The sequence below is a fragment of the Pithys albifrons genome, chromosome 5, assembly GCF_047495875.1.
Source record: "Pithys albifrons albifrons isolate INPA30051 chromosome 5, PitAlb_v1, whole genome shotgun sequence".
Lineage (NCBI taxonomy): Eukaryota > Metazoa > Chordata > Aves > Passeriformes > Thamnophilidae > Pithys > Pithys albifrons.
The window spans coordinates 9,198,829-9,343,007 of record NC_092462.1 but is presented as its reverse complement, the minus strand read 5'-3'; the positions used below and the strand labels follow the sequence as shown (position 1 = coordinate 9,343,007).

The 144,179-nt window shown below is 38.3% G+C and overlaps 2 protein-coding genes across 8 annotated transcripts in view; one reads left to right on the top strand and one right to left on the bottom strand.

Moving 5' to 3' along the window:
- LRBA (LPS responsive beige-like anchor protein) overlaps nt 1-47,941 on the top strand; it is a 396,467-nt gene extending 348,526 nt beyond the window's left edge. For all 4 annotated transcript variants that reach the window (XM_071555647.1, XM_071555648.1, XM_071555646.1 and 1 more), the window contains 9 exons: nt 6,571-6,660; nt 9,913-10,090; nt 12,771-12,833; nt 16,202-16,357; nt 20,780-20,947; nt 36,743-36,844; nt 38,010-38,224; nt 44,121-44,272; nt 46,494-47,941. In XM_071555647.1, the coding sequence (XP_071411748.1) occupies nt 6,571-6,660; nt 9,913-10,090; nt 12,771-12,833; nt 16,202-16,357; nt 20,780-20,947; nt 36,743-36,844; nt 38,010-38,224; nt 44,121-44,272; nt 46,494-46,584 (1,215 nt within the window). In that variant the 3' untranslated portion in view covers nt 46,585-47,941. The remainder of the gene's footprint in view (nt 1-6,570; nt 6,661-9,912; nt 10,091-12,770; nt 12,834-16,201; nt 16,358-20,779; nt 20,948-36,742; nt 36,845-38,009; nt 38,225-44,120; nt 44,273-46,493) is intronic.
- Nucleotides 47,942-53,711: 5,770 nt separating this feature from the next.
- On the bottom strand, nt 53,712-133,185 carry DCLK2 (doublecortin like kinase 2). 4 transcript variants are annotated; one of them, XR_011697858.1, is made up of 18 exons: nt 132,225-133,185; nt 121,251-121,585; nt 90,955-91,057; nt 88,533-88,634; nt 87,222-87,269; nt 84,751-84,845; nt 78,523-78,595; nt 77,451-77,559; nt 72,632-72,689; nt 68,480-68,599; nt 66,613-66,759; nt 64,171-64,304; nt 62,834-62,911; nt 61,374-61,470; nt 59,983-60,063; nt 58,960-59,076; nt 57,840-57,922; nt 55,006-55,091 (listed from the first exon to the last, which is right to left on the bottom strand). XR_011697858.1 is itself a non-coding variant. In XM_071555644.1 (17 exons), exons 1-17 carry the CDS (start codon nt 132,637-132,639, stop codon nt 54,870-54,872), a joined length of 2,334 nt encoding a protein of 777 aa, XP_071411745.1. In that variant the 5' UTR covers nt 132,640-133,185; the 3' UTR covers nt 53,712-54,869. The 4 variants fall into 4 exon arrangements, 2 of the variants coding, with proteins under 2 accessions (XP_071411745.1, XP_071411746.1); XM_071555644.1 differs by lacking the exon at nt 57,840-57,922 and having other exon boundaries at nt 53,712-55,091; XR_011697859.1 differs by lacking the exon at nt 87,222-87,269.
- Nucleotides 133,186-144,179: the final 10,994 nt, after the last annotated feature.

Below are 144,179 nucleotides of genomic sequence, written 5' to 3'. Positions count from 1 at the left end.
CTTCCTCTTTTACTTTGATTGCCATGTAATTGTCATACTGATTTGTCTGGACAAAAAAGACTTCATTTTTCTTTATTCTCAAAGAAAATTTCTTAAGGTAGTTTAAGAGCTGGGTTAGGGTTTTGGCTTTTAAAGTGAGAGGCATCCAGTGCTGTGCTCCTTTCTACACTTTTCTGATGTGAATAGAATAATGTATTATTCATATATTGAATCTTAAGTAGCTTTGAGAAAAAAGTAATCCTGCATAGGGTAACCTCTCCCCCTCCAGGTATCTTGGATAGTAGTTTAGATTTTATAAATAACAACTGGTTAGACTTAGTAACCAATCTCCAGACACCTCTGGTATTTTGAGCAGGCAGAAGGAAGTGAAATTACAGAGTAGGGAGAAGAAAAGAAAAATACTATCCAGGGGGTGTGTTTCTTACAAGGAAGATAAAAAGAAGGAAGAAAAAACCTCTGTGCCTAATTTACATTTGAGGTCTGTAATGTCTGCATGTGTCTGTTGTCTTCCTGTGCAGTGAGGCAGTCTCAGTTTTGTTCCATACATCCTCATACACTGCAGCAGGCAAAGCTTGTGCACTTTCTGCTCTGTACCAGCTCTCTCAGTACTCCAGCAAGGCCCCCCTCTGCAGGCTCTTGGCAGTGTTTCTGCCCATGCTTGGGCTCTGAAACCATAACCCTGTGGTGCTTGGGTTGAAGGAGTACCTGCATTAGTGGCAGCAACAGGCATCTCCTACACCCTGCTTGGTTAACAGAGGGTATATCACAAACCTTTCACAGTCAGATTTAATGATAGCCAGAGAAAAGTATGTGGCTCTTGATCTTGTAGTATCTTTTCTTTAGCCTTTCTTGTGTCCTTGCTCCATTCCCTTCTCTGCTATTTGTTAGATGGCAAAGCCAGTCTAGACAATCTTCTTAAATCAGTATGTTAAGTGAATAGTGCAATGATAAAAGAAAAATTTGAAGTGCTTCAGTTTAAAAGGTTTGATTTGTGAAGTCAAAACAAGAGAAATGATTTTCTGGTTTGACCTGAAGAAAGTAGACTGCTGGTTTTATTTTTAAAACAGCAAATGGGAGTGTTTGAATTTATGATACTAACATTTGAGCACTGTATTTTTTCCTTGGGTCAAGTGTAGTGCAGCGTCCCCAGGGCAGGTGTACAGTCAGCCAGCATATGCACTGCCTGTGTCAGAAAAGCATTTTGCCCATTTTTCACAATCTTGATCTAATGGGGGTTGTTGGGAAACGAGGGAGATGGTACTACAAAGGGCTTCTCTTCATAATCTTTTGCGTCTTTTCAGCAATTTTCTCTAATTGTTATGAATCGTGCTTGTTCCCTGGCTAGTGTTATCCATGTTTCCATAGTCCTTGAGGGATTCAATGCAGAATCTCCCCATGAGTGGCTCTCTGGTCAGAGGAGGGTTGCTGCTCACTTGTTACCAGAGCTTGATTTTAATCACCATCCCGTGGGGAAATGTTGGGCCGCTAAGCCATTCAGCTTCGCTGTCTGAGGGGAAACCTGTCAAACAGTCTGTGTCTGTAAAGCAACATCTGGGTGGAAGGAAAGGGAAAGCAAGGAATCATAATTGCATATCGCTCAAGCCAATAGAAATCACTAAGGAACATGTGTGTAAACCTTTTTTGAATATTGAAAAGTGAGGTAGGAGTGGCAAAGAGCCAAAGTAATTATTTTTGCAAGGGCTGTTATTTTCTGGACATAAATACTGGGTAGAAAGATGGAGGATGAACCCCAATTGTTTTCTGTCCCTGCCACGTGTGCTGAAATAATGTGTATTACAATGCATGATGTTATTTCACCTGGGTTTTCAAATGTTTGGCAATTAAATCCTGGAGATTTGAGCAGTGATCCTTTGGCACAGATCTGTAAGAGCATTGAGAGCAGCCTCTCTGTAGCAATGGAAGGTGGTGGCTTGTTGTGCCCTCGGCCCCAGGCATGCATTTAACATGGTGTGCTCCACCTCACCTTGGACTCTTCAGACAGTTTGGTGGTTTGTGTCTGAGGAGGCACGATGAAAGCAACTCCGAGCTAGTCCCTTTAAAGGTCTTTAAATCTGGAGTTAAATGGTGTATGTCTTGCCTTTTAACTATTATGGGCCCTCATTTCAGGATTTGAGTTCAGAACTGGAGACCGTTTCATTCTTTCTCTGTGACACTCAACTGCAGTTCCCCCTCCACCCGCCCTTCCTCATATTTAATTTTATAGTTCTTTCAGACATAAACATGAAAAAAAAAGCAATTTTGACTTAGTTTCTGAGTGTTGCTGCAAAGAAAAGTAACAAACATCTGTTTTTACCTTAACTGCATCCATATGTTCAACCTCCCCATCACCCTCCTTCCCAAAAAATTTACAGCCGTGTTTGGTGGGTACTGCATACTGTTGAATTAACTTTCTTCACAGTTGGATTAGAGGGTGAGTTCAGAGATTGAAAATATCTGTACTAAACAGTGGCCAGGAGCTACATTATAGCTCAGCCAAGTTTTCAAGTTTTTTACTCTTCTAATTTATTTCCCTGTTCCCCTTCTTCCCTTCCCACCCCCCAAGAAAAGAGGAGATGATCTAGGAGACTTTTTTTAAGGAACAGATTATTGTGGTGATCAGATAAATGTTAACTTGTGTAATTTGCTTATGGTCTTCATGCTTCTAAATTAATTAACATTCAAAATATCGTGTTATACAGGTATGTGGTTTGAGATGCAGACTGTGTGGATTATTGTAAAGAGTTGCCTACCTTGTTTCATTTTATTACTTCTTGTTGTAGCATCTGGAACAATTCTGGCCTTACCAGAGTTTTGTTTTTGTAGAGGATTAACAGGAAGAAGGCAGTTTTACTGAGATATTTGAGAAGCAGTGAAACAAAATGTTGAATGATACTCTCTTTTACTTCGTGGTGTGCAGCATGCTTTCAGCAATAAGAGTTTGTGGGGCTAAAGATACTTTTCAAACAAAGGTTATTTCCTTCCAGTTATATAGTGCCTTTAATAGATGTGAAACTGGTTGTGCACATTTCCCAAATCCTTCTACCTACAGTCATCTAAATGGCTGTGGGCTCCAGGGGGATTCAGCAGTGTGAGAACACATGTCCTTCCTGCTAGAAGGAGCTGTCTGTCTCTCAGTGATACTGACTAAAGAAAACTCAGTTAGAAGCTGGGCTATAAAATTCATTAGAAGGCAAGTGAATGGCTTTTTGACTGATGGTCATTTTACTGTATATTCTCAGGTAAGTGGTAGGTTGTTTTCTTCAAAGGAGATATTAATTACATCTCTGAGGAAAAGATTCCCTGCCCCTACCTGACTTTCTCTGACAGGTTGAACAAAAATCTGAGTGAGGTGTGGTGGCTTTTTTATGTTACGTAAATTGAGAGAATGGGGATTGATTCTTGCTCCACCATCACATTTCTGCTGACAGAGGGAGGTTGTGCTTCTGTATATGATCCTTCTGACTGAGACATCAGAACCTGGAGTTGACATCTGGGTTGACTTTGAATACAATTTGTGAAAGTGAAGGAATCATTTGGGGTTGCTGGTACACTCTCCTGGCCATTATTATGAAATGTGGAAATAAAATAAAGAAACCTTTACTTTTTTTCTTGGTAATTAGAAGGAATGCAGAAGATTTTTTTTTTGAAGTCTAGCCACTATGTCTAGACATATTAGTCGAAGTGGTGTTGCCTTTAGTCAACAGCTTTTCAAATTTCTTTTGGCTCTCTGAAGACACCAGTAAGGATGACATACAGATATCTGTGCTTTTATACTCTGTGTGCAGTTTTTATGGTTTATGAAACCTTTTTACCTGTGGTACAATGTGATCTGAATGTGGATTTTCCCCAGTTCTGGTGGCTAAAAGGGAAAGATAGTGTCAGGGAGCTATTGCACTCCTGGAAATGTAGGCTCTCAGATTTTTTTTGGAAGGACCAGATGGAACCTAACTAGTCTAAAAGAGATATTTGTGATGGAACTGTAAGTCACAAGCTTAAGCTGGATCATGAACAGGGATGTAGCAACTGTCTGTTAAGCCTGAAAACAGAGAATTTGTGATGGCAAAACCATTGCTCCATTGGCCAGAAGTTTCACCAGGTCTGACAGAACACTGTGTGAAAACAGGCAGTGACTATGGACTGGTGGGTTGAGTAGAATATTTTATACTTGTTTATAATCTCCTAGGGAGATTCTCTTCTGCACTGAGTGTGGGTGGAGCCAAATAGCTGCTCTTGTGCTGCTATTACGTGGTCCAGGAGTGTGATTGTGATGAGCATCGTGTATGTGACTGAGGAGTGGAATCAGAACCGTATCTCTTCCAGTTTTTATGTTGCTGGAAGGTAGTGAGTTCCTCTGAGGTTTGGACTGAGGAAAACAGCATTCTGACTGTTGATCTTCATTGATTAAAGCAATTATAACATCTGATTTTTCGTTCTACATCAATTTGGCCACTTGTTATGATGAATGTATGGGAAGTGTTTGAAATACTCTGCATCAATACATGATACTTTGTGTTTCATTTTATCTTACTTAGTACTGACACTGTGTAAGAGTGAATAGTTCAAGTGGTGGCATTGGGAATTAAAGTACATACCAGATTTCATGATTAAGAAAAAAATCTGCTTCCATTCAAATGCTGACCATGGGCATTTGGAAATGAAAATTTCTGTATTGATCATATGTCAGTATATAATGAAGGTAGCAAATCTGAAGCTTATTATTTCCTCACTTTATTCTGGTTTTGACTCTACAAGAAATACATGGTTGTTGTGTTTCAAAAGTGTTTTATTAATTTTTAAAACTTGTTAGACACATATTTAATAGGAAATAAATAGTAGATTCTATAGACTGTAGATTTGTCCTAAGTATTTTAACAAGCATAGAATAACTGACATCCAGGACTGACTGCCTTCTGCTCCTCCTGTGTTCTGGTTCTGCCCTCAATACAATGCAGAATTCCCATTTGCTAGTGAAAATATACCACTTAACCTGGAAGTAAATGTAGGGAAATCTTTTTAAAATGTGGATTTTTTTATGGAGGGGGTAGGGCTGCTGAGCAGTATGCTGTTGCTTTGTTAATGCCTCATGTCTTAAGAGACCTCAAAGCCTTTGTGATTCCCTTGATATCTTGAGTCACAAACCCCCAGATCTGAATTTTAATGTACCATGTCTCCATGTCTCAGCAGCAGGAAGGAGACTCGTATGGTCTTACTGAGCTCCAGTGTCTCATGAACTGATGTTGCTATTCCTCAGAAAGTTCTCACTGAATCACAGTGTGTGTAGATCAGATTTCAGCCAACATTGTGATAAAACTTATTCATCAGTTCTTTGAAGATTATGGTGCTTCCCAGAGTGGGCAAGAGTGTTAGAATCTGTTCAGAGAGTTATTTCAACTCCTGCTCTGCTGAGTTCAAATGATTCAAAAGCCCTGCCAAATGTATTAAGGTCAAGTGTTTTGGATGGCAGGTTTCCTATCAGAGAATGATTATTTTAAGGCCTCAGGTGCATTCGGCTTTTGGCTTTGTTATTTCTATTACAGGAGAACATTGTGTGACCTAGTAATGGTCTTTATTGTGATCTAAAAATAGTTGTTTGTAAGAATAAAATCAGCTTTAGTGTTACACCATTGTCTTAAAAATTTAATGAGTGGCTAAAATAGAACAGGAAATACAAGTGTAAGGAGCCTCCAGGAAGGCCGAGAAACTGAAGTACCAGCTCATGTGCAGTCTGTTATCCCCCAGAAAATGCAAGGTAGTCAGTTCAGCTCACCATGAAAGAGATGTAAATTAAGCTGATGATTTAAGATTGAATTTTGGCTACTTGATGTTGTCTTTAAGCCAGTGGGCCAAGAGGTGGCAACATGGAAAACTAGTTGGACATTCCTAAGCAGGAGATACAAGTTCACACGTTTCAGAATAATTATTTTTAAGAAATCACTAAGTATGAGATGATATTTTCATGTATTCCCTGTGAAGAAGATACTCAAGTATGTTATTGAAGATACAAACTTTAAAAAACACCCTCCTATTATACCTCCATGTTCTCCTTTAGCTGCATTTCATATTTGTCTTGCTTTCATTAGTTTAATGCATCCTAACATTATTACTCTTTTTGAATAAACATGAAAGCAAGAAGAAAAGCTCAGTGTTGCTGTGAAACTAGCAATGAAGTTTAAATAGAAAGAAAGTAGAACACTCTTAATACTCACAGAAACTTTTTAAAATTTGGCTTTTGCTTTTGAGTTACAATGCAAACAGGATAAGCCAGTGTTAGAAAGGAAAAATGGAGCCAATAAAGAGGGTTTCTGATTATAATAGCTTGTTTCTGTTTAATATCATTGAGCAGGATGAGGTTTTGCAGAGTTTCTCATGGAAATAGCATCCACAGCACTAAAGTGATTACCTCATTCTTAGTACCAGTGCCAAGCACTTAGCCCCACAGTGAACACACGGGCTTGATTTTCAACATGAAACAAGCCAGAAGTGTGGAATGACATTTTCAGGTGACAGTTATGGTTCTATTGCCTGTAATTAGCACCTCTTAACATGCAAACTTGCCTGTGCCTTTTGCAGGCTGTTGAAGCTCAAATACGAAGCTTTGGACAGACCCCTTCCCAACTGCTCATCGAGCCACATCCTCCAAGAAGCTCTGCCATGCAGGTGGTAAGTACCAGGGTAACTCTTCCTGACCTGCCACTGTGCTCTGTTTCTTTGCTGTCTTGAAGTTGCAGAACCAGCCACTTGGCTTTGCTTTTATGTGGTTGTAGAATTATGTTATTAAAACAGCAGATGAGTTATGATTTGGTAGGAGTTGTATGCAGTGCTTAACTATTCTTTTATTTAATGCTGAAAGGATTGCATTGATTCCTAGTACAGACTTTTTTTTTGTCAGTGTAATCTAAGAACACTTCATCAGTTGATTTTGTTAATACCATACCTGTATAGGTGAGAGCCAGTCATCATGGAGACAATTTAGTTAATCTTTGGCAGATTCCCCAAGAAGCATGGATTTAGGAGGTGGAACTTCCTTGTGTTTTCCCCCAGGCATAGGTTTTCCCCTAAAACCAGGATTACTGGGAATTCATGAGCTGAAACTTACATAGCAAAGAATGTGACTAAATGTGTTTTGCAGTAAAGCTGGGGTGATAAAATCCAGGCAGTGAGCATTAACATCCTTTCCCTTTTACCTCTACTTGTGTCTAATATAATTTTATTATACAAACTATTATTTTATTACTGATTACTTTTCATATCATGTTGTGTGCAGTCCTTGGGTTTAAAACATCATTTGTGTTGTCGTAGGTCCAGAACTAAGTATGTTAAGTGATATTATGACAAGTGAAGCAAATGGTCTGCTAATTCACAAAGTTTTCAAAAGGTTATGCTTTCTTATTGTTAAGATGGACATTTTACACTGCTATATAAAAAAAGAGACATTTTCTTCTTTAATGTCCTTTAAGACATATGTCTTGGTCAAGCAGACTAAGGTTAACAGTTTAAAAACATATCTGAAGTGGAGAAGGTTTTAAAAAATTACACAAAAATCTGAAATGTTTCCAAAGCAGCTTACAAACCTTGTGATGTAGGAGTCTGAGAAAGGTAAACTTTGTTGTCAAATTGATCTACTAGCCTTCCTCAGACACGTTGTGTGTTGTACATGAGACCTGCTGAGCTCCATGTGTCCCCTCCCCACCGCCCTTCCTGCAGCCTGGGCCAGCTGTGCTGTGGCCATACCCCTGCCCTGGAACCCCTGGGTGGGGTGCACAGAGGTGGTTGTGCTGGTCTGTGCTCTGCTGGCCCCTTGAGCTCCCATGCAGTGTCCCAGCCTGCAGAGCCCTGCAGTGCCCACAGGGCTCTCTCCTTCAGCAAAACAGGGATGTTGGGGAGCCCAAACACTCCCATCCTGCAGCCACGTGCCCAGTGCTTGTCCATCTGTCATGGTGCCTTGCACTGGGCACTTGTTCTGATTTGAAGGGATTTGTTTCAGGAAGACAAGGAACTTGAGAAGTCGATTGTTGACGTGTTTGTCAGAGCCATTGTTAGATAAATAAATTTGATACCAGGAAGCAGTTTGTGTGGTTTTATCGTAATATTTTTCATGATGCTGAATTATAAAAGATTTAGTATGTCATAGAAGAAGTTCAATTCGATGAAGTTTACTGTTTCTAACCCCTGTGGTTTTTTGGGCTGGAGTGCACACAGGGAAAAGCCCTTAGTTCTCCACTGGCTTTGACCAGTTTTGTGGGTATTAATACTTGATTTTATAATAACACTGCATTAGATGGCTTTAAAAGTAGTATTCCTGGAGCTGAAATACAGTAAGGATGCTTTTCCTGTCACAATTCTGAATTATTTCTGGTTCTATTATTCCCTGAGTTTTGTCTCTGTGTGTGTACGCACGAGCAGAGCTGGATTGGAAGGCACCACGTGCTGTGTTAAGTGCACAAGCCATAATATACACCAGGTGTAGTAATTAGCAGTCACACGAAGGCTGCCTATTTGTCTGCTGCTGCTGCTGCTGTTGCTGTATCCCCTTGTGTTTTCAACCATCAGATAGCTGGATTTAATTGAGGCCACATCAGATGAGGCATTACTGACACCTTTAATTGAATGAGCATCCAGGGAGGATTAACTCATAATATTGATTGGCTTTTAGCCACTTGCTCAGAAGGGTGTCTGGGTAGCTTATTAGTTGCTTTTATTTACACCTTTATGCAAAGACTGTAAATAGGAATTCATAGAGCAATATGTTTTTCTAAGTACTCTTAATAACTTTTTAAAAAGGAGTGATAATAAAAATGCAAATGTATTTAATTTTTTTATTAGTTCTGTATAAATATACATTTAATGTATGCACTCACATACACATATATGTAATAAAATATTGCAGGTGGAAAAGAGCCAAGGACACTTCATTAGTGTTTTAATTTGGTTATTAGAAAATTACAAATACTTGAGCAATATGGCTGCTGGTGACCAGGGTGATTGCACCTCTACATTTCAGTGGGTTCTCTTTTTCAGATGCACCACGCAGTCATAAACCCATTAGGTTTTGCTTTTTCTCCTCATGTTTGATGTCTAGATCTAATGTCCTCAATATTTTGCTTTGACATTGGCAGTATTCTTAGAGAACTTAGTTTAAAAGTTATTAAACTTTTCAACTTACTAAACTAAAAAAACTAAAACTTAAACAAATTGCATTGAATGTGCGAGTCTGGATTCATTCCCTCCCTTTAGTATTTCTGGAAACAGCACAGGATAGTGTTTGTAATCACGTCCACTTTATATTCTTTGCAACTGCATTTAATTATGTTTGTCCTTTGAAACACATTTGCAGTGAAGTCTTCTACTTTGCATTCATAAATCTTGTTTTTGTACACCAGAAATATATATAGAACATACATCTCGTGTATGTGTGTATCTGTTTATTTTAATGTGCTTTCATGTTCTCATCTGGCTTGTAAAGAATTACAGTCTGTCAATTTAATGCAACTTGAGACAATCTCTGGGAGCAGGAATTTCTTTTGCTCACGTTTTTTTTTGTTTCCCTCCTAGTTAGGCATTTCTTTCCTTGCCATACTCTTCAGATATGAAGGAGAATTCTTTTAGCAGAGATAGGTGTTTGGAAATTTTTACTTTAATCAGCTGTGATGTGTAGAAAAGTCAGTATGTGGACACCCTGGGTTCAACAAGGCCCTCACGTTAATAGTGTTTGTAAAGGTTTTTCTATCTCAAATAGTTATTTCCACAAGCCTGTCCACTATTACTGCATTTGCTTTTCTCTGCAGCTGCTGTTGGATCTTGTGTTTTAATCCACTCTTCCTTCTCTTGTCCTGTCTTTTCTCCTCCCCATGTTTTCTTCTCCCGTGTATTTGGGTTCTTGTTGTGTGCACTCAACAGTATCTCCTCCTGCAGAGCCCGTTGATGTTCACAGAACAAGCTCAGCAGGACGTTATCATGGTGCTCAAGTTCCCGTCCAACTCCCCTGTCACACACGTGGCCGCCAACACGCAGCCCGGGCTGGCCACTCCTGCCGTGATCACCGTCACCGCCAACAGGCTCTTTGCTGTGAACAAGTGGCATAATCTCCCTGGTAAGTAAACTGCAGCAAGGAGCCTCAGAAACCCCTGCCATAAAGCACTGCTTCTGGTTGGCTTATCAACATTTGCTGCAGAGCTGTTACAAGTGTGAAGTGGAAAGAGCAAGTCCAGTTCACTGACACAGCACGTTCTTCACATGTGGGTTTAGTTTCTCCTTGAGAAGGTAATCTGAGCTATTGTGTACTAAGATGTGTAGCACACAAAAGGTTTGTAACAACAGTATATTGCTTTCCAGGCCATCAGCCACTGTGCAAGGAGACAAAAACAGTGTCTCCACTATTTGGTCATGATAAAGGCACACTCTTCCTCTTAAATTTGTTTTTCAGTCACTCGGAAGCCTGAACCGTATCATGTCAAAGACAGTTTTCAAACCTGTAGAACTTGCCTGAAATCTTCTCTGCTGTATTTTTCTTGTTCATTATAAGCACCAATAGTCCGATGTTAAAGCCACTCGATGAGAATTAGTAAATAAAACAAATGTGAAATCTGTATCTTAAACATCTCAGTTATTTAGTGCTTAGGTATTTGTCAGTATGAAAGGAAAACAGCATAACCATTTGAATAGCACTAATCAAATTAATTTTCCTTTAAAAATGTGTTGGTCTGGCGAATACAGCCATTCTGCTTTTAACTCTAAGATTCTCTAACCTTAAAGACATTCATCCTCCTTGCCCTGACTATGACAGTCTTAGGCCCAAACTACTAAAGGTAGTTTATTTCAGTGCTGTGCAGTAAATTTGGTAAAAGGCCTTTCAAGAAAGGGAATAAAGAGGTTCTACTCAAATAACTTAAATAGAAGATATTTGCACCAAAGAGATACTTACATCACTGAAATTCCTACTAAGAAATCTTGACCCATGGTCCTTGATTACTGTTTGAAAAAAGCCAGATGACACTTTTTTCATAATTCTTACAAATTACCTCTCAACATTGTCCAAATAGAAACATGTATGTATTATTTCACTCACCCAAGAAATGCTTAAAAAGTGGGAAAGAAGGGGGAAGGGAGACTTGTCTAGATAACAAGTAGTGAGCAAGAACTAATTACAGGGCTCCTGAGATTTCTTTCAAAGGAGGATGACAGCATCCTCCCATACCTTAGATGTGTGACCTTGGGCATGTAATATTCAAGGCTTTTTAAAAAGGGTCTTTCTGGACATACAACAGTCATGGGGGAAAAAAAGCGGTTCAGAAGTGGTAGGTGCTGATTCCAATGCTGGTTGATGACCTCTGAGCAAGCAACCAATTTGCCACGTGTAGTAATCAGCTGGTTTGAGTTTAACAAAACTCCCAGATTTTTGTTTTTCTCTCACATCTGAAAGGGAGAACAATAGGCTGTGCTTTTGAGTCACTGGTTTTTTATTTAGAGTCATTTTACACTTGTTTTGCCTTTACAAGGAATTTAAGAAAACCTACAGATCAAGCCAAACAAAAGCCAACCAACCCAAACCCAAGAAAAACTCACCCCACCCCACTTCTCTGAGAACACACTCATGAGCTGCAGGCTACTGATGCTTAACATATCTGGGTGTGGACTCCAGAGACAAGCCTTCACTATTGTTGACTTCCAAATTTATACCAAAATGGGATCTGCTGGGATTAGAGGGAAAGTATCATTACTACTCCATATCTCCTGCTGTGGGCTAAGCATTGTCTTTACTAATGAGGCATCATGATAAAAAAGTTGCCAAGTGGCCAGTTGTCACTAATGTGTAATTAACAATCCCAATCCTGCCTTTGTATATGACTTTGGTGGCTTTGCTGACATCTAATGGCACTGGTACCCAGCAGGATGCTGTTTTGTCATGTAGGTTTCATGTTTTGTTCTGTGTTAGTGTTTCATTGCAGCAGAACTTTGAACTGACTTATGAATCAATTATTTAAGAAGCCCTTCTATTGATACTCATTTTTATATTAAGCTATGAATAGTAGATAGAAAAATCCTATGTGTAAATATTCACCCATTATTTCCCGTTTCTCTTCCAAGAATGTATTGTGGGCTGGTTTGGGGGTTGGGAAGGGGGAGGTTTGCTTGTTTGTTTTTGGTGAAGCTGTGGAAAAAAAAGGCTTTCTTTCTCGCACTGAAGGAGAATTCAGTACGTAAACACTTCACTGTATGGCAGGTGCCCAGATGAAATGTAGGTTGGCAGAATGAATGTATTAACTTCTATGCAAACTCGCAAATAAAATGGGTTTTGGTGATGGATGAATCCTGAAATATGACTATGAGATTTTGCTGTCTGCATCATAAACAGACTTTTTTTAAGAAAATGGCCTTTTGCTTCATTTGTTCAAAGCAGTGTTTTAAAAAGTAAAGAGGAAAACAGTATTTGCTACAGTCAGCAGATGGTTGTCACATTTTGTTTTCAGTCCTCTTTACCACTTAATTTTGTTTTGTTGCGACAGGAGAGGTTGCCAGTAAAGCATCTGCTGGAGCTTATGGCTCAGGACCAGAGCTGCTGCTGATGGCATACATTCAGAATAGCACTAATCTAAAATAAATGTTTAATAAGCAGCCCGCAAAAGCACCTGGATTTTTTTTTTTAAATTCAATTGATGCAGAAGAATCTTGAGTAGTTAAAAAAAAAGGCTGTAGCTTTGATTTATGAAATGTATGTGGCTTCATGTGTTAAAATACTGCAAAGTTTTAAAATCTTCTTTCCTGAATTCCAGCTCATCAAGGTGCTGTACAAGACCAGGCTTACCAGCTGCCAGTGGAAATCGATCCTCTCATAGGTCTGTCACTTCCTTCTCTCTTTGCGATTCATTAAGCTCTGTATGGTGGCCCTGAAGTGTAGATTACGGTTGTTTTTCACTTGCTGGTTGCTGGGAATGGAATTTTCCTGATAAACCATTTGCATGCAAATTGGAATGCAATGAGCTGTGGCTATGCTGGTATTTCATCAACTCCCCCTCGTTGGTTTGCCTAATTTGAACAGGCCTAGGACGCGTGTCAGTGAAAATTAATATGGATGCTGTAATAATGTGTGATTGAGAATGTGCATGAAGTACTGTCAGGATAATATTGGATCTTTTCATCACTCAGACTTGTTGATGAGCAGGAGCGAGGCACGTTATGATGAATTGGTGCACTGGTAATGTGATGGAGCTCCTTTGCTGAGGAAATTTTCATAATAACAGTGGGGTTCTTAACTGCACCGTGTTGTGAAAAATAAAACCATGGTGCCAGGGTTTCATCATTAAAGGAGATCAATCCTTTCTTCACAGACCTGCTGTTCAGGCTGAGGGGATTAATGTGTAATTGCAAAGCGGTTTCAAAGTTGAAATATATTGCCTGCTCCATTTTAGTGTTGAGATATTGGTATTCATTTTTCAAGAGTATTGCATCTTTTGATCGGCTTCACTAGTTAAATTTGTATATGTTTTTCTTTTATTAAAAAGGGGTGGAGGAATGTCTCTCTTTTATTTAATGACTCAGTGTAATAGATTCAATTCCTGACTTTTTATTATAGAGGTTTATTAGTTCATATAGAGCTGATTTTTCTATTAGCATGGTTAGAGTTTGGTCAGTTCTTTCATTACAGCCCCAACTTTGGGGAGTGCATACTTGGATTATGACTCAGGAGTCTGCAGCGTGGCAAATGGAACCTTAAACATCATCAGAAAAGGAAAGCTCAAACAACCCCAAAACACAAACTAGTAGTAGAACAGCAGCAAAGACAGGATTCTGTGATACTATTAGACTTCAAACAGTTTAAAAACCAGCTGTTTCAGGGTTGCAGTTTAAGTGAAAAAGAAGTGAAGAATTGTAGAAGCATGGAAAAATCAGAGCAAAAATGAACTTGCCTGGATAGGTCCTTCCAGCCAGTGAGAATTAATTTCAAAACTAATATGCATATCCCAGTAGGAACTGTATTGTATCAGTCTGTAGGTACAGAATGTGCCTTTGTAGCCATTTTGGTGGATAAACTCTATGATAATTAAATCAGGAACAGTGTGGGCATATGAAACCATTTTATAGAGCCAATAAAATCAAAATGTTTTTCCAAAGTTTCTAAAATCAATTATCCCCTGAATAATACAGTAATTATAATGAGGAGGACACATGCTGTAACTCTCCTTTCCTGCCTGAAATAGATTTTATCCAAAAAATGTTTGGAGCAGGAAATACATATTCTGCTTTAAAACCTGCTATCAAGTAGATTTTAAAAGTACAAATAAGTATTACAGGAAAAACCCCAAAATCACATTGAACCTCTCTGATAATTTTTTACACCTTGTAAAAAACATGTGTAAGGAAATAAAATTTTTATTATCTTTTTTATTTTTTTCATAATTTTAAAATTAAAATTTCCTTTTTGTCCTGCCTTTAATTTACAAAATGCTTTAGCTTTTGGTTGGTATACACACCTTTAAAATTAATGTTCACATTCTGAAAAATGGTTTAATATTCTTTTCACATGATATATCTCAAATCAGCCTTGTGATTACACTGGATATAGTTTAAAGGGTTTAAGGCTTGCTTTGTTAAGTAGCATCACTGGGTGCAAGCAAGTAATTATGTAGGTAATATTAAAGGGTTTTAATTGTGGCTAGACACATTCACCTAGAAATGGCACCTAAGAGGACCACAAAATTACACTTTTATGGTTATAGCAGGAATCTTGTTGCTGTCTTAGTCGTAGGGAGGGATTCCTGCCCTCCTCATTTTCCATTTGCCCAGGAAGACATAAACCATAACAATGTTTGCTATGACAGAGATCCCAGACCTCTTTCTGAGGTGAAGTGTTCTGAAGGTGTGGATCTGCATGATTTTTGAGGGTTGCTCTGCTGTGGCTTTGTCACACAGAATGTTTCACTGTGCATTTAAAATGCATTGTTGTCACTCTTGAGGTGGCCCCAGCAGAAGTCAAGGCCACGTTATGTGTTACCTGCAGAGCAAGTGCCAACACCTTGTAAATTATTTGCTGTCCATATGGACAAGACAGTATCAACATTTTAAACATAGCAAAGGCATAAATAAATGAAGGATGTGATACACAGTAAATGGAATAAGCCCAAGGCTTAGAATCATAGAATTGATTGGGTTGGAAAAGACCTCCGAGATCATCAAGTCCAACCCTTGGTCCAACTCCAGTCCCTTTACCAGATCATGGCACTCAGTGCCACATCCAATCTCAGATTAGAAACCTCCAGGGATGGTGAATCCACCCCCTCTCTGGGCAGCCCATTCCAATGCTTGATTACTCTCTCTGGAAAGAAATTTTTTCTGCTCTCCAACTGAAATTTCTCCTGGCTTAGGGGACAATAGCTAGCCTGTGAGAATAGAAAGAGATTAAAGAACAAAGGGCAAAGAAGAGGGCAAGACCAGTACAAGGCGGTCTGAGAAAAATGATGATGATCCCAAGGAGATGGTAGAGTCACTGTCCCTGAAGGTGTTTAAGGAACGTCTGGACAGGCCATGGTCTGGTTGACATGGTGGTGTTGGGTCAAAGGATGAACTCAATGGTCTCAGAGGTCTTTTCCAACCTAATTCATTCTGTGAAATAAAACATCAAGTGATCAAAGTAGGGCAAATATTTTCTCTCAGCCCTAAAGGTGATTGTGGAGATAAGCAGGTTACTTTTTGTGCAGTGCTCAAAAAAGTATGAAATGGTAGTGTGGTTTACTGAAGTTATTCTTTGTTTAAGTTGCAGTGAAATACAACTAGTGTGAAATTTTGAAATAATGATTATATTATCTGCTGGATTTGAGCCATTATATAGTTTAAGTACTGTCTTATCATTGCATATCCTTGCTTTGTTTCTAATTTTTAATTTCTTATACTAGAAGAAGGGGGAAAGGAAGCTTATTATGTTTTTATGTATCATGCCTTTGTGAAATACTTCATTTATATTTCTCAGCTGCATTTGAGTTAGAAAAGGGATTTCCTCTATTTAGGAATGTATACTACACTGAATTAGCATTATTCCCAAAAACATAATGAGTATTTCATAGTAGACGTAGAAGGATAATGCCCCTGGCAAAAAAACAAGTAATGGCCAGGAATATATTTGGTCTGAACATAAGTTTCTAAAATATGCTTTTGTTCTGTGAATGTGAATGCCAAATAAATGCCTTGGTGTGTATTTCTTTCTGTCCAGCCAGCAATACAGGTATGCACAGAAGGCAAATCACTGACCTTTTAGACCAAAGCATTCAGGTGCATTCCCAGTGTTTTGTCATCACTTCTGATAATCGTTACATCTTGGTCTGTGGCTTCTGGGACAAGAGTTTCCGAGTTTATTCTACTGACTCAGGTAATGTATTTTTAAAATATGGGAATAGCCTAAAAGATCTTTTCTGCTCATCATCAGCCAACTGTTTCAAATAAAGAAAGACTGAGGAGTGAAGTATGTATTTATTTCCCTACCAATAATATTTGGCAATTATTTTCTTCCCTCCTGCTGCTGTGTATTGCATGCTCTCATTTTTGTGCAATGATGGCAAACCCTTAGGTTTGTTTAGACAGAGCATCACACTTGAAAGCTGTAGGACAGTGATGCCTGTTCTTACACTGCAGTTTCCACAGGTAAATGAGTCTGGGTGAAGCCTTGCATACCAGCAGAATTAAGAATTCTTAGAGTGCTTACCTGAATTTAATATTGGTTGGTTTACAGCACCAGAGAATTTTTTTTTTTTTTAGGAAATACAGACAAATACCATAGAATAAGAACAGAAGCAAAGTCGTGAAATCTGGTGAAGGAATACTTATGAAAGCCTTTCAAAGCTATGCTATAATAGAAAAATTTCTTTGGAGCCACTGAATTCTTTTTTATAACATAAACTGATCTATATAATGGGCAGCAGTTAAATTAGTCTGTCAGCTGGAGTGTATCCAAACCATTGAAATCATGCATGTGTCATGCTAAATAGAAAAGAATCTTTCAAAGTAAGAGCTACAGGAATTTAAAAGCCATGGAACCCCAGAAAAAAATAGGTATGATTTTTTCCCTTTCATTATCTTATAATGGGAACAGCGACCTCACTGCAAAGGTACTTCTTTGGGATTAATGACCCAGTGTGCTTAATGTGTGTGTGCCATCAAGCCTTCCAGTAGGTTATTAATCCCTAGGGAATATCCTACATGTTTGTCATCATTTCTTAAATATATTAGTTAACAGTGTTTTTCACACTTGGTAAGCCAAAATGTTTAACAAAACAGGATAATCTTTAATGAAAATCTGTTAAAAATGGATCTCATGGCATATTTTAGCATAGCTGTCATTTTTGCAATTTGAAAGCCTTAAGTATAAAGGAGAAGTTCCATTTACTTTATATTGACTGCCTGTGATTCATTATACAGACATCTTGTTAGACCTGTCTTAGTTTAATTTTCTCATTGATGAAAATAAATTTACATAAAACTGTGAATTTAAAATAGATCTTCAGAAAGGATAGGTAGCAGTAATAAATATTCAGTGTATATTCTTGATGTAAATGAAGAGAGAACTAATTTTTTGATGTCAAAGAATGTGTTTTACCTTACACCTATGGAAGAAACTTGTATTATTTTGGTAGCTTTGTCCTGTATCAATCTGAATACAAATATCTCTCTGTTTGCTCTGTGTGTATGTCAGATTTACCAGGCATGTTGTTCCTACTGTAGCTAATGAGGGTATAAACTGAAATGCTGTTGTCAGAAAAGTTTCAGAAGATTTGTGCCTTCTGTGTGTCTCCTGTCTGTCAATACAGCACCTCTGGCTCTCACTTAAATGAGTGAATCCAGATGTAGTTTATTTTGCTTTGAATTAAAATGGGAATATAGAAACCAAATATTTTGAAATTGGCAGAACAGTGAGGGGAAAAGATGATGTGATCAGTAATTCGTAATGGCAAGTGATCACAAGTGTTGAATTCAAATAAATTTTATCACTTGCACAAGAAAGGAACCATTTTCCCTTTAGATTTTGGGTTTGTTTGTTTGTTTTTCAAAGGAAATTCTTCTAACATAAATCATGGGTTCTCAGCACAGCTAGGATAGCAGAAGCACAATAAAACCTTCCTCCAGCAGTGGGAATGATTTCTAGAGAGCATTTTAGCTTCAGTGGTGCTGACTTCAGTCTTATTTTTCTTTTAATTATTTGTAGCACAGCTGTAAAATAAAACATAAACTAGAAAATTTGTTCTGTCAGAAAGAGACATCTGAGTGCATACAGTAAAGTTTGATATTATTGTACAGACAGGACAACTCATTGGAAACAAAAAAATTGAACTCTTATTAAATTAATAATTATTTTTTTTACCAATATAAAAGGTCTTCTTTCTTGTTTTGATGAAATTGATTGGAATTGAAGCTGCACAATAGCAAAGTAAAACTAACAAGGTGGTGCAACTACAGAAACAAGTGTGAAGCAAATAGCCTTGCAAAGTGTTTGTTTTCTAGAATGGAACCTGTAAACATAGAAATAACTGGAAGGGAGATCTCTGTAACTCAGTGATGTTTGTAGCTTGAACTTCTATTCTAAAAGTATAAATCACCTGACGTAGTTGAATACCTATGGCAAGACAACAGAAAAATACACCACACAATTTTTCTCAAATCTCAACCATGGAATTGTAATTGGCAACTTGAATTTTCAGGGGAAAACATACACCTGGTAAGATGCTTTTGTATGTTGCTAAAATGTGGTCTGTGAGTGTTTCACTGCTTGTAGCTGTAAAGTTCAGCAACTTTTCCTGACTCAGTCTGTTGCCTGATCAACATCTGAGGAATTCAAGCCTTGCTGAGCAGAGGTGGCCACTGTAGGATGTGATTTCAGGCTTCCAGAGATGAGTGAAAGACTTCACCCCTGAGTTAGTCAGCCTTCCACTACAAGGTAGATAAGCACAGTAGTTGTGAAGCCAGAGGTTTGACTCATCCAGTCAGGAGAGGCTCATGTGATGGTACTTCATCTCAAAGTTTCTCCTGGAGGTTTATAGTAGCAGCCTAATAACTTCTGCCAGTGTTTTATTTTGAATCTGATGTACAGGCTTACTTTAAATTGCATCTCTTTATTTTTTTTCATGTACTAAAGTAGTTTCCCTTTTTGTAGATATTCATATGTATCTCTTGGGTTAGTTTTTTCCTGGTTTTCTCCATGTTAATGTAATTACATTTTTGATATTCTGTTATGAATCAGACTGTTAACATTATTTTTGCTCTTTTCTCAGAACCACTCCCTTAAGTCTTCTGTTCCCATTAACTTTTATTTAGTGGCTGGATATGAATACAGTGCTTTGTACTGCATAAGAAGAGGGCTATGAAATGTTTCCTACTAGCCATCTTAAATGATTGAATAATCATTTTTATTTCATGAACCAAAATATTTTATTAAGATATGCTTGAGTCCCAATACTGATTTGTGTTGCTTGTTATTTTTAAACACTCTTCAGAACAATTATTTATTTATTTATTTATTATCAGAAATGCAGTAGTCTGCATTTCCTGTTTCTTTTTTGGCCTGAGTTGTTATTCCTTCCAAAGCCATCACCTCTTTTGCCTTCTGTTGTTCCCCATTCTTTACTCAGCCCAAAGCACAAATGGATGCGTGGGCTTGAGAAACCCCAGGTCACACATTAGAGGCATCACACATCACACTTCTTTGTGTTGTTGGGTGCAGAATTTGGCCTGGCCCTTGGTACCTGAATGGCCCAAGTATGCCAAGTATCCTTTGTCCTGTCTCTTCCAGTTCTGCACTTTCTGGGCTTCAGCAAATCCAGTGAGGTGGATTTTAGTGCTTCAGTTCTCATTTCATAGGATCATGTTATGCTGCTGGCAGGTCTAGAAACCTCTGGCTGGGTGGAGTGACAGAGGTCTGTTGTGGGGGACCATACATGTGTTTCCTCTCCCACATGCAAATCCACTATGCATGAGCAACCAAAATTACAATTTTCTAAAAATACTGTCCTGTTTGGGTGGGGTTAAAAGGTAATAATTGTATTCATGTTCATACAGACTCTTGAGTGGCACATTTTTAGCTGCCTGGGCTTTACTTTCTTGTCAGCCTTGACAACTCTTACCAGTGCTACAAGTGTTTGTTCTAAATGCAGTTGGTAAGAGAGTTTTTTCCAAGTCTGTCTTCTGAGAACTTCTGAGCATTACAGAAATTCTTAAAAGGGAAGAATGCTGATTGAAATAATTAGCAAGTGTTTAAAGATTGATGGAAAAACCTGGTGCAGGAGTAATTTTTCATCAAAATCTCCTTTTCTCTGTTTAAGGAGATGCTGAAATGCTGCAGGTGCTGTGTTTTCTACACAGCTCCCACACTACCAGTTTCTTCTGGGTCCTGAGTGTTCTGTAAATTCTGATTCCATTTCCCACATCACCATCAGATTTGCATCTTACTGTTACTTTCATCAGTAAACTTACCTTAAACTTGACTTAAAAGAGAATCCCATCATATTTCCTGTCTGTAAAATGCATGTGAACATACAGATTTAAAAAAAGCATCTGGCATGTTTGGCTTTTGAATAAAGCATAATATTTATGGACTGAAAGTATTTTTTGTATGCAACGTGGATTACTGCACCTTTCAGTAAGTTTCCACCAAATAAATAAATAAATATACTAGTGCCAACTATAATTATTTTTTAACCCTTTTTGATAAAGAAAATTTTTCTAAAATACTTCATAATGTATTTAATTTGCTTTAGAAAGCAGAAAAATATAGTTTTAAAAGAATCAATTGTATGTGTTATAGGTAAACTGATGCAAGTAGTATTCGGACACTGGGATGTTGTGACCTGTCTCGCTCGTTCTGAGTCCTATATTGGAGGAAATTGTTACATCCTCTCAGGATCACGTGATGCAACATTGCTGCTCTGGTACTGGAATGGCAAAACCAACATCATTGGGGACAACCCAAGAGGTAAGCAAACCCAGGAAAACCTGATTTATAAGGATGTTGTCTCAAAACAGCTCGAGCGAACGCTTTGCAGGGTAAAATTTTGGGTAACAACAGTGTCAGAGAATCATAGAATCGATTGGGTTGGAAAAGACCTCCGAGATCATCAAGTCCAACCCTTGGTCCACCTCCAGTCCCTTTACCAGATCATGGCACTCAGTGCCATGTCCAATCTCAGATTAAAAACCTCCAGGGATGGGGAATCCACCCCCTCTCTGGGCAGCCCATTCCAATGCCTGATTACTCTCTCTGGAAAGAATTTTTTTCTGCTCTCCAACTTCAATTTCCCCTGGCAGAGCTTGAGCCCGTGCCCCCTTGTCCTATTGCTGAGTGCCTGGGAGAAGAGACCAACCCCCACTTGGCCAGAACTTCCCTTCAGGTAGTTCTAGAAAGTGCTGAGGTCACCTCTGAGCCTCCTCTTCTCCAGGCTAAACAACCCCAGCTCCCTCAGCCTCTCCCCACAGGATTTGTGCTCCAGTCCCTTCACCAGCCTTGTTGCTCTTCTCTGGACTCGCTCCAGCCCCTCAGTATCTTTCCTGAACTGAGGGGCCCAGAAGTACAGTGCCTCTTTTTTTGTAATTGTGATCAGTTCTAGTTACAAGAATTGACGGTAGAACTATTTTTTGAAGTTACAGGATACTACACAGTACAAATATGTTTCTTCTTGTCACCCATTGAATTGGGAAGGAGTGGCTCCAGGAATGAGAGAAGGGAACTCATATTTATATATCTTGTTCAATCTAAGGAAATATATTTCTCTCAACAAGACAATTTCATTAAATAACTGCATTTGAGTTGTTTAGAACAAAAAAGGCTGTACATCAGTCCAGTGCATGCAACTGTAATCTTAAGCATGTAGATTGTGACAGTAATATCTTGGCTATCAATAGAGCTACACAGTGAATTTCACCTTGGACTAATGTCATTCTTATGGGATGTGCAGTGGCCTGAGCAGGACACTTAGGTGTAAGAAGGGGGACACATGGGAGACATTAAAGAAGGAAGCTGAAAAGTTTTTTAGTTTTAACTCTTTGGTGTAGTGCTACATGCTTAATCCTGGCTCCCACACACCAGGCACTTTAATTGGTTCCAGTGCAAGCGCCAGGGCTCACACCAGGGCTCAGACTGAGTAACCAGCCTAATAAGGCAGAGTAACCCTCCTGCAGCCTAACTCAGCTTTAACCCCTCCCCACCCAAACTCACCTCCTGCTTGCCTAAGAATTGAATCTCTCACAGGGGTGAGAGGCTCTCAAGACAGCTTGTGAGAACTTACACGTGTAAATATAGGGGTACATCATAGACAAACAAAGGTTGTGTTCAGCCAAAAATAAAATGCCCTGAATAGAAGAGATAAAAAGCAGTATATTCTGTCTTCAAAAAAATATTTTGTGCCATTCACTTAAAGTTTTCTCTGACCCTGTTTAAATACCAGTGAGAACATACCTGCCCTATGCCAAGGACAAAATGGACATCTGGAAAGCAAGACGTGGTCTTAGATCTGTCAAAAATTGCAATTACAGCTGTCATGGAATTTCATATAATTTAAACAATATCTGACACCTTCCAAAGTAATTGATTTGGTAAAGTTGTGTATTCCATACTCAATCTGTTACTCAGCTGGAGTTATTTGAGTTTGAAACACAGAGGTGGTTGGACTGAAATTGCATCCTGTGAACTACTTTGAAGAAGCACAACTAATTAATATCAGAATGAATATCTGAATTTAACTTGCAAATTATTTCATGTTGACTGTGAAAACTATTCAAAAATTGAACAGAATACAGCTCAGTTCACACAATTGCAGAATCTTAAGGCAGAGGATGTAAGCAAACTATCCCTGTTATCCTTTCAAGCATCCCTGTCCAGGAGATGGGAGTTTTTCTGGAAAGTGACTAGTAGAATTTTGTGGGCATCTTTACATAAATGTGGCTTTAGTTGCAGGACAAAATCTCTGTGAATTCTTCATACAAATTTTGCAATCTATCAATTTAAAGAAAACTCAAACTCTGCACTATTTTTGCAGTGCTTATAAACTTAGAAACTCCAACCAAAGAGTTGGTGCAAGGAACTTCAGAGCTTGACAGTCAAGTGACCCTGTAAATCTTGAAGAACAGAACTGCCCCTCTGGGGGGGAAATCCTGAATGCTCACTGGTGTGAGCAATGAACAGTTGTCTCCTTCCTACGTTTCAAGGCCTGGGAGTGCCGCCCATCTTTGCAGATTCCTGGGCCTGTCCTGAGAATTAGTACCTGTTGCACATTTCCCAGGCTTGCCTGCTGTGTGAACAAGACCTTCAGGCTTAGGGCTCCTTTATGACCTTACCAGATCACATGCTGGGATTTTGTACCTGGTATCTGACTCAGATAGGTAGGTTTTGTTATAACCTGTTGACTGTCTTCTCTAATGCAGATTTCTGACATATTAAAATATTGCAGTTCTCAAAGTTCATACTAGCCTGTTTTAACTGCTGTTTAAAACTGAGCAATGGCTACCTGGTAAGTCTCTTTGTTTGCCATTCTATTAAAGTGGCACTTTTAGGGACTTGCAGTGGCTCCTGTGTTTACTAGTGCCATTATGTTGGGGTTTTTTTGTGGTACACCATACCTGGAAGCCTTTGTTATGAATTGGAATCTCATGGCACTGTACATAGGCCTAGACATGGGTGTAGCAAAAGACAGTTTCTACTTCAAAGAGGTGGTAATTGGGGTGTTTAATTTTTCCCAGAAATAGCTGTCTGTAGGCTTCTCTGTTCAGTCAAAAATATTTTGAACAGACAAAGAAAAAGAACTGTTTCTGCTTAGATCTAATTTCGTTAGAAACGGAAAGCACCAGCAGACTTGTTGGGTTTTGAACCCTGTTACTGCAGCTGTAACTTCCATTCATTTGTGGAATGTTAGATATCTAACTGGACTGTCTGTATTTGGAGCTTATGATTTTTTACCTCTAAATATATTGTTTCTTCGTGCTTTCAATGAGAACTATTCCTTGGAATTTCAGATGCAGTTGATACCTCCTTTTTTGTCTCTTTTCAATGATCTCTAATTTCCATCTTAAACTGTCTTCACAGCAACATGCATCCAATGGCACTTGGCCAAATCATGATGCCAGAGTCATTTCAACAAAATAATTGAAAACAGGAGTGTGCATTTCCTTCCTGCATAGTACCTGTTGCCTCTGATACACATCAGTCAGCAGGCTAATGTGATCCACCTTCCCTAAATACTATCCCATTAGGCACCTATTACTCCCTCCACCAGTTATATTTTATTTGGATTCATTTACCTGGTTTCCTTTAGAAAGCTCTGAGTTCTGGATTTCTGGCTGTGTATATTCATATTTGAGAATGATACTTAACTCAAGCTGCCAAGCCAGATGGGCTATGGGCACACATGATAAATAAGTGTTTGCTTTGATATTCTTTATCAAGGACAATTTTCTGGCTAAGTGGGCTGTGTGGAAAAATTCCTTACTTTTTTGTATAACAGAAGAAATATGTTATTTAAATATTAATTATTTACATTCTTTAATTTTTAACCTTGAGGCTGACTTCTTAAAGAAATTACACGTATGCAGTCTCTCTGTCCATTTAGTTTCTCCCTAGTGACTCTAGAATGCATTGATCAACGTAAAACAAATCTGACAAATTTAAATCTCAAAGATACAAAATGTCTACATGGGACACATCTGCTGGAAACTATTTTTATTCTTCACAAAACAGCTTGATTACATTTAGCTTAAGTCATTTTTTCTTTCTTAAATTAAAACCTGAAATTCAAAAAATACTTCATCATGCTCTTTGATCAAATGTATAGAGTTTTTTTCTTTCTAAATTAATTGGTTTTGAAACCGTAAAAGCATGGCAGTGCTTCACTTTGGAGCACAGGCCTTTTCTGGTGCAGAAATGTTTCTGTGGACAATTTCTGACCCAGTAATTCAGAACAGAGCAGAGGATCTGAAATAGTTCTTTCCTTTCGAATAGCCCTGAGCCGGTTTGCATTCCCATTAATTAGCATCATTTACTGTGGAGATGTAAAGTCACTTTGCATGGTGTGAGGGGCTTTTCTTTTTCTCTCCTTGGCTTTGGGAAGGTGGCAGAGGAAGGAGGGAGAGGATGTCACTCCCCTTGGTGCTCCTTGAAGCCCATGTGCCATCTGTGTCACCAAGTTTGACTTCTGCATATTTAGAGGCTCCCAGTCCCACTGGAGGATGTGACATTTGCATCAGGACTGGGGTGGTGGAATGTGGAGAGGACCAGGTTTTGTGGTGGAGATGGAGGGGAGGCGAGAAGTGGATAGCAGGAGGAGGAACTGTGTGATGGCTGGAGCAAAGATGAGAGAATTCATTTGCATACAAATGGCGAGCATCACTTTCAGATCTCACTTTCGCTTTGAAGATCAAGTGGCAGCTCGTGGTGTTTGGACATTTCCGAGGTGGTGGGATTGCATTTTCCTTTGTAATCACAGAACCATAGGAAAAAGGGCGGGCAGGAGCTTCGGTCACCTGATCTATTCTCTTTTCTCAAAGAAGGTTTAACTACACCAAACCTATTCTCCACTGCTGTTTGTCCAATCTTCACTTAAAAACTTTGACAAACACATTTTGGGGCCTCAGCAGGCCTGTCCTTAGCAGTCTTTTCCCAGCCTAGCATCTAGTTCCCTTTCTGCAGCAGTTGCATTCTGTCATCTTTTATCTGCCTTTTCTTTGTGTAGAGAACAGATTATTTTCTTCTTGAAACAACTCCCAGTAATTTGGATTGCTGTGACCTGCAATTCTTTGTCTCCAACTTTAATAACTCAATTCTTTGTCTTTTGCCATGAGCCATGATTGTCCAGACCTCTGGATTTTTTTGTGTTCTTCTCTTCAGTTGACTGTCTTCCTCAAAGTACTCAGGAATACAGTTGAAGCCTTTCCAGACATAAGTAGAAAACAACCTGTTTTACAGACCATGGGGATATCTGTTTGTTTCAAAGCAGTGTGACAGTGTCAATTCTTCAAAGTGTATCAGCCAATACGAATTTGAGTGTTTTCTAAAGAACTACCATCTACTCACTTGTTTCTCCTCCTTGTAGTTAAGCTGTGGAATCTTGTCTTTAAACTTTCTGAACTGTATTCTTTTTAGGCTGTTTCTCCAATTTTTCAAACTTATTTTGAATTCTCATCCAGTCCTCTGTCAGACTTGCAGCAACTCGTGTCTGCAAATATAATTTGCAGTCTTATTCCATCAAATTGGTCATTAAAGAAAATGTAGCTAGTATAGAGTTCAGGAGTGCCCATCAATACATTTACCATTCTGACAATGAATAGCTTTCTGAATATGGCTTTCCAATGTATAGTAGCATCTTCTGGACATGTGCTTCCCTATTTTCTGTAAGAAATTGCTCATGTGGAACAGTGCTAGAGTTCTTACTAAAGTAAAAATAGATGATGTCTCCCTGAACACGCCTTGTTATTTTGCCTTTGCAAGAAGAAAGTCACTTTAACGTGATTTGTTCAGAAGAAATCCAAATCAGCTGTTACTCATCTCCTCATTTTCTTCGAGGAACTTGAGTGTGTGTATATATAAAAATGTGAGTATTCTGCCAGTATTTTTTCTCTTTGTTGGGATTAGTCAAACTACTCTCTAATTTTTCCTTTTCCTGTTTCTCAAGCAACACAAGATTTTTTTTTTAGTCTTACAGAACCTCATCCAATATCCAAAACCCAATAGTTTCAACTCTGGAATTCCATAGCTTTGTTTTCCCAGTATTTCAGAGCACTGGTATCAGGCCAGTTGAATTCCAAACATTTACCTCATTTGGGTATTCTTTGACTGAAACAGTTTTAATTGTGGTTTTACATGGGTTTGCTGTCGGACTGCAGGTCACCTTTATACTGAAAACTTCTATTGAAGTACTTTTAAATGTGTGGCATCATTGCTTGCCCTTAGTAGCAGACCAGCTTCTCATGAAAACTTGGTGTATTTTTCTTTATGAAATGACTGTTATTCCTGGTGTCCCTGTAAGTTACATCTCAACTATGAGTGGCTCCCCTCGCTTTGTCTCTGCTTGCTCATACCTTGTTGCTTACACAGTTTCAGAAAAATCTCATTTCTTTTGATCTCTCTGCCTGACTTTGCTGTGTTACAGTCAGTGGAGAGCTCCGAGTTAGGCCAGCTGGTACCTTCTGGTCTGCCTTATCCCTGTGCTGCTCTGAAGCAGTTTTCCCTGGTGTCCTTAATTACCTTTTCATTTGTTTTTCTGTAGACTTAACCTCCCATGAAACCTTGCAGAACTGTGTTCTGTATCTGTTGAAACCTGACTTCCCAAAGCACTTCAAAAAATTATCTCATTGTCCTGCATCTCTCCCTTATAAAGCATATTGGGCATTCTCATATCTTCACATTCATGGAAACTCCTTTCACCACCATTTTTTATTTGTTTTTCTGTATTGGTTATAATCATATCTAGGAGATCATCTCTAGCTGTTGCTTAGATATTAAAAATTATCACCAAGTTTCTTGGTATAAACATACTTGTTGGATTCCTTTACCAACAAATGTCTTTCTAGTTGGAATATCCCATTTTCTCCAGTTGTCCTTAATGGTCCCTCACCTGCACAGACCAATCATATTGGCAAATGTGAATCTGTGTCTTCAAGGGTTTCGGTGTTTCCCTGAAGGTACTTTCTTGGAGTGGTTTACAGTGGTGAATATAATTGCCTTAATGTTGTTTATGCTTATAAAATGGTTTGTGCTTAAAAAATTGTAGGCATTTCCATAGTCCAGTGGAAGATAAAGTGCTTTTCTTCTGTTCTTGCTCTTTATACATAGGAAATGAAGAGGCAGTTCTTTTGCTTCCAAAATACCTACAGATATGTTCACATAATCATTTTTCAGTTTTCATGTTTTGAAAAGCAAAAATATTTTTAATTTAGAAATTTGATTTGCTAAAGGAAATTAAGGCTTGACTGATAAAAGTATTCAATGCTGGTGAAATGTGGAGCCTGTATAAGTGTATCACTATTGCTAATACTAATGGGATCTCTTCTGAGTTATTGCATTGATCTTCCACACATATGTGAATAAAACAAATTATATTACCTCTTTTATGTTAGCCCATAAAACAAGAAAATGTTACTCTCTGTATGTATCACATTTGCATCACGAGGATTAAGGGGGTGCTTTCATTGCATAGCTTTATATTTTTTAGAGGGTACTATATTCAGGTATTGTGAAGTGTGTGAGATGAATGGCTTTAGTAGTGGGGCTGCGTGGCAGGACACGTGGGAATGTGAGCACGTGTTTTCATGCTTAAAAAAAACTATTACTGCATTTAACTGAGATTTAATTGAGAGGATTCATTGAACACTTCTGCAGTTGGTAACATGCAGGGTATCTTCTTGATGTAAATTTGAGAAATGCATAATCTTCTCAGTTTATAAAATATGAAATCTCCCAAAAGATTCAAAATTTACATACCAGTTTCCTATCTTGCTGAAGAACAGTCCTGCTGCTACCCACACTGTTTTTAAAAGAAACTGTATTTTGTTGGATTTTTTTACAGCTAGAATTTCTAAATAAATGTTTGAATACCTGCAAGGCTTTTTGTTAATTGACATTAGCAGTGAAACTGTGGTCTTTAGACTAGAGAAATCATTAGTTTTAATTGTATTAGTAACATAGAAAAAGATAAAACATCTGTATTTCATCAACTGCTACACACATTTTCCAGTTTGAAAATTCAGACTTTTTGTGAGTGAGTGCTTCATAATCAATTATTAGAGTGGCTAATGCAAGTGATTTAAGCTTTCATGTTAGTTGGTAATGGAAATTCTGCTCTTACTGTTGTTTCTTATCAAATGGTGGTCTACCAGAATAGCTGAAGATTTGCAGAGCCTCAAAATACTGAAATATATTTGGAATCCCTGCAGCTCTGAGGGAGACAGTGGCTGTTCACAGGAGTCATCCTGCTAAGGAAAGAGTGTTGCTTTATGAAGTGCAGCACCAAGAGTTTAACAACTGTCTGCACATGCTCCTTTTGATGCTCAACAGCACTTTCATGTTCTACCCCTAAATGCCTTATATTATTGTGTGAGTCCTTCTTCAAAAAAACTAGTAAATAATTCAATATTATTTTAACATTGTTTAACTGCAGACATACCAAATATTCTTTGTTTCTCAAAAATGGCTGGACAGAAGCAAAATGTGGTATCTGAAGCCAGAGTCCTTCAGCACCATCTGCTGGCATCCAGTTGAAGATGATGGTTTCTGACTCTTAAGCATTGTCTAGTAATATATTAAATATCTATCCATATATTTGGAAATATCCATCCCACAATATTTAGTGCAAAAATTATTTAATTTTTAGTATAATTTTTATCTTTTAAATTAAAATTATAATGGAAAATACGATGTGAATTTAAGTTCTGCATGTGAAGTGGAACAGGAACAGGTCAGGAGTGTTTTGTTAAAGAGGGACCATAAAAAGAAGTGGAGTATTTTTTTCTTTTTACTAGAGCTTTAGCAAGCTCATTATTAAATTTTTCTGTTTGTGCTCTAAGTTAAATTCAGTAAAAAGCATATCAGAGAGAAGGTCCACAAGGCTTAGAAAATATCTGTAATGTGTTTCTGAAGAGGGTAGCAACCACTAAATATTCTTTTATCTAACATTTATTGCATTATTTGATATTAGTCATGAAAGTTTAGTGGGCAGAGACCCTGATGCCGTAATTGGTCCTGCAGTTCCCTATGTCTTCTCCCAAGTGCTGAGTGAGTCTAGAACAGAGCCTCAAATTCTGCAGCTACAAAAGGTCACTGCCACTGCTTTTTTAAGCTGTAACACATCGATACCTCAAAGAGCTTGAGGCCTCATCCTCCAAGTACTCTATAAATTACATGTAAGTGGTGCTTCCAGCCTCCACATATTCAGACTGAAAAAAGATGAGGTGTAACAGGTGGATGAATTTGGGTATATCTGCAGTGATGCTGCACAGCAATGTACTAACTTTGTATTTATATAATGCCAAGAAAGTCAAGTCGTAGATATCCATGAGGGCAAGGCCTTCACTGAAAAGAGCTTGCAATAGCATTTAGTGATGGTTTGGAAAGCAGCTAAATAGTCACAGGGACTTGGTACCGATGAGCCTGTAAGTTTGTGTGCCATAAATACTTGTTTTGTTGTTAAGTGTAGCATCTATATGGTCCTTGTTTTCAGTTTGCTGAGAGAGATGGTGCTGCAGGATTTGTCAATCAGAGTAAGTGATTGCAAGTAGCATTTGTAGAGCAGGTTTTGAGGCACCATCCAGATGCAGGTGGAGGCAGTGTGTACTTTGAGCCTGGAGACAGAGTTTGGAGGCTGCTGTGTTGGCAGCATGGAGCTTCTGGTGTGGCTAAAGCTACATGCATGAAATTCTCCAGAAGCATAAGGGCTTTTAGTGCTTTGTGATGTAATGCAGACCTTTGAGTTCCAGGAAAAAACAATGCTGTATTTACAACTTGTAGCTGATAGTTGATGTGGTAAAAGGAATTATATTCGTTTGGTGAACGAATACAACATTAATGTGCACAGAACACAGAGTTGTGGCATGATTTACTAATACATCACTTTTATTTAGCTTGTTTGGTTGCTGAGAAAAATAACCATTCAGTTCAAAGTCTATACCATGTAAGACAGAAGAGAGTAATGCAGAATATATAGTAATTTAAAGTCGAGAATAAAATTACCAACAAAAATGTTGTAAAAATTATTGCCTCAATAAAATACTCCTGACTTGAGTAAGAAATTATTTTGTAAGTGTTACTGGTGCATTGGTTTGAAATTAACTCTGCAAAAGCAATCAAATAGCTAAAGCACAGACTCTGAAGTAGTTTTTTTTTTAATGTAAGTTTATTTTTTTAATATAGTATCTTTAATAGGGGAAAACCCAATCAAAACCTGCCAAATTGAGTGGAATTCTCATACAAACCCCCTCATCTCAGAATACTTTCTGTCCAGGCTAAGAAATAGTATGTGTTTCAATTAGATGTAAGATGACTTTTATCTTAAAACAATTTCTCAGTAGCTGCTATTTCTGACTGAAATAATTGCTTGATGAGTTTTTTCCCTTTTTTTTGTCTTCATTTACTGAACTCACCAGGTAATGGTAACTGTAAACCACAAAAGAGAAATATGAAGAAAATAGATTTTTTAGCGTAAACAAAAAAAGCCCTTTCATAACCTGTTTTAGAACATTATCAGACAAAAATGACAGTGTTCTAAAACTTCAAAGCTGACATTGAAGTAACAGTTTATGAAGTCAGGATGGTGCAAATATGAAATTATTAATGTCCCCTGACCCTGAATATTCACGTGCAGATACTTTCTGGGGGCTTCAAAAAGTCAGTGCCGTGTTCAGTGGGAGGAGTCCTGTGGAATGACTTCCAGCACTGGCAGCAGCTGAATCCCCACCAAGAGTGAACTCATTCCAGAGAGCTTTGCATTGCACATGGTGTGGGAATTAACAGACTGGGGATCATGGACTTTGGAAATCTGAATTGTAATATCCAGTTCATGAAGGCTGATAAATCTTTTTCTTCAGTGTGTTTATTTTGGGAATGTAGCAAACGTGGTTTTGTGACACAAAATGTATAAAAAGTCTCTTATTAATACTGCTGAATGTCAGTCACTTGTTGCACAGAAGCACAGTGGGCCTTTCTGTGTTACATTTGATGAAATGAATCCTACAAGATAAATCTAACATATATTTTTCCTTGCTGAGCAAACAGAACAGCACTGTAGCATCTCCCATGTTTTATGTGTTTTGGTTTTGCTTCAGGATAGAATGGTACATTTTTCAAAAATAGCCCTTTTTCAGAAAATATACACTTGAAGTGTTTTCTGCAAAACCAAAACTCCCATCTAGGCATAAGGTTGTACTTTTTGTGGTAAAATAAGTCTGAACAGATGGGGAGTAGTTTGGAGGAATTAAGAGGAAGGGCTGATGGAGTGTCATGTGAAGAACCAGACAACAAAAAAGTTCCTGTATAATATGAAAATGTTGCATTGTTACATAAAAATGCATATTTACAAAGGGAAGATTATTCAAACTGAAGTTTTAGGAATACTTTACTAATATTATATGGTATCATTTGAGTATTATACCACATCCATGAGATACTCTCTGTGCCAAGTGAAGTGGTTTGCTGGTATTTAAATGTTCAGTTTGTGATCTATAAATAATATTAATACACAGACTTTATCACTTTGTTGTAAATAAACTCTAAAATTGCTATATAATCAGTATAGAAGCCTAGTAGCAAATTAGTTTTCTTGATTTACTTAGGTTTTGCTGAGAACACTTTTTTCTAAATGTCCTGTATTTGGTATTTCTCAGGTTTATTTCAAACTTTTTATTGTTTTCCTCAATTTTTATCATGGGAAGCAACTTCAAAATCGGGGAAATTAAAAACTTAATTTTAGATTTTTCTTACATGTATAATTTGGTTTAGTTGATGCATCATTCTGAGAAAATAATTAATCACTTTTGCAAGAAGTAGGTAAAAAGATAGATTAACTGATGCTTCATTTAATTTGGATTTTATATTGACATAAAATCACCTAATTAATTTGCCATTTAAAATGTCCCTCATCCTCTGCAGTCATAGAATAATAATTTAGAAATGACTGTTTGGCTCTCTGTGACTTACAATTAACCATGTTCTCAGCATAAAACATAGAAAGGAGCTCAGTCAAATATTTTATATTTTAATGTGTTGCATAATATTATCTCCTCAATAAATAGTAGGAAGAGTATCTTGTATTTAATTGTGAGCCAAGTTTTTCAGTCAATCTCTAGTTTGATTTCTTTCTAGGGAAATATTTTTCTTCCAGTGAGTTCTTGTGTTTGACTCAGCTCTTACAGCTTAGTGCTGAAAATAAAGCAAGTGAGCATTTGAGGAATTAACCAATGGATTTCAAATGTCCTGATCCTGCTTTGTGTTGTAGCATCACTCAAGCTGAAAAAAAATAGCAGAGAGAGACCCAGCAATAGAAACCAATTCCTTGTTCTCCAGTGAGAACATATCTTCTTCTGGATGTCATTAAAGCAGAAGAAAGTTTTCCCTTTGCTGTAATCTCACTGTTCCTTTTTAAGTGTAGTTTCCAAACACCTAACATATTTTCACTGATATATCACCATAGGCTGACATGATATCATGTGCTCTTCTTTTATCTTCTGTAACTTGAATTTCATGATTTAAAATGTACTTCAGTCCCTTAAGTAAGAGTGATATTTTATGTTATTTTCTGTGGGAAAACAGCTTTGCAGAAATTATTTATTGGCATGTAGGAGGGTTCTTTTGAAATAATTTGAGTGGTTGCTGCAAAGGTAAATAAAGTATTCTGCCCATTACTGGAAAATAACTTTTGTATAACTCCTGTGACTTAAATCATTAATGATGTTTGTTGCTATGTGAATGTTGCATTAAGAATTACAGAATTCAGTGTAGCAATCCAGTGATGATGTAGACTAAGGATACTATTATATTCTATGATGAGAAAAACACATCTGTAAAACTTTGTCTCGGTTGTTAGTGGTAAGATTTGAACTATCTTTAATTTCATTTGACTTGTTCATCTTCCTTAAGGATCTCCACAAAGATTCCCTGACTATTCTTTTCAGTCCTTACTTAGGGTTTGCATCAGTGGTCGTAAACCTGCTTAGCAGACAAAGACTCTCTTCCCTTTGAAGTCACTTCCCCAGCTTTTCAAAAGGTCTGCAAGTCGGTTCCCCTAAAACAATTCAGAAAAGTTTGAAGTGGTGCCCCTTAAACCAGCAACAAAATAAAATTTTCTCTTTGCATTATTGAAAACCATGACAATCTTCTGAAGCAATAACAGTTTAAAAAGCGTTTAAAGAAATCTGTTCTGCTCTATGACCAGCTTTTAAGTCGACCCCATTATTTGCAAAATCAGAGCCTTGGAAACCCCTAAATACTTGACATTCTTATCAAAAGAGTCAGCCTGACTTTTCACAAGACTCCTCTTTTACAGTATCTATTCAAGTCCTAAGTTCTCCAAAGTTACTATTCTGATTTCTTCTTTCTTTTTTAATTGAAGTGTTTCTTCAGTACAACTATAATTTACTCAACAATTGATACAATTTAAGAAACACTCATCCTGCCACCTGTAGATTTATACTCTGTTACATTGGAAGTGAAGTCCAAATTAGGAAAAGACCGTGAGCGTTACTTAGGTAATTTTATTTTCTGTGAACTGTGATAAATATATACACACTCAGGTTCTACTTTAGTTTTAAGAATCTTCTAAGCTTTAAGTATGTAGTTACTGGCAGCTTCACTCAGGCAAAGCTTATAGTAATGTAGTTTCTGCAAGCAACAAGTTTAAGGATTTTGTTTATTTGCATCTCCTAATAATTCATTCAGACATTGCTTCTCGTAAGTCCTTCTAACTCCAACATTTTACATTCATTACCTCCACTGCAACCTTGTATATTTAAAACTTCTCTGACTTCAAAAGTTTCATTAATATGTAGTGCATAATTAGATTAATTCCTTGCTGGTCTAAGTGAGTATGTGTTAATGCAATTTCTGAAAGCAAAATAAAGCTATAAAACCAGAATTCTAAAATGTTGCTATCATAGGCAGGCCATTTAAAAGAAAGCAAAGTGACAAGACCCTTAACTGCACAAAGCTGCCTCCTTTTATGACTTGGGGACAACAGGGAGAAAGAAGTGGATCAGCAACATTAAATTGTCACTGGATAGTAAGGCTGTTGTGGTTGCTGTGCCATTTCCCCCCAGAACTGCAAAGGTGTGGCTTGGCTATTTATGCTCCTTCAGGAATTTCTGAGGTACCTGCCCTGTGTTGAGGGGAGGAAAGTTCAGCAGAACAAGTTTGCTCCAAAGGCTTGTGGTGCTTCACAGGATCAGCCACCTGAGAAGTTCTAGAGGTCATTAAGTCTACCCTTATGCTTCTCATTTGTTGGGAGTTTCCCCTTGGTTTGGGAACTGTCTGCCATCCTTCCTGGGTTTGAGTGTGTGTTTGCCAACATTATACCAAACAAAAGCAGTAGCTTTTAATGATTATTTGTTAAGAGATTGGGGGCAGTTCAGCAAGTGGCTCCAAAGCCTTTTCATGTTTAAAATGCTAATAACTTACATGCCTGTGTGTATATCTATGCACACAGACACATTTAGTTGTCTATGTCTATATCTAAGAAGAAATAGATTTATTTACTTTTCAAGATATTGTACTGGGGATATAAATTATACATTATAATAGTAATTACAGGACAAATTAAACTTTACAAGGTCAAAATTCTTGGTTTGAGGTTTTGTTGTAGATTATGACCTTCATGAAAAAAACCCACTTCAATGTGGCAGCTGCACAGGACATTTTGGGAGGTGATGTAGATGGTTTGAGTAAAAATGTAAAATATGGAGGGTAAACAAAGCTTTTATTTATGCAAGCCCAGACACTTCCTTCCAGAGAAGTCTCTCACTGTACATAGGCAGGGGCTGAGTGTCTGCCAGTTCAAATACAGCTCCCTAATTTCTAAGGACACCCAGTATCAGTATTGTTAGCACTGAAGACATCATGATGGGTTTATCTTTTGAAAAGTTTCAGCCCCCAATGCAATGTGAGTGATGCTGCCTTTGTAACCAGTGGAATCACTTTGTCCTGTTACTGCTCTGTCTCTTTGCAAAACCATCTTCTGTTTTCCAAGTAAAAAAAGTTTTACTTTATCACTGAGTTACTGCCTTGTTGGTCTCTCATACATCATCATTTATCATGAAGTGAAATTATTCCCTGCTGCTTAAAAACTCATCTAAGCCTTTTTGAAGCTACATGATAACATTGCCAAAGATACAGTTAGTAGAGTTTAAATGCTTTGTAGAAAGCTGTGAATGAGGTCATTATATGATAACACAAAAATAACATTTTTATTTTCATAAAATGGTAGCAGTCTTGAAGAGGGCAGTGAATAACCTGTGAGCAAAGTCATAAAATCATTTAAAGAGCTTCATGGCATTTGTTTACCCTTTCTGTGTCCCTTGACTTGGAGAACAATTTTTTTTTCCTTTAAATGTGCCAGTTGTACAATTTAATTTTTCTTACTGTATTTGTGTATGTTTGATCACAAAGAGAATGTTCTAAAAAAATACAGTTTTATTTGGTTTTGTTGCAGAGAAATGCCTAATAGGAGCAATGGTAATTTAGCATTGTCTTTGGGTGCTTTGTTCATGCAAACTCAGAAATTCACACTGACTGTGATCCAAGCTCCATATCTTGTGAAGAACTAGACATCAGGCTGAGGTTTCAGCACTGTTACTATTTTAAAATAAAATCAGTCAGTGGATGTTTTACTTCATCTTTTGGCACTGTAGGTGTCTTCTCTCAGTACCTGTTAGAGTGATACTTCTGTCCATCTTATAGGGAAAGGTAGTAATTGTCTTAGATCTCTTCCTCTACAAAATATAAATAGAGGGGGAAATGGAGGGAGGGGAGAACACCAATCTGTGTGCTCCAGCTTTGGCTGGGTTTACTACACACCTGACTTTTCTTTTCTATTAATGTGTTAATAAAAGTGCAGACTGAACTCCTGGAGTGCTGCTGTTTTATACAGTTTCTGCAGATGTGCCATATGCAAACAGGAGCATTGAAGTGATTTGTAAGGAACATGAACTCCAAGAGCAAGGAAACAAAGATGCTTCAGTGATTGAAAGCAGTGATTTTGGAAGCACATTGTAAGCAAGGATTGCTTTTATTGTTTTTTCATTGCAGGTGATTTTGCAACTCCCCGAGCTGTTCTGACAGGACATGACTATGAGATCACCTGTGCTGCCATTTGTGCTGAGCTTGGCCTGGTAATAAGTGGTTCAAAAGGTAAAGTAGCTGTTGGCATTTCTTTCTCTTCATGGAGCTGTAATGCTAATGCAAAAAAGAATACAGCCTCAGGTGGCAGAATTTATGAACTTTAGAGTGGTTTTATTTCTAACCTTTTAGTTGCAGTGGAATTTGAAACCTCTTTTTAAACATGCTAAAACTGAGGATTATTCAGACACTTATAAGAAGAGGCAACCACATCAGCAGTTTCCATCCTGATTGCTGTTCCTGTTTGTTTATCCAGTGTGTAATTGCATAAAGCATGCAGTTGGATACTGCTCTTCGTGGCCAGGCTGGTGAGGAGGGTTTGTTATGGATAACTTCCCAAAAAGGGAAGCAAAAATTAGTTTCAGGAGAAAGAGAACGTGCTGGATTATTTGTTTGCTGAAGGGTGTATATAAACTACCAGTGATTCTGTTCAGGCTTTTTGTGCTTGGCTGCAAAGCCTGGAATATGCCCCATTTGTGTTCTCAAAGACCTGCTTTTGGCAGGCAAATTATAAAGAATGGTGTTGATTCCATGGATGTTGTTCGTAATTTTCTTATTATTTTAAACTGTAAATTTCTTGGAATTAGGATTTTTCTGCTTTAGTGTTTCCAAAGTAGCTACTTTGAGACACTTCTTCAAAGCTGGGTATAATCACCATCTGCACCTGTCTGCATGTCTGTTGTGTGCATGTGAACTCGTGTGGCTTATGTACAAAGCAGGTGTTTGCCCAAGGATATTAAAAACCAAATATTTAATGGATCATGTGTGGACTCAAGTCTTAATCTGAGAATATACATGTTTAGAACACCTCCATGTGTAAATTCATTACACTTCGCTCTGCATCTTTGTGTTTTTAAAAATCTGATTTTAAGATTCAATTTTTTGTGCTTTCAAAATTAATTGCTACTACTTTTGAAAGAAAATCCACAAAAGAAAATCTGGTAGGTCTCTAACTGGTTTTGATATACCTCAGTACAAGGCCTTCAAGGGATAAGCTGTTCATCTTAATCTCTGGCACCCTTGAAGTCAGAGGCAATCCACTCAAACATGGTAAAACCCATCATAATGTATTACAATAGTGATTCTTTAAGTAGAAGTCATTACTTATTATGTGATATGTGATGTCTTTAAATGAGCATGTAAATCAATAACTAGAGATTTTCTTCTGTCTCATTAGAAGGACCATGTCTCATACATTCTATGAATGGAGATCTGCTGAGGACATTAGAAGGTCCTGAAAGATTAGAAGGTCCTGAAAACTGCCTGAGACCAAAACTTATTCAAGCTTCAAGAGAAGGCCACTGTGTCATATATTATGAAAACGGGCTCTTCTGTGTGTTCAGTGTGAATGGCAGACTGCAAGCCACCATGGAGACAGATGACAAGATAAGGGTGAGTGTCCCCACGTGTGTGCTAAGGCCTGGCAGTACCAGTGTCAGGAAAATCTGTCCTTGTTGGGGCCGTATGGAGGCTCTTTCTATAGCCACATCATAAATACATGGTACTAGATGATAATAGCAGCATTCTGAAAAAAAATTTAGGGGACCATGTACTCCTAATAGTGTTAGGGAGTTTCATGCAATTTTAATTGTAAAATAACTCTGTTCATAAAGTAGAGAATACCATGTAAGCATTTCCTTGAACTGAGGAATACAAACATTCCTAATTGCTGACCAGGAGACGCTGGGCTGTGTCTTTACCTTTGAGCCTGAAGGCAGGAGGTCACTGCACATGCAGTTTGGAATGTTGGCTTTCCCTTTTTTTGCCACCTCTAGCTACATTCCCTACTCTTAGTTCAGATAGCATGTGTTGTGCTGAGCTTCAGGAAGTTTCTAGACGTATGTGTGTATTTCAGCTCTTTAGCCCTTTGGCATTTGCTGGGCAGGCAGCTGAGTTCCACATCTTCAGCTGCAAGAATTATAGAGTCATAGAATCGATTGGATTGGAAAAGACCTCTGAGATCAAGTCCAACCCTTGGTCCAACTCCAGTCCATTTACCAGATCATGGCACTCAGTGCCACGGCCAATCTCAGTTTAAAAACCTCCAGGGATGGTGAATCCACCACCTCTCTGGGCAGCCCATTCCAATGCCTGATTACTCTCTCTGGAAAGAATTGAAGGAGACATGGAGCAAGTCCAAAACTGTGCAGCAGGCATTTTAGGCTTATAGTTTTATGAAAATAATTTTATACTCCAAAATGCAGTTCTCTTGACAGTTCCTGTGAAATAGTACCTATGAAGCAGAGCAGAAGCTGCCAGCTATACTGCAGTGAAGCAGAAATGTCAAAAGAATACTTTCCTTGAATTAAAAATATTTCCACTTTTTTCTTGAATGAGTCCAAAAAGGAAAGGGAAAAAAAAAAAGAATGAACAAACAAGCATTGCCAAATATGCTATAAAGTGATGGAATGCAGCAGAGACATGAAGCAAGATCACATTTCTGAGTTAGTGTTCAGGCTACCTGAGTCAAAATTGTGGTCTCTATGCCAGTGAACTTGGTCTGAGAGGCACAGGATCACAGAATGGTTGAGGTTGGAAGGGACCTCTAAAGATTCTATCATCCATCTCTCCTTCTCAAGCATGGCCATCCAGGGCCAGTTGCCCAGGACCATGTTGAGATGGCTTTTGAGTATCTCCAAGGACAGAGATTTACAGCCTCTGTGGGCAACTGAGCCAGTGCTCAGTGATCCCTACAGTGAAGAAGTGTTTCCTGTATAAAAACTGTTTAAATATTTAACATTAGCAGGAGGAGGCTTCTGTTGCTCTAAGCATATAGCAGTACTGCACCTCCAAGCTGACTTTCATGGATCTGATGGAAGATCCCAGGAACTCAGCTGCTGGGATTCCAGTTGAAAACTCTCAGATGGTTTCCCTTTATTTGGATTGCACGTTTCAGGAAGAAAATACCTCTTTGCCCTTGTGTTTGCAGAGTTACTGTCATTCTTTCAGCTGTTGTGCAAAATTGAGCATTTCTAAATTCGCACCAGTTCTATTCCTGACTTTATCCCTACTAATTCTTAAGATGAAAGAATTGTGTCAATGCATTTGAAAGAATTTTGATCTTCATTATCTCCATTTTATAATTTACGTGGAACAGTGAATGCTTCTTCAGCACTGAAGTTTCCAGTGTAGCTCAGTATATTCCAGTTAAAACCTTGTAAAACTGTATCATGTTTTGTTAATTCAGTATCCTTAGGTTTTCAAATGTTGGTGGTGGAATATGCAGAAATAACTCTGTGCTAGGTCTCTTTTCCTCAGTGAGAGGGGTGAGAGGGCATTCTGCCTTTGCATGCTGTGGCAGCCTCAAGTGTGGATTTGAGGCCGGGGAAATGAAGTGGGAATGTGTGTATTTCTGTCCCAAGATATTTTTCCAAATTAATGTAGATTTTTGCATCAGTTCTCTGAAATTGTACCTTCAGCTGTCCCTGTACAAACACTTCTGAGATTTTCAGCCTACCCTTCCTCCCAGTTCTTTCTGTAAAGCAAGAACACATCACAGTGTTTTCTCTTTTTACATTAATAATGTTGATAATCTGTCACTTTCAGTTGTGATTATGTTGTCAGCCAGGCCAGCAAATCTGTAAAATATCCAGAAATCCCTTGCCGGCTAAAACAATTTCTGTAGTGTTTCAGTCAGTACCCACAGCTTTAGGAATGTAGCTGGAGGCAATGGAAGTTCTGCTCTCTGTGGGCCAGAATTATGTTTGTGCAGGGCTTTGGGTTTTATTTTGTTTTGTTTTGTTTTCTTTCTCTCCCAGTGGTCCCAGCTGAGCTTTACGCTTAAACAAGCCACAGCCTCTGCACTATATCATCGTAGAGGGCGAATGGCAACTGCATGATTAAAGTGGGGCATTTAAAATGAATAGCACCTACCCATGGGCTGTGCTGACAAACACTTCTCCTTGCCTTTTGCTTGAGGAGGGTGGAAAAAGGAAGGAAAAGGTCATAAGTGTTGAATCTAACATTCATAGTTTCTGCTTCCCTGTGTCATTATGGAGCAGGATTTCAGAACGTTGTTGGCAAAAGGGGCAGTTTTCAATAGTGATGTTGGGATCAACATTCTGATTTTCTTTCTTGTGCTCTTGGGCTAGAAAGCTGCTAGAAACATTTCAGACGCTCTGGGGAAATTCAGGGTCTAATCAATGCCTTCCACCTGTTTTTGTTTTAAATACTGTATTGCTCAGTGGAGCTTGGGCATATCGCAGTCCATCTACCGTGTAGTGTTTAGATATCTTAATGAATAACTTAACTCTAAATAGTCTGCTTGTTCTCAGAAGCAAAGTTATTTTACCCTAAGCAAAGACTGTATGCTGTTTCACCCAGAGGAACCAATTTATTTTCCTTTCCTGAGTCTGTTTTGAAATGTGGAAGTGCCCACCAGACTCCTGCTGCTGTAAGCCAGGGCTGTCACAGTGTCAGCTCTGCCTTGTTACAAAGCACTGCCTTTCAAAACCCTCAAACGTTAAAAGGGATTTGTGCAAAGTTTTGAGACTTTTCAAGGAAGTACAAGGCAGAAATGCAGCTTTTAGAACATGGCTGAAATTGTGCACTTTGGGGATTCTTTGAGAGGCTGAGCTTGTGCTGTGAGAAAGATTAGTTGCAGAGTTATTCCAGTTTCATACCTAACAAAACTGGAGATAAACTATGCTGGGGAAAAGCAGAACAGGAAAATTGATTCATGTCATCTATACCAGTTGGAGTACTTGGGAGTAAAAGCATCCTTTCGTTTGTTAAAACTTGGAGGAAGATGATGAAACTGAAATGTTGACAGGGTGACCTTTTTCTGCCATTCATTCAGTCAGTCGGTCCTTCATTCATATATATATATATATATATGATTGTGTGTATAGGCAAGTGGCTGAGAAATTTATTAACAGACAATAAAAATAAATAAATCAACATCTTGTCTTCCTGACAAGCAAGGCCGTAGTAAAATTGCATAGGTATTAGTAAGGGATCAAAGCCTGTACTGTATGTAAGCAAAAGATCACAAACCCCATTGCATTTTGCAGGTAGTGGAAGAGTTAAAAGATTAATGGCTTTAATTTGCCTTTTAATATAGCATTGCTTCAGTAAAGGCCTCAAGTATAAAATTCAAGTGAACCATGACCATAAGGTTAATGGATTTTCATCAGCTGAATTTTGTAAGTGTAGCAAATAATTATTTGTCACGGTCTTCGCTGCAATTTGAAAATACCCTTAGGAGGCTGCCATTGCTATAGAGAAGGAAACCACCTCCTATTGATTTTTGCTTCTAATGAATAATCTCTTTAATAATTACGTGTGCTGTGTTAGATCTCGTGATCATCTACTCAGTGCATGCACGTTCTAGATAATTTTCAGGGTCATATCAGTTTGTTTTCTGCACCTTTCTTACTGAGTTGCTCTGCTCTTCTAAGATGGCCTCTAAATTAGTTTTCAAGCTCCTTTCCAGCACAAGTCTGCTCTGGGTGGTGCTTAGCATGGTTTTGTAGGCTGATAAAAACAATCACAGAAGCAATTTATGGTTGGAAATTTCTTTTTCTGGAGGGAGAAGCTTCAGCTCAGAATACTCAACTCTAACCTTGGTTAGTTTTCAGTTTTTCATACTTAAATACGGTTGAAAAAACCCTCCAAATATTCTGCTTTATTGTGTCTAAATTTACATGTGTGTCTTGTCATCTTAATTCAAAACACAGCCAGAATAGTTTTATCCTCTTTGGTATTTTGTTCAGTGTTATATTTTGTTTATAGTGTATGTTTGTATTTCAATTACATTCCTTTTAAGGTTATTGTGTGAAATAAAATTCTAGCAATGTGCTCCATTCTGATTACTTGGGAGTTGCTGCAGTAAAACGCTCAAAATTTATAACATAATATAGAAACTCTATCTTAATCTAAGTGTCACACATCGTATAATTCTTGAAGAATGTATTTGGCATCACAGTAACAGAGTACAGCAATACAAAAATACAGATGTGCAATATGCCTGACTTCAGTTCTTGCTGTTCCTGGAGCAGTATCTTACACTCTGTATATTTTGGTTTCCAGGCTTGTCAGCAGTCTGTATAAACACTTCAGTGTTGCATGAATGTAATGTCTCTGTGTTTTAGTCTCTCCTTTTTTTTGTGGTGCATGCACTATAAATTCTGTGTGCTAAAAACCCCCAAAACTTCCTTTTCCTGAGGAATTTTAAATCATGGTGTGTAGCAAGTTTTGCATATTGCAAAATTGTAGAAGCAGAGACTGCAAGTGCCAAAATACTTGCAGACTTCAGCAGAGAGAGAGATGTTTGCAAGATCCTGTCTTGAGTTCTTTCTACTGTTTCCTAAATTTAAATTTTTGAGCTGGAATTTTGCTTGTACATTATCATCCTGAGGTAATTTCCTTGCCTTCCAGTGACAGTGTTTTAGTCAAAGTGGATCAGTCTGTGCGTTTGGAATTTAAAAGTTATTGCTCTGAATATCATCTATTCTTACATCATTCTATTGAAAAGTTGGGTCAAGGAGCTTAAATTCACCATGAATAAATCATGGTGTGAAGGGTCTGTATTTTGTTGAAAGGTACCCAAATTTATTTTCATATCTAGTGATTTTTCCAACAAGAAATATCAAAATAGATTAAGGACTCCTGTTTCAAGAAATCTTCACTCTGAAATCCAGTGCTAGCCCATTTTTCTCCATGATCTGGATCCCAAATAAAGATTTCAGGTGTAGATTTGCCATCAGTCCCCACAATGCATACAAAATCAGGGCATGAGCCATTGAATTTGTCACAGGCAGTTTCAAGATGGATGATGAAAGGAAACACCATCTCTGTTAAGAGAGTGGATCATTATTTTATTAATCCAGAGCAGGAATCTAAACATGCTGGTCTAAATTAACTCTAGTGATTTGTGTAACATTTCAGTTCCCTTCAGCAGTCAGCTGCTGCCAGGATAGTATTAAAGACCCTTGGGGGAATGTCAGGTACTATATTTTAATGCCAGTGCTGCTTGATCTTGAAAATCTAGCTAATTAGAAGAGTAAATTTCTTTAGCTGACCTGGTATTAGATCTTTGGAATATGGAATAAATCACAGGTCAGGTAAAACCTAACTAGTGACATCTAATGTATTAAAGAGATTTGTGCATAACATTAATTCTGTTGCTGGGGAAAATAACAATAGTGTTGCTTCCCAAAAGCTTGTATTGATATCAAGTCTCCCTGGACATTCAGCTGTCAATATGAAACCTTTTATTGAAAGTAAAAGTGTGGGAATAAGAGCAACACATCCTTCTCTGACAAATATCCATGTGATTTCCCCGTAGGCAATTCAGCTGAGCCGAGATGGACAGTACCTGCTCACAGGTGGGGACAATGGAGTTGTCATGGTGTGGCAGATGTGGGACCTCAAGCAGCTCTTTGCTTACCCAGGCTGTGATGCTGGAATCAGATCCATGGCCCTGTCATATGACCAAAGGTAAGAGCAAAGGCTGCTCTGGACAAGAGTACCAGAGAATATATACTTAGAATTAAATTGCATTTTTGTTTTTCTTCCGATTTTGATTTTCTTTTGATCACAGATCCTGGTGATTATCTGTGCTTGCAGAAGTTTTTTTCCTAACATGTCATATTTAGGGCAGATAAAAATTTTCAGGACTTCAGCTCTTGAGGGAATGGAGAGAGAGATCCAAGAAATCTTCCTTTGGCAGACTTTCAAGATAGGCTGAGTTATTGGCCTGGGCCAATGCACAGTGTGGGTCACAGGGAGGTGGAAGGTTACATGTGTGCTTTCATCTCTCTTCTTTCACTTAGCATACAAATCACATTCCTGATTCCAGACCCTTATGTTAAATACAGAACAGTTGGAGTAGCTACACAACAAAATTCCCTCCACACATCCATTTATTTGCCCAAAGTGATTCTCCTTTCTAGAAAAGTTATTTTACCCACGGACAGCATGACCCTTTTTGAAGCCTCTTCCCAGTGCAGGTACCAGTGACTGTTCTCATTGCAGTTTGACATCACACTTTCCAGTGCAGCTGTACTTAAAACTGCTACCGTGTTTTTATCACGAAAATATGATTTGTTTATAAGATGGATGTTTACCATCTTACTTTGTACACTTGTAGCTTTCAGACTAGAACTTAATTTGCTTTGGTGTATTTACTTAGTGGTGCTCCTGTGTACTTTTCAAGCCAATTTGGCAACTAAATCCCTTAGGACTGTCTGCGCTGAGAAGTAAAGCACATTGCTGAGGCTCCTAACCTTCCTCTTACTGAAGTCCATGCTAAATGTTTTAAAATTTTTGTCTACATTCCTAAAACTTAGATAAAATGAACTTTAAAAAAATCCAAGCCAGCAAAACCTGTGGACTTCAATGACACATTGAACAGCTTCTTGTTAACCATAATTAGAGATTATGGTCATTTTGGAAGAAATGTTTTTCTGTTAAAAAAGCCCCTGCTGTCTAAAGCCCTTCAAAAACTGGAGTTACAGCTGTTGAATTTTAGACTTCTGAAATGTCTAAAATTTGCACTAAACTGTAATTAATGAAATTTAAGATGGACATCTATAAATCTACCCATGTGCTCAAGTTAAGAAGCTGTTCACTTTGGGTTTGAAGAAAAGGAAACTCAAGAGATTTACTCAGAGTATTTCACTGAGTAATTACAGGTAAATAACTCAGAGTTATTTATTTGGTGTTCATGAATGTATGTATTTGAGAGTAGGTAAAAAGAGATTTTAACCTAATGGAGAAACAATCAAAATGGTGCTCTTGACATGAAATAGTGTGATACCTATGAAAATACAATGTTTTGATGATCTCATATTTAGTCTCTGTTTCAAAGGAAAAATTGCAGCTTTTTACTCTGAATTTTTTAACACTGAGGCTTTTAATCTAAAGTGCCAGAATTCTGTACACCCTTATGCTTCTGATTTTTGTAATGCTTTAATGAGACAGTAGAGAAGATGGTATAGAAACTCTTGCAATTGTGTGCTATGTCAATGTCACAGCTTTTCAAACATGTCTAAATGATCTCTAGTAACAGGCCAAGGGTAAGGGATTCAGGAAGAAGGACTGCCTCAGTGGGAAAGCACAGCAATTGCTTTCAGGAGCTTCCAAAACAGATAATTTTCAAATGCCAGTATTTCCAACTCAAGGGCTGTGCCCACATCCAGTTCCTTCACGTGGATGTGCCTGACTAGGGAGGTAAAACTGAAGTGAACACTTGTAGCCTTCCTTCCCTCTGGTGTTTCACGAGGGCTTCACCCCACTCCAGTACCCCCAAAAACCAACCAGACCAGCCAAGGAATAATCCTGGGAAATCTGAAGTGGCCCTGGAGGACAGTGGTGCTGGTGAACAGTCCTGTTGTCCAACTCTCAGCTGTAGCCTCAGGCTGACCATAAAAACTGTTGCACATTGTTTGGTATGTGTTGTGGTCCATAAATCTGCCAGAGGTGCTGCAGATGGCAGTTTTATTCAAATCCAGCTTTCTGGAGTTCTTGGAAGCTCAAGATGGGAGCCCCTAAAGCCTGACCTTTTTGGTGTGTGGAGCACTTCCAACTCCAGCTGTTCCAAGTGGAAGCTGGTCGTGTCCTCGGGGTTCTTGTGCCTCTATTGATGTAAATCCTCGATGCGTCGATCATATGTTGAACATGAGGTGGTTCACTAACCAGTGTCCTCTGCTTTCCTCAGGTGCATAATGACTGGCATGGCCTCTGGGAGCATCGTGGTCTTCTACAATGACTTCAATCGCTGGCACCACGAGTATCAGACCAGATACTGATGGGCACTGACACGGGCACTGCGCTCGGGAGGGCACTGAGCTCAGCACGCCCCTCCTGGCGTCTTATAAATAGTTATATTACATCTGAATGTAACTTAAATTTGCTGCAAGAAGCAACCTATTTTTTAAAGTTAATTGCTATTTTTGTAGACCTTGCTTGACTTTTTTGGGGGAAGGGCAAAGAAGCAGAAAAACAACTGCTGGGTTCTGTAGTTAAAAATCTATATTTTTAGTCACAATCAGAAGTCTATTTTGATCCCTGTATGTAAACTGAACCTAAAGTAAAGATGGTTAAAACTCACATTCTAGTTATAATACAAAGAAACCGATTTTCCATCTGAAGCTTTATCTATAACCTTGAGGAATATATGATTTTAACATAATGGAAGTGAATTATGATATTTGGGCAATTTTAATCTGTGCTATCTGTACCACACTTTGTCTCGTACTTTTCCAAATGATTGTACTACATCAGCACTGAAGTTTCTGGGAATTAAGGGGTAATATTTAAATTATGGTTAATGTAATTTTAAACTTTGCAAATCATTTTCATCCATGTTACTATTCAAGCATGTTTCTAGGCCTAGACAATTAGTTCTCTTTTAGTTGTCTGTTTTGTGCAGTTCAGAGAGAGAAATCGGGAGTGGAGTTTGTGTGTGAATCCTTTTAGTTGCTCTCTGGCATCTCCTTCAAAGCACACCAAAATGTGGATTGTTCCTCGAAATCAGAAAGGCTGTTTTGAAGACTTTAAGGCAGAACCTGACAGAGGCAGGTATTTTTTAGCAGGTGCAGGTTCCCAGGCACTCTTCTGCTGGGGGATGTTGCACAGCCCCAAACAGCAGCAGCAATAGAATTCCAGGTGACTTGCTTTTTTTGCTTTTCTTTCCTCAGAATTTGCCCCTGTAATACTGTAGCACTTGCCATGTTCCTTTTAGCAACAGTGTCTTTCATGTTTTGCTATCACCAAATCCAGCCAGAACCTGCCCAGTCATATTAAATTACCTCTTTCTTTTAGGAAACGGAAAATAATTTATACTAAGGAACAATAAGTTATTTTGGTGTTGCACAAATCTACTTTTTCTACAAGATTGCTGTGCAGAACTCTGTGAAAATATTTGTGAAAAGAACTGTTACTGTTTTGTAAGTCTGTATTGCATAAAAATCTTCTTTGTATGTTGTGATCTATGAGTTGAAATTTACATTCCATATCTGTATTGATACCTACATTTCTCTAGCTGCCTACTAGAGCAGTTCCTGTTTTTTCTAAGCATTTAATTACTATTTCTTTCAGTAAAGATTTGGAATGAGAAAATTCAGTTTGAGTGAAGAAATTAAATAAAATTCCGTTTGTAATTGAGAGCTTCAGTGGAGTACTGAGTTCTTGTGATTCAGGGTGTATTCCCAGCAGAGGAGAGTGGTGCATTTAAATGTTAATGCATTTATTTCATGTACTCTTGGTGCTTAGGAAATGCTGACCAAGCTTTCTGTGCTTGTTACCTTTTCAGACCAGGTGGTTATGGTGGTATCTATGAAGTTACCTTTTTATGTTTTCTGTAGCAGAATCATGATATGATTAAGCAAAGGCTGTAACAATTGCTACACAAAACTGGTACTTCAAAGTAAATTCAACAACATTTGTAGCCTCATGTCAGATGAGTTTGAGGGGTAAGTGGCTCTTGTAATGCAACCTGTATTTGTCTCAAGCTGGGGTGGGATTTCCTAGGCTGGGTGGAGGGCAAAAAGCAAACAAAAGGTGTATTTTAGCAGATGGAAATCCTGGAAGTCTTCTCTTCATAACCTCCTGCTAGCTTAGGAAAACACTTTATTATTGATAGAAATAATAGTTTCTGATCTTAAAGCAAAAATATTTCATGGAGAGCTGATTTGGTGGATTTCTTGTTTTAGAAAGGGCCCTATTTGATCATGATGATGCCTAAAAATTCCTGCAAAAGACTTTCAAAACATTAGTGGAGATAGATAGATAGATAGATAGATAGATAGATAGATAGATAGATAGATAGATAGATAGATAGATAGATAGAGCACCCCCTTTATTGAAAGCTTACAAGGTGCACACACATCAGCCAGATGGTTACAGCTTTTGTAATGTTCAGTAATTAATATACATGGTATCTATAGCCCACCTGTGGTACCATTTGCCACCTGGTGCCCACTCTCAGAACTCCTCAGAGCTGCCCCTTGGAGCCCCTCCAAGGGCTCTCAGCCCACTCTCCTGTTTTGACTACAAGCAATCTTAATTGTCTCAGTTGGAGTTCTTGCAGGTGTTCTTCAAAACAGCATGTCCTTGTCCAGACACTTGGGGACTCAGCTTTGGCTGAACTAGACCATGTCATGCTGTTTGTGGGAAAATGGTAAAACAGGGTTATGTTTCCAGCTGTTCAGGTATTTGTTAGTCTGTTCAGGGCAGCACCTGTGTCACATGGATGGCCTGAAACCTGTTACATCAGCAGGTGCCAGGCATTAACCTGCAGCTGGGCCTCATTTGATTGTCATATTCCAGAAGAGAAGGGACCACTCTTCAAATGCAGAGGGAGCATTTATGGAAAGCATTTCTTCAGTGGCAGCCTGGGATTTCTTCTGTTTGGTAAGTTCAGAGGGACCTGCTGGCAGCTGTGTTTTATTGGAGGTGCTCTGGGAAGCAGCATTTGCTGCTGCTGAGAGGGAGAGTGGTCAGCAGCAGTGCTGCACCTTTGGTTTGTGGAGAAGCACTTGGCAGAAGTAGCTTGAAACCCCTTCTGTTTTGTGAAAATTGCTGATGGAAATGCTGTAGGATCTGGGAAAAGGCCATGGGGGGGGGGGGGGGGGTCAGGGAGGGGATTTCCTCTGTTGGAAGTTTGTGTTGGGGTGTTACTACCAGCAGAGGTAAATGAATGCTGTGACACTTTTGAGAATAGTTCTGCAGTTCTTGGTTATGTGTTACCAAAAAGGCTCCACACCTGACAGTGAGCTGCTTGAAGGTGTATGTGTTACTGTTTCTGCTCTGGTATCTCTTGGTAGTCCTTCCACCTTCTGCAGCACTTATTTGTGATAAAAGATTCCTGCCCTGATGGTTTAGCACATTCCATGTCCGGAGAAGCTAATCTGACACCAAGGTAACAAGAAATCAATTAATTAATTAATTTTATTGTAGCTTTAGTCATGACTTCATTGCTGTTAGATATGTAAAGTAAGAATGGCCTGGATATGGTGACTGTTTGGGTTGTAGCTTTTCCATTTTCTGTCCTAACTTTCATGTTCACAGAGATACAAGTGTGTTTGTGGTATAGTGTCTGTCTTTTGCTTTCCCCTTCTCCCAGAAGTAATTCAAAGGGAGTAAAGATGACTACGTTGTTCTTGAGAAACTGGTGTTATCTTTGTTAAATAAAGCCAGGGATGGGCTGTTCTGAGGGTGCTGCTCTAAACCAGTGAGACCTTTCCCAAACAGGATTAGGATGTTTGTGTAACACTTGGGAGGAGTCAATTGAATTTGCCACGTGATACAGCATTACATGAAATCCAAAATAGTTTACTTTTATACAGAACCAATTTAAGACCTTCCATAAACTATCACAGTTAATGATGCACCTCCTGTGCTTATGCATCATTATTGAAAGCTGCTTTTTAAAAGCTCCAGTTCAAAAAAGGTAGGAAATGTTTTCAGATTTTGTTCAGATGTATTAAAAGTCAACTAAGTTTGACTAAAGCTTTGAAATCCAACTACAGCCAGTCTTGTGAGGAAAAATAAAACATCCAAAGCAAAGTTTGAAGGACTAAGTTCTAACTTGTACCTCTAGTTTATTTTTGAGACATATTAGAAAGAAGCACAGTGTTTTAAAAGGATATAAAATATTTCACAACTTTTTATGAACTATAGAAAATACAACTACTTTTTTGTAAATTAATTAATACTGGAAAGTACAGTCTTGAAACCAAAGTGATTTGAATATGTAGTAAAACCTGAAATTGCACACAACTTTGTCTGTGGGGCTGCATCTTACAGTCAACTGAAGGTACTGCAATGTGTGCTTTAGAAATTAGGCTGCATTGCATGGAAATAGACAAGAAAAGGTTTTCAAGATGTGATATTTGCTGTTTGCTAAATGGACAAAGCTTGAAACATGAGAATTACTATTTTCTTCAAATTACTCTAGTATTTTTCTTCCTGCTTCTGTTTTGTTCACTGGTCATTGTGAGCTGCAAAATGCTGTAGGCACAGCTGAGAGTGGTTGTGTGGTGAGACTTTGGTGCACTCAGAGGTGCAATATCCAACAGCAGAGCTGACTTTGTACATTGCTCTTGCACTTTGCTTTTTCTCTTGCTATTCCTGTGTCTCAGGGACCCTTGGTAGCTGCAAACACAAACTCTGACCATTCTAAACACCACAAGCAAAGTGTTTAAACTTTCAGCATCCAGTATTTAAACACTCCAGAGTTAAGTATTTCCTGCTATTGGCAAATATCTCCCCTGTTATTTTAGGGAGAATGGACAGTTGCTGTAATTCCTTGGTGAAGCTGTTCTTCTGCCAGTCCTTGCCCTGGTATTTTGTTTTACAATGCTAAATTAGTTAAAAAAGAAAACAAAAATCTTGCTGGAAAGGATTCTCTTACAGAAAAGCTCAGCTAGATACCTATTTGTGTGCATTACACATTGGAGCTGATTGAAGTAGGAGTGTCTGATTTACTTGCCCTTTTTATTAATCCTAAAGACACCAGTTTTACTTAATGAGCATTTTGAATATGTTTCTAGTTTTGTGCATTTCTGCTGCTTTCCAGTTGCTTCTTGGATGTGGCTTGAAATGAATAGAGTAAATGCACAGTACAATTTCACATTTAAAGACTGTTAAAACCAAAGGTGATTGATAAATATGTATATTATAGGAAAATGAAGAAATCAGTAAATTTATGCTATCAAGCTATAATAATTAGACCAGTGACTACTGGGAAGAAGAAAGATATGAAAACCAGGATTAAATGAGACTTTTAAAATAAAAATTTCCTGCTTCCTGCATTGGCTTGGCCTGAGATGACCAAAATAGTTTCTGTGAATAGGAATTTGAAGGCCTTTTGGTGAGCACAGAGGCAGTGGTGTAACACATCACTGCTTCCTAACTAGCAGGGTTTTATTTCAAGTAGATTAGGAGAGTCTTCTCATAAAGGTCAAAGGTGTGATCCTTGTTGGAAATCAGATGCTGGATCTTGCTGGAGTGTCTTCTGGATCAGTAGGGCACTTCCAAGAACCCCTTGAAGGATTCCTTGTTGCTTTTATCATAAATTTGGGCAACCTCTTTCATACACACTTGTGATTTTGAAGGACTGGGAAGAAAAACTGTTGGATGTTGCAGAAGTCACCACTGGTGCTTCTTCCCACCACACACTTGAACTGTATAACCTGTTTCTGAGGGAGGTCAATGCAGATCCACTTCCACCAGTTACAAGACGGAATTTCCCCAGCTCAAACAATGAGCTTCACTCTACCAGAGTAGAAAAGCTTGGTTTGGTTTGGTTTATTTAAAAAAACAGAAGGCTGGAGGAAAGAAAAGGAAAATTCAGACTAGACAAGTGGGTTATAATACATCCTGGTATCTTACATAGATAATTTATGTGCTTTTAAAATATAATTATTTAATTTGGGGAAAATTGCCCTGCAATCTGTTAGTTTTAGTCTTTACTCCTTCTACCTTCTTTCCCTCAGTTTAGATGAGGGAACTATGTCTGTATGTAAAACAGACCTTTGCTTACTGAAGTAGTCCAAGGTAAGATTTACCAACCTGTGTAAATATTCTTAACAATCAGCTGGTAAGCATAAGCCAATGCTTAAAGAAAGTAATATCATTGTAAAGCATCACCTATGTTAAGGTATTTTATTAATTATTGTAATTAATTTTTGAAGCTCCAGAATGGGGGTGATTGTCTGTGAGGGTAAATATTGATGGAATATCAGTGAACCTACTGTTGTGCTGATTCAGTTTGGGGATTTGAAATGCAGGAATAGCTCCACTGGGCTACTATGAACAACCACCTATGTTCAAGGGACCTAAAAAGACTGGGGTATTTTAAAAGACTTTTTTTTAATAATTCATTTTTTTAGAATGTAGAAATGGTAGCAGTTGCTCTGTTGCTGAGGGGTGTTTGTAAAAGCTGATACTTAATCAGTCTCAAAATGGTACATGAATTTCAGCCACTTTTATGAAACAAAAATGGTGACTGTCCTCTTTGACAAGTGTATCACTTGTTAAGTTGCTACAGTTATTTCCTTTTATAAACTGCTAGAAAAGAAACAGTAAGCCAGAAATATGCTATTTTTGACTCCTTACAGAAAGTGGTGATTCTACAATGACAAGCATTAAATGAAAGTGCAGTAGGTAACAAACCCTACAAGCCTTCATTAAGTTTTTTGGTGTTAACCAGTAGATTTTATGTTAAACTGTGATGCCCTGAGCCCTGCACCTGTGCATAGACTGAACATAACTAAGTGGAAGTATTTAAGGCATAGAGTAGTGATACAACTTTCCTAAGGTCATACATGGAGTTAAGAACTTTCCCAGCTATCTGGTGTTTTTATCCAGTTATGTTGGCCATATGATCATCTTTTCAAGCTGTCCTCACTATTTTTAATGGGCATTTTGGCAGTTTCACACCTGCCTCTGCTCTGGGAATCAAAATACTTGTCTAAGAATGTTTAGATGTTGATCAGTCATGAACTCAGGGACATGATTTTAGGATATTTATGTCTTTACTCTCTTCTTCCACTAGACAAAGGAATAGTTTAGAACTGGCAGTTGTTGACCAGGCAAATTATTATCCTTTCTTTTATATGTGCATGAAGGTTTATGTAACACTTGCTGGATATCTCTGCTATTCCATGAGAGTTTTTCTTCACAAAATATCAGTTGGCTCTTTCTGATCTTTCTAATACCTTTTGAAGAGGTGTTTAATCATGTGTTCCCAGGAAATCCATGAGAGTCAATGAACTTCCCATAACTGAGGTTATGGGAATCCCTCAGATGAATTCTATGAAATGTTTTTGGTAGGTATCTAATAGTTCAATCTGCCCCGAGGGAGTAAGACAACAGTTTCACTGACAAAGTAACTGAGTTCTCAAAGAAATGAGACTTTTTGTGGTTTGTTTTTTTAATGAAGAAAGTTTATTGCAGGTCTTTCTTTTACAATTCTAGTAGAAAGTATAGCTAAGAGAAAAAATGAACTATGACCAATTCTTAAGAACGAGCAAAGGAAAAGAATTAAGCTGAATACATACTATATTGAACTAAGCATTATGGGCAAGATAAAACCTCATCTATTTTGTGACTGCAGATTAAGGATAGCTGCTCCCCAATCCTTGTTTCCAGTGCCTGCACCAGGTGAACAGGGGGATAGCACTGACCTTGGATGGCTGTTGATGGCAGCTTTTCTATCAGCTCACCCTACAACTGGGAGCTGCTCCCTTCATTGTAGCTTAGATCACATGCAGCAGGCTTTCCATTCACAGCTCCAAAGTAATTTTATTTTATCTAATAGGTAGTCTGACCCTGGAGAAAGGGGTGGATGGGACACTTGTGGTTAAGAGAGAAAATGGCTAAAACAAAAAGGCTTCCTTCACTTCAGTCTTCATTACAAATAAATGTCCAGTGCTCATGTTTACATCCCAAGTCACTTTATTTAAATTCATATTATCTAAACACTACCCTGCCTGCAAGTTAGATAACAAACTTGATGGAAAACAACCATCCTTCCTTCTCTGTCTCCAGTGTTTGTCTCATGATATTTTACAGTTAGTCCACTAAAAAATTTTTCATGAAAATTTGCCTCTTCAAGTTTAGTAGAAACTTGGCTAAAAATAGAGGCATTGGAATAGAAGGCAAATAGAAGTTTTCATCCCTTGTCTTCCTCTCCCACTTTTCTGAGAATTCTCATCAGAAGAACAGAACAGGGCCTGCTCGTAGAGGGGAGGTCACCGTTCATTGTCTCACTGCTCATATAAAAATATGGTTAGCTGAACCATAAGTTAGTCTATTTAGAGCCCAAGGCTGTGTGAAATGGAGTTAATTACTAACACAGATAACTTAAAAACCATCTAACATTGCCAGAGTCTTTCCCTACTGCTGTTCTGAAGCCAAGGGCAAAGAGCACTCCAAGCACACATTCACTCACCCACTATGAGAAAGAGGATCCGAGCCTGGCTGGGGCTGGCCAGGAGGTGCACACAAACCAAAACCAGTCATGGGAAATGCAGAGGAACCGAGGCCAGAGTGTGGGGAGCTTCAGGTGGGTTTGTTTGCATCAGTCCTACGCCCCAGGCTGGTCCCCAGCAGGCTCAGGAGACACCGAGGCAGGCAGAGTGGGGGATTGGAGTGGCTCAGAGGCAGCAGGGACGAGGCTCTCGGGCTCAGCCACACGAGGAGCAGCAGCTGCAGCAGCAATTGCAGATGTTCTCTCCATTCCAGCTCCACCAGAGTCCTGACAGCGCTTGCTGCAGAAAATCTGACTCTCTTTATCTAGAGCTGTGTTCTACAAACAAACAAAAAAACCACGAGGCAAATCATGAAAACAGCAGTTAAATAAAGCCCTGTCTTAACTTAAGGGTTAAACAATCTACAAGACATTAACTGCATGCATCACAGCCAGGAAAAAAAGGAGAAAGAACATTAGAATTCTTATATGTAATTAATGGTGGCATTTTGGATTGCTGACTTTGGAAAATGTAAGGAAAACTTATCTTCCAGACAGATGTTTGCCATGATGTTGCAAGCTTAAAATTTTGTCTTGCAAGTCTGATGTGGAAAAAAGATGGTGTGAGTGCTGTGATACAGCAGGAATACATCATAGCACCTATTAGCAAAATTTATGTACCTGTGTTTTTGCAGACACAAGGAATCACAGGATGCTTAGTGAGAATTCAGTAATACATTTTCAGTAACAAACTACACAGTACCGAAGAGGAGCCCTTGGTGAAGGTGACAGATGGAAACCTCATGCTTCTTTCTGTCTTAAAGAAAAAGGTCTGCTTCTCTGCTCATTGTTGAGAGTAGGCAAATGACCTCTCATGAAACTGCCATGCTGATAAAAATGTGTAATTTCTGAAATTCTATACTTAAAAATATGTTTACTGGAAAAGAAAGTAGCAGGTTAGAACGAAAATTGACACCTCCATAGTGCAGTAGTTGGGTTTTCTGGAGTATGTGGTACTGAAGCACTGCTGAAGCCAAAAATTTCCATACCCTCTGAAGGATACTGCAAGTTACACTAAACCACAGTGTAATGTTTAATTGCTAGTACATTGTCTCACATGACCTAAAGGGAAATCTGGTAGTTCCTGTGTCAAAAACATATCAAAATGGCTTTTTAAGACTTGAAGGAGCAATGTAATTGGTCTTGGTTCCCAGCTTGAAGGCTGATACTGATCATTATGAATCCATATACTCCTTGGCTTAGGTATTTACTTTGTGGAAGAGCTTTAAGTGGCAGTGGTAATACAGATTTAAGATAAACTGGTTTGTAGTTTATTCAGTTGTGTACACTGTGCAAGGTAATCTTACTCTGGTCATGTACAGCTGGGGCTTTCTAAATCCACAAATGTGGGACACCTGAACCGAGGAACAGAGCACAAATATATGTTTCACCTCTGTGACACCTCCTGCATATTGTAAGTAAGGTTGGATGCTCTGCCTTTTCCATAGGAATTTCTTTGATTGATTTACTAATATGATAGTTTCTCTGTGTCTCTAGTGGAGTTTGACTAATACACTATTCACTAAAATATTTAATAATGAAATAGTTTTCTGATACAAGTTAGATTTAGCATGGTTCATTTCTTTTTCCAGATGTGGTCTATTGCATCTAAGTCATCAAGGACAGCAGAAATAAGGTCCTTACCACTCTCTTCTATCCAAACTGATCATGGAGCTTGGTAGTGAAAACTAAACTTTATTTTGGAGTGTGTGAATTCACATTTCTCATTTACCTGACTTAGCACAGAGCTGGATTAGTGCCTCTGGTTTCTCAAACAGAGGGCTCCCAGGATTTGGATGTATGTGGAAAGTGGGTCCTTCTGGAACTGCTTTCACTCAGACTCTTGTGCTCAAACTATTTTATATAATGCTCATATTTATATTATTCTAATCTTTTTCTAATTGCTTTTAGATATGGCAAGATATACATATATACAAAATCAGTGCCAGGAGAGCAGACCAAGATCTGTTTGAGGAAGTAAAAATAGTTAAACTACTGTTTGCTCTGAATATTTCAAATATACGTTGCTGAAGACAGGAACTTTTTTTTTTGAAGTGCTTAAAAGAGATTTCTTTAATGGCTTTGTGTGACTGTATGGCTTTTTCCACTTCAGACTGGCTTAGTTATTTCTCCTTTCTTGTTAAAAATGGAGCACATGTAGTTTTTGTGCAGCAGAACAAAGCATCGCAGTTAGTACGTACCATTGCCTTGGACCTACTCAGAGGAAAGCAATGCAGGCATTGGGAAGGGAGGAGAAAGGAAGGAAGCAAGGGACAGAAACTAGACTTACTTTAAGCGGAACTAACACAATTGCAACAAATTTAGATTTACAGAACATTTTTAAATTGACAAAAAAAATCAGTAATGAATTAACGGCAACATGCTTTTGGGGGCAGCAGGAGCCTCCTGTGCAAGAACACTGAACTGGGATGTGCAGTTTTACTTATCTGCCACAGGATGGTATTATCTGCATTGGCCAGGTGACAGTATTGGAATGAAGTGATGCTAAAGGGGATTCCATTAAATGTGCAGGTGGACTGAGAGAGCAATGCACTGCAATACACGAGAATTACAATGTGTGCTTGTCTGAAGCTGAATGTTTTTAAGCAATGAGTGCTGGTACAAGTGAAGAACTTCTGAACACAAAGGTTAATTAATTTCAAAGTTCACGATAAACTGGGGCAAGAATAACAAACTGGGGGTATAACCCTCATTAGATCACAGTGGTTTTGATCAAGATTTTACTTTTCCTTTCAGCAGTAAGTGGGAGCTGCATTCAGAAATAAGTAATTATGCATTTACGTCCTTCCATACCTGTTAGAAGGAAATAAGGCAGGAAAAGGGGAAATGAGGTGTACTTTCCTGGCTGAAGGGATGTCAGTAGCTAACAGAGAAAACCCACACCAATAAGAAGCCAGAAGCTACGCTGTGTCAGAGGTCTGAGACAGGCTTAAGTGGCATGCAAGTTGTAGAGGGGCTGAGAGTTAGAATTAAAATTGCTCTTATTACATATAGTGCATTTTATACCAGTTTTCAGCTTCAGGCTTATCCATAGTCTCAAGAGTATAAAGAATGAAGCTCTGAAGTCCCTCTCAAACTGTCAAGTCAAACTGTCAAATGAAATGTAGACAACAGAATGAACCTGAAATCCATTTTCTGACTTATCTCATTTTTATGTTATTACGTGTCCTACATTTAAATTGTTGGCCTATTTAATTCACAGAAATGTATTTGAAAGAACATATATGTATGCAGAAACATTATTTAAATGTACTGACTTTCACATGATTTAAACAGTTGTTAACATAAGTGGGCTGGACTTTGAGAGTAATTAATACTAATGGGAAGGGGTGGGGAGGAAATCACTGTTCTGTTACTACTATAGATGATTTTATTTTTCTCGTGGTAACTGAAGATACTCTGTGTGTGCAGTGTCCATCCCTACATTAGACAAGGACAGACCACAGTAAGGACAGAAGGGCAGTTCAATCGCTGTTGCAGTTGAATATTTTCTGCCAAAGTGACTGGGCAATTACAAGTGCAGTTCTGAGTACTGATGGCAGTAAATTCCATTTCTTCTACCATGATTCACACATCTGCCTTCTGGAATTACTGTAAGTCCAGCTGTAGGTCATCAGGGTTTCACTGTATACTTGGAAGAAAGTTCCCCATTAGGGAACAGAAAAACATAGCAGGGGTTGGTTGAGGACAAAATTCATGTGGCAAATGTTCAGTATTACCAAGAAAGTTTCTGAAATGGAGTCCTGGCAAGCACAGTTCTGAACAACAGTATGCTCAAGATAAAGCAATACTTGGTTGGGCAGAGGAGAAGAGCCTACTTAACTAACTAGATGGTCAGTATGATTAAAACCCCCAAAATTCACAGTTTTTGTAATGAAAGATTTCAAATTCAACATACAGCTACTTAAGTGTTTCTTTTTGAAAACTTCTTTTTATAGCTTAGGTGATAGGTTTGGTTGCTCTCAAGCAATGCTGAGACAATCCACGTTATACATAAATAAAGACTAGAATTAGAGACTATTCTAGCTTTGGTTTTGCTATTCTTGCACCACACATGCTCATAGAGCACTGTTAGGAAAATATGCAAAGTAAAATATCAATGTATGAAAATGTTCATTTCTCTTACCATGATGACAGATACCCCAGCAGATGTGTTATTTTGCTTGGGTAGGGTGTTATTAAAGTGCTGCTTCAGTTTACCTGTTACTTCAGCTTGCATATTATTCTCCTGGGAAGCATCATCCTATATAAGAATAAACACAATATTCAAGTTAGGAAAAAGCCCCAAAAATATATTGGAATGAAACTGAGTAAAAGAGAAGCTGGAAGTTTAATTCAAGCATGTTAAAAATAATGTGCTTGAAATAATGTTACAAATAACAAGCATGTTTGTCATTTGGATTTCTTTTATATCAGTATTTTAAATGGCCCATCATGTCCTAAGTGTGGAAACTTTACACAGTAGCATAAACACATTTCAGAGGTGTTATGCACAGACACTCATTACAGTTGTTAAACTCCACAGATCATACTCAGTCCCTCTTTTAAAATATGTGTGGAAATAAACATAGGCTGTGTACATGTGAACCTAGTATTTATTAATAATGAACTGATTTTAAGTTAGTCAATGCACCTTGGTGTTCCCCATTGCTGCTGCTCAAAGCAATGAAGGACCTGGCAGCCATCAGCTCAGTGCCTGTGTGAAATCAGGTATTGTAACTGCTAATTGTATTTCTCTTACAAAGCTTGAAGTGCTTCAAGAAAGAGATTGTACTCCAAGTAGCTTTGCAACAAGTAAGGTGCCAACAACAGGCACAACAGTCCTTCCACCAGACACATTTTTGAGATGAGTGTTCTCAAGGTTAGATGTGCAATAACAGAAAAGGTGCCAAAGTCACACCTCTGCCTGTCATGTTATGTTTAAGGTTTTAGCAACCCCCAGCACCTCCCAATCACAGTCAGCAGGTGACAGTGCTGCTACAGCTGAAGGGAATTCACACTCTGGCTGTGCTCCTTTATGTGGAAATAGGACCAGTGTTTTCATAAACAGAAATGGACTTAGTAGAAATATTTTGCTGCTTCTGAAAATTCGGCTTCAATGCTCAGGTTTAATATCAAATTAGAGACAAGTAAAATGTAATTTACTCACTGACACCCAGGGATGGCTTAGGATCTGTGCTGCTGTGTATCGGGCCTCAGCATTCACATGTAACATCAGGCTAATTAACTCCTTAATAAAGAAGGAAAAAAAGAAGAGTTTGAGACAAGCAGAGAAAGATATTACAGCTGAAAATACTGTGGCACTAAGTCCTTCTCAGTGCAATTTTCTTTATACTTGGGTGCAAAAAGAGCCAGCTGATACCAGAACCAGTGATACCAGTGTGACTGTAGTGGAACAAAAGATTTGCCCTTTAGGATTAAGAGTATACTGGACAGCATATTTCATATCTCCTTCCTCATTGTATTCATGTTTCACCAACTCCTTTGAAACCAAATGAAATGTTAAAGTATCAGCTATAATGTTCCATTTGTTCTCTATACATTCATGCACATGAACAGAATGAAAATAAACCTGGGAGAGAGGAGATCCTCTATGGGCAGTGCACACACATAGTAACAGTACATAAAAAGCACATATCAGAGGCAAGAAACTGTATCTGAAAGTCAAGAAACTGATGGCATTCTTTGAAGACTGTTCATGCTTCAGTTCCGGGAAATGCCTTCTCCAAGCAGATAATAACATACCTAACAGAGAGGTTTCCCAACCAGCCAAATTATCTACTCTGTGTAAGTCTGAAGTGAGAGATCACATTTAGTACCAAGATTGAGGGCCTTGTTTGTTCAGAATGTATGCCTGGAAGTGTGTGAGATGACTGGAGCTTGGGAAATGTTGGTAAATGGCTCAACAGCCATTGGGAAATACAGAAAAAAAGCAACTTCTCATTGGCTGGGTCGAAAATAATCTCCCCTTGCTGATGAGCCTTCAGATATCATGTAAAGCATGTTAGTGAATTAGCTTGAGCAGCAGGGCTTGAAAGTTGGAACCTTTACCCTTCAGACACAATCATTTAAAACAAAATTGCAATGATAACACAAAAACTGTTAGCAATGGCATTTAGCAATAGCTGCACCTCTTGAGAGGTTCTAATAACTGGCTCAAGTAAAATAGGAAGAAACATCAACTGCATTCAGTCCACACAGCAATATTTTTTCTTTTTGAAAGAGCAGTAGGAGGGGACAATTCAGAGACATTTATTTTGCAGCTGAAGCACTGAACCTGCTATAATAGCCCATCATGAAGTAAACTGAGTATCATGTGATGTGCACTGAATGCAGTTGGCATTCTGCTAACTTTATTCACTCAGCAGCAACACCTGAGCTTTCATCAAACACTCTTCTGCTAAACCAACTAAAAAGGCTCAGCAGCTGGAGCAGAGGGTAGAGTCTGTTCTGAATCTTCTAGTCTGCCCTTCCAACAGAGCAACATCTTTTCAGTGAGTTGGCAGAAATGCTATTTCAGGTTGGAAAATGTATCAGTACCTTTGCTGAATCAGTGATGTTATCCCAGTAGGGAGAAGGAAATTCCAGCTTCCCAACAAGTATCTGATCAAAGAGGTCTTCCTGAAGGTTGTTTTCACTGCAGAACAGCAGTAATGAAAGAGATTATGAGAAAGAAGTCAATTTGTCAGGTGAGTTCTTAACTTGATTTGGGGATGAGCAGAAATGATGTTAATAACTACTAGAAATGTGTAATTCTCAAGCTTATATAGAGGCAGCACTTCTGAGCTGTTTGCCATAGATACACTGTCAGAAGTGATGAGAACAGAAAAACTAACATAATTGAGGTGAAAGCTCTTCCACTGGAATAGAGACTGCATAGCTAACACACAGGAACAGGAAAGGGGATTAAAAAATAAGTCACTTGCCGGCCTAGTTCTAAAGAATCTGCTACAGAAAGCATTTGATAGGGTGAAGAAATGTAGTGCAATGAGGCTCATCTGTTAAACTATCAAAACAGGAGGATTTTCAAAATCCAAACAGCAGATATGTAAAACACAGTAAACTAAATGTGTGAGTACTTACAAAGCTATTGATATTAAAAGGGTAAGTACTTTAGTATCAAAAATATAGTATCATGAATATTCAGAGATCAATGGCAGCAGGATTTTGGTTTTTCATCATGTTTGTTGGCTGTAGCCACTGTGAACATTCACCCAGCCTAACTCCCAAATATTATTCAAAGAAATTGCCATTTGTTTGTGTACTGTATCTTTCAGAACAAGTTTTCAGTTTTAAATATGAACTAACCACATAAAAATCCAAATACCTAAACTAAATAATATTTTTCCATTTAAAATAGTATACATTGTGTTCTTTGTAAAATATCCTCAGTCCGGTGGTTTGGTTAAAAATTAGGTATTTTGCTGTAAAAATGAACAAACAAACAGACAATGCATTAACAATTGATATGTTAAGAGGAGAATTCACTATTTTAATATGCCAATTCCTTCTCATTCCCTGGAAAAAAAAATTGCTGACACACAAACCATATCCATTTGATTTTCAGTAGAGCTCCTGCATATTGTGACACTGAGAAGCAGGGCTGATGTTTGCAAACTGCAGCGCTCATACTTATCAGAGACTACCGAGGTTCCCAAGCAGGATGAGCAGGGCACCACCAGAGGGCAGCGCGTGCCTGTGGATCTGGGATGCACCGGGAGACAAAAGCAGAGGTAGCGCTGCCCTCTCACGCCCTCAGCCCTGCACACAGCACTGAGCGCGGGGCTCCCACGTACACATAAATATATTAAATTATCGCAAAACCGAAAAGCAGGGACAAGTAACAACGTAAAGAAAAGCACAAAGACATAAAGAAAATGTAACTGTGTCAGTCTAATCCACCCTTCTCCCCCAGGATGCCTCCTTCCTTCAGGGAGAAGGGTTAAGGCTCGCTCAGAAAGAACTTGATTCTTTATACTGTTTCTCCCGTTGACACTCACCTGCGAAAAGGTGGAAATCCACACAACAGGATGTATGTGATCACACCTGCTGCCCAAATATCCACCTTTAAGCCATATCTGAGAAAAAAAGGGCTGTGTTACTTGTGCTGAATTTAAAAAAAAAAGTCATTCCAATTTAAAAAAAACTGCATTGGCATGAGCACATGATAATCTGTTCTAAGTTACTTGCTGATGATGCAGTAACGTATTTTGTACCTAAGCACCTTTTTCTTCACAACTTTACAGTCCTTAGGAAACTATGATTCTATGTTTTTTCTTTTATTTTTAATACACAATAATCCTCAAGGCTCTCCAGGTTCTTCTGAATATACTCAAATTTCAGTCAGTACCAAGGCTTCCCAATCCAGAATCCCTAATGATAAAAGACAAGGATGTGCCTCCTGAGTCCCTATAGTGAAGTAACTATCTCTAAGGTTATCATGTGTTGCTAAGCAACAAGACACACACCAATCCTCCAGTCTCTTGAGTAACACGGGGAAAAAAGAACTGCACTTGCCTTTCAAAGCACAGAAATTAAAACACTGGAGGTCAGAAAGAGGTCTTTTGCCCTATTCTTTTCCATCCAGTAGATTCAGTTTGTCAAAATCTGAAACATGCAGACGAAGTGCCCCTTGACATTTGAGCTCACTGCAGCTGTGAAGTGTTTCTTTATACGACAAATGCACTGAACAATGACTGAAACAATACAACAAACCTCCCTCCATTAGGAAGACCAAATTCACAGCTATGGCAAGACAGCTATAGCATGGAACGAAGCTCTAATAGGTTTAAAAAGAAGAATGGCTCATGAAATTCTACCATTTAACAAAATTATTTTGTATTTATGCAAAAACCTGTTAAATACAAAAAAATGGGGTTGTTTAATGAAACAGTTACAACACAGCATGTGTTACCCAAAGTCACTTGAATCAAGATGATCTAATTAGAGCTGCCCTGAGAACAGGTTTGGACTAGGTGACCTCTGGATCCTCTACCAATATAAATTATTCCAGTTCTAATGCAAACACTTTTGCTTGTCTGTTTTTCCCCAGGCAGCTGCCATGGCTGGTACAATGGGATGTGAACCCTGAGGTGAGGCAGGGAGCACAAACCAATGAACTCCAGCCCATCCAAGGGAGGTGGCGAAAGAGGCAAAGCTGAATTCTGGGATCAGGGTGAACAAAAAAACTGGCCTCTTCCAGGAACTGTGAATGATGCTCATGGGTGGTTTGGTTACAAGAAGATGGAGGGCCAGTCTATTAAACCATTCTAAAAACAATTAGAAGCTACCTGCCAAAAAGAACTGGTTCCAAGGCCTGTGTCTTAGTCACCCTTACCCAGTCTCTGCAATGATTTCTGGAGCCACATAGGTGGGTGTACCGCAGACAGTGTATAAAGGTCCTTCAACCACAGTCGCCAGGCCAAAGTCTCCAAGCTTCAAAGACTTGGTTCCATCTGAATATTCACACACCTAGAACCAGAAAAATAAAAAAAAAACCACAGTGAGGAGGAGGAACATCTGCGTTTTTTAAATTTGTTTAGAAAATAATCATCATCACACCGAGAAGATGGGAAAAAGAGGCAATTTCCACAGCCCTGTAGGGAGAGAAAAATGCTATTACCATTGATTGCAGCTGGAGCTGGTGTTCAATGGAGCTGTCTGCCAGCTATGTAGGTCACACCATGACATAGCCTCAAGCAACTAGAGGGGGGGAAGGAAATACCCAATCCTAGAATGCTGAGAAGTTTTAAATATATTTAGTAAAATATATTATTGTACTTTCATTTGATTGGGACCTAGCATTTAAAATGGGCCTGGCAGCTACAATCAGATTTGTTTAACATCTTCTTAACTTGGTCTAAATCTAGTCAGTTGTTATGCTGAGTATTTCATCATAAAATGCCTTCCCTATATGCTTAGTCTTGGCAAGTTCAGTACAGGAGTGAGAAAGCTGACTGAGAAGTGTTCAGGTTTCTGTATAGACCCAACTGCATCTTACCAGAAGTCCCATAAATTATCTATCACTGAGTCTCTGTCATTTCATTGATGAAAGAAGCTCAATTTCAATACAAAGAGAAGTGCTATACAGTGATAGCAAGAGTAAATCAAACCAGACCAACACAAAGGAATCATCCCCCAATACATTAATCTCAGTTTAATTCTTAAAGTGAAATGTTTGTATTAGCATAATTTCAAAGGAATCTGGTTTTTAGAAAGTAGGACTCCACGGTCTCCAGAATGGCTGAATGTCTTTGGTTTCCTCAAACAACTGAACACTGCCAAGGCAGCAATACTTTCCTCCATTCCTCTCTGTAAGTCATATCATCAGTTGGACACTCGTGATCTCCTTTATATAACACCTTCATAACTGCTATTACTCTCAGAGTTTGCATTTTTAAATGTATGACTACTAAAGAGAATTCAGACAGCTGGATGACCCTGTGCAAAAAACCTAACTACTTGCAATTCTAGGCAGCAACTGATAGTAATTACTTGCACTTACATTCAATACCAGTATGTTATCTTTACATTCTGCCACTGTCAATCATAGCGAGTAAGATTTGCATCTGTTGAGTAATCTCTTTAGGCTTTCTAGGCAGAAAGGACATTTGTGCCTATGTATAAATGATTCAATCACTAATGACAGCTTAAAATTTCTTTGGTCTGTGTTTGAAGATGCACTGATAATGTGAGAAGTCCACCTTCACTTTCTCACTCTTAAGTGCCATGTTGCTGTGACTGCATTTTCCAGAAGAAGCCTTCCCAACCCTTTCTTTTCCTAAAAAGTCTGATTTATTTGAGGGTTTATTTAACTTTCCAAATACTGTCAGTGGAATTAGATGGGAAAAAATTGACTACTAGTTGGAAAACATTTTCAGCTTGTAGCCCCATCCTTTTAACAGTCCAAAATCTATTCTGGGATAAGCCATGACTCCTACTCTAGATGCAACCTCATTAAACGGGAGGGACAAACACCACAAAAGATTTTAAGAAATGCCTACCAAGTGTTGATGAAAGCCACCAGCATTCATGACAACAGTGGCTCAGGCAGGGGAGATTATGGCTCTGTTTGTTCAGTGTGTGACACTGACTATCTAATACCCAATATGTAATACACAAGTATAATCTCTGAGTATAAGCAAATGGCATATGCTGATCCCATTCTGTTCACAGAATGGGAAAGATGCCCTCTGTGGACTGTGGTATAAGCAGTTCCCAAAGCAGACTTGATGGTAATTCTTGTCAACACACTTGTTTTACGTCTCTGCTGGAAACAGAAGTAGTCAGTACTCCAGGACGACATAAATGTATGTAGAGTTAATTTCCAGCTGGAATACTGGTAAATCACCAGAAAGATGATCCTACTACAACAGTAAGAGGAAAAGAAAAAAAAAGAAAAGGCCTCAGATGGTAACCATATGATCGTTCAAAGAAATGGAAGACATGGCACTCAGCCCACCTTTTCTCCCACTTGCAAACTAATAAATAATTCATTGCCATAGCTTTAAAATTCATTGTTTTGTGAGACAATACTCCTGCTTATCCAAATGGCAGCCAATCAAAATGTAAATAAAGATAAGTCTAAAGACGGGTTTGAGCACAGCTCTCTTGCATTACGGTGATTGTTATCTCATGGCTGAAGATTTATTTCATACATGCTTATTCTAAATTAATATGCCTGCTGTTTTCTGCTCAACTCCTTGGTATTTATACATACAAGCATTTGCATTAATGAGAACTAAGCAAGAGAAAATATTAGATAATAAACAGGACATACCAGAAGATTTTCTGGCTTGATGTCTCTGTGCACAATGTTGAGCCCATGGAGGTATTTGAGAGCACTGGCTAAATTGTAGACCATTGCACTCCCATCTCGCTCTGTGTATTTTGTAGATGAAGTGATAGCATCAAATAGATCTCCTCCCTACATGATAGAAAGGAAAAAGATCACTGTGTGAAAAATAAATTGGTATTTCATAAAATAAAAACCAACTAAAAGAACATAAAATCTTCCATTACAAAAGGCACATTCAAATTCCTGTTAAACAGTAAAAAATCATTTTGCAGAAAGATGATCTTGTCACCAAGATTCCAGACTGGGATTTGAGTCATCTAAATTAAAGTCTCATCCTGGCTTCCTCTGTCTGAGTTTGGACAAATCACAGATCTTTCCTGTGTTGATTTCATTCTGTTCATCTTCCTACCTTTGATCACTCATTTATCAGGCATACAGTTATACAGTATATCAGTATATACCTTTAACTTAGGGGAAAACAGTCCTGACTTTCAGTAAAGCCTAAAGTATATCAGCCCAGTAATAAAAACCCTAACAAATATTCAGCCATTGCGATGAACTGCATATCTGAATTTCTGCAGATACTGCAGAAATATCCAATAAATATAGCTGAAGAGTACAAATAAGACAAGCATGATCTTTCCCAACATAAATGAATCCATTGAGTCCATGGTACACCAAGTGCAGTCCCTACAGGTGATTTCTGAATGTGCCAGCTGGGCAGTCTCTGTTTCATGGATGCCCTTATTCCTCTTGGAATACATAACAACATGTGGGCGAGTTACTGATGCAGCATTTTCAGTCATTGCAACAAATCTGATGTGGGTGTCTCTGTGATGGTTACCCTGGATACATCTGTGGGAGTGATCTCTCTGAGCTGTGGGTGGCATTCCAAGCACTTCAGTACACATGGGTAGAGAAGCAGCTCCAGCACATACAGGCCAAGATGGTGGTGAATTAACACATAAAAAATTACTGTCTTGAAACCCAAAAAAGCCTGTAATATATAAAAATATCTTCAAGAAAGGAAAGGAAATGAGTAGGCTACAGAAATTATAAATTCAACAGCTACACACTTTTCTTAGAGGTTTCCCAGGCTGGCAACTACTCTAGAGGGGAGTCCTGAATCTGACAATGTTTCAGACAGAAGTAAGAAGTGCTGCTGCTATATAGTATTTGTATCTGACATGCCAATCAAGCTGATGTGCAGTGTTGCTGTGTATGTACACAACTCAGACAACAGAATGCATGACTAAAACTTGATGCAACTTGTGTATTTGGCTCACAAGGTGACAGCAAAATGAGTATTTTTGTTTTCTCTGTACATGTATGAAAGTAGCATCTATTCTCTAGTGAACCGGAAATAAGGGGAATGAATGTTTGATATAAGCAAAACAGGTGAGATTTTTTGAGGTAATTTTCTTGGACAATAATCACTTGAGTTTAAATTATTCATCATATCTATTTGTCAATTAAGATAAAATCATCACAGAGATAAATTCATTACTTTCTTTAAAGCAAATTATAAGTGAAATAAATGCAGGTGCTGTTAGTAAATGCATATCGCTATGAGCCCTGCATGTTGTAAGCATGATATAAAACCCACTATCCACTGTCTAGACTGTGCACATTGCAAAAATACCTCAAATCTGTGTTAATAATAACAACTCAAGAAAGAAAAATCCCAAGATAATTACTTGACATGAGTATTTTTATGATTAAAAATGGAGGTTGACACTGAAATCTTATATGATTGCATCTCCCAAGATCTCAGTGTTCCTAGGTACTGCTCAGATTTCACACCAACACAGAGAATTCCAAAAAGATCAATCAGCCTCCCTAGTCTTACCTTGACCAGCTCCATCACCAGATAGAGTTCTGTTGGGGTGTCCATTTCCTCTATGAGCATAATAATATTTGGATGCTTCACTCGACGCAGAATAGACACTTCATTTTCAATCAAATGTTCCTGTTCAGAAGAGGATGGAAGTTTATCTGAATAGACATGAAATTGCCAATGCACTTTTCCTTTGATCAGCTGATAATTTGATCAGTGAACAACTTTTGTGTTGTTTAGTAGAGGGTTATTTTCAGATGCTGGATTTTATGATGAATTTCATCGTGGACCACATTTAATTTAGAATATCATATTTCACACACATAACCAATGGGATATCTCTGAGAAAAGACCCCAGGACAGGACAGCAATTCAGGAAGTGCAGATTATATTCTTATGTGGGTATTATGAGGTGAAATTAAGTTCAGAACCTTTCTGCCCCCAAGCTGGATCATTGTAACCTGTCACCCCTCATCAATAGTTAACATGTTGTTGATCCTCTCCAGCCTTCACCTCTCATTTAGTGTAGGTTACTCAAGGACAGATTACCTAGGATTTATATTCAAGGACTTTAATTTTTTAAAAGAAGTTGTGGAATATATATACAACAAAAATATTATAACTGTCTTGGTTATGGATTTCAGTTCATTTTATATGTATGTGCAGATTTACAATCTGCAAAATGTGGAATAGCTCAGTTAAATTGTTGTGACTCCAACAGCTTAACAGCACACAGACTGAGTTTAATTTCCCCTTTCCTATACTTCTGAGGAAGTAATGGCTTTTAAGAACAAATTAGTTTCAAATGTCTTGTTTTCTGGAACATTTTAGCACATGGTTAACACTGGAGAGCAAAGAAATTTACATGCCCCTTTCATCTGAAAGAAAGATTTTCATTTTCCTTTATAAATATTGGAATACAGATGTATTTAGGTTCACTGCAAGGTAAGTACCAATGCTTGCATAAAACACGAGCACCCTTCCACTTTGGCAAATAACAAATCATGTCCCTGCACTTGGAACTTATTCATGTTTAATGCAGCGATTAGTAGCATGCACTTCATGCATTTGTGAGCAGAGCATTAGGAGATGTGATCCACTGTGCACAGGCAGTGACTGAAGACCTTGTGCTACTTCACCTTCCTCTTCCACGGTTATTTACAGATGCATTTTTGCCAAAGCTTTATGTGGCCACATAACTCAGAAACCACATGCCATGTGTGCATCTCATTTTGTGAGAGTACAGTGTGGCACATACAGGTTAAACAGTCACACCTCTGAAACTCAGTTTGAAAGAGCATCAATTGTCATTCTGAACAAACACATGTCTGCTCCAAGCAAAGTGCTCTGGAGAAAAAAAAAACAACAAAGAAACATGAAGCAATTTGGTTAAACACAATGCTGAATCTCATCACCAGACAGAAGTGAACAGCCACAGCACACTAAGCCTTAGGGATGGAGGCCTGTAAATTCAAAACTAACATTAAGAGTCCAAGAAAAACTAGAATCTTATTATAGCTTCTTCTACCTAAAGAACAGATAATGTATTAAAGTTTATTACATCCATTAATTGCAACTAAGGTGCAATAGCTTCATCTGTGCTTTCTTGTTTCACTTGACTAAATCGTTAATTGTTTTAAATAAAGCTCAACCATAACTAATGTTGATTTAAAATAAACAATAACAATTTCTTAAAAAAAAGTCCCCAAAAGATAGTTGAGCTACTGTTTAAAATTTGTCCTCCAAATGCTGACTAACATGTAGTTCACCATCCCACAGTTTTGCTGCATTTTGCCATATTAAAAAAATAGTAATTTTCAAAGTCATTATGACGTTTTCCTGGATAGGGCAATACATGTTTAAGTATACATTAATACAGTTTATTTACAGAGAAATTATTGTGCAATTAACATTTAAGCCACTTGTGGAAAATACATTAGTCAACTGGATTCAAGTTTTGGAACATCCAAGATCAACTACTAAGGAGGAGTGATCAACATTCAAGTCCCCTGTATTTGGCCTGGACAGGGGTTTTCAAGGCAGGGCTGAAAACTGAATGAGGAAGGAATAAGCTGTAACAAAATTTAATTATTTTCTTTGTTAGAATTCTTCCTGGATAGTTCTGCTACTGCTCTAAAAGGCACAAACATCTTCCTAACAGCAGTCTGTAGCTATACAGATCCAGGTCCTTTCAAAACAATCCATGGGGTCGATTTTTTGATTTGTTTGAAAGCAGGGAAAAAGACACAAGGAAAATATATATAAAGTCTACTGTATAAAATAGATTGCCTATCTCTAGACCATTCTAATTTGTGACACCTAAGCAGCTGACTCAGATAAATAATAAACACCATCTAAGGTTGCAAGTTGTACACATCATCCAAAAATTTTGTTTGCAGTGGAATGTGCTGGCTCACCCTTCCCACAGCTGAAGAAATTGCAACATTTCAATCTCAGAAAGGCAATTTTAGCACTTTTTCTCGTAGCTATGCATTTTTAAGATTCCTTTCAAAATTTTCTAAGTAAACCTGGGGAATATGAGATAAAACAATAGGGAGGCTGGAACACTTATCTCCTAGCACCTAACACATGATTTAAAATCTGCATACATAAAGCACAGGGTTAGGGTTACTTGAAGTCACCACAGCATCATACAGCTCCTGACCACACAAAGAATGTCACACAGCCTTGCTACATCCTCCTACAAGGACACATTCAGCATTTGGAGCACTGAATGACACTTCAGAGCAGGTACACCATGCAAGTGACAAAAAGGGGACCTTTGATTTAAACCTCCAACTCGGTTACAAAGTTACCTCCAGAATCATTTTAGGCAATCATTTACATAAAAAAATAAGGTGTCTGCATAAAAAAGTCCACCTTTTCAGTTATTCTTAAAAGAATGGTGTATTTGCTACTGTGAAAGAGACTTCAATGAAGAATTTGCTTGGTAATAAATACTGTGCCTGAGTGATCTTTTAGCTAACACTAAACTATCATCCACTGGATTCAAAAGTGCCTTAAGAGCATTTTGGTTTTATGTTATATCAAGTGAAAATCAAAGTATTTTATTCATTGTAATCTATTTCAACACTTAGTCTACATTCTTGGCTGTCAGTTAGTGTTTTTTCTTCCTTTTTTCCAAATGTCTATAATCATAAGGAAAGAAGGGGTCTGACACTGTCAGGTGCCTGTTTCACTGAATCTCAGAATTGAGTTGGGTCACCTACAGCAGGTTACACAAGAATGCTGTTCAGGTGGGTTTGGAATGTCTCCAGAGGCAGAGACTTCCATGATCTCCCTGGGCAGCCTGTTCCAGAGCTCTGTCACTCTCCAATAAGTTCTTTCTCATGTTGAGGTTAAACTTATTGAGCTTTAGTGTATGGCCATTGCTCCCCATCCTGTCACTGGGCACCACCCTCTTGGCACCCATCTTTGAGATATTTATATGCATTAATGAGATCCCCTCAGTCTTCTCTTCTCCAGACTAAACAGACCCAGCTCCCTCAGTCTCTCCCCATAAGAGATGCTCCAGACCCTAAATCATCTTTGTGGCCTCCACTGGACTGTCTCCAGCTGCTCCTCATCTTTCTTGTACTGGGGAGCCCAGAACTGGACTCATTATATGAGATGCTGTTGTGCTGAAGAGACAATTTTGGAATTATTTTCTTTGAAGAATTAAAAAAACCATCTTTAGGAACTCAAGAAATCCTTGTTAATACAGGATGGTGAAAGGATGTAAAGAGAAAGAAATGATTGCAACAGTTTCTTTCCAAATCCATGTTCTGCTTATAAAAGGAGCATTTAGAGCCACCAAATGAGGAAAGTAAGAAGCAGAGCTGGATGGGAATTACATAAATAGAAATATAGCAGCAAATTTCCTTTCTCATATTTTACACATCAAAATAATTCCAATATATTTTGGATGCATATTAGCAATTTTTTTTGTCAGTCCAATAAAATAGACAACAATTAGTTTGCTTTTCACTCTGTTATTTAACAGACTAACACTCACTGCTTTTATTATTTGCTTCTTGGATACGTTATCATCTTGTTAAACAGATATTCTGAAAATAGTCAGAAAACCCAAATACACCCACCATTCATGACTAATGAGCAGCTGCTAGTGCTGCTTCTGTATACATGCAAATTGTTGTACACTACCTTCCCACAGCATTTAGCCTTGTCTATGATCTTCAGTGCAAACTCCTTTCCTGTGGCTCTGGCAAGAAAAACATGAGAGCCATTAATCAGAAACCGATCAACAAATTGTGGCATTATCTATAAATAAATCATCATAACAGAATATTGTGACCCACAGAGGTTGCTGACAGAAAATTCACAGAATGGGCTTGATTTTAGGTTTTGTTTTCTCAGCAGCACTTTGCCTGCTGTTTCCCTGACTACCACAACCTGGCTCACTTAGTGTATTAATCCCAGAATCCAGCTGGGATTTATTCTTTGTGACCTGGCACAACTCTGTTACTTCCTTCATGCAATATGCAAAATTGGTCCTCAGCCTTCCAAGTAGCTTTGTTCTACTGGTGGGCTTTAAAGTTGAAGTCATACACATGTACGTGTTCAAGTGAGCAGAAGAAAGACTGACACCTCTGTAAAAAAATTCAGCAGAGCTAAAACCCCATAGTTCATTACAGAGGAATCTAAAAATCCTGTGGAATTTATTAGGCACTGATTTTGAGCTTTTGTATCTCATTCTTCCTTTTTTTTTTTTAAACATGTTTTTGAATTCTACAGCAGTCATCTGAAGTCCCATGACATATAAGAGGGTGGTTATATACCAAGTAAAAAGGATTACTGTTTTGGTAAATACTCTCACAGAAAGGAGTTCTTGTTCGTCTTTCATCCCTTTAAGCAATATAAAACTTAATTTCTGCAGAAGGGGAGAAAATGAGAGAAAAAAGAAACACTTTAAAAAAAAAACCAACAAAAAATTGCTATTTATATTAATGATGAATTAAACATCAGAAGAAAATGCCATAAGACCCTGCTGCTACTTTGTATTGTGCCAGTGCCTGCAGACTCCAGTGTGCATCAGAACACAATTAGCATGTACAGCAAAAACAAGGGGTAGTTTAAAAAGCAAAAGTCAGGCATGTTTTTACACTTCCATGGTAATTTTCAATATGTTTTTGGCATTAGATAAAACTAGTCAAAATCAAAATCAGTACCGTACAGAAAAGGAACTGAATTAACATCTAACATTTGATATATGCATTATTGAAAGAATGCAGTAGAGAATCTCTGCCCTGGAAGTGCAGCTGTAGCTGCAAGGTTGTCATAGTTACCACCTGATGTGGTCTTTAGATAGAAGCCTTATCTAAACGGTATCTGTGAAATGCCATCCTCTCCTATTACAGGCCCGATGTAACATTGACTATGAAAACAGCGTGTAATCCACAATCACAATTTGTGCATAATTCTAGAAATTATATCTGAAAGCCTGCAAACAACTGATCACCAAAGCCCACTTAGCAAACCTTTGGCACTTATACTGGGAGAAAAGAGGATCATTCACGTTCACAAAGCCAATTCATCAACCAACTTCAAATCCCTCTTGCAAATGTCCTCTACTACAGGACTTAAGAAAAAACCCTGGATATAATCCACAGAATTTCTGTGGTAATACCACAGCACATCATATACCAGCACTGTCTGACAGGTTTCTCTCAAGCTGTCAGTGCCCATCTGTTGACTCATGTCTTTATATACAGACATATAGGCACCCTTTACAAAAGAGACCACCTTATTCTTTTTGTAGAACAGTTGGTGTAATAGTTGGCTCCACAACTAAGGCTTCTTAGCACAACATTATTAGAAACTAAGCATAATTAACAGGAATTAAAAGAGAAGCATTTATGGTTGGCATTTCCTCTTTCATTGTTATTACTGGCAACTAATGCTGTGTATTTATTTAAAATTCACTTAATAATATCACAGTAAAGATTTGATCACTTACAAAATTAGATGTTTAATTTTGCCTTTTTTAAATTTTATTTTTATAATTAGAAGGCTGTTTTTCTAGTCCAGGTTCCTCATTTCAAAAAGCACAAAAGACATTTTGAAATCCCAGTGACCTGGCAGCCCTTGTCCCATTTCCAGCGGCACTTCAGCAATTTCCAAAACACACAGCTGATATTTCTGAAAATAATGTATTATGTAATCTTATGCTTTTAATCTGCTATCTTTCATGAAGTTGTTCACTCTATAAATAACAAAGGATGTGTGGCCAGTTTCAGGGTGCATGAGAAAACACTGTGAAGCATCATTCCTTTTGTGCTTGAGCCAAAACTTTGGGATTTTAAACCATGAAGAGCCTTTGAGACACAAGGTATCCTGGGGCCTGAGGGGATCCACTGGTCCCAGTGGGAAAACTGCATCTTTGGGCATTTCTCGTGGGACTGACTGAGAGAGCTTTGACCCAGAATTGATGGGGGAAGGGGATACCAACAGGACTGTAGTAGGTAAACCAAGGTTGGAAAGGCATCACCGAAGGGTGGGAATGCTACTGGGAACATCTGCACTGCTCCCAGGAGCATGAAAGGCTCAGGAGTGTCCCTGAAACTCTTGTACACCAACGTACAGGATGAACTGGAAGAACTGGTTGGCTCTCAGAGCTATGGTATCACTGGTAGTAGTGCGATCTGGTGGAATGAGTCCCAAAACTGGAGTGCTGGGATGGGAAGCAGAAGCCTGTTCAGGGGGGAAAGACAGGGCAGGAAAGGCAGAGGTGTTGCACTGTAAACAAGGGAGAGGCTTCATGTACAGCCTTTCCAGGCAGTGATGATGTGGTTGAGAGCCTCTGGGTGCAGATAAAGGCAATGGAAAACATAGGAGATGGTGCAGTAGCTGTCTATTACAGGATCACCCAGTTAGGATGTAAGAACTGATGAGTTATTCTGTAAGCAAAGATGAGAAATTACTGTGTCAGCAGCCTTGTCCTTAACGGAGATTCCAACTTTCTAAATGTTCAGTGGGAACATCACACTGCTGTGACAAAAGGTCTTGGAAATTCCTGAGGTTCCTAGGAGATAATTTCTTGTCACAGGTACTCAGTGAGCCAAGTAGGCACAGTGTCCTCCTAGACTTGCTATTTGTGAGCAGAGTAGGACTCAGGGGGATGTAATGGCAGGTGACTGTCTGGACCAGAGTGATCATGAAATGTTTGAGTTTAAAACATCTGGTGTAATGAGACAAAAATGACAGCAGAGCTGCTATGCTGCATTTCAAGAAAGCAAACTTTCAGCTATTCTACTTTAGCAGAGTACCCTGGGTATCTTCTTTTGAGGATCAGTTGCTGGTCAGTTTTTAAAACCACCTTTTAAAGCACAGGAGTAGGCAATCCCATTGTGTTCTAAGTCAGGCAAGCAGGACAGAAGACCAGCTTGGCTAAACAAGGAACTGCTGGTGGTGCTCAAAAGGAAAAAGCAGTTGTATAATCTTTGCAAGTAAGGTCAGGCTTTGCAGCAGGCTTACAGAGCTGTGGTTTTACACATGCAGGGAGAAAACAGGACAGGCCAAAGCACAATCAGAGCTTAAACTGGCCAGTGTTGTGTCAGACAAAGAGGCTTTTTAAAGTATGTCAATAGCAAAGGAAGGTCTAAAGAAACACACCTGTTGAAGACTGTCACCTGACTCATGGAGCTTAAGATAAAGCAAAGGCATGCAATGCTTTTTTTGTTTGCCTCAGTCTTTAGTAGTACTGATAGACACTGGGCTGCCCAGTCTCCTGAGTCAGGGGACCACAAGAGTGGAAGCAGTGACTTTCCAGTTGCTGACACTGAAATTGTCAGGTACTGGCTGAATCAGCTGAACACTCACACGTCCCTGGGGCCTGATGGGATTCATCCCAGAGAACTGAAGGACCCAGCAAATGCTATGGCAGGACCCCAGTCAAAGGTCTACCAAAGGCCTTGAGAGCCTGGAGAGGTCCTGCTGACTGGAAGCTCAACAGTGTTATTCCAATTTAACAAACAGGGAGTGAGGGAAGACCTAGGAGCTACAGACCTGTTAGTCAACCTCAGTTCTGGAACAAGTAATTTCCATTCATAAGTATCTTTCTTTTCATTTAAATAAAACCAGTAGATGAGGATCAAACAGTAGAAACTGGTTTTGTAACTTTTGTGGTTTTTACAGTGATTTGCTCAATTTTCTCAGTATTTGCATACAAGTTGGGGATTCCTCATAATATTTAAGAAACTGCCATAGTTCTCAGATTGATGAAGACAGCAGAAGGTGGTTCTAAAAAAATATTCTGAGAAAGTGACAGTCAAGTCATCTGTTATGTTTGCACTAGCAGCAAAGTGTGACACAAAGTTTTCAGAGAAGGGCAGCAACACAGCAAAGGTCTGTAAAGGTACACTGTCTATCCCATGGAAAAGCAGGCTGAAGAATATTTCAGGGTCTGATATAGTGAAGGGTTGATTTGCAAAGGCTCTGGCTCCTCACCCCAGTAGCTCACAGAAGCAGCCAGCCCAAGGGAGCCAGCAGCACAGGCTAATAGCCAACAACTGCATGCCTTTAAGAAAGCTTTACCCACAGTATACTGAAAGCTGTGAAAAATCATGTAAGCAGCAGGCAGGAGGGACACAAGAGCAGCAGAAGTGCTGAGGCAGAGGGGGGGGGCTCTCAAAAACTGTTTAGATGCCACATACAGTTTCCTGTCACCCACAGCCATCTGTAGTGTGAGGGATTTCTTGAAAATCTGTGGGGTTTCCTTAGAAGTCAGCATTAGAAGGTGATACTTCCTTTAGTTTTTGGGATATAACATGTTTCTCTGCTGTTCTCATATCCCTTTGCTAGAAGAATACATGGGAAGCTCTTCATGTTTTGCTATGCCTATTTTTCCTGAAGTGTATGCATATCTTTGCAACTGCTCTTTGCTTTATCTCCTTACATTTTTTCTAAGAAATTATGTTAATGTACCCAGGAACAAACAGCAGTACTGAATTGTTGCCTTGCTCACCGTTCTACACACTCCTTTACAACAGCAAAATTGCCATCCCCAATCACCTTCCCCACTTTATACTTCTCAAGAATGGTAGATGACCCTGAGAACTTGTTTCCATTCAGGCCTAGAAAAAAAAAATGGACAAAAGTCAATAATGCAAGCTGAAGCAAAGTGTCAGCAGGATGCTATATATCCCCAGTGGGTTCCACAGATACAGAACAGTCATAAATGCAAAACAAAACTTAAAAGTAAGCTGTTTTCTTCACTGCTTATTCCCTTGGCTTCATCTCAAACAGCAGAACGAACAAGGTAAACCCAAAGCAGTTTGACCTTTTAACACACACATCAAATCTTACTATGGTTTTGTATAGACCTAGTCTAAAACTAATGAGTACAGTTAAAAGCCTTTAGTCTAAAATTTTCTGAACTGAAATTATGGTTTTGAAGTTTCTTTTTGCAAACTCTAAGTAAAAATGCAAATAAGAATCATCTACAATGCATGTGAAAGACCCAAAAAGTTTTATCTGCTGAATTCCTTCAAGTTCCTATGACTACTGCTGAAATATCCAAAGTGCAAGTGAGTTTGAAAGGCACTTATTTCAGTAATTTTAAAATTAAAAAAATTACTCTAAACTGAAATTTTAAAATAATTAAAAGTAATTAGCATTGCTTTAAAGAGATAAGGAATGAAAGGTTTAGTGAAGTTGAGGTGACAGGCTAGTGGTTCTCCCTGAGGTACAGTCATCTCTTTTGAGGAGGGCTCCTCTTTTAATCCAGCCACAAACACCTTTCTGGTGGTACCGCAGGTCATGTTCCAAATCAGTCAAATTCCTAACAGGGACTATTGAAGAGCAGGGTCCACTAACATGCTACCACTTGACAACAAAAAAACCCCCAAAATTTATTTCCTATTTTCACTGCCTTGATGTATATAACGTGATAACAATTTGTCCAAGGCAAGTTTGTTGACAAGGTACCAGACATCTCAGAACAGAAAAGAATGAATTTGGAGTCATCAGGAACTACCTAAAACTGTCACTTACAACAAATTTTTTGCAAGGATTGTTGGCAATTATTGGTGTCCTACCTTCAGGACTCTGGCAACGCAGTGATTCAGGTACACCATTCACATTGGAAGAAGATCCACCATGTGGAGAGATCTGTGGAAGTACACAAGAACTTCTAATCTCTGATGGTAATCACAAGAAAGAGACATAAAACAGAGTGGCAAAGCTGAAAAAAAAACCCACCCTAAAACCATCTATAACTGAGTCAGTTTACTTTTATATTCCAATCATATCTTTATTCTTGCTTTCTCACAGTTCATTGCCATAAGAATACATCATTACTTACACCAATTTAAGATTCAGTCCCAATATCCCTAATTTAGATAAGTAGTTAAACGGACTTTAGTAAACATCAAAGAAAATTCCTGGTGGTGCTTCTGAATCTTCACAATTCTACTGAAAAAGTCATCCTGTCATACTGCCCAGGGACAGACACAACAATTTTTTATTTTAAAAAGAGTTGAAGGCATAGGAATGGATGCCATAAATAGTAATATGTACTGGCTGTGTTTTATGCACCACTTTTATAAGCTGTCCCATTACAGTTATGTATAGGGGTGCTCCATAAAATTAAAATCTATTTTAGATCATTGCCCTTCTTCTACGTAACATTTCTTGCTGTTCTGTGAAGTTCCATATCTTGTTTTTCTTCATGGGCTATTACAGTGATTCTCACCACTCACCACATAAAGGATTAAAATGCTGCTCTGCCTTAAGCTCAGTGTCTGTTGAAATGGCTTTGCACGACATCGGGAATGCAAATGCAGCATTTTCCGTTTTAGCTGACATTGTCTGGTTACACTGCTGAATATTTTAAATCATTAACACTATTGTCAGTGAAAGAACTGAGCTGACAGATAGGGATATTGTCTAAAGGCTCATGAAATGCTAATGAATGCTTAAGTTTCTAATGGCAGCTGAGCTGCCAAATCAGCTAAAGGTACAGTAACTATAAGCTGTACAACCTAATTTTGCAGAGCCTCTAAAACAATTAAGTTTACTAGCATGTGGCACAGAAGCAGCATCAAACAGCAAGCAGTCAGCTACTACTCTGCTCCTTCCTAATAACTTAAAACTAGGCTATGTAAATGCTGCTGTCTTTCTGAGTTATCTGTTTATTTAAAAAGGATCGAGAACAAGGACATTTGGGTTAAACGACATTTGTGCAAAATCATGAGTCAGTTTTATAGCCAGGCAGTCACATTTTCTTCAATCATGAAGCAGAGCTAACAGAACACATCACTGCAAAGTATTAGTCATCAGCCTAAAATATTAGTAATCTGTTTTGGGTTTTCAGTGAGTGACAATACATGGAGTATCTAGCCCATATTTCCAACTGCCTTCAGTCTCGTAATCAGGGCAGAACAGGACTGGGCACATTCCTTCTTAACATAGTATTTACAAGGAAGCAAACATGAGGAAAAAAGCTAAAATAAAATAAAAGTAATGCTGCTGTCGCGGCTGAGATGATAGATCAGAATCTGAAATGGCAGGTTTAACCCTAGCTCTGCCACAACTACACATCTGGTGGGATTTGACTTTTTTCTCATGAGAGCATGAGGAAGGATGCACAGATATAAACTCGCATTCTTTTGAAGTGGAATGGTACCTTAATTGGCAAATTTGTGCACTCAGGATTAAATTAATTACCCACAACACAAATGTTGGTGGAAACACTTGGGCATTATTTTCGTATCAAAGGAAACACTTAACTCCTTGGCAGCTACATGAGATGGTGCTTTCTAAAGCATCCATCTAAAAGTTTCCTGTGTCTGTGCTTATTTCATGTCAGATAGAAATGAAGGAACTTTGCCATCAGGCTGTCAGGCTTGCAGAGGTCCTGTACACATTGTCCTGTACACATTCACAATGTGCTGAAGAGACTGAACTGCAAGGTACACACATACAGACAGGTATGCTGACCCACGCCCTTGTGTCTGGATAAATGCAGACAGAAATATGGGACCCCTGGCCAAACATTACTATTGTAATACACTCAAAGTTCATCTAGCTAAACTTAGAAAATGTAAGTCTACTACTGCTAACTTTTCCTTGAGTTCTGATCAAACATTGCTGTGATAATCTTTCATCTGAAGGCTAAGAACGGAATGTGAACTCTCATACCTTCAGAAAAAGCTGTTGATATTCTCAAAGCAGCTTTCTCTGTCTTTATGAAAACATTCAAATTGGTGATGAATTTAAACTGTAGACTATGAATAATTAGTGAAACAATTAACTGCAGAAGTATTCTCCGAAATCTGGGGACATTTTGATACTGTCATTGTAATTCATCATGAAAGGCTGCAGGAAGAAAGGACTAAAAGATATTCCAAACATAAATGCAACGTTATTTATACAATCAGTATTTCACTGCGATGTTGACAGTATTTATTAGCAACACAACCTGTAAGACAGAAACTTTGTATTTTTTAAGTGATACTTAAAGACTGTAGTAACCCAACTCTACTGAGAAGCTACTTGTAAAAACACAATAGCCAATTAAAATGTGGTGCTTATGGCTCCATTAATGTGAGTGTACACAGCAGGGCATATATATACACGTATGGCAAGCACTTTGTGGCACTGGTCTGAAAAACCAGAGAAAGATTTACCCTTTTTCTAGAGATATTTTTGAGTGGCACCACATTATACAAAGCATTTAGCCACGCTAGAGAATGCTGAGCAGACTTGACAATAAGTGCAGTTTCCCTACCAGCACAAATTAGTCAACTCTTTTCATCCACTGCATGGCCAAAAAAGATGCTGAACTGTAAATTCAACAAATGCATTAGGAAAGAATCCCTCTATGGACTGCTACGGCACCTACAGCACTAGGCTGGATAGTCCCATGTAAATATTTTTAACATGTGGTTACACACAAAGACCATGTGTACAGAACAGAGGAGATTAAAAACCCTGATGAAGACAGGCATTAATCTTTCAAATCACTTAAGCACATGTTTAACTTTAAGTACATTAACATCCTCATTGAAGCAAAAGGGACTACACAATTGCTGAAAGTTGAGCAAGTACTTAAGTTATTTATTGGATCAGTTGTAATGCCCTTTCACTTTGGTCATTTGGTCAATCAATTGCAAAAGTAATACTCAGACACATTCAAACACTGTGCTACTAAACACAAATGGAGTTCTAAGAAAGGCCTCAACTGTAAAGTTTCTTTATTTCTTTGATTTTGTTTTCATTTTAAAAAGATCGTAAGACTTTGAAATACTTCATTTTAAGAGGGGACAATAAAACACACCCAAATGAGCATAAGGAACTTATGACACAATTTTCCAAAATCTTCAATTTAATCGAATCTCTGGATGGTTTTTATGGTACAAATTGTGCACAGTAACAGATGCACTGAAAGAGCTAAGAATCAAATTACTCCTAACAGAATTGCATATAAATGCACACTTAGAAACAAAGAAAAATGTTAAACCTTTCAATTGTCCCTTGCCTACAGCAAAAGGACTCCTGTCGGTCAATTGTCCAATGCCACCTAATGCTCTATTACCATTATTTCTATGAACTAGATTTTCTCTCTATGGAAATTTAATGTAAAGATCAGAAACTCAGCACATTTGATCAAAGAAGAATATGTACACAGTAGTCATTTACTTCATGCTCATATTGTTAACTTTTATATCTAAATCTTCAGCTTGAAAGAAACCCTCTGCAAAGGCTGGACATCAAACTGGCTTACTGTATGTACTGAACAATTAATAGCACAAGGGCACTCTGGCTGGAAAAGCTTAAAAGGACAGAAACAAAGCACTTTTTTTGAAAATAAGGTGTTCATGGGAACATTTCCTGCAAGGAATTTTCCATGACTGAAATACCACTTCAGTGTTGTGAAGCAGAAGGAATCCTTGGGGACAGAAGGGACTTCACTTTGAAGGAAAAGTGGTGTCAGAGAATATGATGTGAGACTCCACGTCTGAGACTGAGAAAAAATTGCTGCTGCCATCAGTATCTTTAGCAAGTTGACTGCCTTGATGATTAGCACTTAAGCTCTACATTGACTGTCAAACTACAAAAAGCTTAGCTAGGTTCTAATCTATTCTGTTTTGCTCTGGCTTTTCAAATAAAACAGTTTTTCAAGTACAGTTCATGTGCAGCTGCTCTGATGCTCTGCTCCTTACAGGAAATAGCAACATCAACCCTGACCTGTTCCCTTTTTTCTGGTGCCTCAAGCTCACATAAAACCATTAAGTGCTGCTGTTTCATCCTCTACAAAACAAACACATGATTTCTACACAACAAATAAAATATTGAATTCCCAAAGCCAGAAAAGTCTTAAATATGCCTTATTCTGTCACTCTCTGCCATTGTATGTATATCTACACTTTCATTCATGGCACCTTCTGTATACAAGTGCAGGAAGCCAAACTTGTCTTTGCAGCAATGCAGTCTTGGCAACGAGGAATTATTTAACAATAGGGAAAAAACAGTCATCTCAAAATAATAAAAGTGCTTTCTCTGTTTTATTCCTACTAGAATATAACCATCATCAAGAAACAAGTGTGACTGACCAGCATACTTGATCCTTTTGGAATTTACCCTGAGATTCACCAGCTATCTTTCCCTATCTTTAGAGTCTCAGGAGCACAGCTGGGATACTCCTACTGAACAGATGCATCCTAATGGAATAAAACCAAAAGGTACTCACTACTTCAGTGACACGTCAGGTCTGAGGTGCTTAATTTGGTTTTCCTGTTTTCTTTGCTCATATGGGGATGAATATTATCTGACATGAAAACCCATTAGTATCCAGCATCAGTTAAATTCCAAATTGAAAAAGTACAACAGCCTACTTGAGCAAAATTGACAGCGAAATGGAAAGAGGACATGTCCACTTTAGTGAGAATTGCTTGTTGCTATCAGAATTATCTCTGTCTTAATGGAGCTTTAATCAGATAAAAGCAGACAGGGCAGTACAAGAAAAAAATGAAGCAAATTAGCTGATTTCTAAACTTGTAATTTCATGAAAGAAAGACAAAAGAGCACTTGTTAAATATAGTGCAGACCAGCTGAGAGCCTCAAGCCAATGATGTTGTTGTCCTCTACTGTGAGCTCTATAGCAGAATGTCCAGAAAAATTTTAATACAGTTCTAATTTCCAGTGTCAGAACTATTACTGCTCTTGAAAATGCTTTATAGGACATTGGCCAATCTATGTTGCTTTGGATCAAGAGTAGCCATGGGATGGTACAGGACAACAACATAAAGACAGATCAACAATGAATTACCTCAATGAACCAAATAACTACAAATATAATTAAACAAAGCAGTAAAAATTAAACAATTAAAGAAATTAAAAAATTAAAAAATCAAATATGAAATAAATCAAAGACATCAATATCTTTTGTCAGAATTATCACTGAAGCCTGGCAGAAACCAGTGCCATACTCCTTGCAAAACAAAGACTTGATAACAATTAGCATGTCAAAACCCAAATCTAAGTACTATTCATATCACGTCCTTTAGCTGGTCTCTTAACTGAGAAAACAGGTTTCCACAGAATTATGCAGTCTCTTGACAAATGCTGTGTTCACCAAGAGGAGCTATTACTTGATGAGAATAATCAGTGCAAACCATCTAATCTGCTTCAAGAAAGGCTGCAATTGATGATTCCATAAGAAAATTCTCCTTGAAAGGACAGCTGCACAAATGCAGTAATAAGATGCTCAACTGTGCTCCAGACTGTTCTTTTTATTATACTGAGTGAAAGGCACAAACAGCCTCCAAGAACTGTAAATGCTCCCAGTTTTTAAGTGGGAGAGGAAGAGAATTCTCTTAGTGCAACACAAGAAATCTGCCAGACATCAGGCTGCTCCCAAAGGAACTCCTCCAACGCTTTCAGGGAGGAGACTGCAGTAAGGGGTGAAATTGTGTGCCACAGATGAAGATGAAATTTAGGCAACGCTACAAGACTATAAGGCATTGAGATGAGGATACTACATTTATATAGGCTGAAGGAATGTAAATTACTTGGAGGAGTTCTGCAGTCTACGAAGAAACAATGGAAAATTTGGAGGGCAAGTTTGTGTATTCAAGCCCTGCTAACCAGACAGAATACAAAAATCTTACTTCAGATCTATTCTCCGTTTCATACTAGCAAAAATTACACCAGTAAGGCTATCCTACAAAATTGCAATGTTTTTTCTTTTTTTCCTGCAGCACCACTGAACACACTCAAGAAATAATGGAATAATTTAGGGGTTTGACAGTTCTTGCACTTACCTTGAGTCCACGAAAGCTGCCTGGGCTTGTTGGTGAAGAACTGGAGGACTTTGTAGATTTTGGGGTAGATAATTGACTGCTTGGGGTTCCATTAACTGGTCAAAGCAATAAAAGCAAAGAAATGAAGAATAGATTAAAAAAAGCCAGAAACTCTAACTTGATTTTAGACATAACATACCTCTCTTAAGAACTTAGACCTCAAGTCTGCACACAAAGACCAAAAAGGACTCCTCAGCATTTGGAAATAAATTACATACTTGCATGACACACAACTATGCCCCAAAAAATTCATGTAGCTGGATATGGGATCAAAAAGACACACAAATATTGCATTGTCATGCCAGAGATTAAAAAGGCCTATCCTGTTCTTTGCCAGTGCAAGAGTTTTGGACAAATAACAGCCACAGCCTTTAAAAATTACGTAGTTTATTGTGATATGACACAATAAAATTTATATAGAAAAGGTGCTAAAAACACTTGACCCTCTCCCTCTTCACTTTGGATCATCACTTACTTTCTAGGTGGAATGTTTCACAGAACACAAGTCGCTTGTTTTAACCCCAAAGGAAAACAAACAAATAAAAAGCATGAACTGTTTGGATGATAAAGACCTTCAGCAGTAGTTCAGGAAAAAAATATTGATTTGAGAGAAAAAAACCTCAATAAAGCTAAAACTAGTAGGTTACTTCTGAACTTCCAGTAAGTACAAGTGCCTATGGAAAACATACACCGCCCTTCCCTTGACTTCACTTATTGAAGTCATTTAGTTCATTGAGTTCATTTATTTTAGGTCCAGCTTTTCAGGCAGGCCTCATGCAACATCTGTTATCTCTCTGGTGACTTGAATATAACTTAGGTCAGGCCTTGTATTTTCTGAAAAGAACAAACTGAAGAATTTCATTATGCAGACACAATAGCACACTGTCCATCATACACAAATATGATGCAATGTTGTATGATGAGACATTATTTCATTTCAGGCCAAACCTCATTTTTTGTGGGAGAGAAAAATACTACGCAGAAATTTAAGAGCTAAAAATGCTTCATAGCTGATTGATGGTGAAGAATTATTTTTTTAGCAAGAAATAACAACACTGGCAAATAGAAACTTCAATCTGATTAAGAGATACACTTGCACATATCTTTACATATTCAGGTCTGTCATGGGTTATGCGCTGCTTCTAAAACAGCGCTGTTGGATTTATTTTACAAGTGCCTATTGACCTAGTACATAATATTCTCCAAGTGTTGAAGATACCTTTCAAGCACTATTTTTCCATCTGCCAGTAGGCCAGGCTGACTGCACTTCCAACTTCCACAAATCTCTGTTTTTCACAAAAGTCCTTCTCTGGTATATGATCTCAAGATGTAACTAATGAGCATTTGGCTACACAATAAGTCTGTCTCGAAGATTGATAACTTGGGATTTACATTCTCAGCTCTGTTACAGGACTAGCATTTTCTCCTAGAAATATTCAGTATGTTTAGGATATTTTTGTCTCGATTTAGCAAGGGTTGCCTGTAAGAACAGTAGGTGAATTATTTAAGTGGGTTTTTTTATGAAGCTAGAAGTATAACATTATACATCTCTCCTGCAGATTTCATCACTTTGTTCTGGATAACCTTCTTGAAACCTTGCATATCAATGCATCCCTTTTTTATACAGAATTTGTAAATATGACAATGAAAAGAGCTACTGAATGCTGTTTCCTTCATGATCAAAAATAACAAACAAAACCCAAACTATTACTACAGGAGCAAAAGACTTCTGTTTGTTCACAAATTCTTTTATAAAGCTCACAAAAAGATCACTATTTCCTGAACATGACCATTAAGCTCCACATTATAAGGCATTATTTTCTGTCATTCTCCAGTAGTACATTTAAGGCTACAGTTTTATAGCATTCGGAATATTTAAAATCTATTGACTTCTAATAAGGTCCAAAGTCTTAACTTGTTTGCTAATCAAATTGTATGTTACTTATTTCACAGATACCTGCACTTTGAACTGAAGGTTTCTCAAGTGTTTTAGAGCTTAGGCCAAAATAATAAAAGAAAACAGAGATAAGAAAGTGCAGATACAATGAAAACCTATGGTGTGGTTTTACATGGCTTTTTTCAGTAACTCTCACCCCTGTCATTTTTTTCTGGCTGAAATTTTCTGTTACAATATGCTTTAGAATAGACATATAAACATATTGCTCCTCAGATGCTCCTCTACCTGTAGTCAAATTATACCTTTAAAACCTTAACTTTCATGTTGTTAGCAGATGCCCAACAACTAAAAACATTATTTCGCTCAAATGATCTACTTCAACCAAAAAAGCAACACCCATTATGTCTCTGTTTCATCAAATGCAAAATGTGTGTTTTAAGCTTGAAAATATTCACAAACACAGCAAAAAGAAAACAGGTAAATGGAGAGGGAGGAGACACACTACTGATACACAGCCATAATAGCAATGGCTCACCTGGGGATTTTGCTGAAGAATGAGCACTGGAGTGGCCACCCCTCTTTACTGTACTCATATATTTGACACAAAGGAAAAAGACATCAAGGAAAGAAGTTATTAAACAGCTCTGAACATGCATGAAATGAAGAAGGGTAAATAAAGACTACATGAAAAAAAAAGGAAAGAAAAACAGAAGGATAAATATCAGACACTTGGGATAAATTTTTTAAATTAAACAAACCAAGGGGGGGTCCCAGTAGAAATAAGTAAGGAAATGGCAGCACTGATTTATAAATACTTTGCATAAAATTCATTGCTGATAGATATTCTACATGATCTTATTGGAGGCAGCAGAATTGCATGAAATGTAGATCTGTTGCAAAACTTGCCCTTCATGCTACATTTTTCTGTGACCCTTCTTTGAAGCTTTTCAGTTCAATAGTTAGGCTTTATAAACAGATTATAAATATTATACTTTGAAAGAACCCAAAGACATACAATTACTTTAACCAGTGCCAATTAAGCAAAACAAATACTGATGTGGAAATGATAATGTGGAAGATGTCACAGGTTTGAATACACACACGGCTTACATGTATAGTTACATTCAAAAAAAGCATCATATATTTACATATTCAATGGTTTGATTTCAGGGCTACTTCTCCAGGTCTGAGAGAAAAAAAATTCAGGTTTTACTGTATTTAGAAATTAAATGCAGAGGTTAAAAAAAAAATTTTAACCCTCCAAGTTTCTCCCTTTATTTATTTGCATGGTTGGAACACATGGTGTTCAGAACCTTTCTTGAAATTACAAGACATACAAGAAGAAGAAAAAACCTCTCTGTTACTGAGCAATAACATTACAGCACATCTCCAATATCAGAGTCCTGTGTTTCATACAACATTTGGCTTATATAGGAAAAACTTTTCAATTTAAAAACTTGAGGCTTCAATGAACTCAAGTTTAACCACATAACCACTCTGTAGTTAATGGTCTTCAAAAAAATCAAGTGCCATGCTGAGAACACATCCCGAGTGCACATTTAGGACAAATCATTCCAACCTTCATAAACTGAAACTATTTGTGCCTGTAATTAAAAAATAGAAACCATATTTTTTCCCAGAATCAAAAAAAAAAAAAAATGCAGATTTTGTTTTGGATTAGCGTTAAACCTGTGAGACAAACTGAAAGAACATTTTTTTCCCCCCTCAGGAAACAAAGCATGGCACTTGTATTTCAGACAGAGCCAGCAGTTTGGGGGTTTTTCACTATATTAAACAAATTCTAACTCATATATTTCACATGTTCAGCTCTTTCCAGAAGCAGTACCTGAGGCAGGTGATTTGCTCCGACGTGACGGTGCCGGGCTCTTGGCTGCCGTGTGCCTCATGCCAGATGATCGGGAGTAGGAGGACTTCATGACACGGCATTCTACAAGCAAGCAGATCAGAGCTCTGACCACAGTTCAGTGTCACACCTTCCTCCACACACCTCTGTTGCTGTTTAGTATACAGAAAATGACCAGCTTTTTCCAAACATCTTTGCCTACCTGAATTAAAAATATTCGTAAGAGCATTTCAGAACTCTAACCTACTTACCATAAAAACGTATTCGAGCTACTCAAATACTGTGTGAGACATTCTGCATATAACATTTCTTCACACTTTGAAGCTGGATTATTAGTGTAAGCTTGTACATATGCTGATGCCAACATTCTTCTAATAACTCAGTAAATTCTGCATGCTGTAATGGCAGTTTCATATAGAGCAACTGCATACCCAGCACCATTTCCCTTCTCTTGCTAGAAACTGATGTTGTGATCAATTTTGGAACAGGTGAAAAATGCCTATTGATTCCAAAGGGCTGAAACAAAAGATTACTGTCATTTACCACCAGCTATATATCATTAAGTAGAAGACAACCTAAGTGGAAAAGGAATCAACAGGCATACATGCACTGACTTTTTGGAAACATTTCATTCCTACAGTTAGCACTGTTGGCAAATCATCCTGAATGGAACTATATGAATTTCCCTCCTAATTTTCTCCCTGTAATTCATCACTACAATGTTGTTCACATCATCATTATGATGGTACTTCATCAAAAACAGTAAATTGAGCCCCATGCCCTGCCATTCATGTTCCACTCTACCTATCCTGCTTTTCTCCATTAAGACTTCCAGAATTATTAGGGGAAGAAGAGACCACCAAAGCAGAAGAGAGAAAGGGAGATAAAAACCCTGCATCACTGGGTTCTCAGTGAGGAAGTGAGCCCAATTAGTCTGTGCATCATGTAATGTGAAAAATAATCTTATAGCCTTAAAAAGTGCAAGGAAAATTAGGATTATGGACACACTGGGATTTGCACTGTGAGTTAACTCAACTGTGCTCTTCCATTCTGCCTAAGAATAAAATCAATACTATGTTAAAAAACACCCTTCTTGTCACCTCCACAGCAGCTGAATTACCATAACCAAGCAGTTCTGGAAAAGGAGCACGCTGGTAACAACAGAATGGGAGCCAGGTGAATACTCCATCCATCCAAGTGTATGGCCAGTGGTTAGTTATACACTTCTACTTCTTGCTGCAACTGAATGTTTTGTAATGCAATTATGGTTTGCAAAAATAACAAAAACAGCAGGTGCTTTTGCTTTCAGTAAAAAAAAAAAATTCCCTCCTATTCACACCCTGAAGCTCTTCTGAAATAATCTGATTATTCTTGCCAAGGCAAGTCTTTTCATTAAAAAAAAAATAGAGTGATTCTATAGCTCAAACAATAGAAACAGACAAAAACATGTCCAGTGGGATCTGTAGCAATAGGCCAAGGGGAAATGGTTTTAAAACAAATAAAAGTGTACATTTGGACTAGACACAAGGAAAACATTTTTTACGGTGAGAGTGGTGGAACACTAGAACAGGGTGCCCAGAAAGGTAGTAGATGTCTCATCCTGGGAAACATTCAAGGTCACCAATGGGACTCTGAGCAACCCATATTTTTTAACATGTCACTGCTCATTGGCAGAGAGCTGGACTAGATGACTTTTAAAGGTCAATTCTATGATCCTATGAACATAGAGAAAAAATCCCAACATGTCTATGACTCAATATTCCAAGGCAATACTAAAACTGCCTGGTAGAGGACTGCTTTTCCTTGAACTTACATTATAAAGTTTCTCTTTACAGAAAAACAATTTACATAAAACAAGTTAAACTCATGATCTGTCCAAGGCAGACAGCACAGGCACAAAGTCCCAGTTTGTTTCACCTCCTTCCCTACCCAATATCCCCTATAATCTCACAATATAAACTGGGTCAGTACTTGGTCTACAGCAGAAAAGACTGGAGTGTGTGAATTATCTGGTAGAACCTGAAATGGTTACATGGTTACATATGTGATTTTTCAAAAGTCTCATGAAGACAGCAACATAGAAATTATTTTATAGTCACAGATGTCAAAAGCGAAAATTCTTAAAAGATTTTAGATTAATTAGACCCATGACTGAACCTTTCAAAATTCAATGCTGTTTTCCCTGTAACTTTAGAGACAGCATCTGCTTTGGAGGAAAACAGATCAGGTTTCTTTGTGCATTTTAACAGGTTTACAGAATCCAGGTAGTGGTTTGAAAAATCTTTGTCCATAGGAAGACATATTTCAATGTATATTTTCCTAAATGACACAACTCTTGAGGACTGAACAGCTGAGCAGGGGGAAGAGTTTACTCTCCCAGTGGGTTTAGGATGTGCAGTCTTACCGCTGTGGTCCAGCACAAAGTCATCCTGAGCATACCGGTACTTCTCGGGCCCACACGCAATGAAGACATCGTCATCTCCAAAGAAGTCCTGCAAGCACGTTACCTTGACAGCAACACAGACAAAGCAAAATAAACAAATGCAGTGCTTTCAAACAGTAAATTTCAGTTAGTCAGCAACAATAGGTTTGTCTTTACCTTTTCCCAGTGAAATCATAACGTTCCTTTGTAATCACACAAACATGTCAGTTCCCCAACAATTCAACTCTCCAGTAGTGCGGGAAACCTCAGTCAGGGTCAAGAAGGTAAAATGTGACTGCCCCTCACCTCCAAAACCACCTTCTCTTATATTTAACACCAATAAATTTGGCTATAACTACATATGCATGCTGATGACTTTGGTAGGAACATCTGAAAACACTATTCAAGTATGAAAGCTTCTTGTATTCTTACATTAAATGTTTGTAAGAAAATCTGCTGAGTTAAAGAGATTGTATCTGCAAAATTTTTATGTTCTGAGGCATTTAATTTCTGTGTTTTAAAGCCTCATTAAAAAAAATTCCTCTTCTTATGAAAAGGTGTTTCATATGCAAGAAAAAAAAAAGAAATAGACTTCCTTCCATGGTCTTTGCAGTTGTTTGTTCTTAATTATCCCATTAATGATATTGCAATGTATTTCAAGATGGGGATATCAGAATGAAAATCTTTTAGACATTCTCCAAAAATTCAAACCTTAAAAAAACTTCAGTCCTCAAAAGTCAGTAAGAATCAATTTGTGAAGGAGTGTCTGTTTTAAAAACAATGAAAACCAAAAAGCCACAACAAGAAATTCCACTGAACTCATTCTAACTCTCTTGAAAGGAAAAAAAGGGTTTGCAGCTAGCAAGCTATTTTTTAAAATACAAACACATTAAAATTTTACTGTAGAATTGTTTCCCTATTCTTTTTAACACTGCACACCCAAATGAGATCTAGAAGTAAAAGCTATGTAGAAGCTAAGTAAGTCAGAATTGTTTGGTAAAACTGCGACTTTAAAGAGGTAAAACAAAAAGCTGCATTTAGAGAAACCAGCTTTTTTCCCTTCCCACATACCTGTCACCAACACCATTTGCATATTTTACCCACGGTGATAACACTAAACGCGGGCAGAATTACAGGAAGGGGTCTCTACTGCCTGCAATATTCCGAGAAACACTCGGAATATCAATGACCCTCAGCTCTCTGCAGGACCAGCACTGGGCATTCCCCAGCAGCGCAGTTGTCATGGCAGCCAACCCAGGAGAACTCTCTGCAGTGCCACATGCAGCATCCAGCATTTGTGGCACTGTGTTATGCAGCCAAGGGCTCAGCCAGCCCCAAAACCCTTTCACTGTTATCTTACCACTGCAATGACAATTTGCTCTCATTGACAAGAGACATTTTCAGCTCTACTTGAATCAGCTGCTTTCAGTCAACCAAAGAGGCAGTAAAAACTGGATTCAAAAGGCTGCACAAATTCAAGAGAAGTTTTGCTAACTTGGGATTTATTCCTCTCTGCTTAATAACTCTACCAATAAGAGAGTTCATCATCATCATTTCCACAGATTTCAGGGATCCAGCAACCACCCCGAGCCCATCCCTACAGGAAAAGCTGAGGAAGGTTCCAGAACATTTATCCCAGCAGCACTGGCTGGAGAGGGGCAGAGATGTTCTGGGAGGCACAAGGTCACACCCAGGGCTCCTAAAGCTGGGTGCCATTTCCACAAGCTCTGTCTGCCCACCACTGCTCTGCTCATGTCCTCAGTGCCTTTGCAGTGAGTTTCAAGCAGGTTGGAGCCAAATGCTGTGGATTAGCAGTGCCTAAAATTAATCCTTCTGTTCTGATTGAAAGCCTCACCCTTTCCCCTTAAGCCACCCAGTCTAACATCTGAGCTGAAGAGTAAGGGAGGAGGAAGTGCCAGGTTTTACGTCAGACTCTGGGAAATACACAGGGATATAACTCCATGCAGCAGCATCCTTTTGTTGTCTGCAGAACAATCCTACAAAGGAAGGGTCAGATTTGTGCACAAAAGATGACAGGAGCACCCTCAGAAATGCACCGGAAAATCTGCTAGAAGGGGCTATTGAGAAGGGGAATGAATAAAGAACATTAAGAAACATTAATTCCCATAGGTGCTCCCTAACATGTTCACATATACAGTTTCCCCGGGCAAGAATACACAGGAGTAATCATGAGTGCCAGAGATCAGAGAAACTGCTGGAGGCGGAGCAGTGGCACCTCCACCTTGGAGCTCAGGCTAATTCCAGCCTCTCATTCTGCTCACACACTGTGTCCCTGACCTGTGTGACTTCCACCTGTCAGTCACACTCCACGGGAGACTTCGGCTTCCTGAAAAAGATGCTAAATACACTTATAACTGAAAGCCAGGAAAGTGCACGTATGAGAAAGCTTTACACAGCTGCTTGCCATATTCCAGCAGTCAATACTGGAAGTCATCCTTCTCCCTGCATATAGTCCAGAATGGATACACATAAAATACACAAGAACAAAAAATACTCAACAATTGTATACAACAAGAAATAAAGATCTGGTAGAATTTAAAAGTCTCAAATAACCTCACATTATGAGATGAGGGAAGGATTTCTAAAATCAAGTTTAAGGAAATGTGTTTTTCTAAAAGGACAATATAGTAGCTATTTTTCTAGGTTTTTATCATAATAAAGTCAAAGGAGCATGTCCCAAGGTGCACACTGATGTTAAAATGAAGTCTTCATTTCCTTCAGAATTAATATATACATTGTAATTAATGATAATAGCTCACTTGGTGTGCAAGAAAATAGTAAGAGAAAGCTGAAATTAATAACTTGTTTGCATGTGGGTTTGAATGCAGCAAATTCACTGCAGTGTAATTTGAAAAACACACAATTCTGCTCCGAAGAATATCTGTACTTAGGTCATATAGGAGGGTTTTGGGTTTTTATTTAATCAGGATTCAATTAGTTTAGAACTATAAAACCAAAAAACTTGCCAACTTTTTTTACAAATGTCATTTATTCCAGTAAGTTTGGGATCAAAATTGAGTCTGTCAAATGAGGGTATGACAATGCTGCTTCTCTTTCCACTAATCCTCTAGATTGTCTTACCCACTCTTGGTTTTGTGGCACTTAGTGCTAAAAGCACTGTCCTGTTCTTCAAAATGTTTCCTAAGATGCCTTTCAGAGGAACATGGTATTATCAGAGCTGCACAGTAGTGTTATCATAGCAAAACCAGTCAAATATGTAGTCAGTCATTCAAGTAACAACTCTCTTGTAACTCCTCATGCTTTTATGTGTGAACTTGAAAATGTGAAAAGCTTTAGACACCTTGGAGAGGTTCAGCACCAAAATGACAGCTGACATTTAATAGTGTTGAGAGCTTTTTTAAAATTAGTCATCAAGTGGTTTTTGAGATTCAGATGTGACCAATTCCCAGTTTAGACCCACAAAAGCTCTAGACAAGTGCTTGAAATGCAGGCTTTCTATCACTGGCTTTGCAGTAAAGCTCAATCAGAATGTCTCTCTCCTGCCTGTGGCTTTAATTATCACACACAATGCTCTTTTAAAAGAAGATGAATGTGATTTGTTTGACCGCAGCAAAAAAAATAATTCTACCTTAAATCTGATTTTTTTTTTTTTTTTACTGAGGGCGTATACAGAGCTGCATAATGAAGTTTTTTGGGGTTTATCATTACAGCCAGCACTACAAAGGCTTACATCAAAGAAGTTTCACACTTCCTTGAATTCTTTTTTTCACCCCACACAGAAAACTGAAATATATTTTCAAACAGTGCTTTAGGAAGACTTTGGAAAAATGCTACCTTGTTAACTTTATATGTTTTCAATTAATATGGTTACAATGTGTTGAACTCTATTTCTAAATAGAACATCCATTCCCAGAAAAATATTGCCTGTGTCCTGTTGGTAACTCCACTACCCCCTCCTTATTTAGAATAAAAAATGACTTATTGGTGTTCCTGTGACAACTCAAGAGTGCTCAGGTTGTCCTGTTGCATTGCTTTTCTTCAAAATACGTCAACATACCCAGCTGAGTGGATCATATTTGCATAGGAAGGAATTGGATTTGTATTCAGTCCATTAAAGATACTTCTCATGGCCTAGAAGTACAAGACAGAATACAATGGAAGAGGGAAAACAAAAAGTCTGCAAAGTTTCAGAATAAATATAACTTGAACTCAATATTACATTTCCCATTTTAGTATAGTCACAGCATTATTGTGGGTCTGTTTTGTCAGAATCCTTTCACTTGCATTCTCACCATGGTTTTCTGAAAAGGATGTGCAGAAACTCAGGGTATCACTGCTGCCTGCTGGGGCCAAAAAACAGCAGAGTACAACATAATTCAAGCAGCAACACCAGGAGAATTAAACTGTGATTGGCTTCAATTGCTACACAGTCAAACACATAAGCAAGTGGCACAATGATCCAATGATTCAAAACTTTAATTGCTTGTTATAAAAAAAGCAGTATTTGCTCCTAAAACTTCCCTCCATACACTCCCCAGGTGAAGACATCTTGAAACACTGGATGATGTTTATTGAAAAATAAAGACCTTTCTAAGAGAGGTGCACATGACTAAATATGCATTATGTTACAGAAGTGTCATGACTAACGATAGTTTGCAAGGTAATGTTAAAGCACTGCAAAATCACACAGCTAAAAGCACAAAAAATGTAGTTTGCATGCAGAAAAAAAATGGGAAACTGGGGTGTTGAAAAGGAAGGGAGAGAAACACATCTATTTGAAAAATCAAATTCCTGATCCACACTGTCCACTAGTGCAGTGCTTTAATGTCTCATACATCCATCATATTTACCTTTTAAAATAGGCTTATATTTCTGACAAATATTTATAACCAAAGAAGTTTGCTCTTTCCAAAGAAATACTTCTTCAGTCAGACCAAGCCACAGGACTAAAATGTACATCTCGTGATCCATACAGAAATCCCTTTCTCATTACCATTACACATGCCTTGAAATGTAATTTACATCAATCCCCACTCCCACTTCTGAATCTAAGAAACAGAAGATACTTTCCCTCGGAAGAAACATGAATAATGATCACTCTTTTATAGACAGAATTCAACATGTATTCAATGATTGTCCTTTATGATGAAGTTACAATGAAAAAAACCTGAAGCAAATAAATGAACCTTCATCATAAGTATATTTGTACTCCAATCTCCAGAAGAACAATACTAAAAAACAAAAAAAATAAGAGACTGGTGCCACAGAGGTTTTATAAACACTTGAAAAATTAATTAATGCTAAACAGAGCTCTGTAATTGTATATCAACAGCCTCCAGCCAGGAGCTCACTGGATAAACTGTATTTATTTCAGCTCTACAAATATACTTCATTCTAAACGTAGCAGGAGGAGCTGCACAGACAAATAGTTTGGCTTAATTTAGTATGTCTGATTCCATTTAAGTAAGCAGCTACAAGACTGGACAGTTTAAATCTGGAGGGCCACACCCTCTGTCTGGGGAAGGCTTCTCTTTATGACAAATTCTCTACAGCAGCTGAAAATGGAACTAAAATATTTGAACTGGAAAAGATATGTGAGATTATTTGTATTTGTTTTAGCAATGTGTTTTAATATTTGTATCTACTGACTTCAAGAACACAGGATACTGTGTAAATATTTTTAAAAGGAAGCACATAACAGAGGCAAAAGGGAAACTGGCTTGCACAGGAACAGCTGGATTTGGGAATGTTTTCAGCTCAGCAGTTTGAGGCTGAAATTTCTGAAGAAATGCTTTGGGTTTTTTCCCAGGAATTGGTGGGAAAAAAATGTGAATCATCTGTTAAATGTCAGTATGGCAAATCCAGATACAACCTCCCTGCCACCACCCTCAGCGTGAGGAGTGTCCACATTCCTACTGGGAAATGCTGTTTCTCTGACTGGGATTACAGCTATGCTGTCCTGATGGTTCTGCCCTTTGCCCCTCGTGTCAACTTCTTTTCTGAGTAAGCAAAAGTCAAATATTTGTCTATTTTGCCAGTCAGGTCATATTTGCAATCATCCTTTTTGTTTCCCCTTTTGACACAGATTTAAGCACTGCCACTTCCTCCCCACTGCCATCCAGCCTCGTTAAAATTCTGGCAGTGTTTGTGAAGCTGCCAGCCTTACATTTCAAGGCTTTATGGTGCAAAATGCAAGGAAAGCACTGCTGCAGAAACAGCTCACTTGTCTGTTCCCTATTTCAGTCCCATCACCAAGAGGAGCAAGGCTTAACTTGGAAAAGGAAGTTTCCTCTGGGCAGCCTCAAGAACTCAAAAAGGAAGGTGAAAAGGGCATTCCCACCCTTTCCAACTGAATACTGGGATTTTAACACAGGGCTTTTTTACCTTGGAACTTCCCCTTGGTCTCTGCACTTTCCCAGAATCATGTGGCCAAGGGAAAGGGGTGTGTTTAACCAATATTCTTAACTATTTACTAAGCCATCAATGCCCCTCATGACTGAAACAAGAGGCACAAGTTGTTCACTACGAGATTATGGCAACTCTTTGCCTGGTAATACTGAGTGATGTTTCCGGACATGTCTTCAGTAAACAGTTAGAGAATAGCCAGATGGGTAGCTAGAACACACTCAGGAAGTAGAAATACAGGGGGAAATCAAACCAATGAGCCCCTAATATGCCCTTAAAAAATACTGTAACTGCCAGTGTTCCTTTTTTAATAAACAACCTATTCAATTGGTAGAAATGATAATGTCAAAGGCAACTACACTAAGCAATTTGGAAGCAGGCAAAAAATAAATTGTTCAAAGGTCAGAAGCCCACATTGTACACAAGAACTGCAACAGAACCCACTGCCGTGTCAGATATGTAGAAAACCTGGAAAACCAGGTCAAACCATAAGATTCCTGCTGGTGTGAAGCAGCACTTGACACTTTCAAAAGCTTCTGTTCCTCACCAGGTTATGTCCTCTCTGACAGCTCTACTACAGAATCTCTCCGGGAATTCCCAGTGTAAACAAAATTACACAACACCCAAAGAAGGGTAAGCAAATCACTACCATCTGATGTAAGGCTTGAAAGAGCTCAAATGCTACCAGGACTGGGCACACCTGCCCAAAACAGCCACAGGGCAGACTGGGGAGTCCTGAAGTTTGAGGACATAAACCCACAAGCCTGATAAACTCTAGACAAGTTTCCCACTGGCTGTGGCTGTAAGGACTATGTGATGCATCATAATAACGACCCCAACAGTCAACTTCCATGAGGTCATTAGCAGAGAAGGAGAAAAAAACCACGCTCCTTTGTTCTCTGAAAATAATTGGAATTAGGTCAAATACCTCTTAATTTCTGAGGCTCAAATGCACAATTATTTTGACTGCAACTGAAACATGAAAAACAGTAAGAGATCACATCATGCAGAAAGAATGCAAAAGTATCAACTATGTTACAAAACTTAAAAATTCATTACCTGATCTTCTATTATGTGATTGTGCGTCTTGACCAGTAAAAATATTTCAGATTTTGAATACTGTGATTTTTCTTTCTATTAATATCCCATCTTTATTGACAAAATACAGAAAAATTTAGGGCTTTTAGGTTTGTTTGTTTGCTTTCAATTTACTCAGCAGCTCTAAGACCTTTCTAACAGTGCCAGTTAACCTGCTTCTGAAAACAGGTTGATGGTCCTTTTCCTCTGTAGTTAATTCAAACAGATCACTTGCTTTTGGTCTCACTCTACAAAAAGTCCCTTTTAAACACATGCAGATTTCAGAGCAGTCCCACCACAGTCAATGAAATAATTCACATTTATGAAGTTATACAAAACCACAGCTTGTGAAAGATCTGAGGACCTCCTGAGCTCTGCTGGACACTGCAATAAACTATGAAATAAATCTAATTTCTAGGTCAGAACTTCCACAAGACATTGTCTAATTTACCATTTGAGGTTTGGCACCTTGCATCTTTTGTCTTGTCCTTCAAGTTTATTCAATTCAGTGAACAGTGAGAGAAAAAAAATAAGTTTTCTGTTCCTAATAATTTGCAAATGTTGAATTTGCCTGCTATGGACAAAGGGAGCTCATTAACCTATTTAGGAAACAGAAAAAAAACTGAAACAAAGACCATAATGAGAGCAATTCTTTTAGGCCAGTTTCCTAAATGACTATTTAATCAGAGACTGTGTCACATTATTACAGTCACTATTAGAAAATGAACATTATTTCACTGATACTTCATGAGAAACAGCAGGGAAAAAAGGAGGAGACAAACCCTTCAGTCTCACAGGGAATCTGAAGAGTAAGAAAGAAAACAGAAATGTGAAATCTTTGCCTGCTGCCTTGTAAACAGTCTGGCAGCAAGCCCAGGAAACGCCTAATACAGTATGACAGTGCAGAAAGTCTGAATAAACAGACTAGGCAGGTCACCACAACTCTTACAGCTGTTGGTAGTAGATGATGGAATAGAGCACATACCACATAATTTTAGTTTTATCTCAATTTAAAGAAGATTTTTGCATATTTTTGTCAATGTCTCAAAATTAGATTCGGTAAGTGAACACATGTGGAAATGGAAGATGGCATTTGGGTGCAATTCAAATTAATCATCCTCACTGCAATGCAAATGACAGCAAGGAAAATAAGCTGTAGGAATATGCATAAGTTAAAGTGAGTTCCTACATATATCTATTTCTTAAAGCCTTCCAGTAGTGTAGGACTTTCTGGCAAAGTCCATCCACCAGTTTTTCCAAAGGGCAAAACTGATCTCTCTGCACAATGGCATTTCAGTTACTGCACTGGTTATGTGCAGCTATTTAGATACTGGAAAATTACAGTTGAAAAGCACTAAAATTCTGCAAATCTTGAATCATTTTGAATCACACTGTACAACTCATCTATCTCTGTAATGCAAAATGACCCTTCCCTCAGTATTATCCACTACTTCAACAAGAGTCCATAATTTCGGTATAATAAACAGTGAAATTTAATGTCATGCTTCTCAATTTCATGAGTTACACAAAGAAATAACAGGCTTACTAACATGGAACAAGTGGAAATTGGAAACAGAAAATTAGCACATGCAGCTCATGATACGAACATAATCCAGTCTGAAGAGAAAAACTAAAGTGTATCTCTGCCTGCAGGTGAATTAATCACCCCAGCTCACAAGTCAGCATAACAGATTCTTTCCTTAAGTGGCATAACAGGGAAGCCTAATACAGGACCAAAAATAGCACCTGACTTCACACAGCTAACCTTCCATCTTACCACCAAGTAGCTAGTCTAAAAATAAAAGCTACTTGTATTATGAAAGAACATTAAAGAAAAAGTGCACATATAAGGACAGACACCTGGCTTGTCTAATTCCATAAAATCTTACTGATTTAATGATGCCCTGTTCCACAACACAAATGCAGTTAAATTTCAAGTTATACCATGTCTTTCCATAAAATTATTGTCTATTTTTCTACAGACAAATAAAAAATTCAAACTCAGTGTTCATGGCAGATACAGAAAGAATACAAGAAAAGGTATAAATCCGGAAAGGTCCTTTGATGATGTGTCCAAATAATTTTTAATGAATCTTTAAGCTTTAATAGGAAGTTTTACAGTTTTACCCTGGTTGCCCAGAGAGGTTGTAGGTGCCCTATTCCTGGCAACAATTCAAGCTCAGGTTGGATGGGGCTCTGAGCAACCTGATCCAGTGGAAGGTGTCCCAGCTCACTGCAGAAGGGATGGACTAGATGCCCCTTAAAGGTCCACTCAATTAATAAAACCATTCTGTGATTCTGTGGGTTTCCTACAGCTTGAATTGTTCATGCAGTAGCTGCTAAAGTCAGGTTTCTGCTCAAATTGTATTAAAAAAAATCAAATTATGTAACTCTAAGACACAAAATATTAGTTGAAATGCATGACTCACTGCAATGTAATATGGTTATGTAGAGCTATAAAAATCTATTTTTTCCTGAGTTCCTGTGTCAGGGTTTCAATCTTGTAGTTATTCAAAGCTGTTTCTTACAGCACTGCAATAGGAAGAGAAAAAGTTTAGTTACCCTATAAATTCAGGTCTTTTCCTCAGTTCTGTTCCCCTCATATATACCACTTCACAGAACGAGAAATCTTGATAACATCCATTGAGTTCATAACAAATGAGAAGGATGCTTTTCACATATATTTTAAATTTTGATCATTTAACATTTTTAACCCTTAAGATACTTCATTTAATCAATGTTCTATTTGTTTCAGTATAAAAACAACACTACACTCCCAACTAACCTTGCAGTACTATTTTTATAAAATTAGCTTACAGGTTTTGCAATGCTAATTGCTTGCCATACAGCTTAAAGGCACAGACAGCTTTTAAAGGCATTTGGTTCTTGAAGTATCCTCCTCACTTAATTGCAAACTCTAAATAAAGAACCAAAATTAAGCTCACAGATGCTCTCTATGCACAGCTTCGAACAATGACATTGCACAGATGAAATTACAGAAATTCTGTGTAAAAACACTACCATATGTACCATAAAAGTATTTTATGCTCAGCAAATTTTCCATGCTTTCTCTGCTTTGCCTGTCATTTAACTATTGAGGTCTGTTGTACTTGTATGCAAAAACTGAAACAGCTATCAAATAAAAACACTGAGGATGTAACTGATTAACAGAAAGATTAGAAGCTCAGAAATGTGAGAAAAATTACAGTAATCCAGGAAACAAACTACTTTGTATGTGGCTTTCAGAGAGCCAATTCAATCTCATTAGCTCTCGACTTCTACCAATATTATTTTCAATCTGTTGCTTCTGCTGCTTCTGACTGGCTTTCCTAAGCAGATAAACAGATGTAGAACACATTTGAAGACAGAGAAACATCTTTGATTTCATGTTCAGACAACAAATGTATTACGAAGACAGTGGAAAAGTAACATGTTTAGCCACTGACAAAGAACAGATTCATCAATACTGTTATACCAGCAATCCTGCCAGAAGAAAAGGTGTCTCCATCAGTTTCTCCTTAAAAACAAACCCCAACAAAATCCCACATATGCTTCTTCCTTCATATCTGAAAATGGCAGTTCTTTCTTCGAACAAACATCTACAAGTTTCAGGAAAAAAAAAGGCAAAATAGACACTCCTTTCCCCAGAAACACAGAACTGAACCCCATCCAACTCTCTGGAACAGTAACAGAACAGAGAAGAGCTGCTAAAGACCATTTATCAGTCAGTTGACTTTTGTGCATCTGTTATAAGGCTGGTTTTAAAATCACACCATAATCCACTTTTATGGCTATACTGCTATTAGTAGATTGGAACTCCACTTTGGTGACTTTGGGAGAGGAAACAACACTGAAGGCTCTGCTACCCTCAGAAAACAATGTTGGCACCCTTAAAGAATGTTTCACTTTCTTCCACTTACATTTGGCAATAGTTGAATTGGTACTTTCTTCCAAACTCCTACAACTTACTGAAGAGCAAATAAGCTCCACCTTTATTCCTGTAATACAAACCTATTTTGACTTTAGAATCACATAAAGCCAATTTATACAATGGAAGGTCCAATGCAAAATTTAGATCTCTATAATATGGAGATTCTGGCTGACCAGATCTTTTCAGTGGATTGGCCTAAGCTTGTTTTCCAAAATTCTACTCAACATAACTGCTGCTAAAACGACAGTCTCCAAAGTTTGTGCTTTTCCAATAGAAAGTCAGAGTTCACTAAATATATTCTTTTATCTGAGGGCTGCTTTTCCAATTAAACCCTCTTCCTCCCTACAAAAAGCACTTAGAAACATTAATACATTATGTAGACCCATTTAAATACAATAAGAAATCTGAATTGGGATACATTTGTTAATTTCAACGTGTCGTTTGGTTTGGGTTTTTTGTTTTGTTTGTTTTTTTTAAATCTCCAGTTCATCAAGCATTTCATCATACTTCATCTGTATGATATTTAACACCTCATGCATCAGACCACCTCATTTTCATGGCATTGATTACTTTTTTTTCCACATACAGAAAAGAAGTAAAGGCAGCAGCAGGATCCCTTCACACTCCTAGTCATGTTGTGTACAAAGCATATTGTGCAAAAAGTGGGACCAGGCTACAGAATTGGAAGCAGAAGTTATTCATGTGATTAATGAGGAAAAAAGGATGATATTTCCATACCAGTAAGACCAGTTCTGAAATAGTTTTGTGCCTGCTAGTGCCACTGCTTTGCCATTCTGTGGGCTTTCTTCCATTTAGGTATCTTTCTTTAGCATCTTTATAATACCTGTTTTCAATTTTGATGAAAGAATTTTTCAAAAGCATCACTTAAACCGCAAGTATAGATAAAAATGTAAACTATGTTACAGTTTACAACAAAAAACTGGGAACAGATGAGGGTTATAATACTACACAGCCAGTGTCATGAAGGTCACCTCCAATGGTACAGAGGATGCTCTGTGTGTTCCCAAGCCTAAACTAGTCTGGGATGATTAAAAATAGCAAATGCAGCCCCAGAAGGTGAACTGCCATGTTATTTTGCACAGAACTACTACTGTAGCTGCAACACCTCTCTGGCATCTCTTATGCTGTTCCCATCACAGCTCTCAGCAAGTGGAATTAATCAAGGTCCAGCTCAGTCTGGCTGAATCTAAACTGCAGCACTGCTGCTTTGCTCTATGCTCCATATTGCAGTTTAAAGAGAATGGTATCAAGATGTTCAATCTGGCTCAAAATGTACCTATTGTTGCAGCTGATGGAAATACCTATGCAAGTAACTTGTGAATCCTTGGATTAATACAGGTTTTATTAATTACCATTATCAGGATTAATTTACAAACCAGAAAAAAATTTGCAAATTCCCTCCTCATTTCCCTAAAAATCAATGTCCTCACCAAGACTAAGCACACATAAAATCACAGACTCACAGAATGATCGTGAATGATTACAGAGAGCTAAAAAGGGTATTTAAATAGTTTTTTTAATTTATTCTGTGATAAAAATAATGCTGAGATTGGAGATGATTGTATCTGCATCCGCTAACAAAATTCTAAATTTGGCTCTACTAATATGGACTCCACCTCATGCAGACAAATCCAAGCTAACTTTAATCTTGCCACATTCAACACTACTGGCAGCAACACTCCAGCACAAAGCTCTGCAAAGGCAGTCAAGGCACTCTGGCATCCTGGGTACCAATACCAGTCCACGAGACCTGGGCTGCTGCCAATGCACTGGTGGTTGTAGCAGAGCCAACTGGGAGCCACGCTGCAATTGCACCTATTCACTGTCAAGTGATCCTTCTAGAACTGAAGCGCATTATAAACTCACCCCCGCTCCGTGCAGAAGGGAGGTCTGTAGTACAGACCACTCCTCAGCCTGCACCTGGGTTTGCAACTGCACAGAATATAACAGAATAAAAGGAGTATGGGTGGTCTCAATATCACAAGCATAAAACTATGCACAACCAGCAGCAGCACCAGCTACTGCTGAGTAGCACAACAGCAGCAGGTACTGAATGTGCTCAGAGTTACACAGGCTTTGAAGTAAACACTTCAGCAGGTTGTTCTTGTCACATACTTCTGATTACATATGCAACAACACGGCACCAACCCCACTCCTCCAGTTTTCTGCAGTCAGGTCAAGATTTTATTAGTTTCATCTTCATAAAGATACGATGTCTGGAGAAGCATCATCATTTAAGAAGCATCTAATGTGATTTGCCTCTTTTTTCCCTAACTTCCATTACACGTATGGCTTAATATACAGTTAGTTGTGTGATCTTGAAAAAGCTGATTTAAAAAAAAAAAAAGTCTCATTTTCCCTTTACACTTCCTGCTTTTATAATTCCTCCTACTGAGATAATTTCTGTCCATACTGAAATCCTGGTTAGAATTTCAACCACTCCTACACTTGCTTACAGTAGTATTAGCCTTAATCCATTTAGTCACTATTGCTAAAGCAGGACTACAGTTGTGGTGACTACTCCTTCATTATGAGGTTATTGGTGTCCTTATTTCTACTCTCAAGGTCTAAGGCTTTTGCAGATATTCCCTAGTGCTTAAAGAGCTTCCTAAGCAGCTTCTGGGAACATATGTTGTTTTTACTAACTCTGGGTAGAGTTTCACTGTGTGTGCCAAGCAGACCTCTGTGGGGCTCTGTCAGTGATCAACTGATTTAGCGTTCACAAAAGTAGAACCCAAGCCCAGCTACTTTTGGCAGATTCACTGCAAGAGTCTTGGTTCTTGCCTGCATTCAGCATGCCCAGCCATAGTTACTTGATTTTCCTTACCCTGACATTTTCTCTGCTGGTGCATTAAAAGAGCACTCTGTACAGTGCATTTAAGTGTGCTGGCAGGTACTTGTCTGGCTGGCAAAGCCTCCTCCAAACAAGAAACTCTCTTAGTAGCTGCCTTAAAGAAAATGTCTAGAGAAATTATTTCTATTGATACAACTCATCTATTTGACATTAACAATAGTGGTTTTCAATTCAGTTGCAAGTGGAAAGTCTGAGGCATAATAGGGAACATGGCTTATTTATTCCCAAAATAAAAGCATAATGCTGAAAGGTTTTCTAGAAACCACATGTAGGATCAGTGGAATATTTCCCCCCACTTCTTCTGAGTCTCCACATAAATATTTCTAGTGGAGATGCAGACCCCCAAGATGGGAATTTTAAATTATCAGCTATTACTTTTCTGGTCCTAAATAGTTTTTAGAAACCATCTGTTTTCTATGAACACCGTGTTGAAACTGCTGCTCAGAACACCATATGGAAAAGTTAACTGCAACTCCAGGAATATATGGCTCACACTGCATCCAAGTATTCCATGGATGTTTCCCCGACAGGCTTTTCTTTTGTGGAAAGAAGGCTGTAGCAGTCTTATTTTTTTGTTACAAAACCTTTAGCTTACCAGCCTGAAAAACATATTTTGAAATTTTTACACAAGTATTTACATTCAATAAATGGCAGTCACATAATGGTGCCTTTAAAGGAAGGAGAACTATTAATAAACATAGAGGAACCTGACCATCCTGCAAGAACTGAACAGAGCTTTCTGCAGAGCTGCATTAAAGTCTAAAACTCATTTTTATGATTCCTTTATTGCAGTTAAGACCCAAAGCAAACAAAAGATGACAGATCAGAGCTGTAAGTGAGCAACAGATTGTCTGCACTCGTGCTGAGTTTTGTCAACTCAGTATGATATTCCTGAATGTCTATCTGTAGAATGCTCTGAAAAACACGGTATGAAATGCCTGCAGGGCAAAAATAAAGTTCATTCAAAGTTCTTAGTCCTCCTGGGAAGATTGTTTTCTCTGATTCAGTTAACTTATTTGTAACACTTAGCATAACTCTAAAAGCAGTAGGCTTAAAATATGAAAACCACTTACAAACCAACTCACAACAGAAGTGCAATCTCCCCCTACACACAGTTACTGGGAAGAGGCTTCATGTTTAATTAAAGTACTGTCAACACAAATTTAAGTTTACACACAGAACCCAGAAATGTTCAAGCATTGCCATGTGCATCAGCAAGTTACTACTGTGAGAAGTATTTGCAGGGAAGAAAAAAGCAGCAAGACTCAATAAGAATTAAAAAAACCCCAACAAAATGTAAGACTATAACAATTATGAGAGTAATGTTACTTAAAACATGGACATGTTTCATCTCCCTCCGAGCTCAGAGTAAAGATGGGAGGAGCAAAAGCTTAAAACATTTTTATAACAAGAAGGTATTTTATGCTTTTTAGCAAGTATAGAACTTTAAAAAAAGCAAACCTTATTAATTTCAATATGCCTCATAGACTATATGCAAATATATCTACCATCAGTCTCTGAACTGTGCCACCCTCTTAGCCATGCACTTTAGAAGTTACTCCAGTCATTTGCCAACTCAGAGATTTCACAGCAAATATTGACTTGTTCTGTCAAAATTTGCAGATTTCATAGATACTTTAAAAATAAAAAACTCTGAAAATTAACACCTTTACTTCAGTCTACTCCAGTTAAGTAGACTAAAGGCCATACTTACTGTGTGCCATTTAAAACTCTTTATATCCAGGGCAAATGAATTCAAAAATCCTCTGTGGGGGATTTATTGTCTGCCAGCATGAAGTGGCAGATGCTGCATCAGCTTTTTCTAAAACTGTCTGGTGACATTCTTTTAAAGAAACACAGCAAAAGTGCAGTTCATCTATTTCATGATGGTCCCCCAATCTCCACCATTCCTGGGAAGCACAATTGCTCATCCTTTACTATCATCAAGCTTGTGTCAAATTCAGCCAGGGGAAAGTAGAACTTTAACCTACGGAATTGCATTCTATTAAAAAACAGTCTACCTTTGAAGGAATTACGTCTGTAGCATGATTACATTTACCTAATCTGAGTGGTTTGAATCTTCAATATTTCTTCAACTAAAACCCAAGAAATATTTTCCATCAAATAGCAAGATTAATTTTTCTTCCAATAACTTTTACTACATCCACAGCCAAAAGTCCATAGTGGTTTTCCAACACATTTGCCATTAAAAGATAATGAGTCTATACTTCATTATAACAACAACAAGGAGACCAATACTGGTATCAGCAGCTTACAAAGTCCACTTTTTACTACAATTCATTCCACCCTGGAGGAAAGACTGAAAGAAAGGGAAGAGAAAAGGCAAGTGAAAAATCTCAGTCAAGTAATTTTGCTATTATTTTATAAAAAGTCCACTCTGAATAAAGTCATGGCACACTATTATAACACAGAGAGTATGCAGATACAGTTACATTGATGATATTTTAGAACTAGTTGAATTTTTACACCTGCCTCCCTGTATATCACCAGGAATGAAACAAAAAAGCATTTACACCAAATATAGAAAAAGAATAAAAATAAGAGCTGTGAACACTCAATCCTTTTACTCTGGAAAGACAGCAAAGAGAGGGAGTGTGGGTGCAGGTAAGTTTATCCCTCAATTCATATGTACAACACCTTGCCCAAAGATGCATTTACTTACATCCCCTCCCTAGTACACACCAGCATCACTGACAGAAGGGGAAAAAGGGGGAAGAGGGATATAAAAATCATAACAGACTTAGAAGGAAATCACTTGAGGGATTTCCAGGCTACATTAATAAAATAATAGCCTTACAATAGTGGAAGCAAAACTAATGTAAATTGAATCCCACCTGAGAGATGATGGGTCACTGTGAATTAGAGATCAAGTTTCTGCTCAAGAGGTGATGCACAATAAGTAATTTGCAACCAGCAATTTTATTATCATGGTTTTACAAATCAATAGCTTGTCAAGTGCTACATACTACAAGCATATCTATGCACTAATTAAAACATGCAGGCATTTTTGAAAAACAGTTGCTCAGAACTCTAATTTTGACCTGAGCATTTAATTTTTTTAAATAGTCAAAATGTGTTCATAAGCTTGCAAATTCAAAGCATAACCTAACACATCAAATTCTAAGAACTGTCACCCAGATTTAACCAATCTAGTCTAGAAGAATACTAGAAGTGAACAATCTTTCAACTATACTTTCTATTAAAAATAAATTGTGCTGTTTTGAGGATACAAATCCTGAAAACAATTTTACTTATGTTTTTAACAAAATACACAAACTCAAGCATGTACATATATATTGTAAAGAATGCCATTAAGTAACTTTTCTCACTTAAACCTGGTAATACACTATTAGAACAAGAGTTTCCTTGTTAATATTCCATTGCACAGAAAACCTGTGCTTTCTATTATAGCAAATGACAACTTAAGTAAGACAGAATTATAACTTGTTCCCTGCCAGCTGAGGACAGTTTACAAATAAGATCCTCCCACAAACATTCCAGTGTCATACACAGAATATCCATCCCTCAGCTGAAAATAAAAATTTTTGAGTATGCTAATCAGACTGAAAATTACTCATGGTATGAAGGAACATGAATCTTCTAAAATATTGAGATTAATTATATATGTATATATAAAACACAGAGAAAAAATTAGTTCAAAAAGAGCCTCCAACTTCAGATGCATTCCTAACAAAGTGAATTTACAAAAGAGATATTAATATTTATTCCTCATGTCACACCTGACAAGGCTCTTTGAGTTCAGTTCAGTTTTGAACTCCATGTAGCCCTTTTTTCCCAACATACACGAGAAAGTGTTGCAATTCTTTTCCATCTGCTAAGGAGGATTCACAGTTGGGTCTGCATCTGAATATTAGAATGTAGCTTTCCCCTTCATCCTTCCTCAACATTTACTTCAAGTAAGAATTTTTGTTTACAGCAATGATAATTTTTGACCATACATTCCATCCTGCTGCCAGGATCTGTATTGATGACCATTGGCTTTGAAGAGAAGGAAGAAACAAAGATTACAATTTTGGAAAAAATTGGGGGGAAATGGGAAGATTCCATTTAAAAGATGGTTCCACTGCTAACTATCAGCCAAACAAACCAGATGACAGGCATATCTGGCTTTTAATGCAGATGTGATTCCAAGAGTATTTCACTAATAAACCCTGCTAAAAATTCCTGTAGTGTTTTTTACCACTAATAGCAAGCAGCAGAGCAGTTTTGCATATCTTGACTTAGCAATACTTATACAAGGATTAAGGAGAAGTAGAGCAAAGAAAGAAATGCAGTTGGATGGCATTGTGCTCTGGCTGCTCTCTCTCCAGTCAGTAACAGTCCAAACTGCTTGGAGTCCATCCTTTATTTCTATAATGAGTATGGAGAGTAAAGAATGAAAGCCCCATACTAATACTTCAGACAGCCAACATAATTTCAGAAGAGTTTTTCCCTTCTCCTCACACGGAGCTACAACTGAACATTGAGTTTATAAAGTACATCACTGTTACTTTTTCTCACTAGAAAACTACATTCCATAAATTAGGTCATCAAAGACTGAAGGGTTTAAGTGTTGTGATCTGGCCTTATACACTCTGTGTAGTTAATAATATTTTAATAGCTTTAAAACTAGATGTGCTTTCTTCTTAAACATCAATCAGACTGAGTTTTCAGACATACACTTTCCCCATACTTAGTAGCTCAAACTAGTGTTTATCTTCAAAACCTCCATATGAATCTTATTTCTAACAAAGGACTGTGACAAAGACTTCTTGAAAGCCTCAGGTAAGACAGGAAAAGGTGCTAAACTCCTAATCATTTTACAGGTACATAGTTTCTCAGTGCTTCTGATACTTTTCTGCTCATGTATTTTGATTTGTATTGAAACAAACAAAATATCTGGTGAGTCTTTTTTATTTGCATTAAAATATGTGTAGTGTCATTCATACTTTGTAATATATAAGTCTTAAATGAAGACAAAGAACTTCCTAAAAAAATATGTATATAAAAATGTTCGTCCATCTAATCTGTGCTTCTCTTCAGGTAGATTTTGGAAAAAAAATTATACACAATATTATGACAAGTGAACACTCCTAATATTAGCATTTATTTTATATCTTCCCTATATTAAGATATGAAAGATTGAGTTACTGTAAATGGTAAATAAAGTTCCAAAACAGAAGCTCAACTAACAGAAACTTTTATCTCCAACTGATTATTGCCAAAATATGTAAGCAAGCCATAACAGTTACTTTGGAAATTGCAGACAAGCATCTATCCACAAGAAGTAGTATCAAATCTCTTCATTCTCTCACTTACTACAATACTGTTCTACAGTTTGAATATTCAGTGGCATATACATGGGAGGAAAAAGTTGTTGACATAAAAGCATCATAAATAAATTTTAAGCCAAATATTTGAGAAGTACAAACTAGGAAAAAATAACAGGCAAAAGGTGAAATGTGCTGTAAAAACCCAAAAATATATTCATGTGTCAAAGCCAAGAAAAATCTGTGTAACAATTAGCAGTTCTAAGAATATTCAAAGCCTTCTCAGACCCTAAAAACTTCTCAAAAAACACCTTTGCATCTTGGACTGCACCTCGTCTCATGAGCTGCTCAGTAACATGTGACAGAAGATGGTGATGAGGTTCTCCCACATCCGATTACAGACGTCAGCCCAAAGGCAAGAGCAAATCCCTGTCAGGTAAAGGCAGATTAGTGCTTGAGCTGCAAGTGTGCTCTTAAGCAGGAGACACACTTCAAGGACTGAGGAAACTCATTGTCTACTCCAATAGCCATCCTCATACTAACACTGCAGGAAATTGTATTCTTTGTGTATGCAAACCAAGGAGGGTAAAATACAGAGCTTTGTAGATGAGATTTCATCATTGCTTCCTCCTCCTCCTAGATGTTATGAGCTTGAAACATCAATTTTTACCATATTTATGCTTTAAGTAAAAATATAAAGTAATATATTCTAAAATGTGTAAAATAAATATTAAAAATATGCTCTAATAAATCTTTTTTTTCCACATTAATCTATTGTAACAGACCTTGCATGGGTATCTGCAGCAGAGAGATTTCCCTGTTTAACCTCCCAGGCTCCAAGGAAATTCAGAGGATATTTCTCCCTTCGAGGCACAAATTCCAACCCCAATGAGAAGGGACCAGAATACTTGGCTACCAGGAAACTTCACTCTGCCATGTTTCCTCTTATGCTCATATAAAGCCAATTGTGGTATATGGATTTTGTTTGCAAAGTTTGGGTTTTTTTGAGTCAGATGTCAAGTACAGCAGTCTGCTCTCTTTGCAAATCCAGCCAGAACACTTCCCAATTTCCAAGACATTTCCAGATGTCTGCCTGTACAACCACATGGGCAAATTCTAAGTGTCTGCATTATTGAGTTCCTTGCAAAATACGTGGAGAATAAGGCACGCTTCTCTCTCATGCTTGAATCTCTCTTGTTCAATTTTATCCTGGCTGAATCAACCAGACCTTTGATTTCTCTAAAAGAGAAACTGCAAGTTTCCACATGCAAGAAAACAGCACCTTCAGAAAGCACTTACAAAGAGGATTATGGCTGTTTCATACTTTTTATGGTATAATCATTTCTATCTTTCTTAGGTAACTGTCCTATTTTCCAGTAATTTAAAGCATAATTCCCTAAGCAATTACTAGTTGAGTTGAAAGTTAGAGACAGGATGGATAAATCCAAAGAATGCCAAACCAACCAGCTCAAAAATCCAAGTTCCCTTTTAGTTTACAAGTAATGTTCTATTCTTTTTGCTTTCTTCTGAAATATTTTAGTTTCTTTAAAAAGCCTTTCCTGATTATAGATATCCTGTGCCAAGTAGCAATAAATAGAACACCAAATAAATATGAACAAAATAAATATTTAAGAACATGCCACAGAATGCATATTTGCACAACAGAAAAAAAAATTGTTGGCTCTGTGAACAAGTGAAATGCTGTAAGAACACTGACTTTCACTGAAAACACCAAGTTATCACTCCTTCCTAAGCAAAACTTAGAAACTGCAAGCCATAAAAAGGGACACTTTCATTTCAGTGCTAGGAAGCTCTTTGCTTTTAAAAGTTGGCTTCTATTGCTATTACTTCAATATTACTTTCAGAGTCCTCAGGCCACTGTGTTTAAAGGTTCATTGCACATTAATTAGTTAGCAATACCTTAAACATTAAAGATGAATAGTCTCTTTCCTCTCTCTGACAAACTGTCTCATGTTTCTTGCCATTCATTTATTATGGAAGAGAACATAATTTTTCTCAGTAAATACAAAAGTATTTTAAGATTTCAGTATTTTTGCTTCAGTAGACTTAGAGATGCTGACAATCTCATTACAGCCAAATGAGAAGAAGCTACAGATCCATCAACCTGACAACCTGGAATACAAAACCTAAAACTATAAAGTCTGCTTACAGACTCCGTTATGAACAGGAATGGAGAAAATTCAACCTTGATAACTCTTCATATGAGGTTGGTAAATAGCTTTGCACTGTAAGATGTTAATAGGCTTCTTAAAGAAAATTTGCATGTTTAAATGTTATAATGCAAGAACTGTTTACTAAAGTAACATAGGGTAATTTAATTACTGGAAAAAAATTTCTAAGATCTCAAAGTAACGAGGAACCTGTGACACAAATCCTAATCTGCCATATGACAGCTGCAGAATGAATTCAAAAGATTTTTACCAGACTAATTATCTGTTAATGGCCAGGCTCAGCGGGACATAACAAATTCCCAAGGTTTAGTTTCCAAGTCATGTGATTCAATCTTTAGCATGGCAGATGGCAGACAACGACGGCATACCGCTCTTTTATTCCAAGAGCTACACACACCATTGCTGTAACCCATCACCAAAATTATTGTAATCACACATCAACAAAGATACAATCCTATCACTGGTGACACCACTATTTCTGCAGTGATTGTTTCCCACACTGTGCAGCATGTCATTTTTATTAAGTGCTGTCAGCTCTTGGAGTGCGCAGGCAAAAATTGAAATCCCAGCAGGATTTATCCTCTCTATGGATTCACGAAGACTGCAGCAAGTTGGATGTCACTTTTAACAGGACACACATGCTTGCTGTTAGCTAAAATATCAGCAAATTTTTTCGGTTGCCATGCTCTAATTTAAAAGTGTTGAGTTCCCACCAGGGTTTGAGTTTACATTCAGTTTTAGAAATACTCTATTATTTTAACATCACACTTCACCAAGCTGTTAGTCTGATGGCAATGGATATGTTTAGTTATGTATGTAAACCAGACCTCACTGAAAAAGATTAAATTTACACCTAGTGGACACCAGGAATTACATTGCCAGTAACATTGCACCACATGCCTAAAGCTAGAATTGGGCATCCCTGTGGGAAGGAAAGAGATACACCCTCTATTCTATCTGTACTGTATTCTGGGTTATTGATCTCCAGAAAGCAAGGATACAACACAGAGGTTCCCCCACTGTGACAAATTCTAAAGACCTTTGTTGCAGGGAGCCAAGTTTTCCCAGTGCTAGACTGTGGCTGTTTCACATGGCATGACCTTTATTTTTTGCATATGCAACAAAGCTGAGGAGCTTTCTCAGCATTATTGTTCACTTCCAGTTTAACACACTCTCCTGAGAACACTCATTAGAGATGTTCAGGATTTTGTTTCTTTCTAATCCTTTTCCTTAAGCATCATCATTTTGCTGCTTTAAAACAAAACCATTACAATTTTGCAATTTCTTTATTCCTTAAAATTGTGATTGGGCTGGTAATGTGATACTCTGACAACTGTGATAAAAATTGTAAGTTCTCTCTAAGCTACATCATAACCCCCACATTAACTGCCTGGGGACTCTGCACTCCTGTATGTAACAAAAACCCTTTAGAAAGTATTCCATGACAAGATATATACCCAGAAAAATATTTCTGTATTTTCATAATTAGGGTATTTTTCAGATTGCTGCAACTATGACAGGGTAGGGTTAATTTCAGGGGAGTTTCAAATAAACACTTCCTTCCATAAATACCTACAGATGGCAATATTTCTATGTCTGTGAACAGAGCCCAAAATTATCTCCTCTGTCTCACTGAGCTATTTCCTCTTCTCTTCTAGCAATAAACAACCACGGCTTCCAGTTCCAAGCACACCAACTGAAAGTCTGAACAAAAATACCATTACCATGGATGTGTCCATGGATGAATTAACTTCCTTCCTCAAGATTAGAGCCACTTTAATTCTTTTGTTTTCACTAAGACTTGCAAGATTTGTATCCAGCACTCTCAGAGCTGTTCTCTGAAACAATTCTAGCCTCTAGCACAAGCCCAACTTCCCTTAAATCATGTTTCACATCCAATATTAGAAGGTTTGCTAGCACTAAGATAAAACTTACTCTAACTGTAACCCCTGCTGCCCGAATTCTGTGGGATGTGGGTGTATATCTATGAACACTTTTATATTAACAGGTATTAAGATTTTTATTATTTCATCTCTAGCTTAACAGCTCTTCCAAAGTAGTAGATGACCTTTAGTTACCAAAAACACTCTAAACCAATGAGTTTTCAGAAATCTTAGACTCCAGTTATCTGCTAAAAAAAAAAAACAAACAACCAAACAAAACCCCACCTCGTCCTTACTCTTAATTTTACTATGACTATTTACCAGAGTTCCACAGGATCTGATCTTTACTATAAGCCTATAATTTCTTTTTTTATGGATAGGGAAGACATAAAAGTAATTTTCTATTTGCTGGTAGGGTTTTTTTCTTGTTCATACCCCCCAAAACCTTGTTGATTATCTTTTTACAGTCTAAGCAATCCCATTTCCTTCAATCTATAGTCATAAAAGATGTTTTCTTAAATGCTTTTACTCTTTTCTGAATTTTCCCTAATAAAGCTGTCTCTGGTTGAGTAGGACAGAGCAAAGTGAGCACTTTAACTTCCACAGGGATGTTGGCTTTCCTCTCCTATGCATGACCAGTGACTACATTAATTCATCTTCAACTGTGAACTTTTACTACCTCAACCAGAACCACTTGCCATTTTCTACCTGCATTTTTAATAACCAGTGAGTGTAAGATTACTCACCTGCTTTATCCTATGCTATTTCTGCAGTTTGTCAAGATTATTCTTATCTCCTGTTGCCCCAGGTTTCCTGTAGCTCATCTGTTTGGTGTGTTCTTTGTATTTATTAAGCATATCCTGCATTCCATCTTGCAGGTCATTACAGAGACTTGCACAGCCACACATTCATTGACCCCTACTCAATATGAAATTCCGGTTTGGCAGCGAGTCATCAATAATCACTCAGAACAACAGTATCCTCACTGCTCTTTCACTCAGTAGTGCATTTTCTGGCTCATGCTTTCCTAGCTGACTGATGAGAAAAGACAGCATCAAAAAGCTTACTTCAGATTCAAGGAAGTAGCCACTATTGTTTTCTTCCCCTTGTCTCCCTCTGCAGTCAAGTAATTGCTTCATAACTCTTTATCACTAGAAAAACAACAAAAACCACCAAAACCCCCACACCATACATGCTGGTGAAGCATTCTGGGTCCAGAGCTCAACCCAAACCAGCAGATTCCCAGAATAGACAGGTGCTATGTCAGTGTCCTTCCGGTCTGTAACACACATTAAGGTATCTGCACCAAAGGTGAAACTTTTCAGCTTCCAGGTAATACAGGTCCTCCACTGCTACATATCTACTCATAAAAAGGGAAATTAATCCAGCCAACCATCAGCAAGTGATTCACAGTACTGTTCAAACATTTTTTTGCCCCTTAAGTCTGAGAGTTGAGTTTACTTAGCTCAACCTTAGGGACACATATCTCATCCAACTAACATCAGCTGCAGGATGATTAGACTCTCCCAGGACGCCTCTATATTGTTTTCCAGGGTTTCCCTATGCCTTGAAAGCAATATTGAGCTCTTCCACATTGCTTTTGTCTCACGTTGATCCAGTCAATGACACGGCTCAACATCAGTATGAGCTTTTATTTCCCTCCTCTGTACTGTGTGTATATTTTCGGATTTAATTACCCAGGCCACTTAGATTCCTATTCTCTTGGAAGATCTCTCAGAAGTTCTATTCTTTCACTTTAAAGACAACCTCAAACCAATTTCTGGCTCCATTTCCACAATATGTTTTACTATTTGTCACACAATAATAAGGGAAGAGTCCTTGCCCACCAATGCCAGCTTTCTGTGGGATCTGCAATGCGGAGAATCACTCTTTGCAGCTGCCACTGACATTCCTCTTTAACAATATATAAGCCTTTCTAAGAGTTGCAAGCTATGCAAGGGCTTAAGGATTTCTTCCCCTCATACTTCAGATTAATGCAACATTTCAGTTTAAAATGGTATCTTAAATTTCAACAAAACTAGAACTGCAAAAAAACCTGAAGATTTCTATATTCTTGCAAAATTGCCTGGAGCAGAAGTTCAAGTCTGTGCTATTTCCAAGACATTTGTACAGTGCCTGTGCTCGGTTAGAGCCTGAGATGCAAGATAAAGACTTGCTTTGGATTTGGTAGCTTTCAACTACAAATAGCACCTGCTAACACCAGAGCAAGTTTCTATTACAGTTGTTTCTCAGCCTGCAATGAGATATTAGTGATGTAACAGTACAATTAAATGACTCAAGATTAAAAATAAATAAATAAAAGTACGCAACTCCTACAGCCTGGTTTCTTAAGGAACCACCTCCTTAGGTAGGAGATCATTGGACTAAAGGGAAATATTTACCACAAATACCGGGTTAACCACAATAGAATTATTTTTAAAACATCATTTCATACAGTATGACTTCACATACAAAACTGGAAAACTGAGAAACACAAAATTCATACGTTCTAAAACTTGTCTCAGTACTAAACAGTCAGCTCTCACTGAGATTGAGACTATACAAAAATACTATATTAGTGGAAATTTTCAGATCTGAATGACAGAGGCCTGTGTGCCAAAAGAACTGCATCAAGAATACAGGGAATATCTGTTACACTAATAAATGAAATCTCTCCTGCTCATCCCTTGTTTTGGGTTTCTGCTCTCTATGATGGACATGTTAACAGCAAAGCAAACACAAAATTCAGTGTACAGAAGCTATCTTCTCTACTAAGAATTTTCAAATCTTCAGTGGACAATAAAAATACTACTGAGAGGAGAGCATGATGAGTCTGATAAATACATGTACATGTATTACCTATTTTCTTCAGTTACCTACTTACTTTTAATGAGCACTTTATTAAAAAACTTCACTAACAGAAAATAATTTCAGAGATAGCCACCCTAACCTGTGGCCCATCAAAAAAGACCTTCAAAATAAGGTTAAATTGTAATGCATTCTCACTATTTTAGGAACAGAGTATAGAAAAGGTGAGTCATCCACCTTTTCCAATTCTGATATGGATATTAATTCATCAAACTGCAATACCTTGCAAGCTTAAAAAGTGTGAAAATTTAATTTTCTCTTGTCTGTCAAATAACACATGCTTCAGAGTTGTGTATGGTTTTTTGTGAACTTCTCACAGGAAATTTCCCTACACCCCAGGACAATAAATGCTTTTAAACAACTAGCACAGGTAATCTACCTCTAAGTTGTTACCCCACACTTTGCAATGACTGAAGACTGAAGCCTGTTTAGCAAGAAAGAAGCCCTTCATTCTCTTCAGAGATAAGAAAGGGTTAACTTCCAAACTGGAGAAGTTTCAGTCTGACTGTCCTTGCTTCACAGTAGGAAAGTGACAGATTCCAGGAAAAATGCAGCCAAGTAAGGAAAACACTTTGGTCAAGCAAATATATTAGGCAAACCTCAATGTCAGAAGCACAAAGAGTGGAATAGCAGAAGCCTGCACTGCGAAGTTGAAGCCTGGTTACATTTACAGAAATGTTTTTTCTCACATAGAAATTATCACAAAAGTCTTAGAAGATAAAAAAAGTTAGTTGCTCAATAGCTTCGAAGTTAAAAGTCAGCCTTGCATCAACATAGTTAAAATAAATCTGTACTTGAAACCACAAGGCACTTTGTAACTAATATGTTAAGTTACAGCATGTTGAAACTGAAGATGAAAGGAAACGTTGTAAAGGTTACACAATATAGTTTGTCTTCTCACACCATAATCAAGGAAAATACTCACCTCAAATGTTATTTTCTATATTACTATTATCATCAAAATGTTGCTACAGTCAGGATTAATGAAGTCAGAAGAGTAAATAAAAACTACTTTGGGGACATACTTTCTGTTGTTGCTCAGAAATATCTCTTCATATATTATTGATTTCATCATAATTTCTTACTACACGTGTTCTACTGGAACACAAAATCACCCCGTAAATTACAGAACACATTCCCGAACAAAAGGATGCAAATTTTAAACATGCATGTTATGAACATCTGAATTTCAGCACCAGTCACATATTAAACAGCAAATACAACCTGAACCTACTCACTACCAAAAAAAAAAAGAAAGAAAACCACCAAAAAAGTATGTATTCCCATAGAGATAAAAACATGAAGGAGCAGGGAGAAGAAAACCGTCACACTCATGAGCAAGACGAGAACTACATTTATAGGAACACACTCCTTTACAAAATGCCTTTTTTTAAATGGTTGCCTTTCAAGCTGTGCCAACACTACAACAAACATAAAAGATCTGCCTCCCTAGCACATTTAGAAGAATAAGCAATTACTACATTAGAGAAAATAGGCTCAGAGATTTCCACCAATTGGTAATAGGCAGCAAAGCAACTCTTTATGTGCCAAAGCCCAAAAAGCCCTTGGGCACCAACCTCTACATATACCAGCAATGAACAAACAAATTCAAAAAAACCCAAACCCTATTGCCTCAAACTGGGGTCAGCCCTTCACTTTGGGGAAAGAGAAACAAACAAACAAAAAACCCCAGAACTCTCAATCTTCCTAGATAAGCAGTAGAAGGCTTTTTTTATAAGGGTGTTTAAAGCCATATGTCTTCTTACTGGGGCACTGTATCTCATAACCACTTAAAACAGGATTTCACTATGGTTGTGCAAGCTAAAGCTCCTTCCCAAACTCTACAGGAACATAAAATGGAAGGGAGGTCTCCACATTTATTCACTACTACTGATGAAAAAGTTTACTCAGAGAGCCAGCTGCAAAGAACAACTGTTTGCAGGCTGTTCCCAGTGAGAACTAGGGATTTCTCCATCATGCTTGAGAACACTTCTACATCTGCAGTCCAAGTTTGATTATTGCCTTTACCACAGAAGAGCAGCAGGAGGTTCTACAGAAATTAGAAATTTTATTTTGGAGCATTACCAATGATTGGTCACCCTCACCATGGACTGAAGACACCCATTATCCACCATGGGTGATTGTAACAGGCAAGCAATGCATGTGAGGTTTAATGCTAATGACTTTTATTGTTCTGTGATGCACTACTGCATCTTCCACATCCATGAACATCAGTTAATTTCTGCTGCATTCACAATGAAAAAGAAGAGGTGAATGTGAACTGAGTTTTCTTTCCTAACTCGCTCAAGAAGATTAAAATCATCTTATCCAAGACAGTAACAGAGGACTTCACAGTCAGAAGAGGCCAATTATTGCATAATATCCTCAATGCTATTTTATTATGAATTAAATTAAACATAACTGAAACACATTTCAGATGTTCCTAGGAAGGCTTCTGTCTTAAGAAGTAGCACTAACAAACCCCATTTAAAACCAAATTATTATTAGAACTAAAGAGCACATTATAGTGCTGCCACCAAATACTGAAATCAATGGTCTCAGTGATGCAATTGCCTTGCTACATTTAATACAAGAACCCAGAAGTTATTCTATTCATGTACTTAATTAAAAGAAGTGTATCCAAGCACACAGAACATAACCAGAGACAGACCTTGTACTGAGTCAATCTAAGTGCACTTGTTCTGCAACACATTTGCTAGAAATCTGGACCACAAAAAGGTGATTTTTAAGCATCTATACAGTTACAACCACTATAAAAGGCTTGACAATAAAAATTCTCACATTTCTGAACACAACTGAAGCTTTTAGAAACAGTTCATGCCAATGTACAGGTATGCAGGTGTACAGAAATCTGTTGCAAGAGCAGGGATACTAATATTTAGTCAACAATAAAATAATCTGGGTACCCAATACCAAATGTGATCTCTGCAGTCTATGCCGCTCTATTACTAAAGTTACAATGCTGTCAGTTCTACATCAGTGTCAAGTATCAAAGTCCTGATCCACAAAGGGCTGAGTTATTAACCTGACTGACCAACAGCAAATGTATGCCTGAGACTTCAAACTTGTGCAGCAGAACACCACGGGCCACTCCTCTGTATTCCTCAGGGAGAATACAGACCTACCACATCAATAATTCTGGCAGCATGCTTTTGCAGTGGTAAACTAAATGCAAAAAGAGAAAGTTGTAGAGATGTGACCATCCTCCCAGGATTATTTATTTCAGATAAAATTCTTGACCTTAGATCATGTCAAATAATAGAATTCTTGTCCTTAGATCATGTCAGATACTAGCTGTGGAAAGACATTTCAGTCCTCTGCTACTTAAGTAGCAACTTGTGAAAGTGAAATGGAAGGAGGCATCAATATTTTTCTTATACCAGTCAGCACTATGTAGTAGTCTGAAAACAAGTCTCTGCTTCTGAGAACACACAGATATTTTAACAAGTTTCCTTTCAAATGTTTCAAATTAAATGTATTACTTAAGCAACAGACACTTTTTTGGGCAATACAACAGTTAGCATAATTTTCTTTTTCACTTAGAGTGTAAACATCAACTTCTTTTGCACTATATATTTTAATTTTGTTATATCTATTATTATTTCAATAAAATTTTTTGAAGTCAACATTTTTAACTCTCCTTATTCAGAAGCATGTCAAAGCATATACAGTAACAGTAATTCAAGCTATGAAAACAAAGCAGCTTAGATTAACTTATAGTTATTAGATGGTCACAGCAGTTTATTCTCCTACCTGCTTTCCATCCAGGGTACAAAGTCTCTTGACCACACCCGAGTCTAACTTAATGGCTTCGGTGATGTCATTCAAGACCTGTTCGAAGGAGTGAGCGGTCTTCTTATTCAGCAGAATTCTCACAGCTTTCCGTGGTTTTACTCCACTCCTAATAACAGTCACTAACTTGGGTTTAATGAAATCTTTACTCTCCTTCACTTCACTCTTTGTGGATGTCAGAGATGTCAAGGACCGACTGGACCCAGTCCTTATGTTCACACACCAGTTCGGATTGACATTCTTGGTGTAATCAACTTTGCGATATGGTTCATTGGATGCGCACACGTAACTTTCACCTGGAAAGAAGATGACATGTTCACAATTTAAAGAGGTTTGCAACTACTTTTTCTCAACCTGAAAACAAACAAACAAACAAGACAAATTTTTCAGGAGTGATATTCCTGTATTTCACTACAGGCCACTTTAAATGGAGGACTGCAAATTATCAGAGCTTTCCACCCAAACAATACTCTCATAGAATAGTTTCAACAGTTGTAAAAGACCACTAGTTAAGAAATAAAATAGTAAGGGGTAATGAGGAGGCTGAACATATTTCACATTTCTTTTGGATTCTGAGTAATTTTGTGAGTGCTTAAACTACTTGAGCTCATAATACATGGCATTAAGAGCAATTTCCTACAGCAAATATCCAGGTCCTTCCCTATACAGTCCTCAGCTATATCTCTCAAGATATGTACACCTATATATATATTTTTGTTATTTTACAACAGCACTAGCAGAATAAAATTTAAGCATCTCAAGACCTTTATCCTGAAAGACGTATTTAATGTTCCAGGAGTTACTGCCTTTCTACCAAAGACAAATTAAATGTATTCACTTCAATATTTTTTAGACCAACAAACACCTGTTGAGACCACAAACGAGTCTTTGAGACTACAGAGGCACAACAGAAAATCAACACTTTCCCATTTTCATTCTACCTGCATACAAAAAAAAAAAGTTATCACAGGCTAGTAATGTACACCCTCACACCAAATTACCACAGGCACCACCCACGATGTAGACCTAAGGAACTGGTTTCTTTTCTCCATGATGTAGACCTAAGGAGTTGGTTACTTTTCTCCATTTCTTGGCATAATACAAGGCTAGAAGCTAATTTTTTTCTTCCTTCTTTAAAAAAAGGATAGTTTTCTCTCCAAACTGCTGCTTGTTGTTTACCGTAACTCATACTGTCTGGCAGCAATATTCAAGATGTAAACCATGACAAAGAACAAGATGCTGAACTGCGTTCAAAACCCTGAAAAATTACTGTCAGCTGAAAGACCTTCCTATTCCTTTTCCAATACCAATTACACTGCTTCCTAATTTATCTTGTATTTAGACTTTCTTGAAAGTCTACTTCCTGTATCTGAATGTACGCAGATTATACTGAAGTCAAGTTAACGATTATTTTGTTTGGGAAAACCTGGCAGCCAGTTCTGCTTCCACAAACATCACTGGGACTGTACTCCACTGAGGTACTAAAAAAAAAATTGGTGCGAGGCTCTGTGGCTGCCACTGCCTTTCCTGTATTCTTCCTCTTTACTCATCCCCATCATTCCTTCTCATATTCACAGAGTAAGTGGTGCACAAAGCAGAAACCAGTAAGAGACAAAACCAGACTACTCTTTCCCCAAAAAATTAACCAAAAGAGAGATGTTTTCAGCCCATAAACTCCTTAAATAGGAGCTGCATGCTGCACACACACTAGCACTAATTTACAAGTAGGGAAAAATAAACCAAAATACCAAGCTCCACACTGCTTTGAAAGACTGTGGTGGTCCTGAAGTTTATGTTGCTCCAGAGCGGTGTGGTTAAGTTGTAACAAGTCTCCAAGCAATTCGATTTTATCAAACCTGCTCTAAGCAAGACACTGGATGAGTTAGAAAGTACCTTCCAAACTAAGTTATCCTGTTATTCTAAGGATGTGCAGTTCTCTTTCGACAGCTGTTTCACTCACCTATCCTCTTACTGCAAACATAGCACAAGATACCCAACTTCTGTTACAGCAGCTCAGCTGCAATAGAAAGCAAAAGCCTCTCCCTCTACATCCTCTGGATTTGAAACACTACATTTGTTTTCTGAATAATTTCTAATAAGCCAAGAAACTGTCTTTCTCTAAACACAGTGCTGCCAAATAAGCAGCACCTCAAAGAAGCCAGTAGTTCTAATTCATACCAATAGACTTACAAATTATACCTGCTGGTCACCGTGTTATTCTCCCCTCTACAATTGCTTTATTGTATGAACAGAACCCCAGCATGGTTTAACCCCAACACAGTTTAACCCCAGATGGCAACTAAGCACCACACAGCTGCTCAACCACTCCTCTCAGTGGCATAGAAGAGAAAATCAGAGGGGTAAAATAAAACTCAGAGATTGAGATAGTTTAATAGGTAAAGCAAAAGCCATGCATGCAAGTAAAGCAAAACAAGGAGTTCATTCCCCACTTCCCATGGGCAGGCAAGTATTCAGCCATCTCCAGGAAAGTCAGGCTCCATCATGTAACAGTGACTTGGGAAGACAAGCACTCTTAACTCCAACCATTCCTCCTCTTCCTTCTTCTTCCCCCAGATTTATATGCTGAGCATGATGTCATATGATCTGCAATATCCCTTGGGTCAGCTGGGGTCAGGTGTCCCTCCCAAATTCATTTCCCCCCAGCCTACCCACTGGTGGGATGGTGTGAGAGGCAGAAAAGGCCTTGGCTCTGTGCAAGCCCTGCTCAGCAGTAACAAAAACACCCCTGTGTTATCAACACTGTTTCCAGCACAAATCCAAAACAAAGCCCATACTAGCTACTATGAAAAAAATTAACCCTATCCTAATGAAAACCAACACAAAATCTTAGGCTATTTTTTCCCATGTTCACATGCTAACCTTTTTGTGGATGTACCTAGCAAGTGACTTGGTTTTGCATTTGTGTGTTGGTTAAGAATACATGTGATGATTTAAATGAACAGAAGATAATTTAGTCAGGACTCTGGGTGCATTCAACTTTGGAAAAGTCCCTAACCACATGCTTTGAAGTTTATTGATCTGCATAAGACTCTGGTAATATTCAGTCATACTTTGGTGATAACTTTAATATATAAATCAACCTGACAGTGTCTTGTACCTGTAAATACCTTTCTAAATATGCTGAGTGCCCACAGCATCTCAAAGACTTTACATTTGTTTCAGTATATGAAGTACATGAAATCACCTTCAGGGCTGAAGGTTAAATTAACAAAGTTAAAAAAAAACCCAAACAAACAAAACATCAAAATTAAAGCTACTCAAAGTCTTTCAAACTTGCAATAAAGTAATTGCTTTGCATAAAGAAGTATGGGTAGAGAACAAAAGGTCCCTTTTCTAGTTTCAGTATGCTATGTTGGCTTGGTCTTTTACAGACACATAATCAGAAAAAAAGCATCGTTGCAATATCATGGCATGTGATTATTATCTGTTACTGCACTACAACAACCTTCTGGGAGAGCAGAAATTGTCCCATTACAAAATTATCAGTCAATATTAACCTAAAAGAATCTTTATTTATTTAAAATAACAGTGTTAAAACTCTTTGACTTCTACTAGTTCCCTTGCTTGATATACGAATAAAATAATTTCTTCATTATCTCAATAGGTTGCAATGCAGATTTCTTCCTGCTATTTCTTTTCCTTTAAGCAGAGGCCACAGTTTTCTTTTTTCTGGTAAACAAAACACAGGAAGTCCTTTCAACTTAAAACAATGTAAAGTCTTAAAATAATGAATTTCAAATTATTTGTTTCAAATGCAGTTAGCCAAGTCTTAAATTGAAGTAAAAACTATTTTGGCTTAAAAAAAGAGAAAAATCTGGCAAAATGGATTGATACACTTCCTAAAATTGGCAGACACAGGAACAGCTAATTACTTGAGAACTGTACTATATTACAGACTGTTTAGCAAGTGTTTTAAATTCCACACCTGCTTTCATATACCAGGCATATAAATAAACTTAGCAACACAGGTTTGACATGGAAAACAGATTTTACTGCTACACGTGCAAGGCAGGCACATATGGCAGGACTGGAGCAAGGGCTGTAACTGAGAAAACACATTCACTGAGTGACTGCCTTGGATCATGACTTAAGGAAAAGACAAAGGATGAAGTTTAAACCCAACTAAAAGTAGTACTTAAACTTCTAATGATTTCACCATAGCCAGGACTTCACCCCCAGTTTCTAAATTCTACTGCAAAATACAAAAACAAGAAAAAAATTGAATAGGATTAGGAAGCCAATTGCTGCTGCCTGGGTAAAGAATGGTTTTCCAGGAATGAATTAGACATTGATTTGTTTGGTTTAACATGGGTGTACAATTGGTATTGAACAGAAGAAAATATATAAGGCAGAAAAAAATGGCAAGGGCAACTGAAATCACACACAGAGTTAACTACAGGAAACTTTTCTACAGAATGGTGTAGTCAAAAAGCCTGGGAAAATAACACCCCTTGATAAGCAGGCATTAATTTTTGAACATTGTCCTATTATTTAATTATTGTAGTCATCCTCCAAAGTAGAAAATGCATTTATGTATCTCTGGAAGAAACACTAAGTCATCTGTAAGAGTATTATTTCTCTTTTACATTCTATTTTGTAGGTAAAAACCTGAAGGTGCAATATTATAAACAATATTTGCTCACAGCTTTAATATAGAACCTAATTTTAAATCTGGCTGGGATTAATTAATATATAAGTACAAACTTCTGATAATCAATACAGCCTTCTAGAAAACCAGCATTTGTAAAATATAACACATAGTACTTCATTCTGTGGGGAGGAGGGCGGGAGGACTGAACCAATCAAATTCATTTCAAATATTGTTAACAAAGTAACAGATACCTTTACAGCTAAAAATCACATAAATAAGTTTACTGTTTCACTGACTGCCTTGAACGACATTTTTCATGTGTCTAACCTAAATACATATCCTTTCAAATACAAAGAAAATCTTTTTTGACACTTCAGTGGCATTTTGATCAGGGTGTCACTTTTGGTTTGTTGGGTTTTTTTGTTGGTTTTTTTTTTTCTGATTTGTACATCTACTAGCCCTAGAAAGTTGACACAACTCCAAAAAGAGGCATAAACAGTACTTCAAATATTTACATTGCTGACTCCAAGGTGGTCAATTTTATGGTTTGAAGGTCCTCTTTCCACTTACAATCCTTGAAAGATTTTAAAGTTAATGCATGCTAGTTTTAACTAGCACACAGTCACAGCAGTTACACCACTACAAGTAAATACCATGTCTTTAGCTTGCAACATTAGCATTAACAGGAACCAACTCCCCACATTTTAGACCAGATCACAAACTTAGTCACTAATATTTTATTGAGATTTGCAGGTAAGGAAGTAAACTACAGGCTAATGAAGCAGAAAGATCTATTAAGCCAGACTTTCTTCTTTTTTTAAATGAAAAAAAAAAAAAAAAGGCAAGAATTACAGAGTTACATCTGGGAATCCTGAGCCCAGGCAAACTATTCTAGAGCGGAAGCTTAACCTGGCTGCAGAGCAGTTTTGGCAGAAGTAGGAAACCTCCTTGTAAGTTCACATTATATTTCAACAGAGCAAATGTGCCATCTGATGCTTTGTGACAGTACCCCAAGAAATCTAAAAGTGCCAATTCTTCCATGAAGAAATTCTGCTACCATCAAAAATTCCTCAAATGGGGCATATCCTCACTTGAAAGCAGTAACATCTGCTGATATTTTGGGTCACAAAATCAACAAATGGAGTAAGTCTACTTCTGATTCTCTAAGTCTTACTAACATCAGAATATCAAGTACAAGACATGAAACGTTGCCTGTTAACAAGGAAACATTACCTGTCTCTAAATAATTTAGCTGTGCTAAATTAATATCCAGATACACTATCCAGAAGGCAAGACCTGTGTGTGCTGTGTTAATGTTTAAGCACATTGTAGAAGGATTCCAGTTCCCGAGCTAACAGTCTAAATGTAACACTTTCCGTTCTCTCACAACAGGAAAATACAGATGATGAACACTGAGAATGAATAAAAGAGAAACCAAGACTACAATGGTCAATCTGACAAACCATTAGACCATCAGTTGCCTAAATACTGCTTTTCTTACTTAAAAACTCATCAAAACCCAACCTCCTAATTTTAGCAAAGACAGCGGAGTACCCTTTTTGTGTTCTGTAACACAAAGCCAAGCAGAATTTCAGAGCAGTATATTTATGGAATATATAAAAGGACTGATCTAAAAATAAAATAACCCCTTTTATGAAGGATTAGGTTATTTAGATTGCTCTTTCCTTCCTTTCTTTGAGCAACTTCCCTCCTCATCATTCTTACAATACACTTTCACATTGCCTTCAATAACCTTGTATAAATCAGATTTTTCCTCATCTACAGCATCTGAAGTTCCTCAAGCACTTTTTTAAACCTGGGATGACAACCAGGATTTTAGCAGATGACTAACTGCTACTACTTCTTTTGACTTTATTTAGACAAGAGCTTCAAATGACACCTTCCTACAGGTTTCACAGGATCTCAGAGCAGCTGAGGTTGGAAAGAACCTCTGGAGGTTCAATCCCCCTGCACAGGCAGTGTAAAAGCTTTCAAAAGACAGTCATTGCCACATGGTGTCAAGCCCCCCTAATACCATGGGCCTCCTCCACAGTAAGTAAGTAACTCTTCTCAGGTAAATTACATTTCCCCCACCCCTGAAACTAAGAGATGCACAGTGGTGAAACTATTTTATTTTGCTTGGATGGGAAGTTAACCAACAATTCCATCTGTATTTCACATCCACACCCTATTGCTGCAGAACTGGGTAACTAAAGTGATTCGAACTTACATTTGGAAGCATATGTTTCTGATATATTTTTTAATCTTTCTTTTATCCTCTCTTTTCACCCTTCTTTGTTCAAACTGCTACATTTCTCTCTTCTTTAAAGGACTACAGCTTCTGGCTTTAGCACAGGAAGGTAATACTTTTTGGAAGAAGGAAAAATAAAAACTGCCTACTTGGTGTTACCATCTGCTTGCCCTGGCAAGAGAAAAATATATTCTTGACCTAACATAACAGTGCACACTGACTAAAATCACAGTTACTTATGCAGGATTAAAATGTAATATGCAGTAACAACAATGATCTAAGGCAGTAAAAACTTGGATTGTTCAATATTTCGTTTCAAAAACATTCTCTTACTCTGTATTAGTGAGGCACAGCTCATTTCTATAAATCAGATATCACTCTGTACAACATGTCCTAGCCATGCATAAGGACTGCTCTGCTCAGAACCTTCCCACCTCCTGCCCAAAGGCTTCCCTACAGGTGCCTGTTGATGATGTGCACAACTATGCAGACAAAACTACTGACATTTCATAAGAGACTACATTAATTAAGCATTGCCATTGACAGAACAAAGACTCTTAGCAATGTTTCTCACCTAGGGAACCAGAAAGATTCCCTGTCACATGCAAAATCAGTGTAACTTTTCTTGCCAGGAATAGAGTCTACACTCTGTCTCCTCTACCAAATCCAGCAACGCCTCACAACTTTGTAGCAGACCTTTACAATCAAGATTCCTCATGTCTTCCACTAACAAGACAATGAAAACAAAGGATAGTGAAACTGAACCAAAACACATTGCCAAGGACTGAAAACCTACACAGTTCTATTACCATTGCATCATGCTTTAGGAAGCTTGCATTTTAAGGAAAACTGAAAGATATAGACAAATAATTAACTTTGATAGAAAATAAAGTTAACCTACTATTCCACTTTTGCTATTGAAGGACAAATCTAAAATTACATGTAGAATTTTCTATTCAGAAGTAAATATTAATGTAATCTCTGAGAGTAAAACTGAAAGAAATAAAATTATAAGATAGTCATCATAATCCCAAACACCATCCTCTCTCTAAATCTGCCTGCTCGAACACATCAGGAGCAGACAATTAAATTCTTCCCTCCTGTTCTAAGATTAGTGAAAAGCATCAAACTCATGACCCATAACGCTTCCTAATCTACAGGGGCTGGGAATATAAATCAAATTTGCCTAAGGCTGGTCCAGCAGAGCAGGCTTTTTTTGACTGTCATATCCAGTTAAGGAAAACAATATGCTTAAAATGGAGCTTCTATTTTTGACTAATAAACATGATTTGGTCCAAGTTTTAACTGACTAATCCCATAACAGTAATATTTTATATCCTCAGTATGTCTATGCATTAGCTATTTTTCTCTTCCATTGATAAACAGGAAAACAGATTGCCAAATCTAGCCAATCTCAAAAAAAAAACATTCAACAGTGACTCTCATTCAGCTGGTTTGGATTTTTATGATACAGAATTTGATCATGCCAGCTTTTGTATCTCAGACAGATACTAACCTGATAATGGCAAATAAGCCTTAAAGAGCTTGCCTGCACCAGGGCATGCCAATGTCCAAGAGCTACACACACAGGCTCGACGTGAGGGAGGTTTCATGCAGATCCTGTTGGCTTGGCAAGGAATGCTGAGTGCTCACCTTCTGCTCACTTCATAGATCTGCCACTACTGAACCTGAGCTGTTGAGGCTCCGTGTACCAGTTCAACACCACTGATAACGTGCCAACAGACCAGTCAGCTATTGCGTCACACAGCCACATTCCGTCTGGTGCTCAGCCTGTTGCTGGCACACACTACAGCACTTTATTTTCCTTTCTGAAAAAATTAAAAAGTAATACAGAAAAACACAATTCAAAACCACGTCTGGTGCTACTGCAGTTCAAGTTTTAGGATAACACCTAGGTTCAAGTATCTATTCTAGAGCAGAAATTCAACCTTGCCATGCTGTAGCTGTAAGACAAAGAAAATAAAAACAAACCAAATCTCTTCCAGCATCTCTAGAACAAAACAGCTGGCAAAGAGCTCAGATAATTTCAAGGAATGATGGATTCACTACTTGTTTCCTTTCCTTTTCTCCCTACATATACTTTCCTTTCTCTGTGTGGTCATTAGACTTACACTGGTGAAGTTTTTAGCAGGCTAACTGGAGAACATACTAATCCAATTATGATGTTATAGGATTTTCTTAAGATTCCTGAAAGTTGTATTGGTCATGGATAGATGACTAAGTAATTGGGACTCTATTCCCCACTTTCAATTCATTGAAAAAGCATGGAGGTGGCATTTGGATTGTGACATTTATTTTGCTTTATTCTTCCACTGAGAGCCACGACAGTGAGTATTTGAAGAGATAACAAGTAAGTTTTGCTTCCAGTTATTACCTTAACATTGTGAGAGCAGCATACACTGTATTTATACAGTGTATAAATACACTGTATAAAAAGCTTGATATAATTTCTGCTGCAATATTTCAAAAGTCACCACAACTTATCCCTCGTTTAATTCAATTTCTGTTTCATCTCCTTTCATTACTATCACCACTTCAGCACCACATATTTTTTTGTTAGGTATCTCTAAACTAACCACCAAATCATAAAGAAGTATTTTATTTATTTATCACCACATGGTCAGCATTTCACTCTGCAATCATTTCACATTTCCTCTGTTTTCACTGTGGAAAGCTTATGGTAGATCAGATAAAGGGGAAAATCCTCAGTTACTGTTACTATTATGAAGTGCACTTTCATGCGTATCTTCTTTGAGGGAGACCCACTTTCACAGAATCACAGACTATTCTGAGTTGGAAGGGACCCACAAGGATCATCAAGTCCAACTTTTAAGTCAATGGCCCACACACTCGATGCAGCAAATGCTGTAACCTCTCCCTTTCTCTCCCACGTTGTTCCTCTTCCTTGTGGGCACTAACTCCCAGTGCCTTTTCTGGTGGATTACATGAAGGTCTTCAGGTTCCCTTTCCCATCAAATTCTCCAGGTGTGATTCAGCATTGCTTTGAAAAGGGAAGTTTCCAAATCAAAGCCTAAAGGAGACACAGCTGAAAGTCTAACAAGCAGGAGGCATTAGAAGGCCTGCAAATCTTACTTCTTCATTAATGCAAATCAGCTACACCTGGCAGAGAGTCACCGGTGGAGGACTGCAGTGGCTGATGCATAAAATACCTGAGGACAACCCTCAAATGCAAATTGATTATGAACCTCACAGTGTGCACAACATTACCAAGGCAGCTGAAAAGCATGTAATGCTGAGCTGTATTTTAAGACACTATGTGAAAACACTGGGGAATTCTGCTCCTCATTCCGATAATTATCATTCCTTACAAACAATGTTGCATTCAGAAAACAGTACTTCTGGCCCCATTTTGAGACAGTCAAGTGCTGCTCTGACCAGATTTGCATGGTCTACATAACCTTTGCTGCTAAGTCCCATTATCAAAAGCTACTTAGGCACAATTCTGAAATACACTGGATTCCCTAACATGCTTTTCAAACTCAGACAAGGCAGATAATTCTCTTTACTAACACAGATTCTGATGGCATTTGAAAACAAGACTTTACACCGGTGAGTTTTAATAAGTGGTAGGGCATAAACACCTTTTCCACAGGACTGGGGCTTTCTCTCTGAAAGCTTAAACCACTGTGAGGCAACAATGACACTCAGAGAATTAAATTACAGCATTTCCATCTCTTCCAGATGTAAGGTAGCCAAGAACTTTACTACAATTCCTACAGATGAAAGGGGTACCTGCTGCTTAACTTCTACTGGAGTCAACCCACAGGCAAGCAGACACCGGTGTTCGGGGTGATGGGAGACATGGATGATCCACACCGAGAAAACGAGGCCTTACTGCCCCTCACGGCAGTGGGCAATCAGGCCACTTGCCCACCAAGGCTCTGTGGCTGGCAATTTTCAGCAGGGCAACATCTCATCTTTGAATCAGGGAGCGATAGGAAAGCCAGGAAAGCTCACCCCGGGGGAGCGCCTGCAACCCACCGCCACGTCCCACGGCCGCCTCTTGCCCGACTCTGCCATGCCCCCTCACCTTCCACCAGCTCATCGAGGCTGGTGAGCTTCTTGCTGCCATCGATGGTGTAGATGGTGCGGACGCCCTGAGGCAGGTTCACATTGTCCGACAGGGACCGGGTGAGCTCCACCAGGAGGGCATCGAAGGAGCGGAAGCGATCGGGGGAGATGGCGTACACCAAGCCCTTGAAGTACCTGTCCCCATTGCGGTAGAAGCGAGCTTTGCGTGCCTTCTTCTCGGAGCTGAGCGCCTGCAGGGTGCGGGTCCGGTAGAGGCTGCAGTGCGCGCTGTGTGCGGGGCTGGGCACCAGCCCATTGCCCCGCGGCCCCGCAACGCCGCCCGCCCCGGAGCCGCCGCGCCGCGGCCCCGAGCGCTGCTGCCGCTTGTCCCGCTCCTCGAAGTGCTCCAGCTCGATGCTCCGGTTGCTCGCCATGGGGAGCTGCCGGCTCGCCCGCCCCTCCGCTACGGGCTGCTACGCTTGCCGCCCGCGCTCGCAAGGGCTCCGGCCGCCTAATTCAGCATCGCGCCCGGCCCCTGTCGCCGGGAGGGCTGCGGGTGAGCGCGGCGCCCGACCTGCCCCGCAGCCGCAGCGCCGGTGCCGCCGGTACCCGCGGCCGCGCACAAAAGCATCCCTCGCTGCCCGCCGCGGCGCCTCCCGGCTACGGGCGCTGCCGGGAGCGGAGCGGGAGGCTCGGGGGAGCCCCGCGGCCGCGCCCCCGCGCCGTGCCCATGCAGGCTCGCACAATGCGGGGTCCTCTCCCTCAGCCTCTCCCCTGCTGGTTCCGCCGGGCAGCGGCGGCGGGGCCGGAGAGCCTATGCCGCCAGCCCCGGTGCTGCTCCCGGCTCCGGTCCCGGCGCGGGGAGCGGCGCAGCCTCCCTTGGCGGGCAAGGGCGCTGCAGCCGCTGCCTGAGCAAGGGAAGCGCCGCAGCGGATCCCGCAGGAGCGGCGCTCGCGGCCCGGCCACCGGCGCGGGAACGGGCGGGGCTCCCGCCGGGCGGGCGCGGGGGCGGTGCCAGCTCGGCCGCGTCCGGCGCGGGGGCGGCGCTGCCCACAGCGGAGCCGGGAGGGGCCGGAGTGTCTGCGCGGGGAAAAGCGGGAAGGGACGGGGCTTCTTCTGGGGAAGGAGAAGGAATTTGGAGCAGTAGCTTTCCCGCTGGGGCAGCGCTGTCCGTCCTGCGGCGGCTCTGGCAGGAGCGGCCCATGGGCCCCTCGCCACCCCCTCAGGCGCTGGCTGCCAGCCCTTTGCCGGCTTCGCCTGCGCTAAGTCACCAGGTTGAAGCGCTAAAAATGTCTCCAGGGCTGTTTCTATATGGCCTTCTGCCTGAAATACATCCCCCGGGACGAAAACCTCGCAGCCCTGTCATTTGTCAAACCGAGGAAGTGTTTCACAAGGGCCTGTAGTGATGGGACATGGGATAAAGGCTTCAAACTGGAAGAGGGTAGGTGTAGATTAGATGTTAGGATGAAATTCTTCCCTGTGAGGGTGGTGAGGCACTGGAACAGGTTGCCCAGAGAGGTGGGTGCCCCATCTGTGGCAGTGTTCAAGGCCGGGCTGGATGGGACTTGGAGCCACCTGGCCCAGTGCAAGGTGCCCCTGCCCCTCACAGGTGGGCTGGAATTTGATCATCTTTAAGGTCCCTCCCAACCCAAACCATTCTGGAGTCCATCATTCCGTGCATTTCCTTTTGCATTTTTGAATGCCACTGACTCTCTGAGGTACCGAATAACCCCAGCTACAGAGCCTAAACCTCCTAACTGTGCTGCAGCCCACGGTCAGTGGCCTCCCCAGGGATCTTCCCAGTACTCCCTAGCTTGCTCCAGTCAAATTCTCTTTTGGTAGAAATGGCCAACAAGTGCATTGAAACATTGCAATCTCATTTTTTTTATTCTACTTGCTTTCAACTATTACAGAATATATTTTCTTGGCATTATTGCATAAAAAATGTAAGAGGCATTTACAACTACATGCAGGGTTTTGCTTTTTTTTACATCTCTTGTATTGGGAGGTTCCAGTTGTGTCATGTCATTACAGGTGGTCACAGTTGTTGCTCTTTTGTCCAGTATTCTTTGCCACACTTTTGATGGTTTTATTATTTTTCACTTTTTATGTTTTGAAATACCAGTAAAATCAAGCACTGTTTCACTGTCATTACTCAGTTTCATAGAAAGTAGATTAAACATCTAGCTACAATATTCCTAAACACAGTATGTGGAAAACATCAGTGAATCTCACTCTTTATTGAAGTGCCAGCTTCTGTGATGCTTAGAAACATTCACAAGCAAAATGAAGTGGTAAACTATGTAGCTGGATTATCTCCTCAGGTGGTAAAATCAATAAAAGGAATTGAATAGGGGGGTAGTTTTGTTACACTCAGGTAACACCTGGTAAGATTAGACATGCAGGTCTTGCCTAGGAACAAGAACTCACAAGCCACAAAACTGTAGGGATCAACTTTCCAGAGTGGTTTTGATATGCAGTTTCTCATCCTCTTTACAGGTGAAGTTACACTGAAGAAGTTCAAACCCACCTGAGTAACTTTACTCCTGGATTGGTTTCAGCTGCGAGGCTGTTTTTTTTCCAAATGGTACTACACTGTGTGGGCATGTATAGCCTTTGCAGAACAAGTCACTTTACTTAGTTTAAAGTTCACCTGAAGTTTATTTGGACTAACCTTTTTTTTAATTTGCTCAGAAACAGACCACAAAAGCTCAAGGAAATTTAATCCCCACGCACACCCCTTCTGTCTCCTCCCAACTGTTAATTATTGCCTACTATCCACACTACAGTGCTGAAGTATGTGTAAAGAACCCCTGCTGACTAAAATGTAAAATATATATATGTGAAGTTAATATACTGTGTCTATAACTTCATTTAGTTTGGAGAATTCAGTGCCAGGGTAAGCACTTTATTAGTTTCAAGTTGTTTTGCTTTGTGGTAGATATGGTATGGTCAGGACTTGGTCTGACTTCTGAACTCTCTAGCTAGAGATGGGATAGAGGGAAAGGAGTGTTATAAAGCCTCTGGTAAAGTAAAACTAAAAGGGAATTCTCCAGCTTTGACCAGGAAAATTCTCTCTCCTCATCAAAGGGAATTCCCACTACAGAGTGTTTTTGAAGTCTGTATAACAACTTTTTTATAGAGTATATAAACATGAAATTGACTTCTGGCCTGTGAAACTGAACCACTTCTCTATTAAGAGGCTGTTTACAGAGAGGTTATGATGAGATCTGCATCTGTAACTGCCAAGGAAATTCCTGGTGACACCTCAAACATGGTCCTACAACCTGGGCTCTTTCTTTTTTGGTTTTCCTCAGATGTTGTGTGTGTTTTTAATAAGCTTCACGAGCCCCCATTAAGAATGGTTGACAGTGCTTCCATTTGTGTGTATGCTTTGCCTTTTCTTTGCCACCTTATTTCCCCTAGAGAGTTATCTGTAGTCAAACAGGGATGATTTAAAAGACTTTCAAAGACGAGGAATAAAAGCCCAAAGCAACCCCATGTGCAGCTGAATGACATTTGTTATTACACATTAGAAAATGCCATTAATATGCAGTTCTGTACGGAATTGAGGTAGGCATTCCCATTATCTTCTTCCAGTCTTCATCACTTAACAGCTAGCAATGTTACATGTATAAATGATACCTTGCTTATCAATCTAAATCTTCAGATACCATATAAAAATGTGATTATCATTCATTCTTATGGTATTCTTATTGTATAAATAGATATTTCCTATTTTTAAAGAAAAGACCTTCCAGTTTTCATGTCCATGAAATTAACCAGTTCTCCCACATGTCTTTGCTTTGGTTTTCATTTTTTTTTCTCCTGCTTTATTGTGGTAAGCATGATGAATTCTTTGTTTAAATCTCTTCCTGCATCTAGAAGGCCTCCTATGTGGTTTGCTTGGTTGGTGGGTTGTTTGCTATAAAACAAACAAGTCACGTAAGAAATTTCTAAAACAAAACAAAGAAAACTTTATGATCACACACAATGTCTGTTCTTCTGTGAACTTCTTACCTTCCAGGTTGTAATCAGTGAAATTCAAGTCACTTAACACATTTAATAGGATTGATAGGTGAAATTCGTCTAGAATTAGAGTTTACAGTGGATGGTTTTAGAAAAACATTTATGTGTCTGACCTTTGCATTGAGTCCATTGATTTCACCTTGAAAATGATAATACATAATGTTGCTAAAGAAGAAAAAGAACACCACAAACTTGGGGTCAGTTGAATCAAGATTTATTATACAGGAAACAGCATTTTAATAATTCAATAACAAAATGTTTACTTGTAGCATTAAAGATACCAACTTTGAGTATTTAAACAATCAAATGATTATTTGTAATGATTTGTTTTCAACCAAGAATGTTAAAATGCTTTAAAATATTCATACAATAAAATCTCTCAGCATCCCTATGAGATGCTGTGCCCTACTTTATAGATACATAAAATGAGAAACTGCAAGTTTAAGTAAGTTGACCAAGTAGCAGAGAAATATATCAGATAGGCAGCATAAGAAAGATCTTCAGTCCTTAGTGAGCTGGAAGTGTGCCCAGATGGCCAGGAAGGCCAAGGGCATCCTGGCTTGTATCAGAAATATTATGGCCAGCAGGACCAGGGCAGTGATTGTCCTCCTGTACTCGACACTGGTGAGGCCACAGCTCTAATCCTGTGTTCACTTTGAGCCCCTCACTAGAGGAAAGACATTGAGGTGCTGAAGCGTGTCCAGAGAAGGGCAACGGAGCTGCTGAAGGTTCTGGAGCACAAGTCTGATGAGGAGAAACTGAGGGAGCTGGGTTTGTCTAGCCTGGAGAAAAGAAGGCTCAGGGGGGACCTTACTGCTCTCTACAATTACCTGAAAGGAGGCTGTAGCAAAGTGGGTGTCAATCCCTTCCTCTTGTGTGGTAGGACAAGATGAAATGGCCTCAAATTGCACCAGGGAAGGTTTAGATTGGATATTGTAAAAAAAATTCTTCACTGAAGGGGTGGTCAAACATTGGATTAGGCTTCCCAGGGAAGTGGTGGAATCACCATCCCTGGAGGTATTTAAAAGATATGTAGGTGTGGCACTTGGGGACACGGTTTAGTGATGGACTTAGCAGTGCTGGGCTAGAGGTTGGAGTCAGTGATCTTGAAGATATTTTCCAATCTAAAAAATTCTATGATTCCATAATCTTATTATGAAGCATAACCTTGTCACATTAACACTTAGTGATTAATGGCAATATGAGTCTGGGGGTCACTGAATATTGAATTATATCAATTCGACTTTAGCTATCGTAGTTAAGAGAAGTGTCTGAAACCAGGATCTGTGATAAGTATTTGTAAATGTGTGTCCCAAACACCCCAGAATTATCCACTTGTTTTGATAGACTAGATGAAAATGGCATACAGAAGTTCAGTTACTTGCTAAACAACTTTGGATTCTTCCCAAAGGATACCTTTATCCTTAAATTTGTCTTTAAGAGTATTCCTTCTGAACATCATTTAAGAGTTCTGAAAGTGGTAAACAAATTATTAGAAAAGTTATAAAACCAAAGCTGAATCTGAAACATAAAAATCTAATGAAACATAAAATCTAATCTGTTTTTTCTAGATAATTTAGAAAGGAGTAATTGGGAGTGTTAAAACATATCTATTACTTTTTTGCTGGTACCCCCATCATCATTTTTGTATCGTCATGAATAACTTTGATTCCATCTGTTGGTCTTTCAAGACAAGAGATTAAAATTCTGTATTTTCAATACAAATGGCTGTCTGGATAGTTGCTATAATTCTGGTTCAACAGAGTGCAGAATTATGTTATTTCAGGTGTTAAATAACTTATAAAGAGAAGATTCCCATAAGTCTTTCAAAGATCATTGCCAGCAGTTATTTGTTATAGTGAATTACCAATATAATTAAAAATGAAAAATTAATGTGCTTTCTGAGACAGCTACTTCAGCAAAGATGTCTAAAGTTCATTGATGTCCCATACGTGACAAAATATCAAAAAAAAGATGAAAACAGCAATTAAACAGTACACATTTTGAAACAAGTGAACTGCTCAATGGATTTCTGAAAAACAGAATTTTTTAATATGGTGGCTATGGAAACAAAGCCAGCTACACCAAATTCTCTCATCTATACTCCTATTCCTAGATGTTTTTTCTCACTCACCTAGGGCTGCTGCCTTTATTTGTGCTGGTACAAATATCCATGCAAATTTGATCTGGGAAATGTTCTTGATTGCATAATAACCCTCACCTCCAGAAATGGGATAGGGCAGGAAGTTAGAATAGCTTGCTTTGAGAGCAAGGCCATTGTACAATGTAGGTATATGCCATAAGCATCAACTTTTTTGGTCCAGGGACAAGTGGACAATGGAACAACTGCAGTGAATAAAATTAGTAATAATTTTCACTCTTGCTTTCTTGCAGTGTCATAATTGACATCATTGGCTTCAGGGGCGTTTTCATCCAAGGAATGATTTTTGATTAAAAAAGTTGGAGTGTCTGAATGATATCTTTTGACAATATCACCAAGGTGCAAGAGAAGGTGAGATACCACATTGTATCACAGTACTTAGTATAGCTGTTAGAAAAGGACAAACTTTTAAACCCACCATCCTCTTTCACGTCCAAAAAATTAACAATATATTTAGTACCATTTAAAAACAATTTTGCTCTAAGAAATATTACTTACATAATTAAATCTCTTAATCAAAGTTGAGATCAGAGTGGTATATTAGCAAGAGGAAAGCAGCAGATTTACTAGCCTTGTGGTACAGAGAATATAATAGGTGATTATTCCATAGGGAAGGAAGAGGCTTAACAAGGAACTGCCTAGAAGGAAAACATTATAAAGCTCCCAACTTTAGATTGGATCTGTGAACTTTAATACCTAGTAGAAATAGGAATTTTACTTCTTAGATTGACTTTCTGGATGGATTTGTAATTCCCTTGAGGATTCTGTAAAGCATAATGAATATAGCAGAGACTGGTGATGCTTTACAGAAATACCTTAAAGATTGGAGAAATGGAATGATATGTAGAAGTGTAACATCATGTAATTAAGGATTAAGTTCTAATCCAAGGTGGAGCAGAAACTCACCACCTGGAAACAGCAGAGGAGAAGAAAGGGGGCAATGAACTGTTGATTTGAAGTTTTGGCTAAGCTGCAAGAAAAACAAATGTAGCCTTTCACCTGAAGACCATCAGGTGTGGTATTTAATTAGAAAATGGTGCCGGGAGGCTCTCTCTAAATAAGCAATTGTTGAATATAATTTAAATTCTTTTAAAGAATAATAAATTTTAATTATTTAAAGGTCAGCAAGCCATTATTGCTGGTCTGTGTTGATATGTTTAGGGTGAGCATGGCCGTGTCTGTGGATACATGCCTTGCTTTCAAAGCCTGTTTGTGGGCCTTATCCTTGTTACCACTTGGCTGTGGAAGTCCTGGGTCATGGTGATATTCCCAGTAACAGACTTTATAAAGTATCATAACCTTTGCTTGTTTTGTGCTGTATCAATACATTGATGCAAATTATCTGAAAAGGTTGCAGAAACTGCTGATGAGAATTTTATAGAATTATTTTAAGATCTGCCACCCAGCCACCTACTAAAAGTTTGAGTTGTAACCCCTCACTGTGTTTTCACTCTTTTTGTGCTAATATATGCTCTGTGCACATCACTAGAGTCTGATTTCAGCTTAGCACTGTAGTAACTTTTTTTAGAGAATTTTTGCATCTAAAGTAACTGTTGTTTTGGAGCTAAAATCCTGGCCTTCTAGGTTTGTGTGACTGCTTTAGTAATTATGGTGTGAATATTTGTGTGTGTCTTGTTACATTTACAGGAGAATGGCATGGTGCTGTTTTGTTCCTAATTACAAGAAAAGGTTTTAGTTAACTTTAGCAAAATTATTTTATTTGTTCCATGGCACAGTACAGGATGAAGTTCAGTCAATAGAGTCAGGTCCTGTACGAGAAAGATAAAGCAGTCACTTGGCTGTCATTTGATGAGAATGTTGCTGTAATTTCTAAAAGGAAACCAGATACAGGTTTGGGAAAATCTTTAATCTTCTCATGTTCTTTCTCTAGTGGTCATACTTTAGTTTGCATGTTTTGGTACTCTTTGTGTCTTTGACAAGAAATCAATACACTGGACTGCTTGCTGCCAGCAAAACCATTTACATTAGCAGCAGAATTATGTCTCTCAACTACTACAGCCAGCATGGTCGAAGTCCTGTTGGAACTTTGCCAGGTTGAACTTTTGGCCTTAGTAAAATAATGAAGTGCAGTTTTGGGGCTTAGTTATTGGCAGCAACATTGTGAATATCACGTTTCTTTTCTACAGATGACTTAGATTGAGACTATTGCTACCTTATGATCCCTTATTTTACTGTTTCCTTTAGGATGACTCATCTTGACAGGTCTGGAAGGAGGAAATCTGATAAGTCAATAAATAAGGAAGCCATGAGAGGTAAGTGAGGAAATCTGGTGAGTTTCTCAGGTCAGGGTAGCATGGATGGACTAGAAAGTGAGCAATTTACTGCAAAAACAGTCATGTTTCTTCCTGAAGGGGTGGTGATCTGTGCTGCTTTGTAAAGAGCTGGAAATATTATAGAACTAAAGTATTTGCATAGAGGTTATCAAGTCAACTATTATTCTTGAGAAGGCAGAACCTTAAGCTAAATAATTTCAAGGTTAGTTGTGACTCAATTTGGAATAATTCTTCATTTTTCTTCTAGCTGAGAGGCAGGGGAGATGAAGGGGGCACAGAAGCTAACAGCTGACAAAAGAACAACTATGGCAATAGGCACAAATTAACCTTGGACTGTACCAGAGTTCTCAATATATCTGCTGAGCCTGAGTTTGGAACAAAAGTAATAATTTTGATACTTCTTTTTTTTCCTTATAGAAAAGTCAGGTGCTGGGTTTTAAGTAGAAATCAAGCCTTCTCAGAGAATTTAAGGACTCTGGATCGTATTTTCGTTGTGAACTTCCTCAAATCTCAAAGATGAGAGGTTTTAAGTGCAAAATAACCCTTTGGTTCTGTAGAAGTAAGGAGACGCAAAGCAGTTGCAAAGTACTGAGTTGCAGCTCTTTCTTGTTTCTTTCCATGATGACAGTGGACCAAGTGCCACATGTACACTGAAAGGACTCAGTCCTAAACCCACAGAGGTTACAGTCCCAAGTTCTTATCTTGAGCAGGTGTACCTGCAAATGGTAATTCACTGACTTAAAACCTGACTCATGTGTTTGTAGAACAGGGCCAAAATACTACTGGACAGACACAAAAGCTTCGATAAAGTGTCTTGGGGTGGGTTCTTCCTTACCATTAAAAGTTTGATTTTTTTTAATTCTTTATTTTTTTTTTCCAAAATTAGAGACTTTTCAGTCACTCCTAAATTCTTCTCCTGCCATATACAGAAGAAACCTAAATGACTGGAGTACAGGAGAAACAAAAAGCATTCACTGCTGCTAAGTTACAAACACACAGGTGTTCTGTCTTTGGCCCTCAGTGATCTAAAAGCCACTACATCAATGCTATTGTGTATAAGCCTGTGGTGAATTTTAATGGTGAGAAAAAAAATCTATGGAAAAAGTCTTTCTAGGAACTTCTACTATTTTCCAGTAGAGACCTCTTAGGAAATATGATGGTTACAGGTCTTTATAAAAATATGAAAGTTTTATATATACATATATGTATATATATGTGTGTATATATATGTGTATATATATATGTGTATATATATATGCGTGTGTATATATATATATATATATATGCACATACACACACACACACACATCATTTCAGCATGTGTTCTACTTTATAGATCAGAAACTGTAACACCTGGAAACAAGTAGTTAGCCAGAGCAGATAACAGGGTATTAGGCTATTAATCTGCTTAACAAGGACATGTGTCAAAGTAGTTTAAATTGTACTAGTTTGCAAGTCTATTCTTATATAAGAGGGATTCAAATTTAGCAAGACATACGGGAGTAAAAAACCCCAAACATAATAGTTCATTCAAAGTTCAAATCCAAGTGCAGAAATTGTCCTATTTCAGTGTTTCAGCCATTAATATACAGGCTTATGGTCCAATAGAGCTGCGTTTACACCAGCTGGGATGGTATATACTTGATTCGTGTGCAAAGCTCCATATTTCAGCAGATATTCCATCTGTTCTCTTGTCTGATCCTTTACTGGCAAATTAGTCATAAGAGTCTGCTGTTATCATACGATGAAAATATCTCTAGTTTGATTTTTAAATTTAAGTTTTTTAATTGGACACTTGTGTTTTCCATTGACACTTTTGTTTTGAATGGCAAGAAAAGAAGTTTGCTGTGAACTTGGTGGAACTTTTGCCACTCTGCTGTTCATTCAGTGTAAAGCATGGAATTCTCTGAGATTTAGTAATCTCTGAAATTTTAGGTCAGTGTGCTTTGATCTGGGAACATCTCTTGCAAGGAAATGCTGTGAATTAAAAAATGAAGAATAGAGGGACAGTTAATCGTTAGTTTGTAAAGTATTTCTTATGTGAAAACTTTTGCAGCTAAAAGGTCATAAGTCTTGATTTTACTTGTTTTATTACTTGTTCCATGCTGGATTTATTTTATCCTCCCTCCCTTGGAAGACTTTTAAATTTGGGGAAAAGAAGGTAGCACCAACTTTGCCTTAGATTATAGATCCATAGGTATGTAATGAAAGAGAAGCAGAGTGGTGATAGTTTCACAGTAGCAGAAATACTCTCCATGTCTTGCTGCTTTGTCTAAACCAATGATAGTTCTTTGCTTTTCAGGCAAAACATGATTTAATCTGGATAGTGAAAATATGTGGAGCTAAATGAAAATATAACTGTAGGCCTGGAGGGCATCCCGTATATATTTAATCTTGATGGCATGAGCGCCAGCAGCAAGGTGAATGAAATCTGAGGGTGTGTGAGGAGTTCACACTATAGGTGACAGCACACACCATTTTGTATTCACAACTATTCACTGCATTAGTTCTCTCAAACTGGCACACACATTGTAACATGTCCACAATCATGCCTTTATTTTGCTGCATAGGGACACATGGGATGGTATTTGATTATGACAATTTACCACCAGTTTGATTTAAGCTGTTGAGTGGGTCTTGGGTAAATATCCAGCTGGATGTAGGGGATAACCCAACCAATTTAGCAGCTCTTTGTGCCAGAGATGAAGCCTATATACATATATATATATATATATATTTTTTTTTTTTTTTAGAAGATTTATAGGCTAGTACATTCAGAGAGGAGTCAGCCCCAAACACCTTCTTCAGTCTGACTGTCAATTGGTACACTGTAAAATTAATTATAACAGTTTGCTAAATACTGTTCAGCCAGGTGCTGAATGAGTAGGATTTTTCTGGATGTGAGTAAATACCATCTTCCGGGAGCTGCGTTTGTGTCGTTGTACTCGTAGTCGGTTTGGTCAGATTATTCTGCCATCTTGTGGGTAATTCAAGGATGTAGATAAATTTTGCTTATTTTAGAAAGACAAGCTTTGAATCTGTCTAGGTTAATAACTGCAGGAGGAAAATTTGGATATTGTTATAAGCAACGAAGAAATGTGAAAACAACATAGTTTCCAAATGCATTTTGGTTTTTTAGCCAATCATGTATTTGTATCCTGTTATGCAGTCTAGTTCTTTCTTTCTTTCTTTTTCTTTACTTTTCTTAAATTAAGGAATGTATTTGCTACTTAGAGCATTAACAGTAATGAAAAGGGAAGCTTAAACCACATTTTCTTGAGTACAATTCTTCGTCTCTCAGGAACAAAAAAACAACCAACCACATCAGTAAAACAGAACATGCCATCAAAACTCCCCTATTGTCTTAAAGATTCCTTTTAGAACACATTGCTTGACTGTTGTATCTTTGTAACTCTATTACTGAGGAGTACTGTGTGACCTATTGCTGTTCTGCTGGTCTTCAGTTCTGTTGTGGATTAGGCTGTTTCAC

Bases quoted from the DNA above. Each gene is read 5' to 3' on its own strand.
- DCLK2 (XM_071555644.1), bottom strand. From the start codon at position 132,639: ATGGCGAGCAACCGGAGCATCGAGCTGGAGCACTTCGAGGAGCGGGAC. The intron at 121,586-132,224 runs GTGAGGGGGCAT...TCTTCTTTCCAG, and splicing joins CCTCGATGAGCTGGTGGAAG to GTGAAAGTTACGTGTGCGCA. The intron at 68,600-72,631 runs GTAGTGTACAAC...TCTTCTGAACAG, and splicing joins AGGCTAAATGCTGTGGGAAG to GAACATTTGATTGAAAATGA.